General features: G+C 35.9%; 6 protein-coding genes across 17 annotated transcripts in view; 4 read left to right on the top strand and 2 right to left on the bottom strand.

The window, feature by feature from the left end:
• The window catches only part of LOC106051434 (uncharacterized), a 79844-nt gene extending 30277 nt beyond the window's left edge, over window positions 1–49567 (top strand). The window contains exons 3-9 of the mRNA XM_056035298.1: window positions 5204–5252; window positions 8660–8704; window positions 19475–19619; window positions 38222–38366; window positions 40106–40174; window positions 41900–41994; window positions 46950–49567. Coding sequence (XP_055891273.1) covers window positions 5204–5252; window positions 8660–8704; window positions 19475–19619; window positions 38222–38366; window positions 40106–40174; window positions 41900–41994; window positions 46950–46999 — 598 coding nt within the window. The 3' untranslated portion in view covers window positions 47000–49567. The remainder of the gene's footprint in view (window positions 1–5203; window positions 5253–8659; window positions 8705–19474; window positions 19620–38221; window positions 38367–40105; window positions 40175–41899; window positions 41995–46949) is intronic.
• Window positions 49568–49987: 420 nt separating this feature from the next.
• Window positions 49988–60746, bottom strand: LOC106051432 (transmembrane protein 143-like). Its single transcript, XM_013206609.2, has 9 exons — window positions 60632–60746; window positions 57932–58149; window positions 57319–57478; window positions 56725–56919; window positions 55803–56009; window positions 53220–53363; window positions 52951–53070; window positions 51924–52077; window positions 49988–51656 (listed from the first exon to the last, which is right to left on the bottom strand). Exons 1-9 carry the CDS (start codon window positions 60701–60703, stop codon window positions 51340–51342), a joined length of 1587 nt encoding a protein of 528 aa, XP_013062063.2. The 5' UTR covers window positions 60704–60746; the 3' UTR covers window positions 49988–51339.
• A 20498-nt stretch (window positions 60747–81244) lies between these two features.
• Window positions 81245–101316, top strand: LOC106061017 (uncharacterized). 5 transcript variants are annotated; one of them, XM_056034479.1, is made up of 16 exons: window positions 81265–81401; window positions 84378–84448; window positions 85658–87720; window positions 90208–90280; window positions 90391–90564; window positions 91529–91683; window positions 91823–92061; window positions 92707–92874; window positions 93104–93334; window positions 93796–94100; window positions 94532–94668; window positions 95184–96051; window positions 98008–98229; window positions 98688–98762; window positions 99212–99324; window positions 99913–101316. In XM_056034479.1, the coding sequence occupies exons 3-16, from the start codon at window positions 85753–85755 to the stop codon at window positions 100012–100014; spliced, it is 4830 nt and encodes a 1609-aa protein (XP_055890454.1). In that variant the 5' UTR covers window positions 81265–81401; window positions 84378–84448; window positions 85658–85752; the 3' UTR covers window positions 100015–101316. The 5 variants fall into 5 exon arrangements, with proteins under 5 accessions (XP_055890452.1, XP_055890456.1, XP_055890455.1 ...); XM_056034477.1 differs by lacking the exon at window positions 84378–84448 and having other exon boundaries at window positions 81245–81401; XM_056034481.1 differs by lacking the exon at window positions 84378–84448 and having other exon boundaries at window positions 81245–81401; window positions 99212–99328.
• A 2235-nt stretch (window positions 101317–103551) lies between these two features.
• LOC106061016 (DNA replication complex GINS protein PSF2-like) lies at window positions 103552–115422 on the bottom strand. Of its 3 annotated transcripts, none has more exons than XM_056034490.1 (6): window positions 115319–115422; window positions 114608–114755; window positions 107750–107864; window positions 107132–107231; window positions 106438–106564; window positions 103552–105267 (listed from the first exon to the last, which is right to left on the bottom strand). In XM_056034490.1, the coding sequence occupies exons 2-6, from the start codon at window positions 114695–114697 to the stop codon at window positions 105139–105141; spliced, it is 561 nt and encodes a 186-aa protein (XP_055890465.1). In that variant the 5' UTR covers window positions 114698–114755; window positions 115319–115422; the 3' UTR covers window positions 103552–105138. The 3 variants fall into 3 exon arrangements, with proteins under 3 accessions (XP_055890465.1, XP_013074515.1, XP_055890464.1); XM_013219061.2 differs by lacking the exon at window positions 115319–115422 and adding an exon at window positions 114966–115079; XM_056034489.1 differs by lacking the exon at window positions 115319–115422 and having other exon boundaries at window positions 114608–114879.
• Window positions 115215–134860, top strand: LOC106061019 (eukaryotic translation initiation factor 2-alpha kinase 1-like). Of its 6 annotated transcripts, none has more exons than XM_056034488.1 (17): window positions 115215–115238; window positions 124979–125220; window positions 125816–126016; window positions 126535–126668; window positions 126800–126843; window positions 126999–127104; window positions 127615–127695; window positions 127934–128036; window positions 128192–128246; window positions 128457–129312; window positions 130314–130407; window positions 130633–130730; window positions 131180–131306; window positions 131530–131624; window positions 131895–132035; window positions 132668–132763; window positions 134401–134860. In XM_056034488.1, the coding sequence occupies exons 2-17, from the start codon at window positions 125061–125063 to the stop codon at window positions 134560–134562; spliced, it is 2553 nt and encodes an 850-aa protein (XP_055890463.1). In that variant the 5' UTR covers window positions 115215–115238; window positions 124979–125060; the 3' UTR covers window positions 134563–134860. The 6 variants fall into 6 exon arrangements, with proteins under 6 accessions (XP_055890463.1, XP_055890458.1, XP_055890459.1 ...); XM_056034483.1 differs by lacking the exon at window positions 115215–115238 and adding an exon at window positions 115419–115543; XM_056034484.1 differs by lacking the exon at window positions 115215–115238 and adding an exon at window positions 115439–115538.
• A 4373-nt stretch (window positions 134861–139233) lies between these two features.
• Window positions 139234–143560, top strand: LOC106061015 (peptidyl-prolyl cis-trans isomerase 5-like). The gene is made up of 4 exons (XM_013219060.2): window positions 139234–139468; window positions 141025–141217; window positions 142046–142165; window positions 142566–143560. The coding sequence occupies exons 1-4, from the start codon at window positions 139406–139408 to the stop codon at window positions 142805–142807; spliced, it is 618 nt and encodes a 205-aa protein (XP_013074514.2). The 5' UTR covers window positions 139234–139405; the 3' UTR covers window positions 142808–143560.
• Window positions 143561–144179: the final 619 nt, after the last annotated feature.

Here is a 144179-nt window from a genome sequence, read left to right as displayed (position 1 = left end):
AACTTTATACAGTTGTTCATTGTACCTGACAAAACATGAGTCAATAAAAACACAAAACAAATTGGTTAATTAATTATTGGTAATTACTTTATTTGTTTGGTATCGAAAAAAGGAAATAAATGCTACTTACTGAGAGATGAGGCTGTATATGAGAAGTTAATTTTCCTTTTAACGATTTATAATTTTTTTCTCGTACTTCCAATTCATGGTTCAAGTTGAAACTCAGCTCAAGGTAGATAACAATAAGGGAATTAATCAAAAATAATTTTACAAAATAGTGGTAATTAATTAATTAATTTCGTTTTAGATAGAAAAAAATAATTTTATTCCTCCAGTATTGAGATATATGATAGGTTTTTTTTCGGCACTTTCTTTTAGATAAGCTTTCCTTTTCTATTGATTTAACTTGTTTTAAGACCACGAAGACCCATTCCTTTTACGCCAGCAACAATACCTGTCTCATGGGTTATGTTTTAGACCTAATTAATGTTGTAGATTTATTTGCATATATATTTCTATTATATATTCCTTAGTATGATGCATCCATAATGTCTAACTAAGCGGATTCCTTGTGTTATTATTAATTTAGAATGATGTTTTGTGTGTTTTCTTTGAAAAAAAAAAAAAAAAAAGCCCAATAAAGAGGCCAAGAGCCCGAAAAAGAGGCAACGCCCAAAAAAAGAGGCAAAGAAAAGAGGCAAAAGCCCAAGGATTCCTAGGATGTACTAAGCTAGACAACTGAAGTCAAAGCTAAAAAGCTGAGGTTTCCTAAAAAAAAAAAAAAATGAAAAAAAAAAAAAAAGAAGAGAAAAAAAAAAAAAAAAAAAAAGTCGGGGACCCACTTTCAATATAACCTTACGACTTCCAGACAAACTTTCTTTCTAACCTTACGACTTCCAGACAAACTTTCTTTCTAACCTTACGACTTCCAGACAAACTTTCAATCTAACCTTACGACTTCCAGACAAACTTTCTTTCTAACCTTATGACTTCCAGACAAACTTTCAATCTAACCTTATGACTTCCAGACAAACTTTCAATCTAACCTTATGACTTCCAGACAAACTTTCAATCTAACCTTATGACTTCCAGACAAACTTTCAATCTAACCTTACGACTTCCAGACAAACTTTCAATCTAACCTTACGACTTCCAGACAAACTTTCAATATAACCTTATGACTTCCAGACAAACTTTCTTTCTAACCCTACGACTTCCAGACAAACTTTCAATCTAACCTTACGACTTCCAGACAAACTTTCAATCTAACCTTATGACTTCCAGACAAACTTTCAATCTAACCTTATGACTTCCAGACAAACTTTCAATCTAACCTTATGACTTTCAGACAAACTTTCTTTCTAACCTTACGACTTCCAGACAAACTTTCAATCTAACCTTATGACTTCCAGACAAACTTTCAATCTAACCTTATGACTTCCATACAAACTTTCAATCTAACCTTATGACTTCCAGACAAACTTTCAATCTAACCTTATGACTTCCAGACAAACTTTCAATCTAACCTTATGACTTCCAGACAAACTTTCAATCTAACCTTATGACTTCCAGACAAACTTTCAATCTAACCTTATGACTTCCATACAAACTTTCAATCTAACCTTACGACTTCCAGACAAACTTTCAATCTAACCTTATGACTTCCAGACAAACTTTCAATCTAACCTTATGACTTCCAGACAAACTTTCAATCTAACCTTATGACTTCCAGACAAACTTTCAATCTAACCTTATGACTTCCAGACAAACTTTCAATCTAACCTTATGACTTCCATACAAACTTTCAATCTAACCTTATGACTTCCAGACAAACTTTCAATCTAACCTTATGACTTCCAGACAAACTTTCTTTCTAACCTTACGACTTCCATACAAACTTTCTTTCTAACCTTACGACTTCCATACAAACTTTCTTTCTAACCTTATGACTTCCATACAAACTTTCTTTCTAACCTTATGACTTCCAGACAAACTATCTTTCTAACCTTACGACTTCCAGACAAACTATCTTTCTAACCTTATGACTTCCAGACAAACTTTCTTTCTAACCTTATGACTTCCAGACAAACTTTCAATCTAACCTTATGACTTCCAGACAAACTTTCTTTCTAACCTTATGACTTCCAGACAAACTTTCTTTCTAACCTTATGACTTCCAGACAAACTTTCTTTCTAACCTTACGACTTCCAGACAAACTTTCAATCTAACCTTATGACTTCCAGACAAACTATCTTTCTAACCTTACTTTTTATATATTACGTTTTTGTCTGGAAGCTTCAGCTTCATAATGAGCCATAACATAGCCAGTCAGGCCCACGTGACCACACGACAAGATTTATGGTGTAACGTTATTGGCAGGCTCTATTTTAATGTACGTTCGATTCTCCTCTTGTCGTGACGTCACACATGATGCCGTTTATTGGCCGTGGTCACTGGATTTTGAATCTGTGTGGGGGCTTATGTGGTACGATCCACTCAACATTTAAAACACATTCATAATAACATTACCTACTAACACATTTACAAAACACAACACATCCCCCACTCACGCAGACGGTACACATACACTAACACGTACATGAACACATGTGCAGACACGCACATATAATAACACACACACACACACACAAAACAACCACTCTAAATTATTGAGAGTTGAAGTTGTAAATATGAAAATAAAAATTTAAAAAGAAATAAAAATATGGCTATGTGAAACAAGAGTTACACTGACTGCGTGGTAAAGTGCTATGTGAAACAAGAGTTACACTGACTGCGTGGTAAAGTGCTATGTGAAACAAGGGTTACACTGACTAGGTGGTAAAGTGCTATGTGAAACAAGAGTTACACTGACTGGGTGGTAAAGTGCTATGTGAAACAAGAGTTACACTGACTGGGTGGTAAAGTGCTATGTGAAACAAGAGTTACACTGACTGGGTGGTAAAGTGCTATGTGAAACAAGGGTTACACTGACTAGGTGGTAAAGTGCTATGTGAAACAAGAGTTACACTGACTGGGAGGTAAAGTGCTATGTGAAACAAGGGTTACACTGACTAGGTGGTAAAGTGCTATGTGAAACAAGGGTTACACTGACTAGGTGGTAAAGTGCTATGTAAAACAAGGGTTACACTGACTAAGTGGTAAAGTGCTATGTGAAACAAGGGTTACACTGACTAGGTGGTAAAGTGCTATGTGAAACAAGGGTTACACTGACTAGGTGGTAAAGTGCTATGTGAAACAAGGGTTACACTGACTAGGTGGTAAAGTACTATGTGAAACAAGAGTTACACTGACTGGGTGGTAAAGTGCTATGTGAAACAAGAGTTTCACTGACTGGGTGGTAAAGTGCTATGTGAAACAAGAGTTACACTGACTGGGTGGTAAAGTGCTATGTGAAACAAGGGTTACAATGACTGGGAGGTAAAGCGCTATGTGAAACAAGAGTTACACTGACTAGGTGGTAAAGTGCTATGTGAAACAAGAGTTACACTGACTGCGTGGTAAAGTGCTATGTGAAACAAGGGTTACACTGACTGGGTGGTAAAGTGCTATGTGAAACAAGGGTTACACTGACTAGGTGGTAAAGTGCTATGTGAAACAAGAGTTACACTAACTGGGTGGTAAAGTGCTTGGCTTCCGAACTGAGAGGGGGCCCGGGTTAGAATCCTGGCATTTTTACTTTCGGGATCCTTAGGGTCAATCTGATTCCACCCAGCTCAAATGGTACCAGACAGTAGTTGGGGAAAAGTAAAGGCGGTTGGTCGTTGTGCTAATCACATGACAGCCTCGTTAACCGTAAGCCACAGAAACAGTTGACCTTAAACAGCATCATCATAGATCGCAAGGTCTTTGAGTGAAATTTGCTTTGTTAATTTGTATAATATGAATATCCCTAGTCAAGTCACTCCTTCATGGAACCTGGATCCGCTGAGAAAAGAATAACTAGCTCGTTGGCCACACGGGGAAAACTCGAATGTGACTTATCATTTTTTAAGTAAAAAATTTATTAAATTTAAATTTGGCTAGAGATCTACATTCTAGGTCTAAATCAACATCGGTTTTCAAAGGACTATCGCGATTGGGAAATCCCGAATGTAAGGCTTTATTGATTCAGGAGTTCATTAAATTAATGTTTAGGAAAATTTTGATTTAAATAACAGTGTTTAGTGTTTTTTATTGCTAGTATTCATCTTACATTAGACCCCGAGCTAGAGGCCACGAGCCTTTTAGATGACCAAAGAGAAGGACTTCTCCCGATAGCCTCGAATGAGAGCTTAGCCATTCACCGACCACCTTGTCGGTAGGTCAACCAGCCTTCAACTGACAACCTTCACCTTCACTTATCCCTTAGTCTGTTTGACCATTGGGGCACCACACAAGATTGGTCGACACAGCGTGTTCAACAAATTCAATGAATACTTGTGGATATTAACAACGAGTCACTAAAAAGAACAACATCAGCTTCTACGCCAGCCAAACTGTACAAGTACATCGGCAACATACGTTCGTCCTGCACAAGTCTACTTTATATGGAGGAAGGATTGTGTTTGTCGACAGTTTGTATTTCACAACTCTGGATATTCATGCTAAAAATATAGCTATAGCCTGTATTTCTTACAGATCCCCCATGGGTGGACCCTTATTTGTTTGTTTAACATATTTCGGATGTTTCTTCAGATCCTGGGTTAGGGTTATGTTATGTCCTAGCCCGAGCCTCCCGCTTGACGGGGGATGGCAGGGGGCAGGGTTTGAATCCGGGGCCTTGGAGACTACCGAACGACAGTCCAGAACGCATAACATCTGGTAATTAAGCAGGTTGCAATTGTGTCTCATAAAGTCACGTCTATCTGATTAATGATTTTCCTAAGCACATATGTACCTAGGCACTTATCTACTTATTTTACATGCTTACATACTTATCATACACATTTTTACAAAGTTGCACATAAAGTCACACCTATCTGATTAATTCTCTTTATGACACCTAGACACATATTAAATTAAACACCTTTTTAGAAACCACATATTAATTATTTCATACGTCATTTGCTAATCAAATATTTTAAATATGAAATTAATAAAGTAAACTAAAATAATGTAAACTAATAACTAACATCTTCCTCATCAACCAAGTGACTATGTGAACCAGTGGTATCCAATTATATCTCTGTGTTGTTGTTTCAGAGAGGAGATTTCTCAGACAGAAAAGGCCAAGTTTGGTGAATTGTGCCAGGTAGGCTTTACTTTTTTGAAATTCAAAACTTAATCAAATTTCCTTATGAATATCTCAGTATATGTATGTTAAGTAGAATGTAAGGAGTATGTATGTATGTATGTATGTATGCATGTATGTATGTATGTCATTTATAGAGATCAAATGATTAGACCAATCTAAATAAAACTTGTTATGAACGTTCTTTAGATATTAGCGGTGATAATAGGAGATGTCAAGTTGTCCTACAACAAACGAGTGCACTAGATTTTGGTCTTTGAGGCATCTTGACATAGATGGAAACATAATAAATGAATGTATTATATAACAAAACAAAAAAGAACACACAAAAAAAGAGCAAAGTCGGGTAAAAAAAAACATAACTAGTGTATAGATCTATAGTCTATATGATCAGTGGCGTAGCAAGGTACCCTTGGGTCCGGGTTCAAGAATCTTTTGGTGGGTCCCCCTCTCCCCAATAAGACCAATGTAATGTGTGACAATCAGCATATTTACCAAAAGACATTCCAATGCAAGTAGAGTAAAATAATCTGATCACGTTTGGAGTGAAACTCTAACACAAGTTTAAAGTCAATTTTTGTACAATTTTTTAACAGAATTAAACGAGTTAACGGTGTTTCAAATGAATAAAGAAATATTTTATAAGATCTTGTTCCCATTCTACACATTTACATTCCTAAAACAATTCTAGGTGTCAAACTTTGAAACATTGATACAAACTAGTACGTCCATTATTGAACAGTAAATAGACCCAAGGGTACACCTTGCTACGCCACTGATCATATAGTATTTATTTACTAACATTTTTCTGGCCTTCAAAGTAGCAAAGTAAGAAACCAGCGCGAACGGCTTCTTTTGATAAAACAATGCCCTGATGGAAAGCAGTTCCTTATATTAAAGCTAAAAACAATAGGTGATGTTTTTTTGAAGATAATGTAAATATTGGTATAACGTTCATAATATTTTGAGGGCGCTATTTAAATTCTATTAAAGATTTTTACTAAAGTGCATTTATTTGTTCATATATATAATACAAAAACTTTAAACTACACAAAAACCGAATGAAAGAAAGAATGAAGAATACAAGAATGATTCATTGTCTTATCAAGTGTATGTAAATCAGTATGACTGCAAGTGTTTGTGTGTATGGTATTGTGTGCATGTGTGTTCGTTAGCGTGTGTATGTGTAACGTCAGTGTAAGTTGGGGGGGGGGGTATAAATGTGTATGTAACTATGAATGTGTTATAATTGGTGAGGGTTCGTACCACATAAACCCCCACAGACATACCCACTCCCCATCTCGTGACTACGGCCAATAAACTGCAACATGAGAGGACAGGCACGTCCATTACGACTAGAGCCTGTCAATAACGTCACAGCATAAATCTTGTGGTCACATGGGTCTGCCATGGCCAGGTAATGGCTCATAATTATCCGTGTGATAAAACTAACAAATAACAACGTAATAAAAAAAACAACGACCGTCTATAAAATATCGGATAAAAACACAGACAAAATAAAACATTAAAAAAAAACATATACACAAATACAAACTACACCATTAGGGTTGAAACAACACCCAAGTAGCAGGTATTCAGGAAAACAGGTTTTCAGGAAAAGGTCTTGGTTGTCTTAAAACAACTTGGGGTTTAAAGAAAATGAAGCTGAAAATGAAACTGAAATGTTGTGGAAGATGACGATGTTAATGAGGGTGGCTACAGTCTAGTTCATTGTGTTGGGTGTAAGGGCAGCGATGTTGTAGCATGGAGTCATGGTGATGATATGATTGTCATCAAGGTAAAGGGGAAGATAGTGGTTGTGCGATGATGTTGAATATTGTGGTTGTGTGATGGTGTTTGATGTAGTAGTTGTACTGATGACGACGTTGATAGTAGTAGAGTATGATGTTTCAAAATAAAGATGTTGTTAAGGTCTTAGTTGTGATGACTTCTGCAAGTGATACGATTTCTGCAAGTTGACGATAAGTCGATAAAGAGGATGCTGTTGGTGCTGTTGCTAATGTTTAAGTTGTTGTCTTTTAAGTTGTTGAAGTTGATGATGTTGATGTTTGTTTATGTTGTTAAAGTTAATGTTGATATTGATGTTGTTGTTGATGATTCTGATGTTAAATACGTTTTTATAGTTCCAAGTCAATCAAAACAAAATGACGAAACTATATCGGAACTTCCCATTAATGTCTCTACATTTCTGCTCCTTACAAAAATAGGATCAAAATTAAAATGAACATAAAATAACATGAATCAAAATATTTTCAACTATGAATGAGTGTCTTTAAAGTACCTAAGGAACCAGACGTTAATTAATGTCCAGCAAGATTTGAGCACATGCTTAAGTGAAGAGTTTTTCTAAGCGTGTATCTCCCCTCGGGCTGACACTACTTGGTTGTTTTTAGCCCTGGAACATCACGAGAACTGGTTGAGAGTTTCCCCAGTCTCGTTACAGTCGCGTTGTAAATGGTGAGTCAGTTTTGAAAGAGTCCAGCATTGCTGGAATGTATTCTTCAAACATTTTATTTTCATCTGTACTTCATTAAACCAAAGAAAAATGTTCTCTCTTGAAACTCAAGTAATAGCTTCAATTGTAAAGAATTTTTTTTATTTTATTTGAGAGAGTTTATTTTATTTTCTTACTTCTGTCTTTAATGTCAACGTGACATTTCATAGGAGACAAATAATTAGATTTCTTTTGGAAATACTCGAGTCCATGAAGTAGTTGACATTTAGATCTAAACTCTCCTGATTCAGTGGCCAATAGCTAGAACGTTGTTACATGGCTAATAGAACTATCACATTGCTCTTTCCAACAAATACATTGTATGGAACCAATTTAAAAAGTCAGATGTAAAAATAAAGGACTGCTTGCGCAATGTTATCTCTTGATCATTTAATTCTTCCATTTGTCCATTAACTCCATTTAACTCTTCCGTTTGTCCATTAACTCAATGTTATCTCTTCCATTTGTCTATTAACTTAGTGTTAGCTTTTCCATTTGTCCATTAACTCAATGTTAGCTTTACCATTTTTCATTAACTCCATTAAACTCTTCCATTTGTCCATTTACGCCATTGAACTTTTAATCATTTGATTCTTCCTTTTGTCCATTAAGAAACTGTAGATGCCGTGTTCGTGTTTATATAATGGAACCACCTTTCTTACGTATCAGACTGCTAAACACTGCCACCCTACAGTGAAGTTTACACTAGGTTACTTTACTGCTACAAGCTTCCAATGGCAGTAGACTCTGTTGTGTGGTTATAATAATGAAATGTTCAAATGTGAATGTTTTCTAGACCATCACAAACAATAACGTTATAGATTTACATGTGAAGTTAACATTGAGAACGTTTGAATTGATATTGACTTTTTATTCTCTCTCTCTCTCTCAGTATTCCCCTGGCAGACTTTGGTTTTCTCGCTACGTTAACTCACAGGTAAGTTAGACTTTGGTTTTCTCGCTACGTTAACTCACAGGTAAGTTAGACTTTGGTTTCCTCGCTACGTTAACTCACAGGTAAGTTAGAGTTTCTCTTGACACATTGTCGGCTTTCTGGCTTTTACTTTCTCTACACTAACACTATAGGGTTAACGAGACAGTGCAAGGCTATTTCCTAGATCTCTTTTAACAAGGTTTTTGTTGTGGTTTTAGAAACTGTTTCTGAAAGTTGTTCAGACTTTTGTGTGTGTTTGTTCCACAAAGACTTATGTTGAGATTTAAAAAAAAAAAAAAAAAACAAGATTACAAAGAGAGGCGAATCCGAAACATGTAAAACAACAAACATTCTAAATTAGACCAAAAAATTCTAGATCTAGATTCTACAATGATTTTAATTAGAACTTAAATCTAAATCTAGTTTTTAAAAATCTAGCTCTAGTGTAAAAATAAAATCTAGATCTAGTGTAAAAAATCTAGTTTTTGTGTTTAAAAAAAATCTAGATCTAGTGTAAAAAATCTAGATTAGATCTAAATCTAGCTATTTTATTTTTAAAATGCGAGTCATATTACGAGGTTTAATAAACATTACTATACCGAGTTGTTTTAGCATTTAAAGAATTTATTCCATCTGACGTCAGAGGAAAAAAATCCAATACGTCACACGGCCTAGTTAGACTAAAAAATATCATCTATACGATCAGCTTGTTGAGGGTTCATAGACATTGGTGCACCGAGTGATTTCTTTTAGCATTTCATTTAAAGAATTAACTCCATATGTCGCCAAAGGAAAAAAATTCCATTACGCCACAAGTCCTAGTTAGACTAAAAAATGTCTTCTATACGAGCAGCTTGTCGAGTGTTCATAGACATTGGTGCACCGAGTGAGTTCTTTTAGCATTTCATTTGATGGGCTAGTTAGACTAAATATGTATATAACATATATATAAAGGGATTAAAGACGCTTTTTTTTGTTTTGTCTGTCAGTCTGTCTGTCCGTCATGTTAATATCGAAAAAAAAAAGACTAAAAGTTATTGAAAATCTGATTAAAATGTAATTTCCCTTCCGAAACATTGCATTAGTTTTAAGTTTCTATAATAGATTGTTCCGGATGTTTATGTATTTATAGTGAGATACCGTTAATTAAATTTGTGGGATGGTCTGTTATGAAAATTAGATGTACCATAGCCTTATGGAGAGATTTTCAAACCATACTTTGGTGTAAGAAAGTTGTTTTCCTTAAAAATCGGAACATAATATTAACGATAATAAGATTTTCTAACATTTTAGCTAGAAAGTTAAATGTAGTGTAAGAGAGAAGTGCGATTTTACATAAATAGAGTTAAAATATTTTTCTTAAAAAATCCGGAACAACCAATTTTCGTAAAAGAGAAATTTATTTCTGTATTTATTAGAAGAGGGATTTCAAACATTTGGAAACAAAATCCGGAACATTCTTTACCGATTAAACAACTTTTATTGTGTTTCGGCAAGAAAATTAACTCAAATAAATTAAAAAGTGATTTTCAATAATCGTTTCTAGTAAATTACTTTCTTATTTTAAAATCCTGAACAACCTATTGTCGATATTTTTTTTTAAAATAAAGTCATTTGACATAAATTTGTTTTAAGTTAAAAATTCGGAACAGTTGATATGGATAAATAAACTACAGTGACATAGTGTCAAAGAATATAAGTGTAATATTAGTCAATTATGCGATTTCAAACAATCATTTGACATAATTTATTTGTTATAAAACAATATCCGGAACAACTTTATAGTTATTGAAATATAAATCGGTATAGATATTTTTATTTAGCATGTATATGCTATTTACATTAAAAAACCGGAACAATGTATAAAAGATGATGTGTTTATTGCAACGTTTAAGCATGGAAATAAAATCAAATATAAGTTAGAAGAGCAAAAAAAATATTCGCTGGCATTGATTTGGTTTTCACAAAACATCTGGAACAATCTATTATAGATACTTAAAACTATTGCAATATTCCTGAATGAAAAATTAAAGATTAAATCAGATTTTCAATAGCCTTCGTTTAGTGTTATTTGTTAATCTAATCGTGACGGACAGACCGACCAACAGACAAAACGCACAAAAATAAGCTTCTTTTATTCGGATGAGGGGCACTAAACAAAAAATAAATAAAATCTGATTTTTTTAAAAAGTTTAAGAAATTGTTTAGCACCATAGCATGTTGCGACGTTACGCTACTGCACGAAAGTCGCTGCATAAAAAGTCCATTTTAAAAAATGTGCGTGACATTTACATACAAAGTGCATTATTAGCCTTTATAAACAAACAGAAATGTTTTCTATTAATTTTAGCAGCTAGTTGACCAGAAAAAACACCTTTAACTATTATTCATATTTGTTGTAAACATTTCTTGTACATTTTATAAACATATTTGATTTAGTGATACTGAAAATACACAAAATTAATCCATCTTTGTTAGCATATTGTAACATTGCCTCCCTTACATTTACGTAATTGTTTTAGAATTGGTGTATTTTTATGAAAAAATCGCTTGCATAATTAATTTTATAAATTAAACGGTTTGCTTTTAGAAAACCAAAAGTAGCCGTTGCACCTAAACTTTTCAAGCCGCATTTAATGGTGAAATAATATTCTTCATATCTCTTCTAGTTTTCGAGATCTGAGTGTGACAGACGGACAGACAGACAGACGGACATTTTGCACAAACCTAATAGCGGCTTTTTCCTTTTACGGGGGCCGCTAAAAAACTCTGGTTCTTGCTCAAAAACTAGTTTAGTGCCACTCGCTAAGTTCATTTCTGCTGGTTCTTGTCCTTGAAATTCAGCTCGTATCTGAGCCACTAAATGTAACACGATATGCGAGACTCGATGAAGGTCCTTGATTTTAATTTCGTTGCAACCTGTTATAACGTCACAATGTTTACCAGCTGCGTTTCTGTGACTCTATACAATTACAAAGCTTGTATCAACTCACTTTTTCTGCTCAAAAGTTTGTTTACAGTTACAAAGCCTCTATCAACTCACTCTGTCTTCTCAAAAGTTTGTTTACACTTACAAAGCCTCTATCAACTCACTCTGTCGGCTCAAAAGTTTCTTCTCGCTACTTCTCCGACACCCGATCTCAGTCAACTATTTCTATTACCCGACAATACAAGAGTAAAAAAAAAAGTACCAATTATTTGATTAATTTATTTTGTTTGGTATCGCGAACAAGGGAAAGAAATAGTACTTGACTGAAATGTGGTATAAGTTGAATTATTCCCCTTCATAGTTTTAAGTAACTTTGAAACAAACATAGATAGCTATACAGTCTTACATGCTCATGAGCTCTTCATTAGCAGAGTGGTTACCGTGTTGGCATGAGAAGCATGGGAAGGCTTTAGCCCAGGTCGTTCCCCCTTTTTTAATAAACACTTAAAAGGGATCTCCCAGATAACCCGTTCTTTCTCTCCCCCTTCCTATTTTTCATCCTTTTTCAACTGGTCCAGACAAGTGATATGATCTTAGCGTAGAGAGATAGCATGACATTTTGTTGAACAAATTATTTGGTAAAAATAGTTCTAATCGCACAGATTTATTATTGTTTGTCTAGATCTATTACAAATCTATTGACATGAGTGATCCAAACTACACGTAATATAATCTTTGTTTTTAAAAAGTTGTTTGTTTTTTTTTAAATTGTGTTTATTTTGTTTTTAAAGTATTTTTTTTCATATGTTTTTCTTGTTACAAGTTCAAGTCCCTTGTGTAGATTTTGTTTTGTTTTCCAAGATGTCTTGTCACCAATGGAGACACATTCTTGTTAGAAACATTGTCTGCTTAGATCTAGCTTTATATCAAGTAAGATCTAGATTTATATCAAGTAAAATCTAGCTTTATATCAAGTAAGATCTAGATTTATATCAAGTAAGATCTAGCTTTATATCAAGTAAGATCTTGATTTATATCAAGTAAGATCTAGATTTATATCAAGTAAGGTCTAGATTTATATCAAGTAAGGTCTAGATTTATATCAAGTAAGATCTAGATTTATATCAAGTAGATCTAGATTTATATCAAGTAAGATCTAGATTTATATCAAATAAGATCTAGCTTTATATCAAATAAGATCTAGCTTTATATCAAGTAAGATCTAGCTTTATATCAAGTAAGATCTAGATTTATATCAAGTAAGATCTAGATTTATATCAAGTAAGATCTAGCTTTATATCAAGTAAGATCTAGATTTAACATGAGGATGGTTTATCGATGGTAAGTATCCAACTAGAGCTACATATTTATTTTTAGACAAAAATTGAACAACAATTAAATGGTCTCTATGTGGTGGAAATTGAGAACCTAAAATTCCAAACTAAAAAAAGAAAACAACAAAAAAAAAACACCAAGAATATTTATTTAGTTACAGATGTCAATGTTTTGTTTTATTCAATTTTTAAAGACAGCGTCGATTTTCTTTATAATGCACCATTGGTAATAAATGTCAACTTTGGTGCATTATTCAATGAAGTCCCTGATCCAGAGCTTTACTTTTACAATTTACTTATTATTTAACGCTTTTGTCCTTCGGACATTTGATCACGTAAGGTCCTGTCCCTTCCTTTTCTGTAATCTTTCTGACCACCCACGCTATCAATAGATTTCTTTTTGGCCTTATTGCGTGCACAGGAGTGAGCCGAGTGAAATCCCTTGTGGATTCGGAAGTGTCATCCATCAGACGACGATAGCCGTTCACGTGACCCTGAGCCAGTGCATGTGGTACGGAAGGGAACCCCCAAACGTTCGATCATTGAGCTGTTCACAAACACCAGATACCACCACACTAACACAGAGATTGTTTCTTTTTAATCAAAATCTAGCTAAACAAATCATATTATAATTATTTTCTGACATCTTCGGGACTCTTTTATGGAGGCGAGACTTGGAAAAAAATAAGTAAGATGAACAATTAAAAAATCCATTACTTTATCTCCACACGTTCTTTGATCAGATTTTAAAAGTGAAATTAATCCACAATTAAAGAGTAGGGTATAAGTCAAAGTTATTAGCCATCATTTGCGCTTTAACAGAAATCTTAATATAAAGCTAACTTTTCGGTTATCTGGTGGATTAAGAATGTAGGCTCGTAGAGCGTTTTTACAAAGCTTAGATTAACTCACGCTGTCTGTCTGGCAAAAGGTTTAAACACGTTATTTCTCCCACACCCATTCTCTGATCAAGATGAAACTATGCACAATCATATCTTGTACCTGACACTATAAGAATCAATATAAAAACAAATAACAATTCAATAAATATATTCATTATTGGTAATTAATTATTTTGTTTGGTATCGGAACAAGGGAAAGATATTGTGCTGTATACGTTGAATTAGTCCCCTTTATACTTTGTGTAAAGAATTAGGTCGTCGACTTAAAAGTTTGAAACTAACAATAGATAGCTTAAAACCTTTTATTTTCATAAACACTTCACTGGCACAGTGGTTAGCGTGTTGGCTTGAGGAAGTTTGAGCATTCGAGTTCGAATTCAAATCGTACAACTTTTTTGTTATAAAATGCCTTTAAAAAGCAACCACGGTAACCTTAACAGGATGCCCCCTTCTTTCTTTCCCTTCCCCCCCCCCCTTTTCTAATTTCCCAATGGGTCCAGACCAGTGATAGGAGCATGCTCATAGAAAGCTAAAAGAATGAAATTTCGCTAAACAAAAACAATATGTAAAAATATTTCTAATCGCACAGATTTATTATTGTTAGTCTGCTCGATCTATTAACAAATTAATTGCTTGTCTGATCCAAACTAATTGATACAATTACATTTAATATAAAATTTTGTTGCTGTTTTTATATCTTTCTTATTTTTAGCACTGTAAAATGAAATAAGCCTTTCATTCGTAGCACAAGCTTATTTCTATTATTCTGTTGGCAACAGACCAACAGCTATCTTTCAACATAAGTCCTTGATATCGTTTAGTTTGTCTATTTATTCAAAATAGTCTCCAATTGTTTTTTTGTTTTTTTACATATTTCTTTATGTTTCCTTATATCGCTTTCTCTTCTTTTTCTGAAGACAATGTAATTTGGATGAAACTGATTACTTACAGATTTTTAACCATATCTTTAAAATGAAAACCCCCGGTGCTAAACAGTCCACTGTGGCAAGAACTTCTATTGCATCCTTTAACCAAACGAGACTTAGATCTCCAGGTCTAACTTTGACATACATTGTGTTTGATCTGAGCATTAAAAGTGGGTGAGTTAATAAAAAAACAAAGGGTGGTCTCCCTGTGAACTAAAGGAAATTTGGTGTTGGTCATGTCACAGTCAAGGTGACCACACTTGTCCACCAGGACTAGGGATCGATAAACGTGCGAGCTGTCCATGTATTTTTTTCCAGTGTGTGTGTGAGTGTCTGTCGTAATGGGAATGAGCTGGCCATGTCTCGTCTTCTTATGGGTGGGTCTTTCATTGAGATGGCAAGAACTTGCAATAACATGAACATGACCTCCCTAACGGTGCTCGGTACTGGCCACGTCTGGATCCATCAGACTGAGAGAAAGGAGGGGGGGGGGGGGGGTACCGTAACATTTGTTTTGAGAACCTCTTCAACAGTTTGGTGAGAGAAATAATGCCATTGTTAGCGTGTCTAAAATGGAACAGACTCGAACTTCAACAAATTGATGGGTTCGAATGTTTTTAAATTAAAAACTTATCTTATCTTATATAATACAGACGTTACAACAAAAAAAAGAAAATGATTACGTCCTACGCGTCATGCATTTAGTCATGCCAGTAGCAATGTGCGGGTGGTGCGGGCCGCACGGGGCATCAAGTGGTGGGGGTCATCAAAATGAGGACAAACTTTCTCAGTAGAACTATACATTGTAATTACATAAATAAAAACATTTAAATATTTGTTCGGTCATTTGTTATGTCCTATATTCTCTCTTAAATTAAATGTAAGCTGTAGCCCAGCTTGAATTAAATTTTAACAGATTTATTTAAATCTCTTAAGGCAACACACTTTTTTTTGACGCCTTACATGATGTTACTTCATTGTTCAATGCAGTGGTTATGGACACGTTTATAATGGTGTTTCCTTTTATTACTAATTAGTAATGGTCCAATCTCTTTTGTGTTTGTCTGGGGGCTTCAGGTAAATGTCGCAGTTTGTCAAGAGGTCTCCGAACTTCCAAAACAAGAGTTTTATAAAAAAAAAAGTGTCAGTCTCCGAATATTGCCATCTTGATTCGCATATTTATTTACTATTGTGGTAAGTGTGGCAAGCAAGCGAAGTTTTTCTAAACTTACTTTGATGAAGAAATTACTTAAATCAACGATGACGAATTTACGACTCGCTAATTTGGCCATTACGTCAATTGAACAAGATCTAGTAGAAACAACTAATTACAATAAAATGATCGATCGTTTGTTGGCACCTGAGATTCACTTGTATTTCTTTTTGTAATTAGAAACTTTTCACTGTTTTTAAACTTTTTTTTTCGGAGGGCATCATGAGGAACTGCCGCACAGGGCATCAAATATCCTAGCTACTCCACTGAGTCTTGCATATTAACCAATGACCTAAATTCTGCCAAGTCACTGGTTTCCCTGGCTATGGCTCAGGCAACCCATTCCATGCTCTAATAGCACAAGGGAAGAAGGAGCATTTGTACTAATTTGTCCTAGCATATGGAGCGGGGAATGTGCCTTTATCTTGGTGTCTTTCTGAGTACTTTATTAGATTTTGTTTTTGTATTTTGGTTCAGTGTTTTATGTATAATTGCTACTTTACTTTTGAGTCTTCTGTCCTGAAGGCTTTCTAAATTTAGTGATTTTACTAAAGGTGTTACTCTAGTCAAATGTGAATATTCGTTTGTTATGAATCTCACTGCTCTATTTTGGATATTGCTTTGATTGTTTCTGCACATCTCTGTATTTATGTTGCACAAAAGTGTTCTCATAAAAAACAAAGTTTACCACTCTGAAATAGTCTAAGCCATAGACTGTCATATATTTATGTCTATGGTCTAAGCTTACTTTGCTTGAATTTATAAGTTGCTTTTTACTGGAGAGGCGTAGAGGGTAGATGTTGCAGATGATCTATGGCTAGGTGTGAATTTCAATGCAATGTAGGACTTCTTATTTTACTGCGTACACAACTATTGATCCATCGTTTTCTAGGTCGTCATCTTGGCCAATTATCTTCTCTTCTAAATCTGGATCTATAGGCCTATTACTAAACTAAGAATCTTCTCTACTAAATACCTAGATCCATATTTCTAGTCTAGACTCCAGACTACTGTCTTGTAATGTTGCCATGTCTGGATCTGTATCAACAAACTAGAATTTGACCATATATCTAGCTAGATTCAGAAATCTAGTCTAGTCTATTATCTTTTAATCTTTCCATGTCTGGATATGTATCAACAAACTAGAATTGTACACACTGTGTGTAAATCTATACATGGGCGTTACCAAGATTTTTCTCGGGGGGTGGGGGGAGCGGGTGTTTGGCTTGGAGTAAAAAAATGTCCTTTTTTTTCTTTTTAAATCCATCCCTCACCAGCTGTTAAGAGTAAAATAATCGATGACAAAAATGTTATGGGCTTCCTAAAGGAGGAATTTTAAAAAAGTGTTCATGTTATTTGTTGTAGAAAACCCTTTTTAGAAATTAAAATAAAAACAAGATTTGAGAAAAGCTCTTCAGTATAACGAGCAAACACAAAACGTTAATAAACAAATTGACTTTCAAAAGTTGAGTATTTCTCATATTTCTAATAATAGAGGACGTCCACTAAACAAGATCTAGGGTTTCATGCAATCAGCTAGCAAGAGCTTGGAGAGTATTTTACTAAGTTCAGACATTGTTCTATTTAAATGGAATGTCTTTTGATTTGAAAGAGTTCAAATAGATCTTCAAGCCAACGTCTTCCTAATCACAGAAACAAGTGCAGAGTTCTCTTGTGTATGTTTCTGTGTTCACTTCGTTGGTAGTTGTCCAGTGTACACAACATATTGTTTAGTGCTGGATTAATCTATTGACTTTAAAAAAACAACACTTGGTTGAGGTATCTCAGGAAGAAGGTTTATCATGAGCCTATCTCAGTTTATCATGAGCCTATCTCAGTTTATCATGAGCCTATCTCAGTTTATCATGAGCCTATCTCAGTTTATCATGAGCCTATCTCAGTTAATCATGAGCCTATCTCAGTTTATCATGAGCCTATCTCAGTTTATCATGAGCCTATCTCAGTTTATCATGAGCCTATCTCAGTTTATCATGAGCCTATCTCAGTTTATCATGAGCCTATCTCAGTTTATCATGGGCCTATCTCAGTTTATCATGAGCCTATCTCAGTTTATCATGAGCCTATCTCAGTTTATCTTGAGCCTATCTCAGTTTATCATGAGCCTATCTCAGTTTATCATGAGCCTATCTCAGTTTATCATGAGCCTATCTCAGTTTATCATGAGCCTATCTCAGTTTATCATGAGCCTATCTCAGTTTATCATGAGCCTATCTCAGTTTTCCCCAAACGTTTTCCTTAACGGAACGGAACACTTCTCACATTCTGAGTATTTAGAGGAGCACTTCTCACATTCTGAGTATTTAGAGGAACACTTCTCACATTCTGAGTATTTAGCGGAACACTTCTCACATTCTGAGTATTTAGCGGAACACTTCTCACATTCTGAGTATTTAGCGGAACACTTTGCTTATTTTTAGACAGGTTAATTCACATGGTGGCCTATTAGTTAATTATTCCAATAGATCAGGTTCCGCGTGACAAAGTCTGGGAAACACTGGCCTAAGTTAGTGATTGTCAGAATAAACCAATTTCGTTTTTGACTTGAAACATTTTAGAGAAAGAGACGCTGTCTTGACACAGTTACTTGTGATCACAGTTAAGGATGAAAACAAGTTTACTCTTACTTTAGTGTACTAGAGTCTAGTGACTTCTGAAGAGATTTCATCTCGGTTAGTCTCGTGGATTCATCGTGAGGGGAAACTAAAAGTCAACTGGCTTACAACAAGATTAACTCCGGCGGAACTATTACATCGGTCCGAAGTAACTGGTACTCAAACCATTCCTTGACAATGATAGACTGTGACTATTACTTTGATAGTTGCTCGGAGAATGGATTGCAATTTTAATTATTTATAAACTATTTTTATCTTATATATTAAGACGTTACTTCAAAAAAGAAGATAGTTACGCCCTACGCATTTCATGTGTCAATCTAGTCATGCATGTTAATCAATTACTTAAACTTAAAGTCATTGGTTTTCCTGGCTGATTCAGGCACTAGGGAAGAAGGAGCACTTGAACTAATTTGTCCTAGCGTATGGAATAAGAAATGTGTTTCTATCTTTGTGTCTTTCTGAGTATTTCTTAGGGTTTTTTTTCTATTTCTAAATTATGGCTCAGTGTTTTATGTATTATAGGGTATAGCTACTTTATTTTTTATTCTTCTGTCCTGGTAGATAATGATTTTACTAATCAAATTCCAATATTCGTTTGTTTTAAATTTCACTACACTATTTTCTGTTAGTTCTAGTTTCTTTATACATCTTTTTTGTGATATATATTTGTAACTCGAACTCAATGAGGAAGTTTTGGGATGATCCCCTAGGCAAGCAATGTCAGCTCTTCATTTCTGCTAATTTGTTGTGATGATTTTCACTCTTTTTTTTTTCTTTCATACGAAATCACTTGACACTTCTACTCTGCAACTTGCATTTGGCGCCATCTCCAGAGAGTTCACAACAAGAGAGTGACAGAGCCTGTGTTCTTCCGACTGATGCAGTACTTCGCCGTCTGCTTGTTTGAATGTAAGGAAGCAGAAGACTTTTCTCCCGCCAAAACATTAATGACCATGTGCTTTACATTTTATTATGAAGGTAAGTGTACATTTTAAAGTTTGAGATCACTTAACTTGAAAGTATGTATTTTCTCTGATAATAATACATACAGTGCAATTTTAAAGAGGAATTACATAGTCACAAAAGCACGAACCATATTTATATCTCTAAATCTTTATACTAAATGTCACAGTTTTCTACGTTTACTACTCCATACACATAGACTACGGGTAGCATCAAGGGATCTGCTGAAAGGTGTGATATTTAATAACGCTTTGTGCACTTATAGTGACCTATCCTTTATTCCGAGAATAATCTTTTACCTATTGGTCTTGCTAATTCCATGAAGTCTTGGTGTAAGTATTCTTATAGACGGTGTCTCTCAAAACATTAGCCCCCCACCCAAGATGACAAAGGTGGTAAACTCGCTCCCTTCTTAAACAGATAAGAGGCCCTAGGGAGTGCTGTAAGGATGAAGATTTCCTGTTACTTTGTTGTCTCCAGAAGGTGTGACAGGTGGGGAAATGTGACGTGTGTTTGGCACGTTTTATGTCTAGGGGATGATTATTTTTGAAAGCAATCACACCCCCCACTTATCAGCATATGAATCGGGAGCAGACACGCAACGAGACAAAGCAATGAGAAATAGATACAAAAGTTAAAATAAAGAATATTTATTTACATAAATATACATATAAGGATAAAAGGGGGAGGGTTTGCATCTATCTCTAGTATATTCTATGTTTATCATCACTCTTGCACCTAATAAGAGAGTATGTCACTTTGTCCTCTGACTTAGCTGGTATTCCTGTTGATGTCGCAGCTGGCTGGGTCCTGGCTTGAGGTTCTGCAGCTGGAGGTGGCGCTCTAGCGGATAGAGGGACGCCGGCGATATAGCTCTTGTGGAGTCTCAGTCCCAAGTTCTAGTATCTGTAGTGGGCACAGTATGGCGGGTGGCCGGATACCGTGGGCACAAGGTTACTGCGGGCAGAGCTGATCTGCCGTGGGCAGTGTGAGTAACAGGATATGTCCAGTGAGTTGCAGAGGGTTGGCGTAGCTATGACGTCTCGCACAGATCTGACTCTATAGGGACGTCGCGCCTAATAGCTTGACAGGTGGGCTGTCGAATAGGCGGGCAATGCCGATAGCGCCAAGTAGTAGAGTTGAGTAGATCTCAGTAGGCAAATGCAGCGCTGAATAGCACTGAGCACAACTGCAGGTAAATGGATCGTTGATCCAGTAACTAGGCAATAGGTGATTCTTGATAGCAACTAGGCAAGTGCAGCGCTGATTAGCACTAAACACATAGATAGGCCAGTAGGCAAATAGGCAGGTAAGTGATCCGATAAATAGGCAGACACCTGAGGGAGGCACCAGGTATTCCTCTAGGAGGGAGAATAAATGATATAGTCCAGACTCGATCGACAGCGATAGAGGAGTGAAAGGGTCTGGCTTGATTTGAATCTACTTATATACAGGCCTGGAGAATGTGGGCGGACACAGGAAATGCCCTAGGCTAAGATTTATCTTACACGTGGGTGGATTTGACTCGAGGTGGGAGCCGCACCTTGGAATATCACGCGGTGTGTTGACCAGGGTAATCTCTTAGATCAAAGAGAGACGTGAGAGAAGGGGGGGGGGAGAAGGATTAGCTTGCATTCAAACCAAGGTGGTGTCAACCGCGACCGTCCTTCAGATATCCGGCGGGCAAGACAAAAGAGATTGTGTGTTTACCTTTCCCCGATCAAGGGCAGATAAATGAAAGGACGCGCTTTAGCTATCTCCAATGTGGTCAACTAAGTCTAGCCTGGAGCGGAAAAGGTGTGGCGGGTGAATGATTTAGGGGTAGGATGGACAAATAATTAAAATAAAATAAATAAATAATGAAAATAATAATTAATGCTGTGATAATTTAGAGTGACTCTGACAGCGAGTTTTTGACTTGTCACAGAAGGTACGCAGAGTTATTACATATTGTTACGAATCTCACCATCCAGGCTCTCTGCAAACTGCACCATACACCACCAACTTAAAGAACTTGACAACTCAGGGCTCCAAAGTAACGTAACAGTTTAATGTCAATAAATAACAGCCAATACTGTACAATTGGCAACACGTACACTGTACAAATATCTCTCCGATAACACCGTTCCGCCGTATCAACTCTTTCACTGGCCTCTCCGTCTCGTTCCGGGCTTGCACTGGGTTCAACAGTTAAGGACTGACTTCACACACTAGGCTCGTTGTGTCGGACTTGATCGCAGACCAAGATCAAGACGCCAGTCGTCTCAACTGTACTTGACAGTACTCCGCACTGAACCGTCGTAATGCTCCGTACAGAACCACACCGTTGAACTGTGCTGTAGTCGACCGTGTTCTGTGCCCTGTCGTGAACCTTCTGTCGTGAACCTTCTGTCGTGAACTTTGCTGTATTGAGCCCCTTTTCTCCACCGTCTTGATTGCGACACATCCGCTCTTTATGTAGGGTCCCTACTGGCCTTCTAGAACCGGACGGAACATCGCTCGACGTTTCTAGCTTCGTCACATGACTACATCCCTCGTGACGCTCCTGAGCTCTGTTCACGACGGCGATCCTTCCCGAACCTTCATGTTAACACTCGTCTCGGCTGACCGTCGTAGCTCGTCACGGTTGACCGCTCGTCTAGCGCTGGCCTGGGGCGATTTGCGTCGGCTGACTACACACACACCACTACCCCCATCTGTGCCACCACCAGGTTTATAACAATATTAACAATTACCATTATAACAGATCACTGGTGTCTTATCTCAAAAACAAAAAAAAAACTCTTTTGAAATCAGATTTCGACATCACGCTCGTCAGGATTGAAATTGTCGAAACCCGCTTTTAGACTAGCATTGCTTACAAAACAAGGGAGCCACACCCACAGGGCCCGTCTACGAGTCTGTGTAAAAACAAACTACCTCGTTAACGTGTTTTATTTCAGAAATAAATCTGAACTAGATTTCAGATGTCAAGATGTTTCTTTAACCCAGTCTCTGTGTGACTTAAAAACATAAATTACTTTTAATCTTTTGTATTGTTTGTTTTCTTAAATGTATTTAAAAGCATTAACTTGACTAAATCAATGGGAGGGTTGAAACAAGTACAGGAAGATCAGGTTTGTTACCATCAACTGGTCGAAATCTTTTACACATAAGTTCTCCCACTTCCCATTTTTCTATCAATATGAAACTTTAAATACAGAATCATTGTCTAGGACGAAACATTATTTAATAATAAAAAATGATGCCCCAATTACTTAATCAGTTAGTCGTAATTGATTCATTTAGTTTTACATGAAACTCGGCGACTAGTAACGCGTGACAATAATCACAATAATGTAGAGAATAAGGTCGTTCGCTTAAAAGACCAAAAATAAAAAAAAAATAAAGTAGTAATAGACTGATGAAAATGTCTATTTTTATAAGCACTTGAATAGCTCAGTGGCAAAACACGTTGGCCTCCAATCATGGAGGCTCGTGTTCGAATTCCGACTAGAGCAGATCTTTTTTTTAATGGCATTAAAAAAAAACATCAAGAAAACCTTCTCCCAGATTATTGATTAGCCTACATAATTGATTCAAAATAATCAATGTAATTCCACTTAATATTAGCGAACCCTCAATCTCGGATCACGTTGGAATTTAAAAAAAAAATTACAAGAACAAGAATCAATATTAAAAATTAATTAATAAGTTAATTAACTATTGGTAATTAATTATTTTGTTTGGTATCGAACTAGGGAAAGAAACTGTACTTGATTGATGTGGTGTTAAAAGTTAAATTGGCCTCCCTTCATACTTTGTGTAGAGAATTTGTGAATTAATTCGTCGCTTAAAAGTTTGAAACTCACAATAGACAGCTATAAAACCTTAAATTTTTATAAGCACTTCGCTGGCCCAGTGGTTATATTCAAGTCATGACACTTTTTTTGAAAATAAAACTCCATTTAAAGCGATCACCCAGATCTCTCTTCCCCCTCTCCCAACTAGTCCAGACAAGGATCACAGAGTATCGAGATAGCTAAAAGTACGAGACAGCACTAGATGAAAACTATTGGTAAATGTTTCTTATCGCACAGATTGATTATTGTGTAGATATATTACAAATTTATTACATGACTGATCCAGACTAATTTATACAATTTCGTATTTTGTTACTAATGTTTTTTTTTATTAATTTATTTTTTATTGAAATTGTTTGTGGCTTTACTCGCGGTAACTAGTATACCTTCACTTTAACACAATAAATTGAAGCCCTTTAGAACACAGTTTCGTAAAACAAGGCTGGATCAGACAGCCTCCTTCTTCTAGACTACCCTGTGATCTTAAAATAAATGATACAGCCCCAAAGTAATCCTTTAAATTATGATTATATTAGCACTAATGGATGCTATTCTGAAAATTGAAAAAAAAAAAAAAAAAAAGTTTTTTTTTAGCGCTGTTTTAAAATTTTTTGTGGGATGTCCATTAATGCTAATGATTGACCTTTTAGTACTCAGCTTTTTCAATGTCCCCTTGTTGTTGTTTTTTCTTGACCTTGACCTGAAAATGTAACGCTGTGTAGAGGACATGACATTAAGAGAGCTTTGACGTCCCCTGGCCTTTATTGAATAGAACTTTGCCGCGTTCGGGGATTTTCCCATTGGAATGAGGTCTGTTACTCCGCAGACCTATGAAGGTTAAATTGAGGTCATGTCAAAGGCTACACCCCTTCTTCTCTCCCCCCCCCCCCGACATTAAAAACTGGAATTGGAAAGGATTTAATAAAATTAACTTTTATTTGCATATAAATAATTATTTTAAACGCTGGAAAAAAAAAAGAACACAAGAGTTTTTAAAATGTCATTTTGTTTTGATGAACATAAATAATGATTAGACTAGTTGGTGATTCCTCTCATTTAACTTTTTTTTTTCTATCTTGACTGAAGGGCGATCTTAGGAGGGGAGTTTTCAGGGCGGTCTTAGATGACGGCCCCACTCTGACTTCTTTTTAGGTATCTTCTTATGTCCATTCAGGTTTTTTTTATTCTGATATTTGAGTATTTCATCACGCATGAATGTCTTGTTCATGTCACTCGAGTATTTCATTACACCTGAATGTCTTGTCAATGTCACTCGAGTATTTCATTACACCTGAATGTTTTGTCAATGTCACTCGAGTATTTCATCACGCATGAATGTCTTGTCAATGTCACTCGAGTATTTCATCACGCATGAATGTCTTGTCAATGTCACTCAAGTATTTCATCACGCCTGGATGTCTTGTCAATGTCACTCGAGTATTTCATCACGCCTGGATGTCTTGTCAATGTCACTCGAGTAGTTCATCACGCCTGGATGTCTTGTCAATGTCACTCGAGTACTTCATCACGCCTGGATGTCTTGTCAATGTCACTCGAGTATTTCATCACGCCTGGACGTCTTGTCAATGTCACTAAGTATTTCATCACGCCTGGATGTCTTGTCAATGTCACTCGAGTATTTCATCACGCCTGGATGTCTTGTCAATGTCACTCGAGTATTTCATCACGCCTGGACGTCTTGTCAATGTCACTAAGTATTTCATCACGCCTGGATGTCTTGTCAATGTCACTCGAGTATTTCATCACGCCTGGATGTCTTGTCAATGTCACTCGAGTAGTTCATCACGCCTGGATGTCTTGTCAATGTCATTCAAGTAGTTCATCACGCCTGGATGTCTTGTCAATGTCACTCGAGTATTTCATCACGCCTGGACGTCTTGTCAATGTCACTCAAGTAGTTCATCACGCCTGGATGTCTTGTCAATGTCACTCGAGTAGTTCATCACGCCTGGATGTCTTGTCAATGTCACTCGAGTATTTCATCACGCCTGGACGTCTTGTCAATGTCACTCAAGTATTTCATCACGCCTGGATGTCTTGTCAATGTCACTCGAGTATTTCATCACGCCTGGATGTCTTGTCAATGTCATTCAAGTAGTTCATCACGCCTGGATGTCTTGTCAATGTCACTCGAGTATTTCATCACGCCTGGACGTCTTGTCAATGTCACTCAAGTAGTTCATCACGCCTGGATGTCTTGTCAATGTCACTCAAGTAGTTCATCACGCCTGGATGTCTTGTCAATGTCACTCGAGTACTTCATCACGCCTGGATGTCTTGTCAATGTCACTCGAGTATTTCATCACGCCTGGACGTCTTGTCAATGTCACTAAGTATTTCATCACGCCTGGATGTCTTGTCAATGTCACTCGAGTATTTCATCACGCCTGGATGTCTTGTCAATGTCACTCGAGTATTTCATCACGCCTGGACGTCTTGTCAATGTCACTAAGTATTTCATCACGCCTGGATGTCTTGTCAATGTCACTCGAGTATTTCATCACGCCTGGATGTCTTGTCAATGTCACTCGAGTAGTTCATCACGCCTGGATGTCTTGTCAATGTCATTCAAGTAGTTCATCACGCCTGGATGTCTTGTCAATGTCACTCGAGTATTTCATCACGCCTGGACGTCTTGTCAATGTCACTCAAGTAGTTCATCACGCCTGGATGTCTTGTCAATGTCACTCGAGTAGTTCATCACGCCTGGATGTCTTGTCAATGTCACTCGAGTATTTCATCACGCCTGGACGTCTTGTCAATGTCACTCAAGTATTTCATCACGCCTGGATGTCTTGTCAATGTCACTCGAGTATTTCATCACGCCTGGATGTCTTGTCAATGTCATTCAAGTAGTTCATCACGCCTGGATGTCTTGTCAATGTCACTCGAGTATTTCATCACGCCTGGACGTCTTGTCAATGTCACTCAAGTAGTTCATCACGCCTGGATGTCTTGTCAATGTCACTCAAGTAGTTCATCACGCCTGGATGTCTTGTCAATGTCACTCGAGTACTTCATCACGCCTGGATGTCTTGTCAATGTCACTCGAGTATTTCATCACGCCTGGACGTCTTGTCAATGTCACTAAGTATTTCATCACGCCTGGATGTCTTGTCAATGTCACTAAGTATTTCATCACGCCTGGATGTCTTGTCAATGACACTTGAGTATTTCATCATACAGAGATCTCTATACAAATTTGAAGCTTAGTGTAGCTACATTGATGGCAGCTGTAGCTATTCTGATATATGACGAACAAATGTCTTTCCATTTTCAGTGTTGTAACTTTCACTCCTTCTATCTTGGATACTGCATCCAGTCTGCGTAAACACATGGGTGGGCATACGTTTGCGATGGTCGGATAAAGAAAACAGAACTAAAGTTTCACGAGAATGTCGACACAAACTAATTGCCCTGGTTTAAGTGAAATGTCCCTATTAAAACGACTTTGTTCCAGTAAAATCTTTGAGTGAAATGACCATAGTCCAGCTAAATGACCTGAACCTCATTGGTCCCTACGGTACATACTTGAACACCTTTTCTTGTTACTTTTAAATAACTAAAACAAAAACCATCAGACAAATTAAATTGCACACACACACACACACGAGAAAGAGCCCGCTGAAAAATAAAATCGATTATTTTTGGTGGTGATGTCCCCCCCCCCTCTCCCCAACTAACACTTCTCTGTTTTGTCTTATCGATTCCAACATTTCAAATCCCGGAACGATCTAAGACTGTAGTAATGATTTTTGCCTCAAGGTTCTATTGTTAAATGTTTCTTAAACATTTTATGATACAAGTTAATTTTGTTTTTGGTAGATACATTGGTAATTGTGTTGTACTCTCTCTCTCTCTCTTAGTCTTTCTCTCAGTCTCTCTCTCTGTCTTTCTCTCTGTATCTGTGTCTGTCTCTCTCTCTCTCTGTGTCTCTCTCTGTCTTTCTGTCTCTGTCTCTCTCTTTCTGTCTCTGTATCTCTCAGTCTTTCTCTGTGACTGTCTCTCTCCGTCTTTCTTTCTGTGTCTGTCTCTCTCTCAGTCTCTCTCTCTATCTCTGTCTTTCTCTCTGTGTATGTGTCTGTCTGTCTCTCTCTCTTTCTGTCTCTCTCTCTCTCGTTCTTCCATTTTCTGTACTATCCCACTGTGTATCAGGGAACCAGACCTATCAATGGGCCCAGACTTTGCTTATAAGGACCTGCTGTTTGCATGTGAGTATGGAAACATCCGTTTTTGATTTCTCAAGAGGAGAGTGTAGAGGGCTGGCAAACGTTCAGAGACTGGGTTGATAGAGCAGCCACGTCCAGACTCAAGTAGGGCAATAAGTCACACATACGAGTTGGGTTCAAAACTGTTTCTAACGTTTATGTCCTGCACATTAATCTCTTTGATAGACAGACATTGACATCTTTGATAGACAGACATTGACATCTTTGATAGACAGACATTGACATCTTTGATAGACAGGCATTGACATCTTTGATAGACAGGCATTGATATCTTTGATAGACAGGCAGCGACATCTTTGATAGACAGACATCGACATCTTTGATAGACAGACATCGACATCTTTGATAGACAGACATCGACATCTTTGATAGACAGTCATTGACACCTTTGCTACCGTATATAGATATTGACTTCTTTGATAGACAGACTTTGACTCCTTTGATAGACAGACTTTTACATCTTTGATAGACAGACATTGACTCGTTTGATAGACAGACATTGACATCTTTGATAGACAGACATTGACTCCTTTGATAGACAGACATTGGCATCTTTGATAGACAGACATTGACATCTTTGATAGACAGACATTGACATCTTTGATAGACAGACATTGACATCTTTGATAGACAGACATTGACATCTTTGATAGACAGACATTGACATCTTTGATAGACAGACTTTGACTCTTTTGATCAACAGACATTGACATCTTTGATAGACAGACATTAGCATCTTTGATAGACAGGCAATAACATTTTTGATAGACAGGCATTGACATCTTTGATAGACAGACATTATCATCTTTGATAGACAGACATTGACATCTTTGATAGACAGACATTGACATCTTTGATAGACAGACATTGACTCGTTTGATAGACAGACATTGACATCTTTGACAGACAGACATTGACATCTTTAATAGACAGACATTGACTCGTTTGATAGACAGACATTGACATCTTTGATAGACAGACATTGACATCTTTGATAGACAGACATTGACTCGTTCGATAGACAGACATTGACTCCTTTGATAGACAGACATTGACATCTTTGATAGACAGACATTGACTCCTTTGATAGACAGACATTAACATCTTTGATAGACAGACATTGACTCCTTTGATAGACAGACATTGGCATCTTTGATAGACAGACATTGACATCTTTGATAGACAGACATTGACATCTTTGATAGACAGACATTGACATCTTTGATAGACAGACATTGACATCTTTGATAGACAGACATTGACATCTTTGATAGACAGACTTTGACTCTTTTGATCAACAGACATTGACATCTTTGATAGACAGACATTAGCATCTTTGATAGACAGGCAATGACATTTTTGATAGACAGGCATTGACATCTTTGATAGACAGACATTATCATCTTTGATAGACAGACATTGACATCTTTGATAGACAGACATTGACATCTTTGATAGACAGACATTGACTCGTTTGATAGACAGACATTGACATCTTTGACAGACAGACATTGACATCTTTGATAGACAGACATTGACTCGTTTGATAGACAGACATTGACATCTTTGATAGACAGACATTGACATCTTTGATAGACAGACATTGACTCGTTCGATAGACAGACATTGACTCCTTTGATAGACAGACATTGACATCTTTGATAGACAGACATTGACTCCTTTGATAGACAGACATTGACATCTTTGATAGACAGACATTGACATCTTTGATAGACAGACATTGACTCGTTTGATAGACAGACATTGACATCTTTGATAGACAGACATTGACATCTTTGATAGACAGACATTGACTCGTTCGATAGACAGACATTGACTCCTTTGATAGACAGACATTGACATCTTTGATAGACAGACATTGACTCCTTTGATAGACAGACATTGACATCTTTGATAGACAGACAATGACATCTTTGATAGACAGACATTTACTCCTTGATAGACAGACAATGACATCTTTGATAGACAGACATTGACATCTTTGATAGATAGTCATTGACACCTTTGCTACCGTATATAGATATTGACTTCTTTGATAGACAGACTTTGACTCCTTTGATAGACAGACATTGACAACTTTGATAGACAGATATTGACTCCTTTGATAGACAGACATTGACATCTTTGATAGACAGACATTGACATCTTTGGTAGACAGACATTGACTCATTTGATATACAGACATTGACATCTTTGATAGACAGACATTGACTCCTTTGAAAGACAGACATTGACTCTTTTGATCAACAGACATTGACATCTTTGATAGACAGACATGGACATCTTTGAAAGACAGATATTGACTCTTTTGATCAACAGACATTGACATCTTTGATAGACAGACACGGACATCTTTGAAAGACAGACATTGACATCTTTGATAGACAGACATTAACATCTTTGATAGACAGAAATCGACTTTTTTCAGAAACGCTAATTAACCTCTCTCAAATCAGACATTGAATTCTGTAATATAATAGATAGAAATTGTCATCTTTGATAGACAGACATTGATTTCTAACAGCCAGTCGTCATTGACCTCACATGACATAAATAATAATTCTTTCCTTGTGTGTGTGTGTGTGTGTGTGTGTGTTAGAAACAGATTTCATGTCTTCATAAGAACTGGATGCAAACACAAACATGCTAACAGGACAAAGTTACTTGTTAAATAAATAACTCTCTTCGCTCACCTCCCTTTGTGTGCTTCGCTTTCCTGATTTTTGAAAACTTAAATCTTAACCAAACAACATTGTTGAAAATGTCGCTATGACAACCAAAATAACTAGTGTTTTTTTTCTGTTTTTTTTTTAAGCTTTCTTTTTTATTAATGTTTTTTTTTAATGATAAATTAATAGATGGCTAATGATTAACATACCCTGTATCTCAGTTCTGAAAGATCACTCTTGCTTGATTGGGTTTCTGTGCAATCATAATCTATGTTGTTTTAACTCACCCACATTAAAAAAATTTACCACTATTTACAGTGGCGTATCTTTCGTTAAGTACCCCTGCCTCCATTCACTTCCTTCAACCCTCCTAGCTCCCGGCTATGATTCGCGGCTATATTTAATTAGCTACGTTTAATTGGACTGGATCGATTCTGATACCGCTCCACCCAGCCAAACAGTTTTGTCAGTAATTTGGTTAAGTCTATCGTATTCGATTCTCCGTGGCAAACAAAGGGTGATGAATGGAGTTCACCAGATCTCTGCGTCTGCGAACTCAAGGGAGACTATGCAGATCTCGCTTTCATCACTTTAAATACATGTATGGAACTGCCGGAGCCTGAAATGTGGCCACTTCTCGAATAGGCCAGCCATTTTCAACATTGACTGAACGATACGGCCAAAGTTAGATATACTTATATCACTAGTTTACTTTGTTATTTTGCTGTCCTTTTCGTGAAGTGGCCGTGATTCTCTGGCCAAAATCCAATGTGCTGATTTACAAGTGTACATTTTGTATGACGTACAACTCCATTTAAGTAAAGGCTAGAGAGGCTTCAATCCATCTCTTGCTAAAGTCCTGCTGATTTACGTACACAAAAAGGAACTGTTCAACATTTTATATAGCCACTTGAGAAGCCGACATGGAGGCAGGGCCGGCCTTAGGTAATTGGAAGCCCTAGGCAAAGTGAATTAGGTGACTCCAAATGAAATAGAAAACTAAAAAGACCAAAAAATTAAATTACGTATTGATTAAAAAACCTTCCTAAATCTAGGTCTAAATCAACAAATGAAATACATTACAGAGCGCTATTACCCCCGTAGCGTTCCAAATGGAATCTAGAATAATTGTAGAGACTTAGAGCTAGGCTAATAGACGAGTCATAGAGTTCTGATATGTTTGGGATTCCATCCAAGTTTCGCAATTGTTTTCGTAAGATTTTTGCGAGACCCCCACCAATCGGAGGCTCTGCCTAGTTTGCCTATGCCTAAGGCCGGCCCTGGTGGATACTGAACAAGGAACTTTTAATTAAAAACAAAAATAACATTTTTAACATAAACTTATATTAAATGTAATTGTAACAATTAGTTTGGATCAGTCGTGTAATTAAATTTCTAATAAATCTAGACTAACAATAATAAATCTGTGCGATTAAAAATATTTTTGCAATAGTTTCTGTTTAGAGCAATTCCATGCGTTTAGCTTTCTCACTACGCTATGATCCTACACCACTATAGTCTGGACTAGTTGGGAACAGGATGAGGGAAAGGAAGGCGGTGTCTGTGGGATGGTTTCTGTGTGATGGTTTCTGTGTGATGGTTTCTGTGTGATGGTTTCTGTGTGATGGTTTCTGTGTGATTGTGTCTGTGTGATGGTTTCTGTGTGATGGTTTCTGTGTGATGGTTTCTGTGTGATTGTGTCTGTGTGATGGTTTCTGTGTGATGGTTTCTGTGTGATGGTTTCTGTGTGATGGTTTCTGTGTGATGGTTTCTGTGTGGTAGTTTCTGTGTGATGGTTTCTGTGTGATGGTTTCTGTGTGATTGTGTCTGTGTGATGGTTTCTGTGTGATTGTGTCTGTGTGATTGTGTCTGTGTGATGGTTTCTGTGTGATGGTTTCTGTGTGATGGTTTCTGTGTGATTGTGTCTGTGTGATTGTGTCTGTGTGATGGTTTCTGTGTGATGGTTTCTGTGTGATGGTTTCTGTGTGATGGTTTCTGTGTGATTGTGTCAGTGTGATGGTTTCTGTGTGATGGTTTCTGTGTGATGGTTTCTGTGTGATGGTTTCTGTGTGATGGTTTCTGTGTGATGGTTTCTGTGTGATGGTTTCTGTGTGATGGTTTCTGTGTGATGGTTTCTGTGTGGTGGTTTCTGTGTGATGGTTTCTGTGTGATTGTGTCTGTGTGATGGTTTCTGTGTGATTGTGTCTGTGTGATTGTGTCTGTGTGATGGTTTCTGTGTGATGGTTTCTGTGTGATGGTTTCTGTGTGATTGTGTCTGTGTGATGGTTTCTGTGTGATGGTTTCTGTGTGATTGTGTCTGTGTGATTGTGTCTGTGTGATGGTTTCTGTGTGGTGGTTTCTGTGTGATGGTTTCTGTGTGATTGTGTCTGTGTGGTGGTTTCTGTGTGATGGTTTCTGTGTGATGGTTTCTGTGTGATTGTGTCTGTGTGATGGTTTCTGTGTGATGGTTTCTGTGTGATTGTGTCTGTGTGATGGTTTCTGTGTGATGGTTTCTGTGTGATTGTGTCTGTGTGATGGTTTCTGTGTGATGGTTTCTGTGTGATGGTTTCTGTGTGATGGTTTCTGTGTGATGGTTTCTGTGTGATGGTTTCTGTGTGGTGGTTTCTGTATGATGGTTTCTGTGTGATTGTGTCTGTGTGATGGTTTCTGTGTGATGGTTTCTGTGTGATGGTTTCTGTGTGGTGGTTTCTGTGTGATGGTTTCTGTGTGATGGTTTCTGTGTGATGGTTTCTGTGTGATGGTTTCTGTGTGATGGTTTCTGTGTGATGGTTTCTATGTGATGGTTTCTGTGTGATGGTTTCTGTGTGGTGGTTTCTGTGGGATGGTTTCTGTGTGATGGTTTCTGTGTGATTGTGTCTGTGTGATGGTTTCTGTGTGATGGTTTCTGTGTGATGGTTTCTGTGTGGTGGTTTCTGTGTGATGGTTTCTGTGTGATGGTTACCAAGATCGCTTTTGAATGCATTTTATAAATTTAAAAAAAAAGTAAAAAAAAGTTGAAAGACTTGAATTCGAACTCGAGAGCTCAAGCCTCCTTGAGTTAACACTTGAATAACTGTGCCAACCAAGTGCTTATGAAACTAGAAGGTTTCATTGTTATCTATTGTTTGTTTCAAATCTTTTAGTCACGACCTAACTCTCTACATCATGAATAAACGAGTATAATTCAAGGTGTGCCACCACATCTTTCAAGTACAGGTTCTTTCCCTTTATCGATATCAACAAAATAATTAATTACCATTAGTTAATTAATTTATTCGTTATATTTTTTTTATTGATTTATGTTGTGAGGTACAAGAAATAATTGCGCAAAATTTCAACTTGATCCGAGAGTGGGTGTGGGAGAAATAATGTGTACAAACTTTTTACCAGACAGACAGAGTTAGTTGACATAAGCTTTTTAAAAATTAATTAAATTGTACAATGGGAACTATGCTTTTTTTTTTTTTTTTCCAATTTATAGAAGTATCTTGAAAAGTATTTGAAACACAAGGAAGGCATTATCCATTGGCTAGTTTATGTCCGTCTGTGAGTTTAGGACAGGTCATCAAGTGCTATGGCTTACTGAATATATATTGCTGCTTGCCACCGAGTTTTATATACACAGAAATACCCACAATGCATTTGATAGTATGGTTTATTGGGGGTCATCGGTATTTGGCCTGTGGACAGTATGGTCTTAACATTGTCCAGAGATTTCGTTTGTGACGTAAATGCAGCCCCAACTAATGGTACTTCAAGTCACAAACATTAAATGGCAACGAAGACCATCCTTCTCCCTCTCGACGCCACGAATGTTTGTAATTCTCACTCAGCCCAGAATAGACAATTTAGAATAGCCTTTAAGTGCCCCAGACTTTTATTTAGTGAATGCAATTTCTTTTCTCTCTTTAAATGTGTTTTTGTTGATATTTTGTGAAATATTTTTTTATTAATTTACTTCAGAAACAAACGTGTCCCATTGAATATTTTTGTTTAAATGTTAAAACAGCAAGTCAAATATCAGAAACATTTATTGATATCAAATGAAACACCGAACACTAAACATGTGTTTAACTTCGAACTCGTGACTACCTGTGAAGCAACGCATATCGCACGACATTGAAGCTACCCCTAAATATTCATACTTTGCTGGCCTATTGGAATAAGGCAATGACCGAAGAGCAGGTGGTCATAATCAGTCATGCTCCATGTGGTCTTCAACTCTAGAAACTTTTACCACATAATTCTTATATTAGGGTGATTTCAATCGTTTCAACCCTCTTTTCTTATTGGACAACAACTTCCAACCAACGCTTTAGAAAGGCTCTTGGCTTATCTCCCCACCAACCCTCTGCCTTGTTAACCCTCTTCCCCACCAACCCTCTGCCCCACGGTACCCACCAACCCTCTATCCCACCAACTCTCTGAGCCGTCCCAATTGTTGGGCAAACAAAATCTTATTGAAAGGATCAGCTTTGGACAACCTCTTAAAAAGTTCAAACTTAAACATTTGAAGTCATTAAACTTCAGAATTAGAAAAGAAAAAAAAGTTTGTGGAAAATAAAAACGTTGAATTGAAATGTTAGGCCTTCATTCTAAAGTAAATCTTTATCCTGACAAAGTATATACAGGCCATGGGGTAGCATTCTTTACATTTATTATAGTGTTCATTTTTTTAGGGGGGGGGGGGGGGGCGATGGAGTGTTCTTTTGTAATATATTGATAAACTCTCTATCTCTGTGTTGATAAACTCTCTATCTCTGTGTTGATAAACTCTCAATCTGTTAATACATTAACCCTAACGAGAAGCACGATTCTACAGAACCTTTTTAACATTCAGTCATTTTCTATCAGCAATGTAGTTTCACTATCAAGTTGGCGCTATTTATATAGCATGGGCATGGCATGAACCAGGTGACTTGAACAAGGTGACCTAAACCAGGCGATATGAACCAGGTGACTTGAACAAGGTGACTTGAACAAGGTGACCTAAACCAGGCGATATGAACCCGGTGACTTGAACAAGGTGATCAAACCAGATGGCTTGAACCATGTGACATTACCAGATAACTTAAACAGATAACATAAACCAGGAGACAAAAACAGGTGACATTAACCAAGTGGCATGAGTCAGGTGACATAAAAGAGGTGAAATAAACCAGGTGACATAATCAGGAGAAATAAGACAGGTGACAGAAATTAGGTGACATAAACCAGATAACATAAACCAAGTGACATGAGTGAGGTCACATAAGTCAACTAGTCAAGGAACATAAAGTAGGTAACATTAACTAGGTGACGTGAGTCAGGTGATATAAACCATCTAAACCTCTGGTACAAAACTGTGTACAATGATCTTATAATACTTTTAATTACTCAAATATTGCAGATTGATAGTGCCAGACAGACAAACAGACATAAAAACACACAGGTAGATACATATACATACAAATAGATAGATAGAAAGATAGCTAGATAGAAAGACAGACTGACAGAGTCTGTCAGAAGTTCGTTAGTCCTCTCTATTCTATATAGATCTAATCATGTATGGTTCCCAGCACAAATGATGACCAACAAGGGAATCAATGGAACTGACTGTAACAAGAGGACTGGTTCACCCGATACTCAGGCATAACTCGAAACGAAAAAGAGTCTCCAAAGTGATTTTGATAAGTCTGGCTGGTACCATCTGTGGTGGGAGGATGTCTTATAAACTACAGACGTTACTTCCAAATAGAAAATGATTACGTATAGATATGTATGAATAGACACCTTAGTGTATCCGGTGTAAAGAATATAGGAAGTGTATTTGAAAAGGTTGATGTTGCACTTTTCCGCCTGGAACAATCAAATGTAGCTCTCTCGCGCTTGTAGCACAAAGAAATGTTAATATTTAGTTGTCAACAGTGATCTTTCAAAATAGCGTCTTTGTCTTTATTTAAATTTTAATTTCTAGTCAAATCTTCTACAATCTTTTCTTATTTTCTTACCTTTTTCAACACGTTTCCGAATATCGGCTCTTCATTTCTTCATATTGTTTTCTTTCTTTTTTATGTCACTTTTTTCGTATGTAAATTGTATCTTAAAAATTGAAATCCAAACAATGTGGAGATTACTGCGTTTAAAATTAATCTTGCAAGTTTCTATAATCTGCAAGGGAGGAAAATAAAGACTAAAACTGGGAAACAGTTTTTTTGTTGATCAAATGATTTATACGGGAATGCAATGTTTAGATGTGCCCATAGCTTTATTGTAAATGGCTTCACTGGTTTTTCTCATTGCGACAGCAATTAGTGCTATTCTAATTAATCTGGTCTTGTTATTTACATCCACGGGATTGTCGAGAGATGTGTTTTACCATTGCTCACTACTGACTCCTTACCTCACTACTGACTCTTTACCTCACTACTGACTCCTTACCTCACTACTGACTCCTTACCTCACTACTGACTCCTTACCTCACTACTGACTCTTTACCTCACTACTGACTCTTTACCTCACTACTGACTCTTTACCTCACTACTGACTCCTTACCTCACTACTGACTCCTTACCTCACTACTGACTCCTTACCTCATTACTGACTCATTACCTCATTACTGACTCCTTACTTCACTACTGACTCTTTACCTCACTACTGACTCCTAACCTCACTACTGACTCCTTACCTCACTACTGACTCCTTACCTCACTACTGACTCCTTACACTCCTATGATCTCTTTCGTTTCTTGTACAAAAACAATCTTTTTGATCTAGTTCGCACTTGACTTGTGGGATAGGGACGTGTGCCTTGTGCAAAGATAACCGAAACTTTGTGAAGCAGGCGTCATGTTGCGTGCTGACGTACACATAGATCTACTTCCTGTTCTTCGATCGTCTGCTCAAGTCTTTGCATCGTCTGTCACTTCATGCAATTTTTTTTTCTGTAAACAAATAAGCGAATTTTTTTTATTGTATATTTCCCATGCTTTTACAAGAGGGTTGTAATTAGTATTAAATATTTGGTTAGTTTTTAAAACTTCAATAATTACAATATTGCTAGTAGAGTCCAACTGAAGAAAGTCTAGATATGCCATCATTGTTGGGGTATTAACAAATCTTTCCAATGTTAGTGTTTCTCGGGTATTGATATATTCATGTATAGTTGGTTGTTGTTTTGCTCCATTTATTTCCTCGTGATCTCATCTTGTGGTGGAAACTTTAATCAGAATTTTAGAAACAGTGATGCCAAAACCTACCGCCCGCGGGCAATGTCTGGTCGGTGAATTGGTGCGGACCCTCGATACTTCTTCCCAGTAAGCTGTATAGGAGTGGTTCTATCAGACGACAATTTTTGGAGATGTCTCGGCCTTTCACAAAAATTCATGAGACTTCCAGGTAGATAAGTACTGGGCAATGCTGCTTTAGAACGTCCCTGTGTCCAGCAAGGTCTAGTGAGAACCAGTACGGGATAGGAACTTTTGTGTACGCTATTTCTTCGTTGCCGATAAATCTCTTGTTGTTATTATCGGACATTATAAACCTAAAACTCCTGTCCCGTTCCAGTTTGAGAGAATAAGGAGAACACTCTAGAATATGTTTCAAAACAAGACATTATTGCAATATTTATCGTTCTTAGTGGAACTTTTATATCTTAACAAATTTAAATTTAGGACTTAAAATCATGTTGGCCTATCGGCTTATCTGAACCAATCTTCCAGACAGAACCGGAGATTAAAGTCGGATAACGTCTTTGCACGTATCGTCTGTTAACATTCGATTTTTGGAATGCTTAAAATTTAAAATTGTATCGATTGGTTAACATGACGACATATTTTTTTTTATGTCATCAACAGCGCCCTCTAGCCAGGGAGAGACGGAAAAGGTTTTTCTCTACTCCTACATGAGAGATCAGCCAATCTGGCAATCACTTCGGTTTTGGAACGCCGCTTTTTTTGACGCGGTACAGTGTGAGAGATCGAGGCGACCTATGCCGACAAAGTAAGCTGCTCTATTTAAAGTATGGCCTTGAGTTCAAACATTACAAGAAATTATACCCTAGGGCAATGTTTCTCAAACTGTGCTCAGAGGAACCTTAGTGTTCCAGAGGGACTGAATAGGTATTCCACGAACTACTGGAATAGTTAACTAGTAGCCCGCCATGGGAATTAATCTCACTAAAACAAATTAAGCAAGGTGTTTCTCTAAAGTCTTCTGATTGTGGGAAATGTTCCGTTAAGGAAAACATTTGGGAAACACTGCCCTAAGGTATGGAGGCATACAAATCATTATTGGCTCCGATTTGAGTAGGCCTACATAGTTACTGTAGAACAAAACACTCAAAAAAACAAGGAAAAAAAATTCAAGCCAGAACTTCACGGCGGGTTTGTGGGCGGATGGAGGGTAGGGGAACTGTGGAACCTGGACGCTGATCTAGAAAACGGCTCTAACGATTTTCCTAGAAAATTAACAGTTAATTTATATTGTTGAGAAAAGAATTAGACCTTACTAGCTGGTTGGCCACACGGGGAAAATTCTAGTTTGACCGCTATGATTTTTACTCCACCACTTAGACTTAAGAAGACGTTGCAAAATTGTTCCTAAACATTAATTTATCTTATACTCTTCAATGAATAATAATGTCTTCGTGCGGAATTACCGGAAGACGTTCAGTCAGTTAAAAGTAAATATTTTTTTAGTTCTCTTGACAAATTAATTTCTTTTTTAAACTTTTGAAAAATTTTAACGGTCAAACTAGAGTTTTCTAAGTCCGGCCAACGAGCTAGAAATTCTTTTTCCCATGATATATAGCAACTGGCAAATTTCTATGAAAATTGTTAGAACCGTTTTCGATATCCGTGTCCGGCCAGGTTATTTTGAGCCCACCTCTATTTGAATAGAGTTATTGCAGACAAAGATATTTCGACATTGCTAACAATAATATTCCCCTTCGTCTGTCATTAAATGGGGGAAATGAGAACTCTGTTCAAGCCTTGTCAAATGCCTCTTTCAGACTTGGCGATATATAGTGCAGACGATAAAATATAAAGTCATCTTTTTCTAAGGCTGGCGGTTAACGAGGGTTTATGTGGCCAGAACAACTGCCAGGCCCCAACAACTGCCAGGCCCCAACAACTGCCAGACGCCTTTACTTTTCCCAATCAATGTCGGCTACCCATTAGAGCGGTGGGGGGGGGGGGACTCAGGGGCGTCCTAAACCTAGATTAAGACCCGAGACCCCTAGGTTTTCAAGTAAGGCGCTCTACCACTCAACCACCACGGCTTATTTGACGCCTCACCTAAAATGTAAAGGCGGCTCCCTTAGTCTGAAATGTTCCCCTTTGTCTTTGTTTAATGTATAGCCTAATAGTTCTAGTAAATACAACATTGATAGGAATGCAGTGCCAATAGTCTAGCGACCATGACTCCTCTACTAATATTGATTTATTTTTCTAGACGATCTCAACATCTCATTTCAAAAGTTTTATAAAAAAAAAAAAAAGCCAGACATTAATTAGAGCTTATAAACAGCTCTATGGATGTTAGCCTACTCAAAAGAACCCAAGGGAGTTTCCAAATATCTCTTTCGGTATTGGCTTTTAACAGACGATAGACAAAAGTTTTCAGAGATTTTTCTACTGAAAAGCTTTGAGTGTCTGTGTGTCTTTATCAGAGATTTATTGTACATATGCTAGAACTAAAGTAATGTCTGATTAATTATTTCATTTCATACAATGAAGCACTGATGGAAATGAGACGGTCACAGATGATAAACAATTTCAAGAGAACATAACTTTTGGACAATTAGGGTAAGCAACTCTTGTCCTTTTTCTTAATACAAGTTCCAGACGTAAAAGCTTTTTTGTCTATTATTTCCACCTAGCTGTGGTGTATATGAAATGTAAAACTATTCATACAATTTTGAATTAAGAATGTGTAGCCTACATTATTTAATAGTTAGGCTTATTGGTAACAAGATACAGTTGTTAGCCATACCCCTCCATTGTCTCGCGGGGACTCACTATGACACATCCCTCTGTGTCTCGCGGGGACTCACTATGACACATCCCTCCGTGTCCCGCGGGGACTCACTATGAGACATCCCTCCGTGTCTCGCGGGAGCTCACTATGACACATCCCTCCGTGTCTCGCGGGAGCTCAATATGACACATCCCTCCGTGTATCGCAAGGGCTCACTATGACACTGATCTACAGCTTCATGTTTTTTGGTATAAGTGTCAGTTTTAATATGTCTATTTTTTTTTATACATTAATTTGGCATTAAATAATAAAATAGGCCTTTAAATTTTAAAAAAAGATCCCTTGGACGATTCCGGTGTATCCAGTCTTAACAAAGTGTATGTAAATCTGAGCCATTTTAGGCCTACCCACAGGAAATATTTCCTTCTGGTCAGCATTGAAAGAAAATGTTAGGCCCTGATTCTAGACATAGACGAGCTGGACTTCACATGGCCGTGTTGGTCTGTAGGGAAGGAGAAAATGATAATTAGATCTACTTAGTCTATATCGGCACGAATCAGAGGCGTAGGGAGGGGGGCATGGAGGACAGAATGCCCCGGACGCCACTCTCAGAGGGTACCATACGCGGCCTATATTTCTATGTGATGTTCATGGAACATGGGGGGGGGGGGCGCAAAAAAAAAAGTACCTCCCCCCCCCCCCCGGGAGCACGTTTCGCTCACTACGCCTCTGGCATGAATACAGTGTTTCTTGTCTTTTCATTATTATTATTGATGTTTAAAATCGCTATCCTTGGTTGCTATTAACTTATTTTTTAAATTATAGAATTAATGAATTATACGTCTTGTTGATGTAGGGCTCATTTAAAATCAACGTGATGTTTTAAAAAAAAAAACAACACCTCTACCCCTTTCCCCACCGCAGAAGATCTTAGAATGACATTTTGACGAATAGTTTCACAAAGGCCAGGCCTGGTTCTATCTTAAGTCAACAGCAGACCTTAGTGGATCAGACGTTCTTCTTTATACGTTTACACCTCCTGGATGTCTGATTCATTTTTTTTTGCATGAAGCCATGCTCTTGTTATGTTGAATACAATTGGTTGTTGCTCTTGTTATGTTGAATGCAATTGGTTGTTGCTCTTGTTATGTAGAATGCAATTGGTTGTTGCTCTTGTTATGTTGAATGCAATTGGTTGTTGCTCTTGTTATGTAGAATGCAATTGGTTGTTGCTCTTGTTATGTTGAATGCAATTGGTTGTTGCTCTTCTTATTCCAAGCTTTCTATGGAATGACTAAACTTCTTTGGGCATAGTATAAAATGTTGAGTTTATTTTAAAAAATTAACTATTAATTAAGAAATACAAAATGAGTAACAAGATAACTTATGTTATTATAATCAAATAGTTTCAATAGACGTTTCCTATTGGGCCTAAAAAGTAATTGGTCATTTTATACAACAAAGTCTCTTTTTTTTGTCCTTCATTAGTAAGCGTTAAAAGTCCAACCAGCAATCTTCTTTGCTGATCTTGGCAATTTTTTTTTAATCTACAGGACATTTGCTTGTAATATGAGATCCTTTGGACTCAGTAAAGAGCTTTGTTTAGAATTTCTGCGAAAACAATCCACCATCGCCAATCTTAGAAAAGGTAAGTTTAAAGAACTAGTAACACACGATGGACTGGCTCAGTGGCATGACAACCAAGGGGCGATGGGGGGCGATGGGGGTTCATTCGAGACCAGTCGTTATAGTAGGCCTGACGAACTGACCTAAAACGTCACCAGCTTGTGGGCACTGCAGGCCGATAGCTCGTTTCCACGTCACAGGTCGTGACGTCAGGCCTGTGACGTGGCAAGGTTCTATTGGTTCTTCGCGCACAGGCCCACGACCAATAGTAGCCCAAATGGGCTCTTGTAAGGAAAACCAATGAGTCAATTGTACAAATTTAAATGTTTCATATTCTTACATAATTGTACTTAATACCATTATATATTGAATTGTTATTACATTGTCTGGTAGAAAAATACACAATGAACGAAAACCTATTAATCTAGTGAAATCTATTCAAGGAAAACAATTCTTAAAATGTTAAATTCCAAGTTTTTAGAATTTTTAATGATATTAATAATAATAACTGTTAACATTTTGAGTTCGAGATCACATCTGACTTAATACTGAGTAGGGTGTCAACTAGCTTACCAAAGGTGCTTCGAAAAAGGTTTTATCTCCTTTGAAGCTGATGTCAACCATTCAGTCAGGTCGTCTGCTGGTTCCTATACTTGTGTGACTAGAGCATTCAGAATATCTATTGATTCAACATGTGACTCGGAATCCTAGCGACTGGACTGACTGCTATATGGGATTTATGTTTGAATTATTACATTTCTTTTTTTTCCCCTGTCATTACATTCGCTACCGAGGACGTGCTTAATGGCGCAATGTAGACATTCTAAGTTAAAGAGCGAGATAGATCTCTAAATGTAGATCTTATCTTCTTTAGATTTTGGCCTATCACGGTCAATTACCTAACCCAAATCTTGTGTGGGGTGGTCAGAGGACAGAGAAGGTCAGCAGGATCATGGTGGCTTAATTCCGAAGCGCAGTGGCGTAACCAGGGTGAGGAAGGGGGATCCCAATTTGAAATTCCCCGTGGCCCCCACTTGAGGGGTTCCCAAATGAATGTCCTTGATCTATTTTACATTAAATATTACGCCACTGTCGTGTATTCTTGCAATTCACGTGGAGTCAAAAATAAAATGCAGCAATGATCTAGATGATGTTATAGATGATGTTATAGATGATGTTATAGATGATGTTATAGATGATGTTAGAGATGATGTTATAGATGATGTTATAGATGATGTTATAGATGATGTTATAGATGATGTTATAGATGACCTTTGCTGCACTGAAAGCGCGACGTGAGGCGATAAGAATTGAGATTTGTCAGTTGTGAATTATCTTGCCAATAAACAACGGTATTAAAAGAGTCTAACTGATTATGTTTTGTAAGTTGTACTTCTATACACGTATATTTATTAAGTACTTTATCTCAAATGTCAAAATGTAGGCGTCTCTAAAACAAAAAAGGCCACGCCCCACACATCACTAGCTACGCCACTGCGTATACCATACAGCCAGGTTGTTGTTAGTGTTTTCATAAGAATTGAAATTCTAAGGCAAAGTTCAAATCTTGTCAAGTTCCAGACGTTCTTTCCCAAGTTTAGTATGTCTTAATAGAATAGACAGCGCATTCCACACAGCTCGGCACCCAACACAGCTCGGCACACAACACAGCTCGGCACACAACACAACAAGGCACCCAACACAGCTAGGCACACAACACAACTAGGCACCCAACACAGCTCACACACAACACAACTAGGTACCCAGCACAGCTCACACACAACACAACAAGGCACCCAACACAGCTCGGCACCCAACACAGCTCGGCACACAACACAACTAGGTACCCAGCACAGCTCGACACACAACACAACTAGGTACCCAGCACAGCTCGGCACACAACACAGTTCACACACAACACAACTAGGTACCCAGCACAGCTCACACACAACACAACTAGGTACCCAGCACAGCTCGGCACACAACACAGTTCGGCACACAACACAGCTAAGCACCCAGCACAGCTCGGCACACAACACAGCTAAGCACCCAGCACATCTCGGCACCCGCACAGCTCGGCACACAACACAACTAGGCACCCAACACAGCTCGCACACAATACAACTAGGCACCCAACACAGCTAAGCACCCAGCACAGCTCGGCACACAACACAGCTAAGCACCCAGCACAGCTCGGCACACAACACAGCTAAGCACCCAGCACATCTCGGCACCCGCACAGCTCGGCACACAACACAACTAGGCACCCAACACAGCTCGCACACAATACAACTAGGCATCCAACACAGCCGCACACAACACAACTAAGTACACAACACAGTTCGGAACCCAGCACAGCTCGGCACACAACACAGCTCGGCACCTAGCACAGCTCGGCACACAACACAGCTAGGCACCCAGCACAGCTCGGCACACAACACAGTTCGGCACACAACACAGCTAGGCACCTAGCACAGCTCGGCACCCAGCACAGCTCGGCACACAACACAGCTCGGCACACAACACAGCTAGGCACACAACACAGCTAGGCACCTAGCACAGCTCGGCACACAACACAGCTAGGCACCCAGCACAGCTTGGCACACAACACAGTTCGGCACACAACACAGCTAGGCACCCAGCACAGCTCGGCACCCAGCACAGCTCGGCACATAACACAGCTAGGCACACAACACAGTTCGGCACCCAGCACAGCTCGGCACACAACACAGTTCGGCACCCAGCACAGCTCGGCACACAACACAGCTAGGCACCCAGCACAGCTTGGCACCCAATATGAACAAGTGAGCATGATGTTTTTGACATCTTCAAACGAAGCTTTACTTTTCAAACCAGCACATGTATAAAGCTTCAAAAAAAAAAAGTTTGTCCCATCGGCCCTATTTTTAAACTTGCTAGATCTGATATAGATTTAAATTCGGATATCTTTTTTCCCCTATGCAATAGCATACAGATAGATGGAAAATTCCATTTTTTCCCCTCTGTAACTCACTGCAGCATTTTATCTCCTCCTCTATGTTCGTGCGTTATTTTCTAAGTGTTTTCCCCACAACCGACCAAAAACACTGGCTATCGACCGAGTGTCTGAGACGTATATTTTCTCATTGACCAGCTAGATGAAGACACCAATCAATGTCTGTTCGTCTAGGAACAAGTTATGCCTTGCCTTCCAGAATCTAACAGTCCAGTCCAGACAATACTTTCCGTTGTCGATTGATGCTTAACTCCCCTACATATTGCGTTTTCAATTCTGACATGGAAGGTGATTGTGGTGATATTAGATCTAGAAATCCCGTATATTTTCAACAAGATATACATCTATAACCAATTGACATTAAATTTCAAATAAACTAGACTACTGGATGAAGTTCAAGTTAGAGAATTAGCACTTTACAAAACTAAAATCTATACTTTGAAGGGGGAAAAAAAGGCAACTCAATGACGTCATACTCGTGAAATCAATCTTATGATTACAATGCACCAATTTAACCAAAGGAAATGTAGCAATACTTTGTAGGTAGGAGTGGAGCTCATACAATAGGGGACAAACAGACCTGTATGCTATCTAATTCATTTTAGAAGCGCATTCTTTCCTCCTTAAAGAGAGCGCAGTTAAAGTACAAAGAAAAAGGGGTGCGACAGGGCCAATAATGAAGTTTTACGAGACACACGAGGTACATGTAACGCATGGACGAGCTTCATGGTCCAAAACAATGACCACGTCCAGCAAGACATGTTAGGACGTCAAGAGAACGATGACACGACACTGTGTACAAATTCGACTCCTCTGGTACATGTATTAAGGACGTCATGGCAAGGACTGAAATATATTCAAATGTCTTCTTTCAAAACAAAGTTTCGGGTCGGTCTTGTTGCAGGCGTCTCTGGTGAAGACGCTAAGAAAGGGAGTAGAGAATGTCGACAAATGAAAAGACGTAATTTCATTAATTTGATTTTGTAAAAAAAAAAATAATTAATAATGACATTTTGATTAATCAGTTTTCAAAAAGGAATTTAATACTATATATATATAGCTCCTCCTTCGTGGTCGAAGTTGGGCACATTTCTCATTTCCCATGGACTCAAAGATGACTGTAAAGTCCAATCCTTGCTTTAAAAAGCCGCCGCATACGTGACATGGGTGGGTTAGGTCAGTTCTTCTCTCAGCTTTTTGTTGATTCGGCGCTCTTTGACCATGGCCACTCTTCTTGCTTCAAAACTTGAGACTCCAAGACTCACAGCTTCACGCCATGAGGAGCGATCGAAAGCTAGTGCTTCCCAGCCGTGAATGTCGATATAGCATTCCTTGAAGGAGCTCTTAAGATTGTCTTTGTAGCGCTTGTATTGGCCTCCCTGGGAGCGCTTTCCTGCACACAACTCCCCGTACTGAAGTCGTTTGTGAAGGAGTTTGTCTGGCATGCGGACTACATGTCCCGCCCATCGAAGTTGGGACCTTTTTACTGTTGCATTGATGCTGTACATGTTGGACAGCTTTAAGATTTCTGAGTCTGGTATGTGGTCAGACCAACGCACCTTATGGATACTCCTTAGTGTAGGTGGAAGGAGTTTAGCTTTTTGGTGTGGCGGGAATATAGAGTTCAGGACTCTGATGCATATAGGAGTGACGAGAGGACTACAGCACTGTAAACTTTCAGTTTACAAATTTAACCTGAAAATCAGTTCTAACTAAGAGGAAGAAATTCACACGTACATTCCCATATCTCAATGCTGTAAGATTCATTTTCCATTTTCGATATCAAAATTAATTAATTTTACCACTAATTTTTTTATTTTGATTGATTCTTGTTGTATTAGTAACAATGACTAATTGTTAGAAATGTGTACCAGGCAGACAGAGAGAATGAGTTGATAAGATCTATAAGTTTGGAAGTTTGGCGGGATCCGAACCTGTTTGACTTAAATTCCTAACTGTGATTGTTTCTTTTTGTTTTACAGATCAAGTCAAACTTTTAAGAGACAACATTGAAAGGTTTAAAGAAAATTAATGGAAAGGAAAGAATCCTACCCAGCAAAATAGTTTTCAATCAAATCACAGAAATTGTTCTAATGCTTCAGTTTGTTTAGTAGTCTTTTCTGTAGATTGGCCAGGATTTTCAATGGACTAGTGTTTAAAAAAAGGCTTACTTTTGCTAAGTCTTGGTTGATGTTGTATTATTTATATTCCCCGCAATAACATTGAAATAGTTAATAGATTGATCTTGTTTCTTTATGTTTTTATTGTATGCGTATACCAACGACTAGTGAACACCCAGTAAAAGACAGTTTAAGAATGTGAGAACGACCATTACATGAAAAAGTTACTTTCCTTAGGTCACTTTTAGGACATTTCTATGTGACGGTTTATCTGGCACGTCCTCAGCTTCTGCCACTGACCAGGCCACTACTGAATTTGAATAATTAAATCAAGACATGTAGACAGTAGATCTTTATGCTGAAGGGTTGTTCTTAAATTGTTATGTAATTCTAATCTTTGTAATTTGAAACGAATAAGTGGACCAATTTTTTTAAACAACTGGTACTAACTAGTTATAAAAGTAAACCTAGAATTTAGATGTTGCCTAGCTGACCCAACATGATATGGACCTAGCAGAAACCTTCACATGGTCCTTGCTGATCCAACATGGGCGTAGCCAGGATTTTTTTTTCAAGGGGGGGGGGGATTATCGAAGCAAAAAATCAGTCTCTAAATTCCGCCCCTCCCTTCAGGGGGGAGAATTTCATTTTGGGAGGGGGGGGGGGTGTCCCCGGCTACGCCCATGTGATCCAATAAACTAGTATGTTCCTATCTGACCCAATAATAAATTTAGCTGACACATGTGGACCTAGCTGACCCAACATGAACATAGCTGTTTCTACTTTTGGGTCCTGCTGACCCAACATATGACCCTAACAAATAGATCAAGATCTAGTGACAACAACAAACAAAAAAAAAATTCACAGGATCAGCGAAACACTTTGTGCTATTTTAGAAAAGCTCTTTTCATTATTAGATCATGATTCCTGTCCATCTCTTCTTGAAATTAAAACATGTAACTCCTTTTAGACATATCATTCATGTATTTATTTTTGTTGTAGGACAATTTACGATGTTACATAGAAACTAGTCTTTCCTAAAGCATAATCATTGTGTTTGTTCTGTAGCAATACAATCGCCTCATTATGAAATCTTTTGTACAACATTTGTGTACATAGCTTTTCTTTTTTTTTTTTTTTTAGTAGTTTTTCTGGAATATGAACAATACTTGTGTATATAGTTTGTTGTATATTGTTCATGCCTGTCATTACTACTTTTTTTTATTATCACAGGTTTAACACCACAACTCTTTTGTTCTTAGCAAATTCACTAAGTAGCTAATTACATGTAGGTGGAGAGAGAGAAAGTTACCATTTAACATTTGTATCTACATTCTGAAGATTAAACAAGCAAAATATAAAAAATACTTTAAAAAAAAATATATGTATGGAGTGAAGGCAGAGCACTGATCAATCGCTGCTATATCTCTCAATAATTTAAGATTTCTCTCCCCTTTTCTAAATAAAACAAAATTAATTAATTACCTCTAATTGATTAACTAATTGGTTAATTTTGTACAGATTCATGTGTTGCCATTGACAATGAGAAATTGTGCAAAATATCAACTTGATCATCCAAAAATAGGAAGTGAGAAAAAAAAGTGTAAAAGAATCCACCTAGACAGACAAACAGACGGAGTGACTTAATATAAGCTTTGTAAAAATGTTACGTCCTCTTATCCCAAGCCTAAACAGCCAAATTTTTCCTAACAATTAAAGTTTTACTAACCAATTCCTAAGCAACCAAATCCTTACCAATTAATTCCTGAGCAACCAAAGCTTGAACCTGTTAACAAATTATGTGCTAAATATCTTACCATGATGTAATGACAATCCGAATATAGCACCCTTGATAGAGGCATTGTTCACATATTATATTTCAGTTTTGACTATAATGGACCTCTTTCACCAATTGTAAACAAACTACATTTAGCTACGTAATAATATTGATAAAACAATGAAAAAAATGACTTTCGTGACAGCCTTTATGGATTATGTAATTTGTATAGAAGAGATAGAGAATCACGTGGCTAAATGTTGTTTGTTTATGATTGGTGAATGAGGTCCATTTACTGTTTAGTCAAACTTTAGTGCTTGTGTTATGTTAAAGTGATTTTGAAGGCCAGTATTTAGAATAAGTTAGACTATGTGAATATATAATGAAACAAAAATCTCTCTTGACACCAATGTTGACAGGTTCAAACAGAGCATTTATTTTTCACACTCCTTCATTGTATGCTGATCAAATGTTACTTCCCTTTGACCAGTGGTTGTAAATTATTTTGTTCCACTTGTGATATCAATGCTATTAGACAGTTCTGTTCCTTGCCTCATCATTATGTACATACATTTGAATCTACCCTAGCAGCTTAAGTGTCTAGAATTTATAGCCATGCCTCAGTTGATTTGATTTTGGAAGTTTTCAAGAGAACCCAAAATGTATTTGACCTAGAATGAATAAAGTAGATATTCATGCTAAATAGATTTCTGTTGTGTTGACTTTAAGTGAGACATAAGTTCATGCCAATTCGAAAAAGTTAAAGGAAATAGAGGACAGACCATTTTGGTACTGGCCAACACTATACCCCAAGCAAGCCAATGGTTGCAGAGTAATTCTTTGACATAAATGTACATTTTACAAATAGTTTAACCATCTTCATTTCATTTCCCCCTTGTGTACTTAGCAGACTAGTGATTAGGATCTTTCGCTAATGGTAGACACGTGGAACATATGTTTGTTTGTTTGTTTGTTTGTTTGAACATATGAAACAAGTAGATATGTTTATATTTGTATAAGGCCAGATAGACATGTTGCATTATCTCCAACAGAAACTTATGTCTTAAGAAAAAAAAAAAAAATACTAATTTACAACAAAACTTTTGTAGGTAAACATTAACTGTTGCAATGTAATAAGAGATTTATTTCTTTATGAGTTCAATATAACAATAATTATATAATGTAAAACTCATCATTACAAAACTGTACACAGACTAAACACACTGACAGTCATAAAGCTCAAGAAACACTTGCCTATAAATCAGAATCCTCTAAAAACATTCAACAAAAATAAACTGTTAGGATCTACAACTTCAAGTTGGCACTGTAAATAATCTGGCAAATAAACATTATAAGCCTTCACAGGGTCACTTACAAAAGTTGAATTACTATGACCAATATTTTACAATACTTACAGAAATAGAACTAGAGTCAATGATTAGATACTTTGAAGTGACAGATATTATGTCCTAATTCTTATCTATAACATAACTTCATGACCCCTTATATTGCTTCAAGCCTTCTTTCAGCCAGTGAAAACTATCTGATGCTATTTAGGAAATAATTTCAAACACAATATTCTCTTAACACCTGAAGTTCTTTTCATTTGCCCTCCATTAAAATGTCCACATTGATTGCTTATGTAATGAAAGCATAAAATGAAAACATGAAGTCCTTGCACAGTTGACAATCAATATCTGTCACTAACACAGAACTCTCACAGCCATCACAAATATTAAAACAATAACTAGCCTCTGCAACAAATACATTCACTGATATTGCTAACATGAGGCACTTGTGTAGAGTAAATAAAATAGCTCATGGACAAGATAATTTTCTTAAAGTTAACTTGGAAGAAGAAAAACAAAACAGGAAGTAGTAGTTGTTTTCACAGGATAGGGATTGAAACAAAATTCAATATTCATTAACTGAGTAGTATTTCTGGTAGAAATTGTGTGGGGCTCAAGGTTGTTGGAACAAACATCAGAGAATATATTTTATTGAAACAATATATTTCAATCATGCCATTATTTCTTAAAGTTAACCAATGTTAGTTTGTATTTTATCTTTTAATAGGCCAATGCACAATATGCTAGACAAAATAGTAGTCTTTCCTAAAGTAAAATATTCTTGTTAAATAATTCTTATATCATTCTTTATGGTATGGAGTTTTTAACTAACAAAGAAGCCTTTAATCTTGTAAAATCAGACCCTATGTCCTATTTATAATGATGATTTTTCAGATCAAAATATATCTTTAGAACTTATGCAAATGATGTACAAAACATAATGGATATATATTACAAACACTTTTAAATAAATAGAAATAAATTCCATGGCATGAACTTCTTAAATAACTAGGGGGTGTATGTGTATGTAGATATTTCTAAACTATCACCATTCTTATAATTGGATGCATCTATGTAACAAATTTCAATTAGCCAGCTAGAAATATATACAATTCTGATAATATGACTAAAACCATCCATATCGACTTGTCTGTTTCTCCTCTGTCTTATACTCTGCCTCAGTTTCCAAATATTCATCCCTATCATAACCCTCTGTTATATCAGCTTCTGTTGCCCTGCGGGCAATGACACTAGGAAGGCTTTGGGGAAGTATCCTAGCTGCTGCCTCTAGTGTCAGAACATGGAGCCTGTCATTTTTCTCTGTCAGAAGGCCAAGATTTTTCAGAATGAGAACAGCCTCTGTGGCATTGAATTCTAGCTGGACTCCTGTTCGTTGATCCACCCACTTAGAAACTTGTTCTTCAAGTTCTTTCTTTGTTAAACCTGATTGTAAATGATAGAAGGATTTCATAATGTACAGGTATTTAAATTTCTAAGACTTATAAAGCATTTCAACTTGCAAGTAATGTTTTAAAAGTACTTTACAAGAGCAGGACCTTCTTATGAAGTTTTACAACAATTTCTTAGTTGACATACTAATTTAAGTAGTTTAAAAACATTTTTTACTTGACGTACTAATAAGAGCAGTCTTGAACAAACGTGTCATTGTTGCACTGTAATTGTTAATTAAACTCTGTCTAAATGAATTACCTTTAGAAGAAGAACTATCAGCTGTGGGTGACTTTCTAATAGATTCGGGAAGAGTCTGCAGCAAGAAGGCGTAAGTTAGCAAAGTTTCTTTTAAACTTTCATCCTCAGCTCGGTCTACCAACAGAGTCAAGAGACCTTTGTTGTTGGTTATATTCTGGGGAGTACAGCAGCAATGTCTATGTTGAAAGTAGCTCAAATATACAGCAGTGCATATAGAAAAAAGTTCAAAAAAAGAAAAGTAAGTGGTCTAAAAGAAATGTAGCAAACTTTCATAATACTGTTAAATTTGAAAGGACTTGCTGGCCATGTTGTAGACATGTTGTAATCATTCAACAATTAAAGAGGAAGATTTAAATTTAATATTAAATAAAGAATCATGAAAGGTCTTTTTTTTTAGTGGAGTATGGGGGGACAACTCCTATGACCTTGAAGGAAGGATTTTAAAAGTTTTTTTTTAATTTAATATCTTAATCTCAGACATTTAAATCACATTACAAATTTGAAACTGCTTAAAGTAAACACCCAAAACTGTGTATGTTGATTTGGATTTCTAGTTTGATCAGTTACTGGTAGAATCAAATGTTTATGAAAGTGAACCATCGAAAAACAAACAAAACAATTGTGAAAACAATTCAATACAAATATAACTTTTTATCAAACATATTTTTTAAAATACAAAATAAACAATTTGGCAACTAAATTTTAGTTTACTTATATTATGCTCAAAGAGTCATCAAGTGATTAGAAAATGCATTTTAAGATTTACTAAAAATATTAACAATTGAGCAAAAAAAAAATTAAAATAAAAAAAAATAAAAAAAATGTTTTAAAACAAAATAAGTTACCTTCATGGCATTAAGTTAGATCTATAGCAAAAACAAAATATGTTTCATTAAGATCTATAAGGAAAGCAACAAAAATCTGACCAATTCATTTCATAGTATAACGTTAAATGAGAAAGTGTTTGTAATACGAAAAGGCATGATGAAGTGAGTCTATAAAATATATTTCATTAGAGCACATTTACCTTGAAGTACAAAGTCCTAGAGACATCTATCAGGTAAGCATTTTTTCTGTTCTGATAAGAGTACCAGAAAGGTAAAGCCATGCTCCCAGTCACCAATGAAAGAAGTATAGGCCAGTCTACCTGATGTAATAAAGTTGGTGAAATGACAGAGAAAATGTCACAAACAAAATATTTATTGATATATTTAGTCTGTAAAAGAAAATGGAATTCAGTTGCATACTTGGAAAGCTAAAATGTCTCTTTCAGTATGTTCCTCTGATCAAACTTACGTTAATATTTGCTAATACTGTAACCGCCTTAGCTAAAATTCCTAATCCTGCCAAACCACCAGAAGCTGCCAAAAAGCTTTTATCAGTCAAACTCATTCGGACTTTGCCATCAGGTAGTAACATTTCTATTCTTTGAAGAGGTATCTGCAATGTAAGGCAAAGGCATGTTGTACACAGTTAGTCAATTTAAGGTCACAGATAAGAGATTTAGTAACATCTAAAAAAAAAAAGATAATACTCATAAAACTACATTTTGTAATAAAGAAATGTGATGAATTAATGGTTATTGGTGAAATCCATAATAACTTGGAATCGTCTTAAACAGACGAGGAATCATTGTATAAAATAATAAACTTTGCTTTAGAATCTCATCATAAAGCTGCCTATTGTTATGGTACTTTTGCTATTCTGAACGCATTGGTTTGGCTTAAACTATAGGGTACTAGTTACATTAAAAAAAAAAAATTCTGAAAGAAAAATTATTAAATAATATATTTCTGAAAAGAAAAGAATACACCTTTCAATTCTGTCCAATACTTTGTTTAGAGGCATCTATACAAATGGTTTTTAAAAAACAGTTCTTTCAAGCACATAGGATATGATGACCAGCAATTATTTTTCATTTACTTTATTTATCCAAAATGTCAGCCATCAATATATCAAATCAACTTCTCATTTCAATAATAATAATAATAATCTTTATTGTCCATAAGGAAATTAGTCTTACAATTTTACTTATTTTATCTTTTCTAATCTACCAGTTTGACCTCTTGACAAAATGTTAAGCACAAAACTTTGCTAGGCAGTAAAAGAGCTTAAAGTTTTTCAATTCTTGAGATAATTTAGAGTAGTTTATGCTATTCGGACACCTATAGGCCCAAATTTGAAAGTTTGACTTTGACAGTGCATTATTTTACAATGGTTCGACATAGAAAAGAAAATGACGTATCAAAATCTTCTTTAGTTAAAGGAGAATAAGGATGACTACTTATATTTGTACCCCTAACCTATATTTGCTATTATATTTAAGGTCAAAGAGGCTATATGTTTTCATTTAATTCGGACAAATTTGACCCACATTATTTGATTCCGGACACCATTATTTATTTCGGACAGTCTCTATATTTAGGCCTCAATAAACTCAGATTTTAAATCTTTACTAACATTAACTAAATTTTAAGATCCCCAGGCATAACCCCTCACATTAAATCATTAAGATGTTTTGGAATTATGCATAAATACGAACACAAAAAGTAAAAATATGAACACACTTATTCTACCAAAATTAGGTCACAGGGATAGTGACTTTTACACCGACTTTTAGACTTATTTTATGTTTGAATTGTTTGCATGATTAGATGTGTGTTGAATGTTTGTGTTTTTTGTTTATTAATTTAATAAATTTCTAATACAGATGATCTTTTGTAGTATAGTACATGTTAGGATAGCCATTCTTGCCTAACTGAATCCTCTATATTCTCTCTATATAACTCTAGATCTATCTAGTAGGTCTAGATCTAAGCATTTAACTTCATTCAATGTACCAAGCTCACTCCAAACATTTGCCCATTTATTCTCTATTAAAAAAACAACAACAAACGAACAAATATAATACAAGATCATTTTTTATTGATGTCCAAAACTGGCTGTCCGAAATAAATTTTGGTAAGAAAATCGTAATTTAATTCGGACACCCTATTAATTTTTTATTTGTATGGAATCAGACAACTTGGCTTATAAATCAAATAAATCAGCTCCAAAAACAGAATAAATATTGCTGGGCTCATTAGTATAGACTTAGCCAATCAAAAAATATAGTCTTAACTCTAGGAAGAGGTAAAGTCATCCGGGTAACATAGGAAAAAACAACAACCTGACTTACAAATTTGAAATTCGTTTTTCGTACATAAAAAGACAGCTAAATGGAAGGAAATTGGGTCAGAATCATTGGAAAATGGACAAGCACATTATACAGCGCGCTAGTTTTATAATAAATATTAAAATAATTATTTAACGACCACAAAAACAGCGAATGTCCGAATTCATGTAATGTCCGAAATAAATAAACTACTATAGTAATTACATGAGTCAATTTAAATTTCTTTCAATTCTACATTGTATTATAAGATTCATTTAACTTGTTATGTCAAGATTAAATATATTGTTAAACTGTACTTCAATGTTGTTGTGGGCTAATCTTGTAGGCTATCTGACTTTACTTATATATTACTAATTATTACTTCACAAGTTAACAATATACTTAATAATGACTTTCACTTCTATAAAATGAGACCATTTATTTATCACTGGGAAATCCATCCAGTCTTTCCAAACTTCGCTATTTCTAACTCATATCCAAAACAAACTACTTCTATACTAACGCCATGTTGCTCTCTTGTCGCCTAAGACTACTACATCATTAGTCTGTCTTAATATGTTACTACATTTACCGTCGCTAAAACAATACACAATATATTTGTCTAACAAAACTAACCTACTCTCTAATCTAGTACTTAACAATGTATAACTACAACTTCTACAATGCTATACATTGTTTAAGGACTTAAAAACATTTGTACAAACCTCTTTAAAAGCTTTAAGAATCAGCTTAGAATCTTTCTTTAACCTTAATGCAACTACTACTCTTTTGAAATATTGCATTGGCTGTCTAGGAGGACTTCTAAAAATCTTGTTTACAATTTTTTCACCAAAGGAGACGTGGAGTTCAGGTTGTTCATGTCCCAACACCCAGAACTTGAGAACATCGTATCTTGAAGGATCCACACTCACCTGTAACATCAAATGAAGCAAAGTATTAACTCATTGGTAAACAAAATAATATAATCAAATCACAACACCAAAGATATAAAGTGAAATTAGCATAATGAAGAAATTAATAGGTTCAAAGTTAGAATGAAATGTATACACACATTTAGGGCATGACTATTATACTATGTGAGTTTCTGTTCAAACAACAGAAATATGTGCTTATTTTGCATGCTTCCAATGCTTATAATATAGTAGACAGACTAGGCCAAGGGTCTCATCAAAAGAATCCACTTTTCTACCCCTGGTCTAAGAAACACTTCAGAAGATAGTGTAGCAATAGTTGTATTATTGATGTGGAGATACTTGTTTATTCCTAATGTGTGCTACCTTTAGTGGTTTTTTTTAATCTCAACAGTAGGCTAGAACTAGTTAAGTATAATACAGAAAAGGTTCAATAATAGACAATTTATAATTAGAAATGTCCTTTTCTAAGCTTTTCCCACTTTCTGAAAATTAAAATATTATTGCTGACCGTGAACATTTCAAAATATTATTTCACAAACATTCCAATCATCTGTCAGCATTTGGCACAGATATTTTTCAACAACAGAAAGTCTTATTACACTAGATGTTTTGGTGAGATTTCAAGATCACATCTTTATAAAATGTACTTTTTTTTTACTTTCAGAAGAAATTAAAAAAAAAAGACTTTCAGTTCACTCTCTAAGTCACTTACAATGACACCTTCTTGTGCCTTGTGTTGCCTAAGAAATTGTTCTACTTTCTCTGCAGGCAATTCGTGAAAGTTTGCTTTTTTCATGACGTCTTGCAGTTGCTGCAAAAGCCAAAACTCATTGTCCAATTTGTCATTTCTGGTCCACTCTCTTGTTTTTAATGTATCTTTGTCTGGGTTGATTGGATCAAACAAGCTCTTTGAAGATTAAACAAAAAAGATAGGTATAAATGAAACTTTTGTTAGCTTTTCCTTAATCAAAAAAAATAATTATAATTATCAATTGCTATCCAAACACTTATTTCCATTTTGAAATTTTATATGAAAATTTATGTAAAAATGTGTATTTTGTTGTATCAGTTGTTTGTTCCACTATCTAGTTAACTGTTGAATAAGACCAGGTCTCTTCCATTTCTCTCACTCTTCTTCCACTTTATTCTAGGAATGTACAATTATTTTCTATCTGTTGCAATAGGGGCAACAGACATCAGGAAAAATACATTTATTTGGTCTATACCAGCTGCATTAATAAAGTAACCCTGTGAATTTTTAGCTTTAAAATCAACTAGAAATGAAAATAAAATGTATTAAGCTGACCTGTAAGTTTGTTAAAACTGTGTGGTATTTGTTGACTAAGGTGCTATCCAGAGCTAAAACAAAAGATGGAAACAGTTTCAATTCTGACTCTGTGAAAAAACTTTTTTCCTGAAGCAAAAAGCGAAGGAGCGACTGCCGTGTTATTGGTATATACTGTTCTCTGGAGCAAAACAAAATGAAATACAAAAATGTTAATGCTTCAGAGATAAACAGTATTTATGTAGTGTTTTACACTTTCAGAAGTACAATGAACCAAACAATAACAAATAATATTTAAATAAGTAGCAATTAGTAGTTCTAGATATATATAATTATATTTTGTTATTTATTTTTTAAATGTTGCAAACTGAAATAAATACAGCTAGGTAGTGCATAAAAATGGTAATACTGACATTTAAAATAGTAATGTTATGATTATTTATCTCAAATGCTTTCCATTTCTATTTCAGACAGAAACAACACAATTTTTGTCTTAAAAAAAAATAATGTTAAATGAATAAAAAATAACAGAAAATTCAAAGTTGGATAAAATTTACACAACAATCAACACTGATAATATACATTTTAGGATGGGATATATTAATGTTATAAGCTGGTTTAAACTAGTACTCACTTGTAGACATATCTTAAATCTGTGTCTCGTGGTTTAATTTTGCTATCAGTTGCATTATTAGGTAGAGCTGCTGTTGACTCAGATTTGTTTGTCACTGGTTCACTAAGTCGTCCTGATGATGTAGAAAGACATGCATGTCCGTAGCTATAAACAGCTGCACATGTTGATGGAGACAGTATTCTTTCAACATTAAAAGCAACATACTTGGCACTCCTCAACTATAAACAGAAAAAAAAAAAAAGTCTAATGCTATTTTTTATTTTAATTTGATACAAGAATATTAGATTAAGAATATAACTAGACTAATAGAATAGATTTAATTTAATTATCTAGCCTAACTACCTAGAACTAGAGTGTAAGTGACTTAACAGTTAGTGTACTTAGTGTCATCACAGTATGAGACAATTAGTAACTCATTAACGGGATTATTCTGGATTTCTTCTGAGTCACGTGTTTAGTTTCAGTTAGTTTATAGTGGAATCTGAAGCGTTTTAAGTCAATATTTAGTGGTTTTAATTAATTTATTAGCGCCAAACTAAAATTTGTTAATAAGAGGAGAATATAAAAATCCATTTTTTTAAATAGTTTCAACTTAAACAGATAATTAACCCTTTGATAGAAAGTACCGAAGCGTTGGTTTGTAGATCCTATAGTCTGCCATACTGAGATCTAGATTTTTTTTATCTTTACTGATTACACTTACAGTTGTTCATAGCATTCAGGTAACCAACCCTAGAAAAAACATGTAACACTATCATCCCCCCCCCCCTTCTGCCCAAAAGTAAAAGTAGAACTTGAGTAGTATAAGTTGGACAGCAAACCAGTGTGTATTGAATTGGTCAGCGCTCGGCCTAGTCTAGTGTGTAGTTGTTATGTCGACTAGTTGCTATAAAAGATGAAAAGACTGCCATGTGTTTTTCCTTGTGCATAATAGGCTTGAGTCATCTAGCAAACAAATAACACATCTGATCTGATAGTCAAAAATAATTCTAGATTTACTCTTATACAGGCCAAATGTGTCTTACCCGTCCTTTCATTGTTGGTTACTAAGTAAAAAAAATGGATCTAGATCTATTTCATCTACGCCTTTTTGAAACTTTACTGTAACATTTTGTATTTAAAGTAATTAAGAATACAAGAACTTTAAGAACGTAAATATACATCTTGTATCCTACACACATTGTAATAATTCTTAATGTCCATAATATATCAGGAACTACCAGTATATGAAATAGATAACTTTAAAAAATAGTTAGAAGTATCTGAAATATCTGTATAACAATGTTTTAACTACTATAAGATGTATATTATCCCAAATATATTTATATATAATAAGTTTGTGTGTGTGTGTAGTTTACACCCAAGCCTTTTTTTTTAATCTTGCAAGAAAGTTTGTAAAAACATCTTCCGTATTTCTGTTGCATCGTACTCATAGTACTCATGAGTCATGACAGAGGCTAGTACCATTGGCCTACTATATTAATTTAATATCTCAATGGTAAAGTTACTTTGAGACATACCAAATAAACTCATTTTAGCAGCTGTTGTTCATTGTAAAATAATTGAAAGAACTATTCATATTAAATTTAAAGTTAAATTTAGTTCACTTTAACATGTTAAAAAAAGGGTGAATATACTTAATCATACTTGATGACATTAGTTATTCAAAAGTCAAAAGTAATGGAAATAACAAGGTCTAGCCATTGTAAATTAAATAACACCACCAGAAGAACCCCATTAATCATTAATGAATGATACTGATACTCATGATTATGATGATTTTTTATACTACCTTAATAATAGCTAATAGCTAGCTCCTAGAGAGTCTAGATCTCTGACTCTAGTACAGACTACAGTCTTAGACAAAGAGTACTAACTCAATTACTCTTGTAGATCTAGTAGTCTTAGTGAGGTCTTAGTCTTAGTAGCCTTAGCCTTAGTTAGACTTAGCTAGATTCTAATCTATGTATGATTGATAGTGTCATTAGTGATAGATTCTAAGATAGAATCTAGTCTAGTAACTACTACTATTTAACTAGTAGTAGTATTCTAGAATCTAGACTAGATAAGATTATATTATAGCAAAATTAAACCACGAGTCCATGATGATGAGACAGATTTAATTTAGATTTTAGGTAATTTAAGACTGTCACCTGTCAGTGTCACTGTAGACTACAGTCTACAGTGTAGTGTTACTAAGTCACAAAATGTAGACTCAGACTCAACTCTAAGTCTAAGATAAGTACTAAAGTTAAAAATAAAAGTAGGGCCTAGAGTCTAGACTCTAGGTCTAGACTAGTCACTCACTGTCACTATTCAGTACTATTCACTCTATTCTCAAATTCTAACATTAAACGTCTAGAAATCTATATATATAGATCTAATCTAGATCTATAAACTAGACTCTAGATCTATAATTATATAAATATAATATAAACATTGTTACATTGTAGGCTAATAATGATTGTAAGTTAAAGTTTGTTACTTTGTTACACTTTGTAAGGACTGAGATCTAGATCTAGATCTACTACCTAGATCTAGTAACTAGTTAGTTAAGTAAGGTAATTCTATCACCATCATCTAATATTCTAATCAGTAATCTAATTTAGATCTAGATCAGTTTCACTGGCTTTACAAAACACTTAAATTAGAAATCTAGAATAGAATCTAGATCTATATAATAGTATATTTAAAGTTCACCTCAATGTTAGAAAGCCTCAGAACTGAATGACATTTTGTCCCCAGTTTTCGGTAAACCAAGGAGGCTGCCATTTTGGTTTATATTTGACGTTGGGGGAGGGAGACACAGGGAAGGAGAGATGCCAACTCAATATCTTTACACTTACACTTAACACTTAGATCTATATAGACATTAGATCTAGCACATCGTGACAATCGTGTACAATTTACAGAATTTCTTTACCTAATTGTGAGAATTTGATATATTCTCCTAGTATGCCTAATCATTGTTGCAGTCTAATCTAATTATTCAAGCTTAAACGAAAAGGCCTATATTTTTTAAAATCTTAAATCTAGATCTATATTAGTATATATAGGGCCGCTATCATGTTTGTTTGTTTTGTTTTATCGTATCTTTAATATTATAATTTAAAATAAAAAAATTACTTCAAAAAGCTGATGATTACGTCCTACGCATGTCCCTAGGCAGGGCCGGCCGACTTTCATAGGCCCAGCGCTAATTCTAGATGTAAATTATACAATTAAACCATTATTTATCTATAATATATATATATAATTATCTTCGTCGCTCAAGAGTTTGGACGAGAAGAAGAAGTAAAGGAAAGATTACTCTCTTATTTCTGCGGATAGTCACCCCTCGAAAAAACAAGAGGGGGGGGGGGGAGAACAAGTATTCACTGGTCACTACGAATGGCTGCCTGGTCGTGCGGTTTGCGCGCTGGACTGTCGTTTGGATTTATCAAACCCTGCCCGCTCTCATCCCCCTTCGTCCTTCAAATCTGAAGGAACATCCACAACATGTAAAGTAACGTGGGGCAAAAAGCCCCCCCCCCCCTTAAGCTTCTATGGCCTGTACAAGCTAGCTTATTAATATAATTTTATCTTAAATTTGGTTTTCAAATAGTGTTATATGTCTAATTTACAAATTAGTTTTTAAAATAATTTTATTTCAATATATCTAAAAATTATTGCATGAAATTTTTAAAAAATTTTAAGGGACATTTTACCCCACACTTGGGGCAAAAAGCCCTTCCAAGAGGCCACTTACCGCTAAAGCAAAAATTGTGGTAAATAAAGAATTTAATTGTTTTTTAAATCTCTTAGGTGTATATATTATTGTGTATATATATTTGTATGTGTAATTTTGTTTTCAAATATTTTTTTTATCCTTGCACACAAAAATAATAATGATAATTAATTAAAAATTATGTTCAAACAAATTAAGATTTTCTTCTCTTCGTATATGTTTGTTTTTATGTATAAATTTAGGATGGTAATTTTGTTTTCAATTTTAGATTGTAAACAAGATAAAAAAGAAAATTGATTAAAAAATTATGCAGAAGCAAAATTAATGAAAACTAAGAATTTTAAAAATTATTTCTATGTTTTTCAACATACAGTATGTAATTATATAAACACATGAATTTTGTTTTTAAATAATTTTAGCTTGAGCTATTTGGTATACACAAACATAAATAATAAATTTTGACAAACAAATTTAAAAAGTATAAATTATAAATTTAATTTGAGTGATTTATTCATCGTCACAGACAATAAAAAAAAAATGATCCTATAAAATTTTCCTCTAAGCCTTGGCAGCTATTGTGGTACCAAAGTTGGCAATTTTGGCATTGTATCCAAGTTTGCCCACTAGTATCATCATAGAAGTTTTCAAAGCAGCTACTACAAGGAGTAACAGCTGGAACTGTTTGCTTTGCTGCCTTTCCTTTTCCTTTTTTTTTTTTTTGTTGTTTGGGAAGCAGCACCACCAACTTTATTTGAAACGCGTACAGATATCTGTTTTTCTTCCAGTCTCTTTTTGAAAGGCGAGGCAGTTAATAATGTCACCTTTTCTGCAGCTCTTTTTCTGACCCTTGGCGTAGCTGCCCGAACTGGTCCGATAATTTCATCTAAAATGGTTTTGGATGTAGACGCACTGGGACCTTCAGAGCATTTGTCTGAATAAGATGTGAGTTGTGTAGGAGGATATGCACAGTTAGATGCTGCATCAGGCTGGCAATTTTCATTACTAAAAAGGAGTTCACAGAGTGGTTCATCGGGCTGGCAATCTTGATTACCTATGAGTTCACATGGTGGTTCATCAGGGTAGCTATAATAATTTCCGCTGAAATGGGCAGTGGTTCATCTGTTAAACTAGATGGGGCAAAATCTCAGTTTGTAAAATGTCTGAATCTACTGGCCACAAACCTGTGCAAGAGAACCCCGACATGGCCTTTTCTATTGTTGCTACCTTTACATAGGTGTGGTGGGTTCGACACAGAATTATAACAACCAAAATGATGAAGCAAGTCAGGAGGCTTATTTCCAGTTTAATGTGCACAAAAAACCTGCCAAAGGCAAACATACAACATGATTACTAAAGAGCATAATATAAACATAATTATATGGTCTAAATGAACAGAACAATTTGTAAAAAAAATGCAAACACAACATCAGGTATAAATACTAGATCAAGCAAAAACAAAAAAGAAAATCTTATAGTGTGAACCAATCATCTCTTTTATGAACATAAGAGAGATATGGAACACCACCAAACATTAATAAAATAAATGACAAAGTAATTAATAAAAAATAAATCAAATAGTTCTATAGAAAACTAACATACATTGAAGAGCTTCGCTCTTACCTTTTCTTACAAAAACTATGACAATTAAATAGAACAAAGGTAGTCCGACAATGAGGACAAAACCTGGGTAGCAATATGATATATATAAAAAATAAACAAGAATATGTGATGTACAAGAAACAGTAAAAATGTGTTTACCTGCAGCCTTGGTCAAAACAATGAACTTAGGACAAACACAGCAGGATCAGACAAGGTGGTATTGGAGTAGGTGCGTAGCAGCAAGTTTCAATCGAGGATGCCAGCAGGAAAAGGAATTCAAATCTCAGCTACCGGGGCAGAGGTCAACTTGACCCTTTGCTGACCGGTGCTTGGTCAAGTTGAGCCGACCCGTATATTATGTCCTCCCCACTACAGAGCCCCTAGCTTGAAACGACCCGTCTCGGGGCGTTTAGCCTAGTACGTTTCTGGAAACAGAAACAACAGTTTCTTCTCAGAACAGCCATTTTCTTGGACACCATATATGTTTCCGGACTGTAGTGTACTTGAACCTTGGATTCTACAGGGTGGCCTATCAGGTTTCTCTTTGTATGAAGAATGTAGCTGGTGCTGTGGGCTTTCCATCTGGTAATCAAGGACACTAAAATCTGTCATAGATGTTTGGGAACCTGATGGTAGTGCGGTAGTGAGGGGTGAACCAAAAAGTCTCTGTTGCTGGTGGCACTGTTTGTTTCTCCTGAATGAATATGGTCTGCGGAACTTATCAATCCGGGACTTGCATGACTGACAAGCCTCAAACTTTCCGTCTCTGGATGTAGAGCCTGGTTGGGTAAGGTGACTTGCACCACAGGTGTGAATGCGCCTAGCCTGTTTATTGGCCCGTTGTCCTACTTGGTTGACTTGAGGTAAAATGGCAAGTTTGCTCCTGCTAACTAATTCGGAGGGGTGAGACTTGACTGTTTCTCTCGCAACCTGCAGGGCCTCTCTACATTGAGAGCTAACATTAATAGGCAGGTGTGATGGCGTCATATCTCTTATAGTGTGCTTGGATTTAAAAACGTCTTGGGTGTCTCTTACTCCTTGTCGAGAGGATGCGGTTAGATGCACTGAAGGCAACTTAATAGTGGAGTTTTGGGGAATTTCCAGCTTTATAAATCTTGATCCAAGTACAATGTCATACAATGAGGATTCTAAAACAGCAGCTGTAATAGTACTATGGACAAAACGGGACTTGACATGCACTTTAGCAAGAGGTACTGTTTTGGGTGGGATGTCTAAGTCAAGAGATTGAAGGGTCACTGATACATCCATAATGTCTTCAGGTCTTACAAAAGATCTACTGACAATAGCATCAAAAGAGCAGCCAGAGTCTAATAGACATTTAGCCCTACGTCCATTGATTAGCACTTCCTCTTCAACTTGCGGATTACGTCCAGATGAAGATGGGTTGTTTGTGTATCCAGGAAAAAGGGCAGCAATTGTGTGGATTGGCTGTGATCTGCATTCATACAAATTGTGTGAGCGGCTGTTGTGAAAATTACACCATTTTCCTAACTTCTGCCTTTTAGGTATTGTGGGTGGATTTTCTGAAACAGGGGGCAATAGACCATTGACAGAACAACCAATAGCACTTGAGTGAATCAGAGTTTCAGGTTGTGACAATTCCAGACATTGATTCGCCACATGTCCAGACTTCCAGCAGTTGATGCAGACTGGTGCTCCATCCTCAGCATATGGGAAGAATCCCCTACTTGTTTGCGCCCAAATCAGTCCTGCAGGTGCTGTGGGGCGGTTAACTGCCCACTGAACTTGGTGACTTGTCTGTGTTTGGGGGAGAGGCTGGTCGGGGTATGGGCTGCTCTGCCCATTTGCTTGTGGAGTGTGCTGTAAAGCCTCCAATAACTCCCCAAACCTGTTCAATTGGGAACTTACCAGTTCACACCACTGGTTTTGTAGTTGGGAGTTTCCTCGGTCCTGGCTTTCCCATTTGAGGGCCTGGTTTCTAACTGCAATGAATGTTATTGCTGGTTCCTCCTCCACCAGTCTCAGCAGTTCCCTACGTAGTGCAGAGTCGTTCAGCCCATGAACGAATTGGTCCCTCAGCCTTGCCTCACTGAAGCACTCAACTCTCTCCCGCCTTTGTTGGCTTACCGCCACCGAGTGTTCGCTGAAGAGCCTGTGCGAGAAGTCTCGAAGGGACTCTGCTATCTGTTGACGTGATCTCAGAAAGACCACCTCAGCTTCTCGCACTGGCATAGTCTGGGCAAACGCCTCAAGGAGGGTTTCCAACAAGGCTTCTGGGTCACTCTTTGTCTTTGAGGTCTGCAAATCGAGCTCCTTCCTGGCGGGGCCGCTGACATTGCTCATAATGACTGCCACCTTTTCCTGTGCAGAATAAGGCCTGAGCTCCCATGCCTCTCTTATTTCCCTTGCAAAGTCCTCAGCCGTTGGCTCATCGGCAGTGCCCCTACCACTGAACTGGCGTACCCGCTTTGTCTGTTCCGAGATTATGAGAGGCCGTTGGCAGGCCAGTTTCAGGGCCTCTAACTGAGCCCGGAGGGCAGCAACTTCGGTTTGGTCCACTCCTGCTCCTCCTTCTGGCTCTCCTTCGCTGCCCAAAGGACCGACCTCACCCCAATCCACTGCATTGTGTTTTGTCCTGTTCTCCATTGGCTGCAGGTTTTTGTTTAATACAATTATACTCTAACTTAATATAATTATATACTTTAAATAATAACTACCTAAACTACCCTGAAAGAAAAAAAAAACAAACAACCGGAATATCTCAAATGGTACAATATAATAAAAAAAAGTACTTGTTCAGCTTCTGACTTGATTGCAAGGTTCCGAAGGCTCCACTTATCGTCTGAAAGGGAGGTCTGGTAGACTCTTTCTTCGGATCCCACTTCTGACACCAAAAGATTCTGTGGTGGGTTCGACACAGAATTATAACAACCAAAATGATGAAGCAAGTCAGGAGGCTTATTTCCAGTTTAATGTGCACAAAAAACCTGCCAAAGGCAAACATACAACATGATTACTAAAGAGCATAATATAAACATAATTATATGGTCTAAATGAACAGAACAATTTGTAAAAAAAATGCAAACACAACATCAGGTATAAATACTAGATCAAGCAAAAACAAAAAAGAAAATCTTATAGTGTGAACCAATCATCTCTTTTATGAACATAAGAGAGATATGGAACACCACCAAACATTAATAAAATAAATGACAAAGTAATTAATAAAAAATAAATCAAATAGTTCTATAGAAAACTAACATACATTGAAGAGCTTCGCTCTTACCTTTTCTTACAAAAACTATGACAATTAAATAGAACAAAGGTAGTCCGACAATGAGGACAAAACCTGGGTAGCAATATGATATATATAAAAAATAAACAAGAATATGTGATGTACAAGAAACAGTAAAAATGTGTTTACCTGCAGCCTTGGTCAAAACAATGAACTTAGGACAAACACAGCAGGATCAGACAAGGTGGTATTGGAGTAGGTGCGTAGCAGCAAGTTTCAATCGAGGATGCCAGCAGGAAAAGGAATTCAAATCTCAGCTACCGGGGCAGAGGTCAACTTGACCCTTTGCTGACCGGTGCTTGGTCAAGTTGAGCCGACCCGTATATTATGTCCTCCCCACTACATAGGCTTTTGAAAAAATTGACACCACCTCGTAGCTCGTAATCCTGCGCCCTTTGTGGCAACTCATCCACGGATCAGAAGAGGCATTGTAGTTAGATTTTAAACTTTTAAAAAATGTTCTATCCAAAGGTTGTAGTTTGTGTGTGCAGTGGGGTGGAAATGTAAGCAGTTTTATACCATTTTCTCTTGCAAAATTGACTGCTTCCAAAGTTTTGGGGCTGTGATGGCCATCTAACAAAATTAAGTGCTTGTGACTGGGTTTTGGTTTTACAAATGCAGCGAAATGTTTCAGCCAGTTTATAAAACACTCACTGTCTGTCCAACCACTGGGGGTGCACAATCCTTTAGATGCAGGGACACAGCCATTCATCAAGGAATCCACCATTCTTTTCCTTGGAAATATGAATATTGGAGGAATATATGTTCCAGCAGCATTCATGGCACATAAAACTGTAACAGTCTGACTACGCTCTGCACTTGTCACCGTGCCGACTTGTCGAGTTCCTTTGCTGCCAATAATTTTGACTGGTTTCTGTACTGTTGAAATTCCAGTTTCATCCATATTCCAGATTTTGTCTGGAGTAAAATTGTGGCAGTTTAAAGATTCATATATATAGTAAAGAAAGCACTGACTTGCGGTCTGTTAAATCCAACAAATCTCGAAATAGAGAAAGACTGAGGTTTGCGTATTGACAGTCGTGGGTGTCTAGTTAAAAACCCAGAAAGCCAATCTCTTCCAGCCATTCTGGCCTCAGTGTTGAAACTGTGCTTAATGCCTAATTTTGTAGCGAATCCGTAGGCTAATTTACGCACATCAAGAGTGCTTAGTCCGAAGAGGGATTGCTCCATTTTAGTAATGAGTTCAACTAAGTCCAACTCCTGATCTTTACTAAAGTCACTTATATAACTGCCAAGTACAAGAGATCCAGAATTTTGAACTTTGGTGTCTCTGTGTCGCCTTAATGTTTTCGCTGGGATTTTAAATGTTTCGGAGACAGTAGTACGTGGCATCCCATCAGAGATAGCTTTTAAAGCTTCTGTCAAGTTTTGTTGTCCATACGAGCCCCTTTGCGTTTTTCTGTGGTAAGTTCTTACCATTTTCTGAAATGAAAAAAAAAAAAGAAAAAAAATTAAATTGTACACATTTTAAACTTTAAAACTTATGGATTTCAAAAGATAAATACCGGTATATATAATTTATAGACTAGATCTACTGCCCTACTAGATCTTACTATTACTTTCTAATCTAAGGATCACAAATACGCATACTAATTGCTGTCTCATCTAGATTGACTAGCAAACCCTAAATCACTATTGTGTACGGAATATAAATCTATTATTATAGATAGTAGATCTATATAAATAATTATAATATAATTTGCCCGCAAAAATTTTGAGAAAATATAATCTAAAAACGCAGTGGCGTAGCTAGGGTGGGGGAGAATTTGAAAATCCCCTGAGCCCCCATTTGAGGGGGGTCCCAAATGAGTGTTGTTGTTTTTTACATTAAATATACATGTTACGCAAAATGCAGGAGCCCCTAGAATGATGGAAAATTCCTAGCTACGGCCCTGCAAAAACGTTTTAACGTGGCTACCGGTAACTAATCATATGCCTAGAGACAAATGACAAAAAAAATCAAAGTCCACTTTACCACTTTTCAAAAACAGAAAGTGGTAGCGACTTCGTTTAACTACTATTTTAATAGTCTATAGCCACATCAGCTGGTTTCACATTTTCTATTGTGCATCAAACTATGTTTGTGACGACCTGCCCCTGTTACTTTTAGCCCCATATCATCCCCATAGTTGATCTTCCATCTCGGAACAACACAACACAAAACAGTATCAATTTGGAAAAGTTGACTCTTGTTGTCATTTCTTTTAAGCTAAGAGTGCTTATAGTTTACATACTATGAAATAAATGAAAGAAAATATAATTATAAAAAGTTATCATCTAGTTTCTCGATCAGTTGACATTATCGAATACAATAAGACTACTAGGCTAAGTAGGAGGATTAAATAAAAAAAAAAAGTGGACAGACAGCGCTAGGGGACGTGCACATTACTGTACACCATACATAGGCCAAAAGTCCGTGTTCGAAGTAACCCCACGGCCACGCTTCCCACGACTTCTTGAAGTAATGTTTTGGTTATAAATATGTATATCACACATCTATATGTTATTATTTAAATGGGTTTGGTCTCGGGGAGAACATCATATAACCTACTCTAATGCATGCATAATGAGAGCTTTTATAGTTTATAAATTGTCAATATTTTTCTTCTTCATCACAATGTTTGTTTATGCTTTAACCTGATATTGATTTGCATTCTGGAATAGTCGTACATGGAATTTCCGGAAATCTTTTTATAGCTATTCTTATCAATTCTTTCACTTATAGTTTTATTAGGCTACCCCTCGTAGTGGGAGGTAAATATGACTGATATGCCTATACTAACGCTAGATATAGATCTATAGTAGGCAAATAGGGAAAACAAACAAGGCTGTGGTCTACCGAAATATTCATGAAAAAAAAAGCCTCTAATTAAATGTCACCCATTAATCCAAGGGTTTAAAACTTTTTAAAACAAAAATAACTTGGGGAGGACCACAAACATTTAGGCTATAGTGCCACTAAATATAAATATGTTGCGTTCTTTTAAAGAAAGTAGTTAAAATCACTATGATGAAAACTGTAAAGAGTATTAAAGTAATAAAACTTTAATTATTTATAAATTGTTTAAAAACGCTAAGTGTAAAAAATGTAAAACAACTGTAAAGTTAAATACGCGATTCAAGTCCGATTATCTCCAGCGAGAAGAATTGTAATAGTTTTGTTTTTTCATAAGCAAAATTCATTATCACTTGTAATGCTAATGGTATCAGGTCATTCACGTATACTGCTGTGTTTAGAGTGAAATGTATTATGTATGCTTCTTTGCTATCAGGTCCCGGATCCGTGAAGAACATGTGCTGACACCCGATCGCATCTCAAATACAAAGTTTCTTAGTTTTGTCTTTATACTTGTCATGAAAAAAAAAATGTCCCTTTGTCGAAGATATATGGAGCAGAAGCATAATAGCCTCTTCCATGGATAATACTTAATTCACTTATAATAGGAATTAAGGAGCATCTTCCGATATGTACATTTATTCAAAAGACTAAGGACAATATCATCTGTAGACTGAAATCATTGACCGTGTCTGGAAGTCAAATAGAAGGAGCCCTATATAAGAAATGTCTAAATCTAGCTTGATGGTAGATTAGTAGCAGCGAAACTTAACTAAGGAGGAAAAGGAAAAAAAAGTGACTCGAGTTGGACTTGATCCACATCCTCTTATCTTGCGACGCTGCACATGTGTATACATACTACACCCTTACAATGGCTCCAATAAGAAGGAAAAAAGAATAGAACAAAATACGAAAGATAAAATCAGACTTTAGACACAGACACATAACAATTGTAAAATGTGTCAAGGCTACATTAAAAAAAAAAGTGTGTATAGACAGCGCTAGGGGATGTGACAGGCGGGCTGCCCATCTCCAGTCTTGAACACCAGCAAATGCCTTAGAATCGAAGTAACCCCTAAGCCAAGCTTCCCACAGCTGCAGTGGATGCAGTTATTTATTATATACCTTAAAATATAATATTACATATACCAAACAATTTTAATTTTTTATAGATAGAAAGTTTGTTTTAAAGGCTTTTAACGTAAAAATAGACTTTAAGTCATAACGTAAATGATTATATTTATAATAACAACAAATTTGTGGGGTAATATGACTAATTTTGACTCCCTATTTAAAATCTAATCATAGCAACAAGCTTTGGCAGAAAGCCCATGTAGAATTTCCGTAACTATTTCAATAGACTGACTAAACGTATTGATCTGATAGTTTGGCTGGAAAGTTTTTTTAATGTTGGTAAAGGTTAGGGTTAACGAGGCGTTTTATAACTTGCCTCATTTTCAAGTTGACTATCGCCGTTTGTCAAGTCTTCTTTTTAACTACGAGTATTTTTAAGGTCTCGCTAGGTTTCTTTCTTTATATATAAATAAGGCTTGTCTTCAAGTCCGAAGATTAGTGAGGAATGCAGTATTTCCCGTGGCTGCGCAGCCCCAGCTGTGACCTATACATTTTGCCACTACCAAAGCAAGCATAACCATTGTCCGAAGGTGGTAATTTAGATTTTCCTTTCGCCGTCTGCGTCTGTCCTCGGCAGCGGATTTTTTTTTTTTTGGTCTAAATTGTGTATCCCTTGCCCTTTGTGAGTGACCTCCAGCTGTCTCGTTCTGAGACCACATTAAACCGGGTGCTCTCTTCTATGTCAGCTAAGGTTTATGAGTTTAGTATAGTGATATACAGTCTAACGTTGTAGTAGTTGATTGTGTTGCCAATGGTGTCAAATTGGCTGTTTTAATTGACCGTTATTAAAGCACCAGATTATTTGGAGCCTTGTCGTCAAGTTCTTGATGTGTTGTTGTGTGTTTAGCAGTGTTTGCAGAAGGCCTGATAGGAGAGAAGGTAACACTGTGTCTTGAAGTGGGATTTCCTATGGCTTCTGTAAAACTGCTAGATGAACTGAATCTGAAAGAACTGAAACAAGAGCTGAAATGGCGAGGACTGAAGCATTACGAAAGGAGCAACGAAACTTAAAGAACGTCTCCGGCAGGCCCTGGTGGATGAAGAGGAAGATCCGAACACGTACCTCTTTGAACTCAAACCCGATGTGGTAGAGCTCTTGATCACATTTCAAGAACATATGTTGGCTGGCTTTCAGAATGTGATCAAGGGTGACTCGCAGAAAGAAACAGAGGAAGAAACAAGAGAAGAGACCGAGACCAATAGTTCAACCAACGCCATGCCTCCATCAGCCAGATAGAGCAAGACAACGTTGTGTCTTAGCTCAAGCCTGTAGCTGAGGACATTAAAGACATTTGTAAATCTGTCAGTGCTGATGAGAGAAACTCAAATCCTGATCGCTGCACCCAGATGTTTGGCAAGAACTTTATACATGTCGAGCTTCGCACACTGGCGGATCCAAGGAGGGGGGGGGGCGCGGTAGAGGCGATCGCCCCCCCCCCCCACTCGGCCGACCCGGGGGGCGGGCGGACGAATTTTAATATAGAATTCACACAATTTGTATACGAATTTATTACTAATGTCAATAATATATACTAATTATTTATATTTCAACCTATTTTTAGATTATTTCGCCCCCCCCCTTTCTAGTATTTTAGCCGATTTAGTAGGGTCGGGAGGGGGCGATGGCATCAATCCGCCCCCCCGCCCACCATAAACTTTCGAGTGGGGGGGGCGGTCCTATTTATTTGCAGAAATCACAGCTTGCTAACAGAATCAATTAAATATCTATATGATTAAAACTTGTTATTGGTATTTTAACCGGTCTTTATATTATGTCGTTCATCTTTGGCCGATTGGAAGGGGAGGAGCGAATACCTCTACTGCCCTTCCCATCTAAACCCTTTGAGTGGGGGGGGGGCGGTCCCACTTTTATAGAGAAATCATAGTATGTGAACAAAATTAGTCGAATATCTATATAATATAAACAGGTGGAAGTGCGATACATGCAATCACATCCCCCCCCCCCCCATCGGACAAACCAATACTTTTTCTTTTTGTATTAAAGTAAGAAATTACAAAATTAAAAATCTGTCACTAATATAATTTATATATGCTATAAAGTAAATTCTTATATCGAGTCGCCCAACCTTTATTCTTTAATGCAAAATGCAATCATTAGCAGAAATTATAAAAAGGAGCTAGGATTAATCGTCTTTATTTTACCGCCCTTCCCCTTTCCAGACAGGGTTTGTGTAATTTCACATGAATTTATCATAACTATTTTAAGAAAGAATTTTCTTTGGAAAAGTTATAATTCCAACGAAACTTTTCAATATAACAGTCACGGTTGAGATGAGTTCAAAAGCCAGATAATCTTTTCCTAGTCGACTTTAACCAACCTTTACTCTGTCTCATATTTTTCTAGTTAAATAAATTTAGGACTATAACTCACAATTTATGCTTACATTTTATTTAATATTATTACTCGAATATTTTTTTTTCGGCGCCGATCCTCAAAGCCTTAATCTAAATATGTTGGGTATCTTATCTTTTCAAAGAACAAATCGTTTGTATTTGCAATGTATTAAGGGACTATAAATTCATATTAGAATATTTTTCCACATTATTCAAAAGGTCCTTTATAATAGAATGAATAATGAGCTGTAGGTCACTGCGTTACTGCAGTGAAGAATGCCAAAAAACGCTTTTAGCGTTGAGGCTTCGCCCCGAACCCCACTGATAAATAATGAACTGTAGATGTCAGGAGAATGCGTTTCTGACCTGAAAAATGCAAGAAAACGCTTTTGGCGTCGGGTCTTCGTCCCGAACCCCACTAATAAGTAATAAGCTGTAAATGTCAGGAGAATGCGTTTCAGCCGTGAAAAATGCAAGAAAACGCTTTTGGGTGTCGGGCGAATTTTTTTTTCTGTTTTTTTTTTTTTTCGCCGAAGATTGAGAAAGTCTTATTTTATTTTCATATATCGAATATATATATATATATATATATACATATATACGGCAATATACGCACGTTTATGTATAGGGTTAGGGTTTACTGGGCGTTAGGGTTAGGGTTTGGAAAAAAATCGCCCCCCCCCACTCCAAAGTTCTGGATCCGCCAGTGGCTTCGCAGGGAGAACGCAAACTCCAAGAAACCCATAGGCAAGGTTTGCACCCAACAGACGTTTGTCCAGCTGCCCAGACCAGAGAGAGAATTCCAGTTGGTGTTCTGAAAAATGCAACGAAACCTGATGCAGCAGTTGGTGGACTTCTGCAAGCAGACGATTGGTCTGCTGACGAGATTCGAAGGAGAAGTCCTGATGGTGGACAGGGAAGTCAAGTAGAGCCTGATGCAGAAAATGAGGAACCTTCGCAAGTGAAGTGTTGCCAACTTGCCCCACTAGTATGTCCTCTGGACAAGGCTGAGGATGATCTGTGCCACTACTTCCCCTCCTGTGGACCTGAAACCCATTCCCAAAGCCCTTCTCTTGAAAGCCCTATGAAACAACCTAATAGGCCAACGATCCTGTTGACCTCGGCCCTGACATCATATTCCTCCCCATGTGTTAAGTGGCTGCCCCTAGTAGTGAACGACAGAAGAAGGCGACGTTTGCTGAATCCAAAGTGGATGGCGATGCGACCACGACGTCAGTGCAGTTATGTGAAGGTCAACTGGAAGAGGAGAAAGAGACATACGCAGATTACAACACAGATGGCTCCATCGAGATGGCAATATAAGCCCATTGTCGCCCCCACCGATAGACCTCCTCCTGCATCGATTCACCTCCACTGCCCATGTCGTTAGATAGATTTTGTCCTGGACGGACAAATCTAAGAAGGGGGCAGTGTTATGACCCTAATGGCGACTCGAAAGGGTTAACTGTAGGTTCAGCTGACACAAGTGAACTCAGGCGATGGACAAGGGATTAAACGCAAATATGACCAATGTTATGGTCATGTGATCGAAAGCCTGCGTGAACCAGAGACACAGTGTGTAAGAAAGCGGCAGTTCAAGATAGGACACGGAGGAGACCGGGACTGTTAGTCTGGCTATGAAGTCGGTCCTGGTTGAGTCCTCAAGTGTTATGCACGAATCCAGAAAGAGGAAGAGACAGAGTTTATGAGTTTAGTACAGTGATATACAGTCTAACGTTGTAGTAGTTGATTGTGTTGCCAATGGTGTCAAATTGGCTGTTTTAATTGACCGTTATTAAAGCACCAGATTATTTGGAGCCTTATCGTCAAGTTCTTGATGTGTTGTTGTGTGTTTAGCAGTGTTTACAGAAGGCCTGATAGGAGAGAACGTAATATATATATATATTGTTGTAATTCTTGGGTGGGCACTCAACGTAAAGGCAGGCAACTCAACACAGTTTAACAGGAAATAAAGACAGGTGTTTATTCACTAGGACAAACACATAACATACTTCAACTTCCTCAGAGTCTTGCTACTAATTTACCAGTCCTTTAGACAGCAACCCGAATGTGGACCAACGACAGCCTTCTTCGCTTCGCTCCAGGTCCCTTTCTACAACCTTCAGGCAGCACAAAAGTTGGCTTCTTAGTTTCCAAGCATTCAGACTCTTCACAATCCCTGATGCACTTCTTCTTTCTTCTTCATCGTTCTCATTGTTATGTTGGAGTGTTCATATGACTAGACCAATACATGAGATGAACTGCGCAGTGGTTTCCAAATCAGGGAGCTCTCCATATAGTTTTCTTTCTATTGGGGTGATTTGGGGCCAATGTCTTATACGGGCCTCTTGGTAGAGAGAGCAGTTTTGGAGGACGTGGTCGGCATTTTCTGGTGATACTCCACATGGGCAGATTTCACTGGTTCCAATTTTGAGCTTCCGGAACATGTGTTGTCGCATTCTGTTGTGTCCGGTCCTGAGTCGAAAGATTAGACGTTGGTCTTGTCGGGATAGCTTATAGTAAGCATCATCTTTCTTGTGATTTGGATGGGAGCTCGTCCATTTCTCATTTATTTTATCTACAATTAATTTCTTCATTTCTTCTGGATAGAGAGCAGAGTTTACTTGTGAGTTTGTTCTCCCACTCTTGGCGAGTGTGTCAGCCTTCTCATTTCCTGCTAGTTGTATGTGAGCTGGTATCCATTGAATGACATTATATTTGCTGTTGTGGTTGAGCTTTGTGAGTGCTGTTCTGAGGTTTTTAATATAAGGGGAATCAGAGTTTTGCAGGCTTTGGAGGGTTGTTTTTGCGTCTGTTAGAAAGACAATCTGACTGTGAGGGGAACTTGGATGATTTGCTAGCATGGTAGCAGCTAGTGCTAGTGCTTCCCTTTCTGCTCTGTGACTGTCAGAGAGCTCTCCAGTTGCAAAGGATTTTTCTAGTTTTCCTCCATCTGGCCATTCGATAAGTATTCCAGCTCCTCCATTTGTGGTGGCTTTATGGGATGAGCCATCCGTGTAAACTCTGATCCACTGATTGCTAGGGTAATTGGTATGTAGAAAACAGTTCACTATTTCCTTGAGCTCTGTTGGTCTGTAATCAGATTTTCTTTTTATGTTTTCAATATGGTCCCTTATAGTAGGAAGAGGGCTTTCGTCCCAGGGTGGAGATTCATTATAGTGTATCGAGGATTCCAGAGTAATTTTTTCAAGTTGGTGTTTCTTTTTTAGGTTTAGAGATTCCTGTATGAAATTGGTCCTTTTGAGACGGTTTTTTGTGCCAGTTTTGTGGATTTTTGTTCTGAGTGGGTGCCTCTCCAAGGTTTCCAATTTTGTGAATTGGGAAAGGATTTTTATTTCTCTTCTTTCATCCAGAGAGATCAGGGCAGCGGTTTCCTCCATAGCTCTTATGGGTGTTGTTTTGATTGCTCCTGTCATTATCCTTAGACCAATATTTTGAACCTTGTCTATTTTTCTAAGGTTGGTATGGGCTGCTGAGCCCCATGCTGTGGCACCATATTCTAGTACAGGTCTTACATAACTGGTATAGGTCTTTTTCAGGATGTTGTGATTTGCTCCCCAATCTGTGCCAGCTAATTTTTTCAAGAGGGATAGTCTCTGGATGCCTTTACTCTGTGTTTTATCTATTTGGTTTTTCCAGGTTAGTCTCGGGTCATAGGTGACTCCAAGATAAGTAGGGCTGTCATTTTTTTTCTAAAGCTTCCTTATCTAATGTTAATTTTATTGTTTGTTGTTTTGTTGACAGTGAGAATATGGTATATGTTGTCTTTTTTGTGTTAATGGACATGCCCCAGTCTTTGGACCAATTATTGAGTTTATCAAGAGCATCTTGTAATCGAAATTTCGATGTTCCTACATATTCTTCTGTGCTAATTAATGCACTGTGCTTCTCTCTCTCCTAGTGTCTTCCTGTTTACGTTCACTAGTGCGCTAGTGCGCACCTCAAGCACTGGTGCAAGGCAGGGTTACAACAATATATATATATATATATATATATATATATATATATATATATATATATATATATATATATATATATATATATATATATAGAGAGAGAGAGAGAGAGAGAGAGAGAGAGAGAGAGAGAGAGACCGACAGACAGATAGATAGATAGATAGATAGATAGATAGATAGATAGATAGATAGATAGATAGATAGATAGATAGATAGATAGATAGATAGATAGATAGATAGATAGATAGATAGATAGATAGATAGATAGATAGATGGATGCTCAGTATTTTACCTCCATTTATGTAAATCCCACATTAGCCTATATAATATCAAAGTTGTACTAGGTGCTCGTTGTCACGTCCCTAGTGACACCTCATTGTTTACAAAATGAGGACATTGTACCTATCTCAAATCAGGTCAGCGCACTCACGCTTTAATGCCAGAAAGACGCCGATTAAAACTTAGTTCAAGGCTACAGCAGGGAAACATAATTAACGTAGGCTAAATTACAAAAACAATTAAAAGAAAACTAAATGTAAACGGGTCAAGGAGTCAAGGATGAGTATTGAGATGTCACGGTTCTTTATTCTAAAGAAAGATATAAAAGGCGGAGTGTTAGCTTGAGACGGGAGAGAGAGCTAGAAAGTTAGACTTGCGTGTAGCAAAGTCATACAGTATATCACATAGGCGTAGCCAGAATTTTTTTCTGGAGGGGTTTGGGGGGGGGGGAATCTTTTTTCTCCCCCACCCCCGCGAAAAAAAATATTTATATATATTTATGTGTGTATTTGTACATAATTTTTATTACATTCTGACCCTTCATGCTTTCGGAAGACGTTTATTGTGCCCTAGATTTGGTTCTTCCTGGAGTTAGTGAAAAAATTGTAGACTCCCCGCCATTGCCAGCAAGGGGGTCTGGGGGAACGCTAGCTGCTCCTCCAGCGTGGGGCGGAGCCCCGCCGCCAAGCATTATTTCTGGTATTGAAAGCTAACAAAATGCATATTCTGAGGTATCTACAGTGCATTTTCCTGCTACTAAAAAGTCAAAAACCTAATGTACTTTTCTTACTGACTTAAACCCTCCCGCGCCGTTCGGCGCATTTCAAGCTGTTTCACAACAATCTGTTACTGGTAATGTCTGAAGCCTCTTCCCACCTGCTCTGATGACCTCAATGAATGTGTGGCGCCAAGTTGTACTAGGATGTTATCGCAACTCTTCTTATGCGTAATTCATTTTGTCGGAGAAAATGTCCTGCAAACCTCTTGAGCCGCTCTGTCACAATGTTACTAAGGGGTCTGGGGTAGCGCTAAGAGCTCCCCCAGCGAGGGGCGGAGCCCCGCCGCCAAGCACTATTTCGGGTTCTGAAAGCCAACTAAATGCATATTCTGAGGTATCTAAAGTGCATTTTCCTGCTATTAAAAAGTTTTATTTCAAAAACCTAATGTGTTATTCTTACTGACTTAGACCCTCCCGCACCGTTCGGCGCATTTCAAGCTGTTTCCACAAAAATCTGTCACTGGTAATGTCTAAAGCCTCTTCCCACCTGCTCTGAGGACCTCAATGAATGTGTGGCGCCAAGTTGTACTAGGATGTCATCGCAACTCTTCTTATGCGTAATTCATTTTGTCGGAGAAAATGTCCTGCAAACCTCATGCGACGCTCTGTCGCAATCTTACTAAGGTTTCGACTCCCAGTTCGGCATAGGATTTCCTTGATTTAGACCCAATCTCTATAACTGACTCCTAAAATCCGTCTTAGCCATCTTTGTTGAGCCACATTTAGTGTTTTCAATTTCATTGCACTGTATTAAAGGAGCCCAGCCACTGGTAGACATGTGTAACTTCTCTTGACTACGATCTTGGAATTGAGTGACTATTTTGCTTTAGATGTTATATCGAAATGGGAAGTTTTATCATCTGTTGGGGGGTTTTAAACTAAAATATATCTGGAGTTGTTTTGTTTTTAATTCAAACCTATATTAAGCTACGGTCATAAAATTTGGTGACTAGTTTGCTTTAGAAATAATGTTGAAGTGAGGCTTTCAATCTTAAAACGCTCTGTAGGGGGTTTTAAACTAAAAACCCCTAGGTAGGGGGTTTCAAAATTAAAACCCCTGGTAGGGGGTTTTAAACTCAAAACCCCTGGTAGGGGTTTTCAAACTCAATACCCCTGGTAGGGGGTTTTAAACTAAAAACCCCTAGGTAGGGGTTTCAAACTCAAAACCCCTGGTAGGAAGTTTTAAACTAAAAAATCCTGGTAAGGGGTTTTAAACTGAAATCCCTTTGGCTGTGCTAGGGCAAGTGATGGTTTAGAATTAAAATTTCACCTAAAATAAACAAAATTAAAGCAAAAGATCAGTCACTAAACTCCGACAGCCCCCCCCCCTCCGCAGGGGGGGGGGATTTCATTTCGGGGGGGGGGGTTGAACCCTAAACCCCCCCCCCCCCCGGCTACACCCATGGTATATCATAATAATTCTGTTTCCCACATAGATCCCGCTCAATAGCAAGAATTACCAAATGTTTCAATCTATCTTTGAGAATTGTTGACCTCAAGTAATTCTTCATTAGTTTGAGGCGCGAGAAGCTTCTTTCACCTGATTACACATTTACGGCTAATGCATAATGCCGTTTTTATTAATAGCGTGTAGGATTGACGTTTTCCATATTGAATGACACCCCAAAATGTCAATTTTTTTCTATGTAGGCCCTATTTCCGTATATTTTAAGGACTTTTTCGTATATTTTGCAATTTCGGGAGATTTCCAGGAGCTCCTGGTAAATCGACAGGAGTTCGCGGAAAATATGTTTTAAGTTATAAAATGGTTTAATTTAATAATGTATACACCTTGAATTAGCACGGGTTCCATGAAAGTGCGGATCCTTCGGTCACATAGGTTACAGTGGCCTAAGACCGGCCCTGCAAAATAGCGGCGTATGCTATGCCGCCGGTCGACTAGTTGTAATGATTCTCACTATCCAGGTTCTCTGCAAACTTCTCCACACGAGAACAACAACGAATATTTCTTTGTTAACAACCGTCCCGCCGTATCAACTCTTGCACTGGCCTCACCGCCTCGTCCTGGACTTTTGCTGGGTTCAGGACTAACTTCCCACACTGGACTCGTTGTATCGGACTCGATCGCAGATCAAGATATAGACGTCTCGTACTCGCGAGTTGCTTTGACAGTATAGCCTACTTGATAGTACTCTGCACAGAACCGTCGTAATGCGCCGTACAGAACCACACCGTTGAACCACACCGAACCAATTAAGTCGCCTGTGATGAACCGGACTGTAGAGAACTGTCCTGACTGTGACACCTCGGCTTTTTATTTAGTGTCCCTAAAGGCCTTTTCGACCATTCTGGTTGATCACCACATTCTTGAGTACTATTCACAACACAGATCCTTCCCGAACTGTTGTGTTGTCACTCATCGCAGCTGACCGTCGCAACTCGTCATTTGACCGCTCTTCTAGCTTGCCTATATCGAGAAAGAGAGAGAGAGAGAGAGAGAGAGAGAGAGATGTGTGTGTTTGTGTGCAAAGGAAAAATCATCCCCTCAAACACAAAACCCCCGAAAAAAAAATATGGCAACGCTCATGTTGTCTATGCAATTATTTATTTAAAGCTGTTTCACTCTTTTGTAGAATAAATAATAGGCATACCGGTAAAATCGTGGGTAACATTTATAAGACATATACTCAAGTTCAACTGATCAATCTTCTTCAGACTTCTTGTGATTTTATAGTTTTGAACTTTTATTTCTAGATCTACCACTAATCAATTCCAGTCACAAAGTTCGATTTCATTTATGTAACATTGGTTGCAAATCGTCGCCAACCAAAACAATACAATTTCTAGTTATTAAAGTGAAAAAAACATTTTGTTCCTCATTGGAAATGATCTTATAAAATATATTATATTATAAAGGTCTAATCATGTTCGGATATCTAGCTACTAGAATCTAGATGTAGATCTAATTTAAGCTGTCTTCTTTTGCAAAAGTGCATTTTTTTTCATTTGACTGTCAACACGGATAGGTTCGACCCGGCCCTGGACCCACCTTGTGACGCCACTGGTCCAAATGTCTTCATTGTAAAGTAAAATAATGTGCGATACATTAAAAAGCAGATCTATTTTATTTTATATTTAAAATTGTCTAGATCTAGTCTATAGATCTAGATTTCTAAATCTGTTAGATCTATTTAATTTTTTAAGGTTTTCGTTTCACAAGAAGACCATAGGGTCTATCTATGTAAACAAATAAAATTGCCTAATCGAATACCTAACACTAACAGATGATTTGACAACTGCATATATCTCTGTCTATATATAATTGCTTACACCACCGGCAATGTTAGCGTCAACAAAGTATCGGGTTTTTTCGATGAGTACTTCGTCTCGATATCCAGTGGCGCCCACCCGTAGGCTACGATATACTGAGAATAAAATGGCGGACACGGAAGAAAAGCTAAGTTGAGTACTCCATATGGATTATCTTCGAATTAGGCATTTTGAGGCATCAGCTCTAAGAAAAATGGTTAGAATATTGAGAATACATGTTACTTTATTCTAAATCTAGATCTATATGCCTGGATATCTAGGTCTAGATCTAGATCTATATGAATTATGATATCTAGGCTAGAGTTAGTTGATTGGCTAGAGTTGGAGTAGAAGCAGTACTCCAGTAGTGTACTGAGTAGAGAAGAGAGACACAGAAACTGAGAAAGTGTCCTGTTCAGTAGTCTGTCTCTGACTCTGAGTAGTGGAATAGAGGCAGAGAATAGAAAATAGATAAAATAAATAGATCTAGATCTAGAAACCACGAATCTTCAGTTCAGTGCTTCACTAATCTAAATTATTCTAAATCTGTGACTGTGAATCACATCATCACCCTGCCCAAAACGTAATACTAATACGGCAATTAGAATCTAGATCTAGTAATATAGTCTTAATCTTATTAAATACTCTATGCCGCAATACAGACTGAATTGATCAGTGATAGATTATAATTCATATGATTATACAGTAATTATAGATCTAAAGTTAAAGATCTTAAAGTAGTGAAGTGAAGTACTAAGTTAATCATTTAATTTTAATGAACTGTGTAAGTCTAGAGTTAGAACAGTTAGAGTAGAGTATGATTTATTCGATAGATCATACTATCATTCATAGATGTCTTAAATGACTTAAATGTCTAGATTTAGTCAACCTAGCATCCAGTATTCCAGAGCAGAGGAGAGCTTTGTTTAAAAAGACTAACAATTAAATTAATAAAACTTAATTACTTAAACTGACTTAAATGTAAGATCTCTATCTATTTACTTATAAATCTAGTTAGTAAACATATCTATTCTATGTCTATAGACTATAGACATAAGACTAAGACAATAAGTGTGACATACTTAAATATAGATTGTCAATTCAATATTGAAAGTTATTAGTTATTGTCATACTCACTGATACTGAGTCTTACCTGTTTCTCTGAATCTCAGCCTTAGACACATTTTGATCAGTCTCAGTTTGTATAGTATATATATATATATTATAATATATGTATATATATACTATATATATATATATATATATATATAAATATACTATATACTATGATACTATATATATCTTATATAACTTATACAATACAGACATTACTTACAAAAAGAAGATGTTGTATTACATCCTACGCGTCATGTATCTAGCGATGCATGTTAACCAGTGACTTAAATTCTGTCAAGTCATTGTTTTTTCCTGGCAACCCATTCCTTGCTCTAATACTAAGAGCACTAGGGAAGAAGAAGCATTTGTACTAATTTGTCTTAGCATTAGAATGAGGAATGTGCCTATAATTATTTTGTCTTTCTGGGTATTTTATTAGGTTTTTTTAAATTTTGTATTTGAAGATTATGGTACAGTGTTTTATGTATATTTGCTACTTTACTTTTAAGTCTTCTATCCTGAAGGCTTTGTAAATTTAGTGATTTTACTGAAGTTGTTGCTCTAGTACTCTAGTCAAATGTGAATAATATAATTCGTTAGTTATGAATCTCACTGCTCTATTTTGTGTCTTTTCTAGTTTCGTAATGTTTTCTTGAGTTATAGATTTGATAATTAAAATAAAAGTTAAAACTGACATTTGCACAGTTATTACAGAAGTCTACTGACACTACTGACAGATATATAATATATTATATATTATGTTATTACTATGTGTTTTGTCTATGTCTATATTAAGTTTACATAGTGTTAAGTGTAGCATAGTATCTTCACCTATCCCTTAGTCTGTTAAACTGTTGGAGAACCACACAAGATTTGTTGATTGTCTTTCCTCATTCCTCTGTCTTTTGCCTTGGATAGAACCTCTTTCTATGACAGGCTGTCCATTCTTTTATGTTGTCTTCCCATCACTTTCTCTGTCTGCCTCTTCTTTTTTTCCTGGTATTGTTCCATTGAGGAAGGTATTTGCAAGCCCTGAAGACCTTGTTATAGAGTTTTGGTTTCCAAGCCCCGAAGACCTTGTAATATGTCCCTAGTCATAAAGTTTTAGTTTGCATTTTTTGACAGTAGTTAACATGCCATCGTGGGGTACAATTGCTGTAATAATCCTGTCTCTAATCTCTTTGTGATGCAGCCTTTGAATGTGATACCTAGTAACTTTCTACAGCATCTCAATTTCATTGCTTGGATCCTCCTTAGTTTTGCTGTCAGCATCCCAGACTCGCAACCATATATAAGAGTTTAAAGCGTCCTTATTTGTGTTGAGGTCTATGCCTTTGTCTTTCTATATTATTTTAGTTTTGCATGTGCTGCTGTGGACTGTGCAATTGAGGCCAGTAGTTCAGGTTTAGGAGGTGTGGTAACTGAGTGGTAAAGTGCTTGGCTTCCTAACTGGGGGTCCCGGGTTTGAATCCAGGTGTAGACTGTAATTTTTTAATTTCGGAATCTATGGGCGCCTCTTAGTCTACCCAACTCTAATGGTTACCTGATATTAGTTGGGGAAAAGCAGAGACGGTTGGTTGTTGTGCTGGCCACATGACACCTTTGTCAACCATGGGGCACAGAAACAGGTGACCTTTATATTATCTGCCTTATAGATCTTGAGTTCTGAAAGGGGAACTTTTTATTTCTGGTTTGGTTCCCTCATCTGAGACGATAGCTCAGAGGTATTTATAACTGGCTATTGGCCATAATTAGAGTTTTTACAAAGCTTACACCAACTCTGTCTGTCAGGTAAAAAGTTTGCACACATTATTTCTCTGATACCCAATCTTGAATAGAGCTTAAATTCTGTACTGTAAATTTATTTCTTTTATCTGACAACACAAGAATCCATTTTTAAAAACCCAACCAACAAGTTAATTAACTATTGATAATTATTTTGTTTGGTATCTCGAACAAGGGAAAGAAATTGTACTTGACAGAAGGGGTAGCATAAACAGAATTTTTTCCCTTCATACGACACCGCTGAAAATTGAAACAAACAATATATACAATCAATATATACAATCTTCTCTAGTCACAAGTCCTCACTGACAGAGTGGTTAGCTTGCAAGCCTGAGGAGGCGTGAGCCACAAGTTTGAATTCAGGTTGATCCTTTTTTTTTTTGTAAAACTTTTTATAAACCAATTTTGGTAAAATCTAACCGAGTATCCTTTCCTTTCTCTCCCACTCCCCCTTTTCCAACTGGTCCAGATAAATGATAGGATCATTACATAGCGTATTGAGAAAGCTAAAAGCATGAAATACTGCTAAACAAAAACAATTGGTAAAAATATTATTTGATCGCACAGATTTATTGTTGTGGTCTAGATCTGTTACAAATTTGATTACAAGACTGATCCAAATTAATTGATACAATTACACTTCGTATTTAAAGCTTTTTTAAAAATGTATTTTCTTGCTTTCGGCATTTATTTACATGTTACCATTTGCAACGGAAGTCTTGTCTATGCGCATAGATTTCTTCTTCTGGCCCTGCTAGGCCATCTATGTTATCCGCAAAGTGCAAATTTGTAATTCTTCTTCTTCAAATGCTTACAATACCATCATAGCCCTCGAGAGCATCTTCTATTATCCTTTCAAGGGAGATATTGAAAGAGTTGGTGAGAGTAGGCAGCTTTTTCTTACTTCTAATGCGGTTTCACAGTCCCGAATCTTATTGTTAAAGTACACAGCACTAGTGGTCTCCTTGTAGATGGTTCTGGATTCCTTTATGTTTTTATTTATATTGTACTTTTCCATTGTCGCCCAGAGTGCACCATGCCAGACTCTTTCGGAAGCTTTCTTGAAATTTTATTATCTAGAGACTCAGAATAGGAATGATCTATATCTAGATTCAATACCTAATCAGCTATGAAGGCTGAAGGGTTCTCTGTGAAATCGACTTTAAAGTTATTTACATTACTACAATTAGATCTAGATCACTCTGATTATTACTCTGAAAGCCTATTAAACATACTAATTTATTAGCAGGTTAGGTTATAGAGACTGTATAATATGTTATAATAATAATAATAATAATCTTTATTATCCGTAAGGAAATTTGTCTTACAATTTGTGCATTACACCAAAAAAAAACACATTATAACTATAAGAAAACAAAGTGTACATTCACACCAGACTCACTCATAATTTACATATAGGTCTAGTTTTAATCAGTAAATTATACTTTCTGTTTTCATTTTCAATGTACATTTGCAGATGATTTTTGTTGTAACCTAAAATTAGTTTCCTACTTTTTGTCAATTTTATGAAAAAAAAAGTTGCATTAATTAACTTTTTGAAAATCTTTACAGATGCTGAAGCCAAGAGAACGCTAATGCATCCATTTAAACATTCACTTAAAAAAAAGACTATCATCATAATGGTGGTATACGGAAGTTGAAGTAAAATGCCTAGTCGAATAGTATGTTTTGTTTGTGGAAGTCTGGGTGGAGAGTACCAGCTCCGCAGCAGGCCTCATGAAGGTCATGCTTATTTCCCTTTTTTAGAGCATCATGATCCACCAAAAGGTAGTCGAATTCCAGGACCTGACGGCATAGTCGATAGCTGTAGGGTGTGCTATGCTTTTCTTACACAGCAGTGGGAGACTTATGAGCGCACAAATACACCAGCATTAAAAAGGCTTTACTGGCTTAAGAGGCTGGATGATGGTCAGTTTACCGGGGCAGAAATGAAACTTCAGGGGGAGTATATGGCTCAGGTGATGGGACTGCAGTATCAACCTTCATGTGGTGACGGCTGCACTCCATTATCACCAGATTCTAGGGATGAGTTTAGTACAGGTCAGAGAGAGCCTGATTACACACATGTCAAAAAGCAAGATGTTGATGAAGGTGCCCTAGATTTATCAGTTCCAGTCAAAACAGAACCAAAGGTGAAAAGTAAGAAATCAGGTCATGAAATGTCTGAGGTGTCTACTTCAAGAGCAAGTATAGATCATTTGAGTTTTATATGCTATACTTGTGGAAATGATAGTCAGGGAATAGCAGCCAAACTGATTTCAAGCATATACCATGTAGCCAATAAACCATATTTCCCTTTTTTGACTAAAGTTACCCCTCCAAGAGGAGCCACCCCTTTGAATGAACAAGGTGTCTGCCAAGTGTGTGATCATTGCTTTTCCTCTTTGTGTCACCAGTGGTTAACCTATGAGCAACAAGGTACTCCAAATGGAGCCAGAATATTTAAAGTTAATGGAGTTTTCTTCAGTAATGATTCTAGCATTGTTGCTGGCAGGGACACCAAATCCAGTGTGAAGGATGTGTGCTATTTATGCAGTCAGGCTTGGCCTTCTTCGAAAATGTGTCCTCTTTACACTGCCCCTATCAGTGGCAGGAAAGATCACATGTACTTTCCATTTATTAGAGAGTTACGTCGGCCAAATGGAGCCCATCCGTTGAACCCAGATGGGTCAGTCCAAGTGTGTTTGAGTTGCTACAGCAATTTACAGTTGCAGTGGCGTCACTTTGAATCTGAAAAAGTGCCATATCTACATCGGAGATATTCCCTCCTGCCACCTTCTACATCTGCAGCTGTTTCACAAAGTGTTACATTAGATTCTGATTTGAAGCTTAGAAATCATGGCTTGGAAGATGTTTTAAAGCATAGTGCAATTTCATTGACTAAAGACACTAGAAAAAGTCCAGGTTTGTTAAAGACATTCACCAATTCTACAGTGATGGCTAACAGCACTTCAAAACATGAACATGCTAAGCCCTACAACAATGAAGTCAAATTGCCATCAACCAATCCTAGCCTCAGCATACCTCACCCCCTTCAGCAGGCTGGGGAAAGACCTAAAAAAGTTTGTTTTGTGTGTGGTGAAAAGTGTCTAGTGACAAAGGCTCAACTGCTTCACATCTACCCTCCAAGATCTGAGGGGAAATCTTATGGTGTGTTAGAACCATTCTTTCCATTTTTAGCTAACTATGAGCCAGCCCCTGGGTCAGAACCACCCAGTGAGGAAGGCATTGTGATATCCTGTTCATACTGCTATTACAGTTTGCTCAACCAGTGGAAAGACTTTGAAGAGCTCAGAATGCCTTCTGATGGGGATCGATTTAAGCGCAAGTACAGATTACATGATTTTGTTTGTTTTGTATGTGGCATGACTGTACCTAGGAAGAAACTCAGGACATTAGAAGTTCAAAAGTTTCTTTTTTTACGTGAGCATAAAGCCCCATCCAATGCTTTGGTAATGTGGGGTGGCCATGGTGTAGGAGCCTGCAGTTCTTGTCATTTTAGCCTTACTCATCAGTACGCAGAGTTTGAGAGACTGGGTTTACCCATAGAGCTGCGTAAATATAATTGGACTGTACAACATCATCCAGACGAAAACAAAGAAACACACAATAATGTAAGTATTTTATTCTGTTAGAAAGTTATATTGAAAATAAAGCCAATTCCTATATATTATATAAAGTGCTTAGAAAGTAAATTAGCTGAAACTCATGTTTTGCCTCAATTTGGTGTTGATATCTAATAGCTATTTTATTTTGTACAAGACATTTTTTGATTGAATGGTGCCTTTAAAACTTATTTTGACTTTAAATTCTTTTTTCTTTGTAACTGATCCTCCAAAGGAAAGCCCATAATGTAGTACTGAACCTGATCCTCCAAAGGAAAGACCTATAATGTAGTACTCTCCATTATTTGGAGCTTAAAATTTAATACTTTGCTTTTTCAATTGAAATGTCCAAGAGAGACACCTTCTTCCAGCACTTAATTCTCCTCACCTTCCCCTTCTCCTTCTTCCTATATATCACTACTCTGTGTCTTTTCATATAGGGTAATATCTTCTAATTGTTTTTTTTTTTTAATACAGTTTTATTGTACATGTATACTGACAATGTTTATCTGCACTGGATGTGGCAAACTATGTAGGTCACAGCTAGGACTGCATAACCATGTGAAAAACTGCAGGCCTCCTTAATATTCGAATTTGAAGTCTAAGCCTTGAACAGGAAATAAGAACATATAAAAATAATAATATAGGATCAAAAGCATTGTATACTGGCAAAAAACAAAAGGCAGGGGACCCAAAGGCAGACTCCGAATGCAATGGATTGATGATGTGAAGGCAGATCTACAATAGCTTGGGGTTTGTCGTGGAGATGATAGGCTCAGGAGAGATCTGAATGGAGGGATGTGTTGAGGCAGGCTAGAGTGCTATTGGTATGGATGGATGGATGGGATTAAAAAGTCATGTTAGACATACACACTTTTAAATAAAATGACAACTAAAAGATTCTTCTTCTAGCCAGCTTTATTGCTGCTGAGCTGTGAGCTCTTTTGCAGACTGTGCCAAGGAAAAAAAGTGTGCTGTTTTCTTCAGTTGTTCAGCACTGCCGTACAGGGTGTAGGTTATGTTGGGCTGTAGTGGAAGTAGGGTCTGCCTAAGGTGGATTAGGAAGGGGCATTCAAAGAGGATATGGTTTACGGTTTCAAAGGGGTGGGCACAGTGTCTGCAAAGGGGGAGTTGTGTGGAGTTTATTTTGTTCAGGTGGTAATTTAATAGTGGTGTGTGTCCTGTTCTTAGTTGGAAAATTGTAGATTGTTCTTTGCGGGGGAGGAAGTTAATACTGTCCAGTTTGTTAGGCATAGTCATTTCTTTGTACATGGTTCTGCCTGTGTTTCCTGATGTCCATTGGTTGAGCCACTTCTCTTTGTGATTGTTCACTAACATTGACCTTAGGGTGAGGTAGTTAACAGGTCTATCTGGTTGTTCCATAGATGAACCTGCCTTTGATAGCTTATCTGCCTTTTCATTTCACATGATGCCAAGGTGTCCAGGTATCCACTGTAGTGTGATATTGATATTTAATTTTGATATCATCTGATGGATTATCACAATGAGTGTTGTCAACTCTCTTGGGCTGTTTGAGGTGCTGCTGTTAAGTGCTTGCAGAGTAGATTGGGAGTCTGTAAAGACAACAATATCTGATGGTGGTTGCACTCCTTCATATATTTTGTTTTCCACTGTCTGTAGTGCTATGGTAATTGCCTCAATTTCGGCTTGGAAGTTTGAGAAGTAATCGCCACAGGGTGCGCTTATCTCAAAGTGTTTATTTTTAGGGAAGACCAGGAAGGCACCAAGACCAGCATTGAAAGCCACAACTAAAAGATAAAAAGTGGGAGAGTTGACCTTTGTGGACATATTTATTAAGCATTTTTATAAGTTATTCAAAAGACACTGTATAATAGAATTTCAAGTTTCCAAGGTTATTTTCAGAATAATTAGTGTTGGTGTGAGTCAAACACTGAGTCTGGGATTCCCCTTTTAAAAAAAGTAATAGAAGATTATAAAATTTGATTTCTTAGTACTTTTGTTACTGCATCATGCCCATAACAAATTTCAATTGTAGTAGAATACCACTTTCAGATAAAATTTCAGTAGGGCTCATTCATGCATCCTTTTATTGATCAGTAATGAATTTCATTTATTACCCATAATATTAACAATAGTAATAATTAACTTCTAAAGTCTATATTTTAACTTAAATGTTTTACCGTTAACTATTTTAAACTTGACAACCACCAAAATTTATGAAATAGTCTTAATTGTTTGTATTTTAAGTTTCTTGTTTTGAACCTAAAATGCTCATTGTTTTCTTAGAGCATCATGATGTGAAAATTAAAAGTTTAATGATTAAGTTAAAATAAATCATGTTTCATTGTTTTTTTAGAATATATTTTGCTTAAAATTGGCATACTTTAGCAGTCTATTTGTATCGAGTTGTTAGTATATTTAAAAAATTTTTTTTCTGAAAAGTGTTATTGAATATCAATAAAAAAAAAGCAGTTGGTACAAAACAATATATTTAATGTTTGCTCCCATCTCTAGCTGCAAAGACAGGAAGAGACTTCAGCAAATAGTGATGAAAACTTTGTAACAGAGGGGACAGAATCATATCCAAGTGAGTTCTATTGCTGTTTTTATTTAAACCAAAAATTAAACTCCATCACTATGGCCTGTTCGCTCAAAAATTTACTTAAATTGTCTTTAATACTTTTTCAAACACACTAGGCTTGTCTAGCAGTGGGAAACTGACGTTGAGTACATACAGTGCCAGTGGTACCAGACTGCCCATGACTGCCCCACCCTCCACATTTCACTCCCCTAACAGCACGGGTAACTCCTACCTGTCCAGTTTTTCTGCTGCCTTACGTAAGCTGGCTTATCAAACCAAAGATTTGTCAGGTTAGTAAAATGACCAATTGTGGACTTATCTTTTAAATGTGTAAAAAGTATATCTGTTATATAACAATTATGTACTTACAAATACTTAAGTTAGGTGCACATTTTAACTTTGATAAATTGACACTTCGCTGTCATTAGTATCCTATTCTACTTTGTTTTTATATGTTGGTTGGTTCTGTCAAGTAGTTCTCTCTCTCTGAGATAAACTGCACAGTGGTTTTCAGATCATGCAGTGCTCGATATAGTTTTTCTTCTAAAGGAGGGTTTTGAGGCCATTGTTTAGATCAGGCCTCTCATTGGAGTGTATACATGTATGCAGCTTTGAAGGATAGGGTCAGCATTCTCTGGTGATGCTCCACTCACTAGGGCAAGTGACGCAAGTCCCAATTGTCATCTTCTGGAACATTTGTTTTCTCATTTTGTTGTGTCTGGTTCTGAGACAAAGTACTATATTGTAATAACTGAAGGGAGGCAACTCAACTAGGCAACAATGTTTATTTACAGGCCATCATAAGTACATAAAACAACATCTGATCTGCCATTAGCACAGTCTCTTCATATCAGCTCTAGACTTGGGCAGAACTTGTTCTCTTCTTCCAAATGTTGACATCCTTCTCAGTTTGGTTTCAAGAAGTGCGCACCTTCTGTACTAGCTTGGATTGCGGTGTGCATGGCAGGGTTATAACAATATGTTGGCAAAAACTTGGACCATTGTGTCCATTACCTAAAGCACATACCACATGGCAAATATCCATCTTAAATTGTTTTAGTTTTATTCCCAACTTTTGTTATGTGTGTAAAAAGAACCAATTGTTTTTCTAATGTTCTAATTAAAATGTTATGGCTTTAATTTAATAGAATTTTTAAAATGTGTTTCATCCCTAAGATTTTTGTGACCATCATGATCTTCTATTTATATGTATCCTATGGTTTATAAAGTCTCTACATTTCTTGATTACTGCAGATGATTCCCCAGCCAAACACAGCATGTCTCCATCATCACATACCAGCTCCAGATCAGCTACACCAAAAAGGTCACACTCCTTGGCATTTTCTTCTAAGCCTAATCAATTATCTGCCTCCAATCAAACACAGAACAGCCTAGAAAGTCATAGGAGGGTGAGCACTTCTTTTCCTTGTTCCTGAAGTTTTTATGTTCTGATAGTCATTGTGCACTAACATCATTGTATTACATTACCAGTTATAGCCTATATAATTCCACTTTTCTCTTTGCTTGCTCTATCCACTCATATCTCAGTCTGTAGATAGAACACAGACCAACAACATGGACTCACCTCATGACCATGGAGGTAGATCTGTCATAGAGCAACATCTTGCAAGTCATGACTTCAGTCAAGGAAGGGATACCAGGGAAGAGCTTCGGAGGGATTCCAGGGATGAGATTCGAAGGGATTCTAGGGATAGTTCCAGGTTAACTGGAAGAGAATCCAGAGAAATAGAACGAAACGCCCATTTAGCTGCAGCTCAAGTGAGGATGTAAGTTTTAAGTCCTTGTACTTTTTTTTTTAACAGATAATTTCAATACATCTTAGCATGAAATAGTTGAATTTCTTCATACATTTCTTGAGATATTTCAATACATCTTAGCATGAAATAGTTGACTTTCTTCATACATTTCTTGAGATATTTCAATACATCTTAGCATGAAATAGTTGACTTTCTTCATACATTTCTTGAGATATTTCAATACATCTTAGCATGAAATAGTTGACTTTCTTCATACATTTCTTGAGATATTTCAATACATCTTGGCATGAAATAGTTGACTTTCTTCATACATTTCTTGAGATATTTCAATACATCTTAGCATGAAATAGTTGACTTTCTTCATACGTTTCTTGAGATATTTCAATACTAGCATCATTAATGGAAGGTTTAAAAACATTAATATTGAAAAAGTGTCATCAATGGTAGAAAGTTGTAGCTCCAGGGCTGAACAGTTCCCTACTTTCTTTTCTTTACTTTAACCTTTTGAGACCTATCTCTTCCTTAATATTTTATTTGTATTAATTCTTCTGTGTATTTCTTCGATGGAATAGGGTTAAAGAATTATTTTCTTTCCTTATAACTATTTATAATTTAAATGTTGCTTTTGTGTAAATGTTTGTTTCCTATACACAGAGCTAACAGTGAACTCTATGCTCGAGACTTCCCTGGTTATCTAACGGAAGAGGAAGCTGCCAGCATTGGATTGGCTATACCTCTGCGCATTGACCCAGCTGCTTACATGGCAGCATATCATCCATTCTACCTTCAACAGCAGGCCATGGTTGCACAGAGTCCTTTCAGGTATAAAATTTATTATATAAAAGCATGAGTTTTATGTTTTATTAACAGAATTGCTTGATATAAAGTGTACACTATTTGAACAATTGGTTGGGGTAAAATGACAGTGTAAGATTTTTTTTTCTCATTTCATTGTATAGTAAAAGTTTTTGAAATAAAAAAAAAAAGATTGTACTGAACAACTGAGACATTGATCATTAAAAATCTGTTATTAATGTGAACATTTGTTCAGGTTAGATGATCCCATGCTGTTAGAGCAATACAGAATGTTCCAGTCCTCTTTTTTACCATTTCCTGGTGGTGCCTACCTTCCTGGTCCCCCCAGACCTGTGGACATGCACTCAATGCTTGCTGCTGCTCAACATTATCCCTTGGAACTGCTGCAGCAACAGTATGCTTATATTAATTCTAGTCATCCATTGCTGCATTCAAGGTTTGGTACTCAGGCCAACCTCTTAGACAGGTTAGTGCATTTAGTGACTGAATCAAAAGTGTTCTTTTTTAATTTCTTGAACAAGTACTTCCCCCACCACTAAACGATGTATGACTTTTAAAAATAATTACAAGTCAATAGTTAATAAGCATGACTAAATGCATGACGCATAGGACGTAATCATCTTCTTTTTTGAAGTAACGTCTATTATATAAGATAAGATAATAGAATAGTGTAAAATTGATGAACTTATTTAGTTTAAATAAGGGTTTGTATCAGCACTTTATCATTTCTTGTTAAGTCTTTGACAGATCACAATTAGCTGTCTTACATTTAAGGAACATAAAAATATTAAAATTGTTACAAAGCTAAAGAATTATCTTCTTTCTCAAAATGCAATTTCCAGTTTTATTTTGGAAGTTCACATAATATACATTTATTTCATCATGTTTCCAATGTTTATATTTTGCTTTTGCAACACTTTTTTACAGAAACTGCTTAGCAGAGGAGAAATCTCACCTTTTATCTGAGAGACATAAAGAACATGAACGTTTGCTAGATTGGGAGGTCAAACATGAACCTGGCTTTAGTCCAGATCGAGATTACAAAAAGTTGAAAGACTCTGAAATCTTTGCTCAAGATCGTCATAAGGAAAAACCTGATTATCCATCTCATCGACCAGAAAGCACTACAAGTCATCTGGTTGGTGAAAGTAGTGTGGTACATGGCAACTTTAGTTCTGTAGCTGACAAACAGAGCCACACAAGAGGTTTTCATTCTTCTGATTTCAAACCTAGTAAGACTGGACATTACTTTATCAATACAGGCATTATTGTAAATATAAATTCTTAACATCTTCATCTTCTGGTGGTAAGAGTTAAAGTAAGAAACATAAAAGCTAGTGAAAAGGTTCACATCTAAATATTTTATTTATTCACCAAATTAATATGTTTCCATCTTTGCCTTGTGTAAATGTGTGGCACAACTCATGAAGATCACAACAAAGGTTACCAATTATGTCATAGACACTATGTTTCATGACTTACAGTTGTAACCTACTAGGCAAACCTGTTTCAATTGTACATGTCATTTTTGTAAAACAGTTAAGTCCAATTGACCAGCTCTAACAAAGAAACTCTACCTTCAAAAATGTACTATTACTAACACTTTCTTTTATGTTCAGAACCATTATACTAAATAATTAGTCACTGTTTTAATTTAATCTAGGTCCCAAGCTTGATTTCAGGGAGTCTACTTTAGAGAGGTCGCCTCACCACAATTTTACTGTCTCTCCAAACAAAACCAGCCAGTCCTTTAGTGTTCCACTTTCACATGATGACTATTTAAAACTTCATTTAAGTAAGGTAAATCAGTTTGAGTTTCAGTTTGTTTCTATTCAATAGAAAATAAATGCATTAAAAGATAGATATTTTTTTGTTTTAATATGCCTAAGTTAAGAAATGTATTGACTTAATACTGTTGAATGACTTTTACTTCCATTTTGTTTTTAAAATTATTTTTGTACAATTCCTCTATTCTGCTTGCAAATTCATGAGCTAAAAATCCTATGTGGAAGGATGTGGTTCTTGAAATTTTTTGGTTCCTAGATATTAGACAGTTGCTGAGTTGATGTATAATTACTAGCTATCTGGTCACACTAGGGAAACTTTACTTTGACCATTATAATTTTTCAAAGTATAAAAATCAATCAATTTAAATTTGGCTAGAGGACTATAAAATCTTTATCTTAAAACAATATCTTCAAGTATTTCTGCATGTAGGCCCTAATCATCAAAGATTTAAATAAATAAAAGTATTTATTTTTTTATTTTTCTTGTTTTAAATTTCATTTTCACTTTTTTTCTATCTTTATTATAAGAGCTCCAGCTCTACTTCTGTTGATAGAGATAATCACAGTCCTTCCAAGGTAATGAAACTGTCACCAAGCTCACAAACTGTTAGTTCACAAGATCTGCTTCAAGATAACCTGCAGTCACATCCACTTTTACATCAGCAGCATCCTACTCTACCTTCATCAGCACACACAGCTTCTAGTTTGAACTCCTCCAACAATCACATCAAAAATCCCAGGTGTAGCTCTGGGGCGAAAACTCTGTTCAGGCCTTTTGATGATTGCCAAACTTCTGAATCTCCAACAGAGACTGATCTTGTTAAGCATCCAGAAAGTGATTTTCTGTCATCTGCCAATCATTCTCTTGTTTATTCACAAACACCTACTGCTTTGGATAACCATACAGCTATTTTATCCATTCCTACTGTAAAACCCTTTTCTAAGTCATCGCAGCCCAGCACTGACAGCACAGCTTTTCTTCAGTCCTCGGAAAAAATTAATCCTCTGCATGTAACCAATGTTATGCCAAGCCCCAATAAACTTGACCGATTGTCTTACTATGTTCAAGACAAAGTGGAAAGATTTGATTTTAAAAGTCTTGCTCGTGAATGCAGTGCATCCTCTGCTAATTGTGACCCAGCTGAGACTATTTCTTCAGACAAGTTTCTTTCTAAGGCTGACTCACAAAGAGAGCTTCTTAGTAAGCTAGATCATGAACAGCAAAGATTAAAAAAACTGAGAAAAACCAACAGCTCAGATGTTGAGGATTTGGAGGAAAGGAACTTGGTTAGATTGACTATGATAGAAAGAGCAACTCCAATACCTCTAGAAGCACCAAAGAATAAGTTGGAGCTTTTGGAGTACTTAGGAATTACAACCTGGGCAAAAAAAAAAGGTAAACTTGATCATAAAATTATAAATATAGTGTTCATTATTTTGCCTTCAAAAGGTTGCTGGCCATTGTTGATCCCAAGTAGGTAAATTCCTGCAACCACCATAAGGGTGTGGTTTCCAATATGTATCACATGTATTATTTCGACATCTTGTGCCAGGATTTCAGTCTTAGGGATGCTTATTGTAAGACTAAACTCTTGACAAGCAGCTGGCAAGGCATTCACTAGCCTCTGTAGTACTTCTTGTGAATAATCTATGCAAGGCAGTAGACCTATCAAAACCTGTATTTTGTTATTTTACAATTTTTTTTTACATTAAGTAGCTGGGTACTATTTGGTAGGTGCAACTTAGGACATCAGAAAAATAACTTGTCAAGTGCATGTAAAAACTATTTATACTGGTAGATGACCCATAATAACTTAAAAAGTGCATGTAAAAACTATTTATACTGGTAGATGACCCATAATAACTTGTCAAGTGCATGTAAAAACTATTTATACTGGTAGATGACCCATAATAACTTGTCAAGTGCATGTAAAAACTATTTATACTGGTAGATGACCCATAATAACTTATCAAGTGCATGTAAAAACTATTTATACTGGTAGATGATCCATAACATGATACTTAAGTTATGTGAATGGAATTTCTTTTAAGCATTTCATAAAATTACATATTTGCTATGGTTACCTTTGAAGTGGAAGAAGTGAATCTTAAATCTAGTAATTTTTCAATATTTACAAGTGAAGCTAATTCAAAGAATTTTTTTTTTAATATCTCAAGTAAAAAATAATCTATATGTTTGTTAAAATATTAATTATTAAAGCACTGAATGTATTTTTTTTCCTTTTGTATTTCTTGTCATTTTTCTATTAATTTTTCAGCATTTGTTTTATATGCTATGTTTTTAATTAAAAAAAAAAGTTCTCCCTTCAGACCTTGTTGTATATAGGGCAGATGATGTAAAGACCATCTGTTTTTGGGGCCTATGGTTAACGAGAGTGTCATGTGGCCAGCAGAACGACCAGCCGTCTTTACTTTTCCCCAACTAGTGTCAGGTACCCATTAGAGCTGGGTGGACTCAGAGGCACCCAAGGATCCTGAAACTAAAAATCCCAGTCTTCACCAGGGTTTGAACCCGGGATCCCCAGTTCAGAAACCATTCGCTTTACCGTTCAGCCACTGGGCCTCCATGTTATTAATTAAATTGTGCATAATTTGAAACATTTTTGTAACAACTCAACTTTCCAGATTGCTTAAAGTTATTTTGCATCAAAGACCTTTAATTCTAAAAGCTCTACCAAGCAAATAATTTAATGCTATATAATCACTTTATTCTAGAATTTGAAACAAAAAAGGCACTTCCAAAAACTTACATCTAGAAACTAAAGTTTCCTAGTTTCAACATGTCAAACTGTGTACACAATTTAAGCCTTAAAAAGAACAATGGTAGCTTGAGAACCTGGTTTCTCTACTTCTTGAGCCACAGAAAGAACATAATGTGAGCTTTATTGAATAGCTCTTACTGATTATTGAACAGGAAAACAAAAATTAAACCATGGCATCTGGTTTACATTGGGGTTGTTCCATATTTCTTCCATAATATGTGATAAGTTGTTTACATTTATGGCCTTATTAATTTCATTGTAATTTGAATATGAAAATAGTCTAGATCTAGACATCTTTAAGTACTGGTAATAAAAAGTATGTTACAATAATTCATTAATTGATATGATTATTTAGTAGATGTACTAGATCTAAGCTAGTATTAGTACTACATTTTATCATAGGATGACATTGCCATTATTTTCATGTATAAGACCATAACCATGTGACTTATTTTAAAGTAGGTCAGAGATTCGAAACAATCCTATTGTGACAAACTATTTCATTGGCAAACTAACAATAGGCTAAACAATATAAGTCAAGTTCTCCTTTGTTTGTGTGTGTGTTTCAGAACTTCAGCTGGAAAAAGAAGTAAGAAGGAGGCAACACTTGAGGCTGCCCAGCGTCAGCCCCATCCATTGTGAATCTGAGAGTACTCCAGAGTTCACCATTAGGCAAGAACACCCACTGGTGTTATCTCAGCCCAGCAATTCTAAGCTACCTTCACAACCTGAAAAATCAAAGTTTCTCTGTGACTTGGGTCTAGTACCATTCCCTGAAAATGATAAATCTGGTAGGTTGGATTTTAAACTAAAAAGAAATAATAATACTAAAAAAATTATTATCTCAATTATATAGTTGTCAATATGCTTGCCATATTTTGATTAAAATTGGGTCATAACTAAAGCTACGTATTTCATAGCCAACATTTTATTTTTAGGGATGAGATTATTCAATATAATGTAATGGAAAAGGTTTAAATTTAATAGATTCATTTTAGATTATGAGTCTAGGACTACTTAAGTTGTCTTTATTTAGCTTTTATAACTTTATACATTTGTCTCTGTTCTTATCTTTTTGCACTGGACACTCACATAATCCGTTATTATTCAAAATACAACTTATACTAGAAAAAAAAAAACAAGTATTTAATAATGCATATTATTTAGAGTGGAAAATAAAGGTTTTGCTAATACAATGTATTGTTTATTACTTAAATGGAAATATTTCATTCTAATCATTGTGTTTCAGTTTCCTCAACAGATGGGTTGTATGTATGGCCAGGTGTTGAAACTGTTATCGACTCCTACCACAAGCATAATGAAGGTATCAGTCTATTTTAAAACTACGTAAAATAGATTGAACATTTTTTTGTATGTGCTCAGCAGATTGCTTAGATGAAACTATACTGCTATATATTTTTAAGTGTTTTTCAAGGGACGTGCTCCCAGTAGAATCAAGGAATATATGTATTAAATTTAAAAAAAAAATCTTTATTTTTCTTAGCATAAAAAGAATTTTTCCTGCCCCCTCTTGATTCTGAAGCTGTCTAATAAGAACAGCTTATTTCAACTAAAATAGGCCTACACACACACTGTTTGTTTTGTCAGAACTTCTCCAAATGTTTTATAATTACAGTTCTTTGATAAATCATCATATACATCATCTGCCCCCCCCCCCCCCTCCCCCCATAGACAGAAAGCTCTGAAAAGGGTACCTTTACTTGACTTGACTTAGATAAAAGTAAGATTTAAGACTTGCCTCTCCTCTAATTGATGTTACAGAACAGCATCAAGAGGTACACTTACTGCGTGAGCGTTCTCAGCAATTGAAAGCAGAAAACGAAAGGCTGGCACAAGTTTCTGAAGCACATAACCAACATATGGCTGTAAGTGAGTACTTTCTTTTTTCTAACATAAATTTAGTAGAAAATTGGAGGAAAACATTTGTACTACAAGGAAGGAATCAAAATATTCACATTTCAAGACCTTTAGAGTTGATGAAAAAAAAAGTACACATTTACAAGGCTGTTGTGTACCTAGCAAAATAAAATATCCAAATTTCTGTCTGCCACTGGAGTCAAGGTAGTTTTACTCAAACTCTTTTTAAAAAATTGTGTGTATCAGAACTTGAATCCATTACCATTACCTTTGTCATTTTTATCATTTGTGCTACTGCATTTCCATAATAATTAAATTATCATTTTAAAAAATTATTATATATGAGTTCACTGGTGGAATATTACATAAATCAACTTTCTTTTCTCAACATACAATATCCACTGTGATCAACTCTCTACTAGCACAGAAAAAAGATTGTCATAATATTTGTGGTAAAGTCATTATTGGTTTGTGACCAGAACTCAAAAGTTGAATGATTCTTCTGACTCAAAAAGATTTAGAACAGCTAGTAAAAACTTGATGTCACTTCACTGTAGGAATTTTTCTTTTAATGTTTGACTTTTGTATCCTCTTAGATGTTATTGCTAGAACATCAGAGGATGGAACAGACAAGAATTCATTGCCTCTTTGCCATTGACTTTCTGAAGAAGTCCTGCCAGAACTTGAAGAAGCCTTAGATGATGCTCAATGAAACCCCAACCCACTGGATGTCACCATTTGTCCTAAGCTTATCTACTTGACATTTAGTTTGTATATTATCAGCTGTCTGCTACACTGGGTGGCCAGTTTTTTTCTTTCTTGAACTTATAATGTCATAATTGTGGGTTGTTTTATCTTAATTATGAATGTGATGATTATTATTAACAACAATCTTATACGTTGACACCTTTATAAGGTGCTTGATATGTGTTTGTATATAATGTTTGAAAGTTGTAGTTGTGACTGGCTTGTAAGTGCTTTAAACAATTGATGTTCCTGGAAAAGATGTTTACAAAGAAAACTGCTTAGTGCCATATATACTATATATATATATATATAAAAACCCATTAACATCATTGATGGCATCATTGATTGATTTAATCTGCCAACAAATTGAACATGTTGGAAAGATTTAATGAAGTCTTGGATTTAGAGACATTGCCACACTGGTATTCCAGGTATGTAATGAGTTTTGAAGTGCTCTATAACCAAGAAGCTTGTTCAACAATGTTTGTCAGTATTTACAAAGTATTTTTTTTGTATTAGGAAATCAGATCATTTTAAACCAAAATAAAAATGTTGCATTTGTCTATAATGTTGAATCTAATGACAACTGTACCAAGGATATATTGAAAAAAACATTTATCTGTGAAGCCAGTTTATGCTTCAACCATGATGTACTTTGACATGATTTAAGCTAACAACTTTCTTTGGCTATGCATAAAAATCATTTTATGTAATCACTTATTGTTGCTGATTACTGCTCAGTAGTATATATTAACTCATCTATTTAGGCTTAAATCAGACTTCATTTAATACAAAACTATTTTGCAGCGCCAACCTTAGGCCACTGCAACCTATGTGACCTCAGTGGGCCCAGCACTTTTATAGGACCCGCACTAATTTTAGGTGTATAAATTATTAAATTAAACCATTTTATAACTTATAACAGATTTCCCGCTGCCTCCTGTCAGGCGGTCCTGGAAATCTCCTGAAATTGCAAAATATACGAAAAAGTCCTGGAAATATCCGGAAATTATTAAAATCTTTTGAAAACTCATACAAATCTCCTGAAATATACAGACGAAAATGATCTTTTTTTCGCTCTTATATTACCTAGGATAACTCCCTCCTTCCGAGTTGCAAAAATAAAAGAGTGATCTTTCCATTGTGTCCAAACTTTTGAGCGTGCTCTGTCGCTTCGATAGTTACTACAGAGTACATTACTTCCCCCCCCCCCCTTTTTTAACGTGAGGTAGAAATTAAAAAAAAAGAGTGATATTGCAACGGTCCTGCCCTGCTATGTTGTGACTACGTGTTCCCCCCCCCCCCCCACCCCCCCCCCACCCCCACCCCCTCTTGTTTTCTCGTAGACTATCCGCAGAGTGATCTTTCCTTTACTCCTTACTACTTGACAAAACTCTTGAGGGAAGAAGAGAATTATGTATATAGATTGTCCAATTGCAAACTGGGATTGCTACATATAGACGCATGTAGTGAAACTCAATTAGTACTTTTGCTTTTACATCAACCAATGTTTTGTCTCTAAATCCATGACTCTTAAAACTCCTGTTTTATTAATATATATAAATATACATACATAAGGCTGTAACTAGAATGACATTTTTTATACTTTTTTTTCTTCCTATATTGTAATTTAATTCTTACCAAAACAACTTTTTCTGCACAAAAACGAAAGGTTGAGTGTATATAATTTTCTGAGAACCACAAGAAACAAAATATTATCCAATTGTAAATAGTTGATAAGTGTAGTTTTGTTAAATACAAAAGAAGTCTATTTTTTTATAAGTTTCTCTGTGCAATGATAGACTTTTGTTTTTATTATATACCCAATGCCATTGAAACCTGGTCTGTGGTGATTGTTCAGTTCTGTTGTTACTAAACTGTTGTTTTAGCTTTCGGAGTAACATTTGACCTGTACATAGTGGAAAGAATGTACACATACAAGATTTATTTCTTTTTTGGTATCCACACTCTGACATAATTAGTTTTCTAATTTATTATTTTTTAATAGTTTAAACTTTTGTTTTATAAAACAAAATCTATTTATGAACATTTTTACTATATATATATGTTACCATGCCATAACATAATTATATTAATATTCACTATGTAACTTTGTTATAGCTATACATGATGTTAGCTGTGTAGTTCTACTTTGTATATAGTTTGTGTTGTTGGTAGTTTTATGTACAATTTATAGTACTATTAAACTTCTTTTTCTTTAAATATTTTGAAATTGATTGCACCAACGAAACCCCGACCTGTCTATAATTGATATTTTACTTAGGTATAGAACTTAATTAATTGTACAAAATTCAACTCAGTTCACCACAAAAAAATATAGTTCCTATTTCAGTTAAATATAACCCATACATGTTAACATTATTAGTTTCGTTATTCAATTAATGATTTTAAAAAAGTATGATTTTTTAGGTCTGAATATAATCTTGCTTAATTAGCTGTCTTAATACTTCACTTTGTTATAACTGTTGTGCCTTTTATTTGATTTTTTTTTATACATTTGCATTAATTGTATTATATCATGACATGGACATTTTTTGTTGTTGCTTCAGTTGTATGATTAGATCATGTACATTTATACACATTTTGACATTATTTTTGTTCGGTACCTCAAATACACCCATTTTTTATACTGTCTACCTGAGATTTAGTCTTTAAATATTGTACCTTTTTTTTTTTTTTTTGCAAGCCTTTGAAATATTTTTGCATCACATAATAAAGACCACATTATTAAATATTATCTATTGCTAACTTGTATCAAGTAATAGTCTCTGTCGAGTAATTCAGGAGTGAATTACACAACCAAGGGATTAAGTTTTTTGTCAGGTTTATAAGCAGATCCTAAACCAATAGTTCTGTTCTCCTATTATTGATTGCTTAAACATATCAACAAGGACAGAAAAAGAATGTGTATATTTTTTTAAGTTATTAGGTTTTTATAAAACAAAATGATTAGTGAAATGATAATTGAATGAATTCATTTAGCTTTTTTCATACTTCCTTAATTCCTACTAAGAAAAGCAGGAAATAGGTTCACAGGGCTGAGAATAGTAAGAAGATAACTTATTTTTTTTAGAAGATAAATAATAGCCTTCTTGGTGATTTATTGTTGTTGTTTTTTTTAGCTTAATATATATGTAGTGTAATAGTAATCTTAAATTGCCACCAATAATGAAGAGTTGAAATGCACTGGGCTATTAGCGCACAGTGAATGTATTTCTTATGAAAGAACAACAGACTGGCTGTGACAGGACATTTCTTTGTAATGGTATCTTCATGTTGACACATTCCTTGATCATTGGTTCACTTGAGGTGTTTTTTTTTGTTTTTTTAAATAATAATAATAATCTATATTGTGCTGGGGTTGTTCTATTTTATTTTGTAATTGACATCATAAGCATTGTCTTATATTTCAGTTCAGCTATCTCAGTTTGTAAGAAATGCAACAAAACTAACAGAAAGAAAAACGATTACACAATTTCTGCATTGTATTCATTCTCTCTGTACATTTGTATTTGAGGAAGTATTGTACAAGATGAAAAGAAAAACACATTTAACTGGAATACACACCATTAATACATTGAAGTACACAAACTATTTCAAAAGTATGCATGATAAAATGATAAATTACTGTAGGGAAAAAATTTAAAAAAAACATTGAGTTATAATGATATAAGCTTCTCATAACTCCAAAATATATAATCAAATAGTGCACCATTTTAACAAAATCTACATAAAACTACCCAATTGGTGCACAGCATGGGTGTTGTTCATCAGAAAAGCAGCATTGGGGAGGGGGTGGGGAACAAACTTCCAATTTGTGAAGATTTAGAGATTATTTTAAAAAATTTGAATGGCTAAATTTTGAAAATATTAACACAATAAATAAATAGCATTATTTGTATTATTTAGTTTATGAACTCATTTGAAATATTAACAAAAATGTTAGCCTCCTTCAGTAATGATACAATTTATGAAACAGTTACTAAAAGACCTGATACAAATAAAAAAACTGAAATAAAATGGTACTATACAATATGTGGTGGCAGAGCAGTAAAACACTTAGCTTACAAACTGAGGGGTCTGTGAAGGCTGGGAATTTGAATTACTGGATTTTTAGGAACCCCCCCCCCCCTCTTTGAGTCCACCCAACTCTAATGGATCCCTGACATTAGTTTGGGAAATGCATGTGGTCTTAGTGCTGGCCACATGACTCCCTCATTAATGGTCAGCCTAAGAAACAGATGACCTTTACACCACCAGCTCTATCGATGACAAGGTCTGAACAGCATATGGTAATTTTAGAATTAATATTTCTTAGATAAGTGGGAGAATTCTGTGATCAATAAGAGCTTTGATTTTAGAAACTAGCTTTAGTACATTGAAAAAACTAGTATACTGAAGTTTAACCCTTTTTTGTTTAAATTCTCTAATGGCATGACCCAAAGGACTTCAATATAATGTGCTCTCCCCCAAACTTTGGTCCCTAAATTTGAGACACTTAAAGATAATAGCTTGCTTTTCTCCTACCACAGAACCGGTTTATGGGTAAACTCCCTTGATATGATTTATTCCATCACAATTACACATTCTTCTTTTAAACTTCAGTTGCAGCCCATGTCAGGATAAAATACATATGCTTTCTCACCTCCATAGTTCTTCAACATGCCAAAACATGTTCTGCCCCTCAGTTGTAGTCTTCAGGGATATTAGTAAAATACGCTATAAAGTGTACAATAAATGTAATTTACAAAAAGATTTTATTGGCCTGTAACAAATATTGGTTGACTGCGGTCTTACAGTGCCTTTGTTAACTTCATACAAACAACATTTTATTGTTTACCAAGTAAGATCACATTGATCAGGAACACATGCAACCACACCATCTTGTCTGGATCTCAGGCACCAAGTAGATCCCTACAATTGTTCTCCATCAAAATGTCAATGCCATCTAATGCAAACCAATTTTAATTAATAATCATTGTCACTAACAACCCCCAATGTGTCAAATCATTCTTTAGGGCATGAAGTCTTGTAAGATTCATGCAGCCAAAATCCTAAAAAGCTTGAGAATTTGAGTTTGTTGTGTCTCTTGAAGTGACTGACTTGAGCTGGTGCATGTGATTGAGAGCTTTAGTGAGAAACAGACGAACCGTATTGATCTCCATTAATGTCAGATAGTTCAGCTGAAACATAAAATATGTAATGATAGGTAATCTTGTAATAATATTTAAATTTTAATTGTATTCTATTTCATTTAAGGCATTTGAAACCCTTTCTCTAAGCAAAATATATGTCACCTATTACTACACTATGTATAGTTATTGGCATATTGTAAATTAATAAACAAACAACTAAATAGGTTTATAAAAGCCACACACTTTGAAGGCCACACAGCTACTTTGATGCATCCTGCACTTTTTGTTACATTTTTATTTGACCACTCATAGCTCCCTAAAAATTCCTTTTTGTACATTCATGTATTGACAAAATGAAATGTGTTTGATGATATAGGAACTAAAACGAAAAAAAAACTGCACCGATAGAAAATGTAGGGCCTAAATCATGATCAATACAACCTCCCCTTTATTTAATACTTTAATACATGGCATATGTGTAAAAAACATTTTTCATTTATACAAAAGCCCCTTTAGGCTTACTTGTGACTGTCTTATCAACTTCTTTTAAGGAAAGCAATATAGTTTAGAACAAAATGCTAGGCAGAAAACACTAAAAACAAAGATCTAGGAATGAGTCATCAACTCTTTCAGAAATGAACTATAGGACTATCTGATTAGCTAATGAATAAATGGAGAAGGGAAAGAAAAGAGTGTCTAAGGAATGGCTGGCATGGTGGCACTCAACATGCTTATAAATACTGCTAAAAAAGCTATAAGCATAATTTAATCTTTCTTACTTTATTGAGGCCAATGTTTTTCTCTAAGGCAAAATAAAACTAATGCTATAATGATTAAGTCAAGCACCTATTCTCCATCTCTGGCTAGGTGGAAAACAACTGACTTCTGAAAGAGAAAGCTTGAGTCTTCTCACAAATTTTGCAGAAGACATTTTAAGATACAAAGACAAACTCTTGTTGAAGACAGGTACAGATGGGGAAGAGAAAATTTAGGCCAGTGGCAAACAATGGCTTTGCCTGCATCAGAAGTGGCAAAATAAGCTGGTCACAACTGGATGTGTGTACTCACATGAAATACTGCACTTATTTGTAATCTCTGAACTTAAAGACACTGCCTTATTTGGCTCTACAAAAAACACTTCCTATGAGTTAGACCCAATGTATATTAGATTGAAAAAAAACGTTGAACAGCAGGTTTATACACAAAACGAAGACTTACTTTGGCATGTGATTCCCCACTTTTGACAAACACATCAATACTGCTTCTGAGTTTTGCTATTCTCAGATCCCATATATCTTTCACCAAAGTCCTAATTTCATCTGCTTTTGGTATGTCATCTGTTCCCCTTAAAAAAAAAGTTGATTGAATTAATTCCAAGTAAAAATATCAATAAAATATTCCGATCCTGCATTGCATACAAGAATATTTCAGGAAAAAAATTATGTTTCTAAGAATATTTAAAATAATGCATTGCTATAAAAATAATTAAATATATATATATATATATATATATATATATATATATATATATGTTATCTTAAGCAGCAGTTGTGCTGATATTAAGAATGATGAATAAGATGGCATAATGGATTGAATTTCTATTGTGCATCTTTATTTTTGCACCCAAAAAAAAAAAAGGTTAATATCTAGGTGCATACATTATTCATTTTAAAAACAAAAGGGCATTCTTTCTCAAGAAAAAAGTTTACATTGCATATACTGGTAAGCATTTAAAAATCAAGTAGGTACAATTGGATTTTCAAACTTCTTTTTAGTTTTTGAGATGAATAGCAGAGAAACAATAATGTCTTTAGGTCCACTAAAAAGTAAACCCTAGTTTCAGAACCAAATACACTGAACTAAGAAACACTTTTCTCTTTTTTTTTAAATGTACTAAGATGTAATTATTTACCATTGCAGCAAAAGTTGTGTGATTTCCATATAATGTGGACTTGGCATTGGAGTGAAAAATCTGCTGTCTGCTTCTTCTTGCTTTTTTTCTTTCAGTACATCTAAAAAGCAATAGAAAATATAGAATTTAATCTTGTCCAGATTATTTGATGATATTTATGTAAAAGTTGAAAACAACAACATAGAAATCAGACTAGTTTCATTTGGACTTTAGCATATTACTTAAGTATTATTAATAAATAAAATTAGGGTTCTATCATCTACCTCAGGTGAGCTTCAGGTTTACATGGATATCAGGCCATTTTTACAACGCTTATATTATCTTGCTCTGTATTTTTTTAAATGGATTTTTTGTAATCAATTTTTCTAACACTTCTATTCATCCAATTATCATCACATTTTACATACACGTTCATTGTAGATAAAACGCATAAATAATTTATTTTTTTAAAATTGCATTATCAACAAACTAAGGCATGTAACTACATTTCTAAGTCCATCAACAGAAATAAAATCTACATATCCTCTCTAATTCAATAATCTGAATATTTAATTGCTTAGTGTATATAGATAGCAAAAAAACAAACAAAAAACAACAACAAAGGCCAACATTAAATACCTATATCCATCCAATCTGGAGCAACAAATCTGCATTTTTGTCTTTGCTTTAAATTCACAGCAAGCCATAAAGGGACAGGCAATGGGAGACCAGCACTGAATGGACCAACGTCTCCCTACAAATAACAATGATCAAATGTGTAAATTATATTTTTGATGTCAGTCATAAAATCCTATTCATACTATTCAGAAAAGACCTGCCTATCATTACAGCCAGCCACTTTTAATTCATTTCAAATAATAATAACTACTAGCATATTCATACATAATATTATTACTGTGGTGGCGATGCAGAAAGGGGTAATTTTGTGTGTAATCAGCTGACACTGGCCAGCACTAGGTGAATGGTCAACCATGACAAATGATGAGTGGTAATGCTTCAGGAAAGATCTGTGTTGAGAACAGTACTCATGCCTTCACATACATGGTCATGTGATCATCCAGAAGGAACGAGTGAGGTTCTATCTGTTTTGAGAAGGCCTTCGTGGACCCTATTATATAAAGAAGGTGTCAGAGTCAATTTAGTTCTTAATTCATGATTCATTAGTTCATTATTCACAATTCATTAGTTCATAATTCACGATTCAGTCCGGTACTGTAGAATCCAGTATGAGATGGAGATGCAAGTAGAGTTTTTCATAGCAGTACCTATTTTTTATGGCAGTACAGTTATCCTCACCAGAACATTTTTATAGTCAGTGTGTTGTGTTGCCAAATGTACAATACTGGCTGTGAATTTATTAGATAATAAAGAATTAGGTTATTTTGGAGCCTGAGTTAGTCAAGTTTTTTGTGTTAGTTGCATTGTGTTATGTGTTTGTTACAAAGAGACTGGTAGAGAGAGTCATTATAATATCAAGGCTATGAATCCTCTACACTTACATACTGATATAGTACAGACAAGAAGCAAGTCAAATTTCAATTAATATTTTTTCCCTTCCTGATAAAAGACTGAAAGTAAACTAACAAAGAATATATTTTATTTTTTGTATAAGTGCATTGTGCAACCTTAATCTCTACCTAAAACCAAAAAATTAAGCCAGTTAGGTTTTAAGCACTAAAGTATTAATTACTGGTAATAGCAGAGATGCCTACATGCCCAAATGGAAATGTGTATTCCCAGACCTGTAAATGTGTATTTTGAGGGCCAAATGTGTATTTTCCTAAATATAATAAAATATACCCAAGAAAGACTAAAAATAATTCAAGCATTTAATATATGCGAAATGCAGCAATCCTAAAGTTAACACAGCATATAGTTTTACAAGACATTTTGTACATTTGTCAAAATATTTACACTTTTATTCTTTGTCATGGACATTTCTAGAAAATGTTACAATGATGCCGTTCTTGTCACTTGACAATGATTTTATTAAATGACAATAATGCCTCTAATGTGTTGCACATTCCATAATAGAGGCAACAGAAAATTCATTGAAAAGAATGGGAATTTTTGTTACAAGTGAAATTTGACTTAAATCAGATGTAATGGTTTGCTTAGCTGGATAAGTGACTACTAATTCCGGTACTACAGATTGCAGTGCCCTAAGCGAAACGGATTGTTCTGGGCCTAGTCTTGGTAGGGATAAGAAAAATTAAGATTTTGTATTAGAAAATAAATTCGTCTTTGTATTTTATTCATACTTTACTAAGTACAAAATCAAATTAACTTTACAAGCTATCAAGGCCTGCTTGAAATACTAGACCTAGTCAGTAGTCTAAATCTATAATTAGATGTACTTTGATCTAGCTTAGTTCTAAATCTAATGTCTAGTACACACCTGGTCACATTTATATCTAGAAACTAGACTAGAATAAGATTTAGATCTAGATCAACATCTAGAGTTACGTAAATTCTATTATAGGTGCCTGACATTGTAAAATATCTCTAGTTCTAGGTCTATATCCAGTCCAGACTCTAAATGAATTAGAACTATTCAATCAATAAATTCCCAAACAGTTTGAAGACTTCATATAAACTGATACAATGAAAGGAACTCTAGATCTAGTAAACATTTAAATCTTCGTGCGACAGCGGGCACGAAAAATAAAAGTGATACTATCTCGTGCATGGGCGTAGCCAGGATTTTTTTTCGGGAAGGGTGTGTGTGTGTGTGTGTGTGTGAATGTTTTTCTACCCCCCCCCCCCCCCCCGCGAAAAAACAATTCTATCTATTTATGTGTGTGTGTGCGTACAAAATCTTTATTACATTCTGACCCTTCATTCTTTCGGAAGACGTTTATTGTGCCCTAGAATAGGTTCTTCCATGAGCTAGTGGAAAAATTGTAGATTCTCCGCCATCAAGCTGTTTTCATAAAATTGTAGACTCCCCGCCATTACTAGCATGTGGTCTGGGGGAGCGCTAGGAGCTCCCCATCGCGGGGCGATGCCCCGCCGCCAAGCACTATTTCTGGTATTGAAAGCCAACAAAATGCATATTCTGAGGTATCTACACTGCATTTTCCTGCTATTAAAAAGTTTTATTTCAAAAACCTAATGTGATATTCTTACTGACTTAGACCCTCCTACGCCGTTCGGAGCATTTGACGTCAAGCAGTTTCCATAAAAATCTGTCACTGGTAATGTCTGAAGCCTCTTCCCACCTACTATGAGGACCTCCATGAATGAGTGGCGTCAAGTTGTACTAGGATATCATTGCAACTCTTCTTATGCTTAATTCATTTTGTCGGAGAACATGTCCCGCAAACCTGATGCGTCGTTCTCTCACAATCTTACTAAGGGGTCGACTCCCAGTTCGGCATAGGATTTCCTTGATTTAGACCCGATCTCTATAACTGACTCCTAAAATCTGTCTTAGCCATCTTTGTTGAGCTACATTTAGTGTTTTTCGATTTCGGTAGATGACTATTCACTGCAGTTTATTAATGGAGCCCTGCCACTGGTAAAAATGTGTAACCTCTCTTGAATACGCTCTTGAAATTAAGTAAATGTAGTTTGCTTTAGATTTTATATCGAAAAGAGAAGTTTTAACGTCAAAATCTTCTGTTGGGGGTTTTCCACCTCAAAATGCTCTGTACGGGGATCTTAAACTCAAAACCATCTGGAGGGGTTTTAAACTTTAAAAAAAAGCCATCTGTAGAAGAAGGGTTTAAACTCAAAACCCCCGATTGGCTTGGCTACACTCAAATAATTTTAGTGTGTAATTTTCTTTTTTTTTTATATTGAAGATGTATTTTTAGCACCAAACCCCTTTGAATGGGGGTTTAAATTCAAAACCCCTTTCAGCAACGTTCATAGCATTTTGAGTGCATAATTTGCTTTTTTTCTTACACTGAAGATGTATTTAAATTTATCCTCAAACCCCACTGGAGGGGAGTTTAAACTCAAAATCCCTTTGACTACACTCATAACATTTTTAGTGTATAATTTGCTTTGTTTTTATTATTAAAGAGGTATTTTTTACCTTCAAAACCCGCTGAAGTGGGGTTTAAACTCAAAACTGAGTCAAAACAATTTAGCCACGTTCATAACATTTTGAGTGAGTAATTAGCTGCTTTTTTTTTTATATTAAAGAGGGGGTTTATCGTAAATTTTAGACAGGGTTTTAAAATCAAAATCTTCCTTAACTGTGCTCTTGGAATTAGGGGATTTTCGTTTGCATTTTTTTTTGTTTTGTTTTATAGAAGAGGGGGAGTTAACTGCAAAAACCCCAGGTAGGGGGTTTAAAACTCAAAACCCCTGGTAGGGGGTTTTAAACTCAAAACCCCTAGTAGGTTGTTTTTTTAACTCGAACCCCTCTGGTAGGGGTTTTAAACTCGAACCCCCCCCCCCCCCCGGGTAGGAGTTTTTAAACTCGAACCCCCCTGGTAGGGGGTTTTAAACTCAAAACCCCTTTGGTTGTGCTGGGGCAAGTGATGGTTTAGTATTAAAATCTCACCTAAAATAAACAAAATCAGTCACTAAATCCTTCGGGGGGGGGGGCCATGAAATCTTGTGGTAGATCTAATAAGAATAGTCCGTTTCCAGGCATTAAGGCACTAATCTATATAGATCTATATGATTAGCAAGAACTACTTGTTTTTTTTTATGAGGAGACTATTCCTAGATGACTGAGCATGCTAGATCAGATGTATGGCTACATACAATAAAATGACTGCAGTTATGACAATAATGTAGACTTGTAAAGCAGAGAAGGGAAAGAAGACTCAAGTGGTGGTATATGCTGAATTAGTCCCCTTTAAAGGTCACTGCAGTGTGAATTTTTTTGATAGAAAAAATGGAGTTTTCCGGAACGAACACAAATTTTCAAGAGGGGGGGGGGGGGGGGGTTTGAGTTACTAAAACAACTAACTTTTTTATTTTATTCAATAATCTAACATATTTGATTTTATTTTAAAGGAAAATGAATGGGCAACAAAAGTGTAGTAAATCAAATAAATTATTCAAAAAATTTTTTTTTCATTAATTTTAAACTGAGTACGGAAAAAGAAAATATTTTTAAAATTCATTAAAAAATCGATATACTGAAAGATTTAACCTTTTAATTAAACATTTAATCTATAAATATTTAAAAAATCACAATACTAAACACATTGAATCACTTTAAATTTCATAAAAGATGAACAAATGCACTAAGAAATTGTATTATTTACATTTTTCGGGTCCCGGGAAATAAAGTAAAAAGAGGAACCATCAACATTTAATAATGTTCTTTTTTTTTTTTTAAAGTGTTGGTACTGCATCAAAACAAAGAACAATCACTCCCACATCCAGGAAGTTAAAAAAAAGAGAGTAATAAAAAGTTTAACATAAAAAAGATAGTGAAATAAATATTATAAACCAAGTTACTCGCTGAGAGTAATGCCGCACTCACCAGCACTAGCAAAGTTACTCGCTGAGAGTAACGCAGCACTGAAAGAGTTAAAGTATGTTTGAAACAAACAACATATAACTATACAATCTTCTATTTTCATATGCACCTCTGGTTAGAATGTAGGCTTGATTCAAGAGTTGGAATTCAGGTCATCCCCCCCTCCCTTTTTTTTTAAAAAAGCTTTTAGAAAACGATTGACAGTAAAATTCAGCCAGATATCCCTTCCCCCCCCCCCCCCACCCATTTTCCCAATTGGTCCAGATAAGTGATAGGATCATAGTGTATTGAGAAAGCTAAAAGTATAAAATAGCTCTAAACAAAACCAATAGGTAAAAAATATTCTAATCGCACAGATTTATTGTTGCTGGTCTAAATCTATTACAAATAAACATGTAACTGATCCAAACTAATTGATACAACTACATTTCATATAAGCTTTGTTTTTTTAAAAAAAGTATTTTTACATCTTCATGAATATAGTGGTTTTCATACATAGAGTTAATGTGAAACCTCTTATTGAGAGGTCCTAAGATCTGTGAATTTATCTTTTGAAAAAATATCACTGATTAACAAAGAGCAGACAAAGAGAGTAGTAAAGTTATTTAGATCTATATCAACTATATAGGTCTGTGAGTCAGCTCTACAGTGAAATTATTTCTATGGGGTCGTTCGTAAATGATGTCACGCAAAAAATGACATTTTTTTACCCCCCTCATCACAAAGTATAACTAATTCTCAGACCCCCCCCCCCCCTCTCTGCGTCACATCACAAAATAAAAAAATTATTTATTTCAAATTATCTATTTCTCATCAATTTTTTCCCAAAGAGGTTCCTTGTCAAAACATTTTGATAGTTGCAGCATATATTGTAATGAACCTACATGGGTGGCGATCCAATTTTGGTCTTTTGTAATGATCAAGCTTCTGTCTATTTCAGAATCATTGCTTTTGATAAATTCTGAATAATAATTTTTGAGTGATGAAAAATGACGTGTGAACTCTTCGAAAGTTCGCGATAGAAAGAGCAAGTAGCGCAAGAATTTTGGCGATCTCTGCAAAATGAGCAGAATAATTCAAATCGGAAAAATTCGTTACAGAAAAAATAGCGAGATGTTTCACTTCTGTGTGTTGATGAATGTTCGTTGATGAATTAAATTAAATGTCACAGCTGATCTTTCGATAACTTTAACTTTTTTCTCCATTTGATGTTGTTTTCAGGTTAGAGATTTGAATTTTCAAAAAACACGTTGATGTCGTTATTTTTCCGGAAATTTAAGATTAGTATTTTTGAGAAGAACGTGAAATTCTCAGTTGGCAGTGCCAACAAGATGTTTTCAGTTGAACTCCTCAAACAAGACTGAAATATCTCTATATTTTCAATAAAACTACCTTAGAAGTTCATGCTGAAATAAGTACCTAAAAATGTTATTATTTTTCAAAGATTTTTGAAGATTAAAAAAATATTTTATTTGTGTTTTTTTTTCTTAATTTTAAATTTGTGACATCACAAAATCGCTAACCCCCCTTCCCCCCTTGTCAGATTTTCTCAAACCCCTCCTACCCCGCCAGAGCGTGACGTCATTTACGAACGACCCCTACATATTGACTATAGATATGTTTTATTTTCTTTCCCTTCCAATCATTTTTTAGATTACGATCCATATTAAAAATGAACTCTAGTGGTTATTCCACCAATAATTCTTTTAGTCTAGATCCACCAGCGCCTAAACAATAAAAAATCTGGTTGCCAGGGCTGCCTAAAGATGTAATTTTAGTAAATATGTAAGCTTAAAGAGAAAATTACACTAGTACTGTCTATATGGGCCCGCCCTTATCAGCATATTACTCTACTGAGCATAGATATATAAATATAATATATAGAAGATTATAGATCAAGCAATGACGCATTTGACTTGTATACAATGTGTGCTTTTTAACTGTAGCCAGTGTGAGTGTAGGGTAACTTACAGTTACACTACACTCTACAGTAACTTTAATTTAAACTTACAGCAGATCATACTTACACTGATTAAATATATTTTATCGTGAGTAAAATTGGGTATTACTTTGACAAGCTCTCTTTCAGCAAGAAATTCTACTTCTGAAGGATCCATATTTCAATTATTTGAATTTGATCTGGATCAGATCATCAGTGCCAGTGGATGTTCGGATCTATCAATAATATTTTAAATATATTATCATCTACTAGTCTACTACTCTAGACTCTAGTCTAGTGATCTAGACCTCACCTAGCTAGACTAATTCTAACTCTAGATTCTAGATCTAAAATCTAAATTAGACTAAATCATTTATCATTTAGTTATTAGTAAATGGTCACTAAATAGTAAATCTAAGCCAATCTACACTCATTTAACTCATTACACTGTAACACTCTAAGTCTAAGGCTTCAAGTTCATCAAGGCTAACAATTGGCATTGATATAGAAACTAGAACAAGACATCTAGAATTAGTAATTAGTTTATAGTGACAATAATAACACTAGATGTATAAGTATATATGATAATAATATATCATTATATCTAGATTCAATAATCATTTCTCTACAACTAGAAGTTTGGAAAAGTATCTATATTTTCGTCTATGTAACTTTAAAAAAATGGATCAAGATCAATGTGCTACATAACTTGTAACTAGGTCAAGATTTAAATCTAGATCTAGATTCTATTTTATGCCTTTAATTTTAGCTTGATTTAGTATATTTTAAAATGGCACACCTTCAATTGAATTGAACATTATTTTAAAACATTTAGATCTAGAGTATCTCTATAGTCGGATTATTTCTTTGTTAGGATTTTCCCTTATCTTTCATTTGTAAAATTCTCCGACAGCTTTTAGATCAACCAAATTGATTTTCAAGACAGGAAAATAGAAACAACGAACACTGAGCTAACCTATAAAGAAGAACTCAGTAACTTAGTTACACTTCGACGATTAGTAAGGTCCTGTGATGGACAATCCAGATCTAGATTACTCTAAATAGATCTATAAATGTTTGCTTGAAGACCAATTGTTAAATTTAATAGATGATTAATATCTAAAAATAATAAAGGCAATATCCGCATTGAGCGTCGGTATTTACACTCCTGGCCATTTTTCTGCGTTGTCAAGGAGCAGGATCAAGACCAAAAGCATTATCAAAAGGGGGAATAACCTAGTTGTTTTTTAAATACCGACTTTAATCACGGATAGGAAGAGAGAGAAAATAAACTAATAGAAATAATAGAGCTCACAGACCTATATAAAATACCGACCGTAAATACGGATAGCTATGTAGATTGAATAAACAACTAAGAATCTAAACTATTACTAGCAGTAGTTTTGAATAGGGGGAGGAGAGAATAGTATATTATTATATAATTAATAAATATATTCTTATTAATTACATCTAAATGACAATAATTGCAGAAAAAAATAGTAGATCTAGATGTGGCATTTGTATTTGATATAGACTAGGTCTAGGTGCAGAATTTTTGGATTAAAATTTAATGTGCTGTCAACATGTAATATTTCTAAGTTAAAGTTGAGATTAATATTGAATTTAAATAGCTGTACGCATACCGGGACGTCTATCTAGTCAAATGTTAATGAAGTCAACATTAAATTATAAGTATAATAATTACATACCGGTACAGTAGGTAGTGGATCTAGATGAGGAAAAATATTATTTTAGACAGATGTAAGAGAGCAGTATTTGATATAGACTATGACTAGGTAATAGGTTTAGATTAAGTGTGTGTGTTAATGTGTGTGTGATAAGAACTGAATTTAAATACACCTTCATCTTGGTCTATATAGAGATTAATGATTAAATTTTAAATAGATCTATTTAGTAATATTTTGATTACCATTTAAATAAAATATTGTTGAGATCAATATTGTATTTAAATAAATCTAGGACTACTGCAACATTTCTTAATATGTCTGTCTAGAATAATGTTGAAATAAGTAAAATACGAAATTATATTTTTATTTCACCTATCATGCTGTCAACATTTACTTAAAATGGACATTATTATTGTGATCATATTTCTTTTAGACTTCGGGCCTATTAAAATCTCAATAGACAATATTTAGCATCGTTTTTTTTCTTTCAACGCTGGATGAGTGGATCCCTGTTTTTTGTAGCAAAGGTTTTAACCTTGTAAGGGCCCCGACTGGTCCAGCTCATACTAACCACATGGGCCCCATTTGGGGAAGGAACATTGGCCCAAACAGGCGCCTATAGTCTGGGCTCAGTCAGGGGGCCCAGAAAATCCCCTTGTGAAACCCCTGTGAAGCCTGTAAGGGGAAGGACTTGTGGGCCCCAACAGGGCCAAAGATAATTGGCCCTTTGGGGCAATTAATGAAAGCCCAAACATGGCCCTTAAGGATCGAGTCTAGGCACAATGAAGGGGCCCAGATAAAGCCCAGATAGAAACCCTAATGGGGCTATTATGGGGCTAATGTTAAGGGTATGAAAGGGCTAACCACATGGGCCCCATTTGGGGATGAACATTGCCCCAAATGAGGGCCCTAAGGGCTGAGTCTGGTCTCAGTTTGGGGGCTAAGATGAAGCCCTGATGAAACCCTCACGGAGTCAGTGTGGGGCTAACATTTAGGGGCCTGAAAGGGCTAAACACATGGGCCCCATTTGGGAGGCGAACATTAGCCCAAATGGGAATCCTTAGGGCTGAGTCTAGGCTCAGTTTGGGGGCCCAGAGAAGCCCTGATGGAACCTTCATAGAGCTAGTGTAGGGCTCACATTGAGGGGCCTGAAAGGGCTAAACACATGGCCCCATTTCGGAGGTGAACATTAGACCAAATGGGGGCCCTTATGGCTGAGTCTGGTCTCAATTCAGGTGCCCAGATTAAGCCCTATTGGAACACTCCAAGAGCCATTGGGGGGCAAACACTGAGGGGCCTGAAAGGGCTATACACATGGGCCTCATTTGGGGGATGAAGGTTGCCCCAAACTGGCACAATCAGGGGGCCCAGATGAAGCCCCGATGGAAACCTAATTGGGCTAGTATAGGGCAAACGTTGATGGGCCTGTAAGGGTTAACCACATGGGCCCCACTTGGGGGATGAACATTGGCCCAAATGGGCGTCCTTAGGGCTGAGTCTGGGATCAGTTATGGGGCCCAGATGAAACCTTATTGGAACCCTCATAGAGCTATTGTAGGGCAAACACTGAGGGGCGTACAAGGGCTATACACATGGGCCTCATTTGGGGGATGAACGTTGGCCCAAACGGGCGCAATCAGGGGGCCCTGATGAAGCCCTGATGGAAACCTAATGAGGCTAGTATAGGACAAACGTTGACGGGCCTGTAAGGACTAACCACGTGGGCACCATTGGAGGTTGAACATTGGCCCAAACGGGCGCCCTTAGGGCTGAATCTGGGCTCAGTCAGGGGGCCCAGAAAATCCCCTTATGAAACCCATTTGGGGCCCATCTGGGGGATGAACATTAGTCCAAATGGGGGCCCTTAGGGATAAGTCTGGGCTCAGTTACGGGCCCAGATGAAGCCCTGATAGAATCATCATGGGGGCCCTAAGGGATAAGTCTGGGCTCAGTTAGGGGGCCCAGTAAATCCCCTTATGAAACCTGTATGGGGCCAGTAAAGGAAAGTACTTGGCCCTTTGGGGGCAATTAATGAAAGCTCAAACAGGGACCTTAAGGATTAAGGATCAGGGGGCCTAGATGGGGCAAACAATAAGGGGCCTGTAAGGGCTAAACACATGGGCCCCATTGGGGGGATGAACATTGGTCCAAATGGACGCCCTTCGGGCTGTGCCTGGGCTAAGTTAGAAGGCCCAGGTGAAGCCTTGAGGGAACCCTCATGGGCCAGTGTGGGCCAAACATTGAGTGGTCTGAAGAGTTAATCAAATGGACCCCATTTAGAGGATGAATGGGTGAGTCTATGCTCAATTAGGGGGCCCAGATAACACCCTGCTGAAACCCACAAGGGGCCAGTGATGAGTGTAAACATTGAGTGGCCTGAAAGGGCTAAACACGGGCCTTTTTTGGAGGATGAATGGGGGCCATTAGGGATGAGACTGTCTTTAATCGGAGGGCCCAGATAAAACCCTGATGAAACCTACGTGGGGCCAGTGATGGGGGCAAAGAGATGGGCTTATTTGGAGGATGAATGGGGGCCGTTAGGGATGAATCTGTGCTCAATTAGGGGGCCCAGATAAAGCCCTGATGAAACCTACGCTAAACACATGGACACCATTCGGAAGATAAATGGGAGCTCTTAGGGGTGAGTTTGGGCTCATTAGAGGGCCCAGATAAAGACCGGATGAGTGGATCCCTGTTATTTGTAGCAAAGATTTTGGGCCAGGTAAGGGCACCAACTGGACCAGCTCATACTAACCACATGGCCCCCATTTGGGGGATGAATATTGGCCCGAACAGGTGCCTATAGGGCTGAGTCTGAGATCAGTCAGGGTGTCCAGAAAATCCCCTTGTGAAACCCGTGTGAGGCCTGTAAGGTGAAGGACTTGTGGGCCCCAACAGGGCCAAAGATACTTGGCCCTTTGGGGGCAATTAATGAAAGCCCAAACAGGGCCCTTAAGGGTCAATTCTGGTCTCAGTTCGGGGGCCCAGATGAAGCCCTGATTGAACCCTCATGGAGTAAGTGTGGGGCTAACATTGAGGGGCCTGAAAGGTCTAAACACAAGGGTTCCCATTTTGGAGGGGAACATTGGCCCAAATGGGGGCCCTTAGGCCTGAGTCTGGGCTCATTTCAGGGGCCCATATGAAGCCTTGATGGAACCCTCAAAAGCCAGTGTGGGGCTAACATTTAGGGGCCTGAAAGGGTCAAACACATGGGCCCCCATTTCAGAGGTGAACATTGGCCCAAAGGGTGGCCCTTAGGGCTGAGTCTGGGCGCAATCAGGGGGCCAAGATGAAGTTTGGAGACAAGGATTATTGCTAAAATGAATGAACCTCGGAGTATGCTCAAATATGTATCGGTGACTAAAAAACTTCTTAACAGACAGGACAGTCCAGTCGCGCTACGGATCTAGCGTGTCTCGCAAAAGAATACTTGAGCAAGGTTTACCGCAGGGCTCATCATTATCATGTACGCTTTTCTTAGTCTATATAAACGATCTGACAGAACGATTGAAATGTTGATCTCTGCTCTTCGCTGACGACCTGCTAATCTGGCAGACCGGGATATCCGCTGCAGCTCTCACGGCGGAATTCCAACGTGACCTCGTCACGATTTCGTTCTTTACTCGTATGTGGAAAATGGAAATAAATTGTACTAAAAAACCTCAGTTCAGACCCTATTCACATTGGAAAAGACATCCACCAAGCAGCCATAAATCTAAAAATTGATGGGACCACGCTTGAATCGGACCCACGGCCCTAAGCTGGTTATGTCTGATCATTTGTAAGAAGTACGACAAAAAGCCTTAGAAAGATTGAACGTCATAAAGCTAATGGCGCGGTACGGTCGCAAATCAAGTTAACGCCTCGCAAACGTCTCTATTGGGCTTAGACTTTAAAAAAAAGGATGTCTTCGCCCCACCCCACCCCACCCAATCGGCTAACAGGGAAACGACATAATATAAAGATCGGTGTTTTAATTTTAATTATATAGATATTTAATTGATTCTGTTACCAAGCTGTGATTTCTACAAATAAATTAGAACGCCCTCCCCCCCGAATGAAAGTTTATGCCATCGCCACCTCCCCATCCCACCAGATTGGCCAACATACTAAATGGGGGGGGGGGGCCAAATAATCTAGAAGCAGGTTGAAAAATAATTAATTAGTATATATTATTAACATAACCAATAAATTCGTACACAGATTGTGTGATTTCTTTAATAAAATTCGTTCCAGAAGGGGTGGGGGAGCAGAGGGGGGTGGGGCGATTGCTCCTACCTCCCCCCCCTCGATCCGCCAGTGAATTGGGGCCATTGTGTTTAGCCCTTTCAGGCCCCTTAAAGTTCGTCCCTTACTGGCCTCCACTAGGGCTTTATCTTTGCCCCCTGATTGTGCCCAGAATCGCTCTTTAAGGGCCCCCATTTGAGCGACGATCAACCCCCGAAATAGGGCCCATGTCTTTAGCCCTTTCAGGCCCCTCAATGTTTTTCCCTGTTAATGGCCCCATGTCTGTTTATCAGGAATTCATCTGGGCCAACTTACTGAGCCCAGGCTTACCTCTAAGGGCACCCTTTCGGGCCAACATTAATCCCTAAATGGGTCACATGTGTTTAGCCCTTTCAGACCCCTCAATGTTCGCCCCTCTTACCGTCCCCACTTCAGTTTTGTCAGGACTTCAATGTTTGCCCCTCTTACTGGCCCCTCATGGGTTTTAACCGGAATTTATCTGGGTCCCCTAACTGAGCTACTAAGCCCAGACTCACCATTTAGGACCCCTGTTGTTTGGGCCAATTTTCACCCCCCAAATGCAGCCCATGAGTTGTAGCCTTTTCAGGCTTCTCAATATTTGCCCCATTACTGGCCCTATGAGGGTTTCATCTGGGTCCCCCGACCACAAGTTCACCCCTAATGGCACCCTTTTGGACCAACATTAATCCCTAAATGGGTCACATGTGTTTAGCCCTTTCAGACCCCTCAATGTTCGCCCCTCTTACTGTCCCCACCGGTTTTATCAGGGCTTCATTGGGCCCCCTAACTGAGCACAGACTCACCATTTAGGACCCCTGTTGTTTGGGCCAATTTTCATCCCCCAAATGGAGCCCATGAGTTATAGCACTTTTAGGCTTCTCAATGTTTGCCCCCTTACTGTCCCTAAAAGGGTTTCATCTGGGCCCCCTGAGCCCAAGCTCACTCCTAAGGGCCTGCTTGGGTCAACGTATGCCTTCGATTAGGGCCATTGTGTTTAGCCCTTTGAAGCCCCTTGCAGTTTGCTCCTTACTGGCCTCCACTAGGGCTCCATCTGGGCCCCATGATAGTGCCCACAATCGCCCTTTAAGGACCCCCATTTGAACAACGATGATCCCCAAAATGGGGGCCATGTTTTTAGCCCTCGCAGGCCCCTCAATGTTCGACGCTCTTACTTGGTTTTATTCGAAATTCATCCGATCCCCCTATCTGAGCCAAGGCTCACCTTTCAGGGCACCCTTTTAAGCCAACATTAATCGCTAAATGGGCCCCATGTGTTTAGCCCTCAATGTTCGCCCCTCTTACTGGCCCCGCATGGGTTTTATCCTGAATTCATCTGGGACCCTATCTGAGCCCAAACTCACCCTTAAGGACCCCTATTGTTTGGGCCAATTTTCATCCCCCAAATAGAGCCCATGAGTTACAGCTCTTTCAGCTTTCTCAATCTGTGCCACTATCTGAGCCCAAGCTCACCCCTAAGGGCACCTGTTTGGGTCAATGTTCGTTCCCCAGATGGGGCCCATAAATTAATTAAGCACTTTCAGGCCCCTCAATGATCACCCCTCTTACTGGCCCCACATGGGTTTCATCAGTGCCCCTTAATTGAGCCCATGCTAACCCCTAACAGCAGAATGGGGCACATGTGTTTAGCCATGTCAGACATCTCCAAGTTTGCTCCTTACATACAGTAGTGGGTATAGATCAATAAATTTTTTTTATAGATCTATCATATAGTACCGTTATTTGATATAGACTAGGTTTAGATTTGTGTGTGTGTGTTTGTGTGAAAGAAAAAAACCAATTTAAATACCATCTAGATCTATATAGACTAATGATTACATTTTAAATAGATCTATTTAGTAATATTTTGATTACGATTTATGATTACGATTTAAATTAAATAAAGATGAGATCTAAATTGGCCTACTAGCCTATAAGTCTTATCTACATCTATCTGAAACTATTGATTTTTGTGCCAGTAACTGTTGGCGCAAGTCTTCTATACTGTACTCTTGTCAAAAAAAAAAAATCCAATTTTAATCATAAACATACCAGTACCAGTGTACCATACACACGTTTACGTGCTAATGAAATAATGCATTAACATATAACACAAATAAGAAAAACAAAACACAAAGACAGATCCATAACATTTTATTAAGACTTATTAATTCTTAAGAGTATAGACAAAAAATCATTACAAAAAAAAGTTAGATCTAGAAATAATCTACATTTGCTCTATAACTTGCACTAGATCTAGTAAATGTATGAGTTGTTTAAATAAAATAGATCTACATTTTCAAACGCTATCGAACTTTTTCAGAACTATATTTTATAGTTGGCAACAAAAGAGAACTCATTTTATTTTATTTTTTGGATTGAGTGGTATATATCTAATTTATCGGTAACCAACCAAGCCAATCTGGCAACAGTTGCAGTTTGTAAATATTGACGCTCATTGCGGAAATTGCCATAATAAAAATCTAATAGATCTATCTAAAAAGGAGATCACAAAGATTTGTTTTATTCACTGTTACTAGTTACTAGTGTTACTTACTTTACTAAATCTAAATCTAATCCTAACTGTAACTAGTCAACTACTGTTAGTGTTAGTCACGGACACTGTTACTAGTGTTAGTGTTAGAGTGTTACTTACTAAAGTTACTGACTATTACTGTTAGTCACAGTTAGTGTTACTTGCCTAGAATAGATTGGCTAGATGCAGATCTAGAAAAAAAACTAGATCTAGACATTCTAGATTCCAGAATTGTGTAGAAAATAAGAATCTAAAATAATCATTGATATAGATTTTAAAGAATCTATTAATCTAGAGTAGTAAACTAGAGTAGAGTAGAATCTACTCTAAATCAAGATCTAGACCTCTAGTACTTACCAAGTCATAGATTAGATCTATAATAATATATTTCTATCTAGTCATTTCCATCTAATGAACAGGTTTGGCCCTGTCGCAGCAATTTTTACATTTGAATTTCTATAGTTCCCTACCTAATGGTTAGTTAGTGCAAAAACTGCATATATATGTCTTTAAAGTTGTCATCCATTTGTCAATAAAAATTGATGTTTTGTTTTTGCTACACATAGTATAGTTACAATAAAATATGATGCTGAAGAGGCCAGGTCTGGTCAATGAGATCCAGCGCTGACATTAATGAACTACGTTCACCCCTTTGTAACTTAACCAACACTCTCAGTGTGCTAATGAACACTTCATAGTTATTGTATTTACAAAAATATTATCTTCAATTTTCTTTTTTTATATCAATTTCTTTTTATACCAACTCAAGACAGATAGATATATAGGTCAGTGTTACATTTCACACTCTCATTTGCTTCCTTCTCTGTTTGTAACGGACGCCACAACAAGGCCATTAGACACAGGTTTTACCTTTACTGTAGCCTACTAGTTGACCCACAAAGAAAAAAATTGCGTGACCCTACATCTCTAGCCTGCTCACTCGGAGGTCACGGCTCACTACTCAGTGACTGTTCTAAATTTGGTACCTGATTGATCAATAATTGTCCCTCCCTCTACATTTTTTTTTCTGGCACTGTGTTGATGATAGCACGCTTAGTACCTACCAGACAGAATAAGAGAGAGGGAGAGCAGGGTTGGGCCTATCACTGTGTTTGTTTGTAAATTGTATAAATTTTTTGCTTTAGTAGCCTATCACTTTTGATTGCCTTTGTCTTTCTTTAGTGACGTGTGGCAAAATAGTAATAAAATAGTGTAAAAAAAAAAAGTAGTGCTCTCTCACAAGCCTAACAGCTCAATTTTAATTAAAATAGCCTTCTTTAATGTCATTTATATAAATAGTAATAAACTAATATTAGTGAACATCCCCTATTGACACATAGGCTATGACATGTATGTGTTTTAGTCCCTATTAAGAAGCATTTTAGATGGTTCATGTTTAGCTGATATCAATACAAATTTTCTAAAAAAAAATCTCCTTAAACCTGAACCTACCCTCCTTCTGTCCTAGAAAGTGACATCATCATACCTGTGCTCTTTGAACGCAAGTAAACCCGTAGTCTGCTGGCCTTAGTTTTGGTATTTCTAATCTAGTGGATTGGATTTAGATTTATGTTAAACGAAAATAAAAGTAGAGTGTGAAAATGGGTTTACACGACATAATCATGTCAAATAGAAAATACTGTGAAAATGGGTTTACACGACATAATCATGTCAAATAGAAAATACTGTGGAAATGGGTTTACCTGATTTGTTCAAAAAGTTTTGTTCTTAAATAGAGATCAATTTAGCTCTTTTTTCTATTTTTGGGGTTCCCTATTTGTGAGAGGGACATTAATCATACATTACGGTCTCCGCCATGATCTAAGGAACATTTGTGGCAAGTTTTATTAAGATCGGTCAAACTGTTTGATTTCTATGCGTGACATACATACATATACTCTTACTTTCATTTATTTATTTATTTATATATATATATATATATATATATACTAGATGTGCAAATAATTGTTCATATTTTTGGATATTTCAGTTGACATCTCAAACCCTGATTAGGTTGTTTAGACATTTAAGTTAACATCTCAAACTGTGCTTAGGTTGAAATTTACAAAAGCATGACCAACCCAGCAATGAAAGTAAAAAGTGACACTCTGGTGATGACAATGAGGTCAGACCAGCGTGCCAATCAAGCGCAACTGAAAGCTCAAAGAGCTATGAAAACATTGGAAGACTCAAAGAGACACAAGGAGTACAAGCCTAAACAGAAGGAAATGTGTAAGTCTAGATGTATTTCTCTTAATGCTTTTTTTTAAACATATATAATTGGAAAAAAATTGCATTTTAGTGCTAATAGTTCACAATTTAAAAAATAAAGGGTATCATATAAAACCAAAGCTCGAATACAGTTCCTTTTTTAAAAATTTAGGTGAAAATTCCTATCCACAAAGTTATATCAGTTACCAGTAATCAATGAGTTTTAAAATTTGAAAAAAAGGTATTATGTTTTCAATACACATTTTAATTGTCAGGATGTATTCTGTCCCAGAATTATTTTTTTTTCATCTTGACACAGTTATTATAACAGAGTTGATAAATTATTTAAGTTTGTAGTGTACTAACTCATTTATTTGCTTTCATTAAATGTAAAGTTTCTAAAGATCTGTCATGCAAGTGATGTAGAGTTTACCATATTTATGTTTATGTTATTCTAGAGATATTGGACTACAAGAACCTTCTAAAGCTTATTGTATTATCATAATACACTTAATTGTTTTAAGGGCATTCTGCTTTGGGTTAAGTTGTAGTAGGAGTTTTGTTGTTTTTTACAGTAGAATTTTAATTTAAAATATTGTTTTGTTTGCATTCCAAGTTTTTGTAGATAACAAACTTCAACACCTGATAAAAGAAAAGAAAGGGGATACCAATGACTTAGAAAATAAGGAAGATGCAAAGATGTTAGCTTTGGCATCCAGCACCAGCATTCACCCTCATCTTCTAATGGCATCTTTACTAGAACAGCTCTGTTTCATGTATGCTAAGGAAAAGTCAAAAGCTAGCCAATTGTTTAAAAGTAAGTTTTTTCATTTTCATTTTCTATATTTGTTATTATTTGTAGATTAAGTTTGCTAAATTATTTATGTTAGGGAAGTTTTTTTTGTAACCAACTGCGAGTTAAAAAAAACAATAACAATATAATTAGGTTTTTAATCTTAATGGAATTATCATATGTCCACTTAGATTATCTGTTGCCAGCATATACTTATTCAATTTTATGTGATGGTAAAGTTCTGTTGCCGCTTTTTATATATATATAACATTCTGGGCTCACATAGGTCTCACCAGCCACATGAGGAGGCATAAAACCCCAGTGCAAAGCCCTCAGCCCCCTGGATGACAAAGTGGTCATCATCGAACCACAATGGACAAACTAAATATATATATATATATATATATATATATATATATATATACTGTGCAATGTTTTGCAGAGAGCTTGATAGAGTCTTTACATAAAATATATTTTCTATGATTAATAATATATTAATATAAAAAAATAATATATCTAATATAAAAAAATTACATATACAGTTCTGTGCAATCGACTCATCAAGTTAAACATCATAGCTCCACTCAGCCATCTGGATGAAATGAGCAGCTTGCGCTTCCAACAAAGGGCTATGTTTGACAAAATCATGAGAACTGCCATCCAGTCTCTAAATAAGGTGACCACACTTGGAAATAGTGTCTATATTTTATTCATGAGCAATAAAAAAACATGTTCAAATGTTTGTATACCATTTAGAGTTAAAGTTATTTATTTTCACAATTGTTCTTAATGTTTGAAATTTTGCAGAGTAAATCACTACTAGCTTTACCATCAGTGGAGCCTTATCTCAAGTATGTAGTTCTTTTTGGGTGTTTTTATTTTTTTGTATGCATGTTAAATATGCAAAAGGTCAAAGCATTGATTTAATCATTTTTATTAAAATTCTTTTTAAAATGTATATATATGTATATAAATAAATAAATATATATATATAAATATATAACAGTTTAAGCCTTGAGGAGGATGTCATTTCCCAGCAAACATCACGTTACAGATTTGAGTTTGAAGAACTATGTCTTTTAGGAAAAGGAGGTTTTGGTTCTGTCTATAAAGTAAGTCATTTTACTGATTGATTGTAATGTTTGTACCACATTTTACATAGTAATAATAAACGAGGTGTATATTGCACCTGCCAAAATGATGTATGAAACATTTGCACTCTTTCTTTTTTAACCCTAACCTTTTTGTTTTTAAATATGTATTAGCTGGTTGCATTATAGAATAGCTATGAGGTGCATGACTTCTAGATATATAAGATGGTGTCTACATTTTACTTAAGTGAGGACATTATAGTGTAGTGGGTACCTGAAGTTTTTTGTACTGGGGAAGTCATTGGGGTTTGTCATTTTACTGGACAACCCTGTTAACCTATAGCCATTATGCTGCCTGTCATTGACAACCATGTTTACCATTGGTAACACACACTTAACTCATTTTTCCTTTAGCTAATTGAAAGAAACTATTTTAAAAACTTGTTTCCATTTATTGTTACGCTCCCCATATTACAGTGTACAGACATATTTGAAAATGTGTCCCAACAAATTTGTTCTGTTTCTTTACAGGCGAGGAACTATCTAGATGGTTGTGAGTATGCTGTTAAAAAAATAAAATTCAAGCATAAAAATACAGAAACACTTTTAAAGGTAAACATTTTTAGTCTTTGTTTCAATATCATACTATATCTTCTTTGTGTGTTTGTTCTATTTATGTGTATGTATCTGTTGTGTTGTCTTTATATGAGAAAAGAGTACTTGTAATCACAACAAATTTCCATAAGGATCAATAAAGCAGTCTTAGTCTTAGTCTTATAACATTCCACTATATTTTCTTTATAATGAAGGTTCACATTAAAAAATAGAAAGTTGTTTTTATGCTCTGTAGCTGCTTAGAGAAGTAAAAGCTTTGGCCAATCTTCACCATTCAAATATAGTTGGTTATAATGCAGCTTGGATGGAGTATGATAACCCATACATGGCTAGCACAGGTAAGGGACATGCACTGGTGTTTGTTTGTTTGTTGTTTGTCTTTTTTTGTGTGTATTGTATTTGTTATGTTACTTTTCAAACTTAAGATCAACTAAGATCTTAAGATTCATGCTGCAAAGTACCTCTTACATGCATCTTATTTTGTGTAATGCAGGAAAATCACTCCCATCTAGCCCACAGAAACAAGAGTACACAAGTGCTACTGAAAGGTATTTTAAATCTATTGTTAACAAATGTTGCCTTGTAAATGTGTACCATCATTTGAGTTAATTATTTTTTCTATTTATTTATATATAATAAATTAACATATTTTGCCTAGAAAAATTTGTATTATCTACAATGTGTTTACAAAGGATCTAGTCATTTATAATGGTTCATTTGGTCAAAATTACTGACAGAAAATGTTGTTTGTTCTTTAGTAAAAACAACAGCACAAGTTACAGTATAGCATTTGTCTCGGATGGGGAAGAAAACACTCAAGAAACTCCTGCACATTATCCAGAATTAGATGGCAATGGTCTTGCAATGAAAGCCAAATTATTTAGCAGTATTATGGTTAAAGATTCCCTATCACCATCCAAGCCAACAAGTCTAAGACAGAATGCTGACATTTTGTTAGCAAGTTCTACAATGGTTCACAGAGAACAGTCTCAGATCTCTAGCTTAAAGATGTACAATAAAGATGAGGAGGTTCAATCTATTAACTTCTCAGAAAACAACTGCAAGTCACAGAGTCAAAGTGAGGCCCTTGTTGCCCTTGAGAGCCACGCTGAGATGAATGACCATGTGACATCTGCCCACAGTGCTCATTCTTATTATGAAATCAACTTTGTCAAAACAGAATCCGTGACTCATTCTGGGGACTTATTGGATACTAGAAAACTTTCTTCTGATCACAGTGTGCATTTAAATCAATCTCGTTTGGTACATACATCATTAATCTCTAAAGGATTAACTTTAACACATGATTACGAAAAAACGTTTAAAGAGGATCATCTTTCATTTCCTCACATGGATACAATCTCTCGGCCCAGTAAAAAAGTTGCAGAGGAAAATTCTGTTTCATTTCAAACTGGTGACAATGGTTTGGGAGACAAAAATTCATTGGCTGTTGTTGAAGAAAGTAGTGACTGGCTTGATTCAATAAGCCATCCTGTTATTGGGATAAAAAAAGAAATGATTCCTGATAAATTGCACTGGGCATATAATAAGAAAACCAGCTATGCTTATGAAACTGAAGATATTATAGACAAACAAAAAGTATATGACTTTCAGGTATGTATTTGAATCTTTTTAATTACATATTTTATACACCTTCTAAATTTATTTACATTTTGACAAATCCTCTTTATTTACTAAAATTGTTATTCAAGAAAACTTTGGTGTTTTCTACTAAAGTTGAGCAAATGTATTTTGCGAAAACATTTTTTCCTAAAATAGTTCTGAAATCTCAAAAAATGTTATCAATAGAATAATTGGTGGGAGGACATAGGTAACAATACTTGATGGGTTGAGTTTATATCCTAATGGAGTTAAGCTTTGAGGCAATTCAATTGTTACTCAGACAACATTGAAACTATATACAGATTTTACCACTTCTCTCATCATGAATTTCTATAACTGCAATATGTACCAGAGATGTTAAAAATATTGGACAGCTTAAAAAGATTTTCCATCTGTTTGTTTGTATGTTGCTACTTTATTTAAACAAATGAACAAATTGGCTTTATGAACATGTGTACTAATGTGTGAAAAGGAATGCAATAGAAGCCAGGTTTATATTTAAATATGTGGAGCTTCAGAAAAGAGAATTTCTATTTTTTCAGGGAGGGAGTAAGGGCTCCTACAATTCATGAGGTAAAAGTATTTGTGGAACAGCATTTTCATTGCTGTTCAGTTGGAGGATGTAAAAAAAAAAAGCTTTCAGGCCTTGATGTATTCTATGTGCGCTGCTCCTTAAGAGCTGAACTCTAGCCAAAGTAAACTATTCAACATTGCAAAATAATCTAGAGCATTTTTGTAAAAAAGCTCATAGGTGAATTTTTTTTTAGCTATTTGTTATTTTGCAAAATTATGCACTTTTATTTTTCATGTTCATACTTGTAAACATTTTTTCAAAGCAATATTTATTAAGCACTTATCCACAACATCCATACAAATTACTTTTTTCTTTTTTTTTTTTTTAAACATTTAAGTGTGTGGGGGGGAGGGAGGCTGTCCTCAATTTATGTATTCGTGTGTTATCTTATTTACAAATATTGCCTTCCTGTTCCAAGAGCTCAATAACACTGTACATTCAGATGGAACTCTGCTCTATCACATTGCAAGAGTGGTTGCTAAACAGGAACACAAAACTTCAAGCTATTGAGGGTGAGATTAGCTTTTAGAAATCATTCATTTAAAAGGTTTTGTCTCTTTTTCTAAACTTTGCTAAAAGTGGAGAAAATGTTGTTTCTATTCTATATTGTGTTATTAAAAATAAATCTTGATTCTGCATTGCACTAGTTATAGCACTCCCATGGAGTTTGATTCAAATTAATGATGCCCAACTGCACGCATTAACAATTCAATTACATTTACTGTTCACAATTTTAGATGAAAGTCTACGTGTTGACAACATGAGAATATTTCACCAGGTTCTGATGGCAGTCAACTTTATCCATTCTCAAGGACTGATACACAGAGACCTTAAGGTATTGTCTGAAATTCAGTAGGGATTTATTTATAAGTTGTCTTTCTGCTAGGTTTTTATTTTAATTTTTCTTTCTGATGAGATAGTAGTATCTTTGTAAACTAGAAGAAAAGAGCATTAAAAAAAAATTATTTCATCAAAATATATTAATTTTCAATAATGGTATGAAATTTACGTAAATATACTTATTTAAGTCAAATTAGAATTTAAAGTCAATAATTCTGAAATTAATATTAAAATTTATGAAAATAATTTTAAATTAAAATCTTAAGAGATTTTTTTTATTTATGTAATTTTTCAAAATGTACAGTTTATTTAAGAAACTCAAAATATTTTTAAAATGTTATTTTTCCTCATATTTGTTATACATCTGTAATTTAAAGCTAATAAAAAGGAAAAATATTAGCATCTATATTAAGTAATCAAACCATGCATTTTTATTGAAATCAGCCCAGGAATATATTTTTATCTGGCAAAGAGCTTCACGTCAAAATTGGAGACTTTGGTTTGGCCAAAGAAGATGTGTTCAGTCATGGTAGAGAAGAAATTATTTTAAAACCAACTCCCACAGATGATGGTAAACATTTTCTTTTTTTTTTTACTCCGCAACTCTTCTAATAGTTATAGCAGACACAACTATTTACGTTCTATTTTCAATCATAGATTTCAAGACAGATGTCACTAATAAGATGTCAAAATAGTTTTAGATAAAGTGAAATTTAAACTTTTTGTTTAAAAAATTGTGTATTTTAATTAAATATAACATTTTTTGTAATTGAATGTAAATTCTCATTGTGTAGACACCATTTTGTACCTTGACACCCACACAACTGGAGTTGGGACATCATCTTATGCATCACCAGAACAACTCAAAGGTTCACACTATGATATCAAGGTTAGTCTGAGCAACTTATGTTTTTGCCTTAAATAGATGTTTGTAGAAAATGAAGATGGGATTGTGTCAGCTTGTAATTTTTTGTGTCAACTTGTATTTTTTGTATATTTATTACAATGATTCAAACACCAACTTTTTCTGAGTATTGATGAATAAATAAAGAAACTCCAGTATATAACTTGTTTTGTTCCTAATGAACTGAAGCTCTAACTTGTTTTGTTCCTAATGAACTGAAGCTCTGACTTGTTTTTTTCCTTGATGATGTTCCAGAGTGACATGTACAGCCTGGGTGTGATTCTGTTTGAAATGTTCAATGTGTTCACCACAGAGATGGAGAGGCTGAAAGAGATTGAAAAGTTGAGGAAGAAAGGGAAATGTAGTAAACAGTTTGTTCAGAAATGGACACTTCAGGTTGGTAACTTTTGTGGCCCAGCAAAGTTTGTATTGGATGTAGTCAACAACTTTGTATATCAGAGAATGATTGAGAGCTGTGTAGACGCATAACTCTAGATGCTCTTAATAGGAGTTATCCTCCTTACTGATTTAGGTGCTCTTGGTGTAAAATGACTGCCAAGGAAAAAAATATTCTTAATAGAATCCTGGTAGAGATAAGTCTTTGAAGTTAGGCATATGAAGATTATATTGGGCCTATGAAGTGTCTTCTCCAGCTCTTATTACATTAGATTTGCTAGGGGAGAAGAAAACTGCATGATGTCTTGGTCACACATTAATCTTGCCCCACAAGTAAGCTGATGACAATCTACATACATATTAGTTTAAATTCAAAGCTAAATTAAGTAAAACTTCTTTATGTGTGTCTAAAGTTGTCAAGACATTTTTTATTTTATTTATGTAAACAATTATGAATTAAGTTTTAAGAGGATTAAAAACTTTGATCACACTAAGCAACATCTAGGTGATGTGTTTGTAAACAATGAAACAAAGTGAGAAACAAATCTATTGAAACGATTTCTATTAAATTATAATAATAATAAAAAACAGACAAACAAGAATCTCTTATGTCAGTTATATCATTCTATCAGGCAGATGCTATTAAAGCTTTAGTCAGTACAAATCCAACAGAAAGACCATCAGCACAAGAGTTGTTAAACAGTTCATTATTTCTGTCCAGAGAGCAGGTAAACATTTAAAAATACTAAGCCTCATTTCATATTAATTTGTAAACTTGATTCTTTCAAAACTTTAAGCAAATAAATAAATATATATATATATAAATATATATATATATATATATATATTGTTATAACTTTGCCATGCGCACCGCCATCCAGGCTAGTGCAGAAGGTGCGCATTTCTAGATACCTGACTAGGAAGGATGTTGACATTGGGAGGAAGAACGATTTCCGCCCAAGTCGAGAGCCGAAGTGAAAAGACTGTGCTAAAGATAGATGTTGTTATGATGTATTTGTGATTTCTTGTGAATAAACATCCTTGCCTCCTTAAGTTGCCTCCCTTAAGTTATACATTGGTGCTGGAAGTGGGATTGAGTGACTCAATGGAGGCCTCAGATAGGAGCTTATTTAAAATGATATCTTTGAAACGGCTAGACGAGCTGAACTTGAAGGAACTGAAAATAGAGCTTGAGATTCCCATTAGCATTGTTCTTGTCACTAGTGTTCTTTGTATTTCTACATGTTTGTGAAAGTTTGAGAGATGAGGTTGCAAACATGTGTCTTGCTTCAAGAACACAGCCACAAGGGAACAAATTTACTGCTGCAGTGGGAAATGACTGTATAGAAAATACAATAAACTTACATCTCGGTAACCCTGCCAGACCAATTAAAAACAAAGTTAACTGTAAGCTTATTTTGTTTTGTCTTTTTTTGTTTGTTTGTAGCTGGTGAAGGCCTCATGGCCCAAACATCCTTTGTTTTTACTTGCTCCAGCAGGATGACCTATATGTATGTTTATGGTAATGTCATGACCATAACAGCTCAGGGGGAAAGGGAGAATTTCAATGTATTCCATTTTTCTTTAACATCATGTACTTCGAATGTACCTATGATGTTGTGAACTGGTGGGAAGTATTTGGCTTTGCCTTTACCTGGCTTTTTGTCCAACCTTTTGTCTGTGTTTTCATCTGACCTTTGACATAATTGCTAGAAAAAAGCATAGTTGGCCAGGGTTTAGGGTAGATATAATGTCTAATATTTCTTTATTCATTTCTCTGTCCTATTTTAAACTTATCTGTTCCACACTTACTTGTACATCCACTGTTTACTTCTACATCCACTGTTTACTTCTACATCCCCTGTTTACTTCTTCATCCACTGTTTACTTCTACATCCCCTGTTTACTTCTACATCCACTGTTTACTTCTACATCCCCTGTTTACTTCTACATCCACTGTTTACTTCTACATCCACTGTTTACTTCTACATCCCCTGTTTACTTCTACATCCACTGTTTACTTCTACTCCTTCTTCCCTAGTGCTATTAGAGCATGGAATGGGTTGCCTGAGCTAGCCAGGAAAACCAGTGACTTGGCAGAATTTAAGTCATTGGTTAATATGCATGACTAAATGCATGACGCGTAGGACGTAATCATCTTCTTTTTTGAAGTAATGTCTGTATTATATAAGATAAGATAAGATACATCCACTGTTTACTTCTACATCCACTGTTTACATCTCTTTCTCATATATGCATCTCTAGATCTCTGTTTACATTTTTGACCCATGCATTGGTTTGGTAACTTGATTGTCCCTATATCCAACTACTATTCACATGACATTTATCTTTAATTTCTCATCAGCAAATTGAAAGGTTGCAAGAAGTGATACAGCAGCAACAAAAAGAACTAGAGAACTATAAACTGGTCCTTAAAGAAAAAGATAAAGCCATTAAAGAAAGGGACATGAAAATCAAAGAGAAAGATAAACTTTTATTTCAGATAAGCAAGAAACATATTGTGTAGAAGTGGGCAGTTGGCTCTGTAAAATATATGTTTCCCTACCCCAACCAAAGAAGAAGAAAAAAAGAAGTTGAATCTGTTGCAATGGAAAAGTGGCCTTCCAGCCACAGCCTTCAAATCATTGGATGATTATCCAGCCATTCACTAATTTATTCTATTAATTTATTGAACCAATCATGATAGATCTATTTATTTAATTTATGTGTGTATAGTTTGATATATGATAGTTTTAATATTTCCAATGTCTTGACCTGATTTTGTTGACATAAATACAAACATTACTTTGTCATGCTAATCAAAACACTGGTGTCATGACTTTGTTTTTTGTTGAAATATTGGTAACAATCTAAATGAACAAACAAATAATTCTATGTTAGATCTAAACATTTGTAATCTCTGTGCTCAACTTTTGTTCCTTCAATGACTATCCTGTGTGTAAAGTAATTTTGTTTTTCTGGAAGCCTTTTAGAGTTAGCAGACACATTGACAGGGAAAGGAAGAAAGAACAAAGCCTTACAAATGCCAACAAGTAAAACTTATAACAATTTAGTTTGTAGACTTGCAATTGTAATTTATGAAACGTCAGTAAAGAAAAGACTGAGTTAAACAATTAAGTGTCATATTTCTCAGTACTTCATCCTGCACATAAACATAGATCTAGAAGTTTTCTTCAGAGTTTACTTCTTGAGAAAAATTATTCTCTTAGTTAATGGATAGTCTTTTCTTTTTTTAAATCTATTATTGACCAGCTTAAAATGCTTTTTTTTTTCAAAGCAAAATTCAGATATTGGGGAGCTCTTGAGTAATGGGTTTCATTTGAAAAGTCTTGAATAAACAAACACTTTTCACAAAAAAAGGTGGTCATACAAACTTGTCAGATTTCTGTCCTGCAAATGATTTTAAGTTAAAAATACTGGTCAAACAATGGCCCATTCCTTTAGTTGCTGTATACATTAGATATCATGAGTGAGTTTGTGAGTTGAAATAACTGTTTGAAAGCTGGACATTTTCGCACTAAAGTGGCTAATGTCTGGGTGACGGGAACTCTTTAAAAAGGAGGGCACGTTTGGTGAACTTGCAAGAATAATGACAAGTCTAGGCATGAATCTCTACAAGACCTGACTACATTTCCCGTTCTCTCCATCCTATATTCACATTAGAACAACCTTTTTTTTTTTTTACGTTTGCTTGTTTAGTGATTGGATTTTTTTTTTCTCGAACTTAAGGCTGACATTACTTCCCTTGAAATCGAGCCCTCTAGCTTTTGATACTAAAGTAGTCATGACCATTATTATCAGGTGACCTTCAGTTTAGTATTCGTCTTTATCCATTGTTTTTAATCGACTTTAAAAGATAGCCCTTTTCTGAATCTTTGTCAACCACTGACTAGAAGTTAGTTGGGGTAAAATGGTCTAATAAAAATGTTATTTGAGAAATCCGTGGAGAAGTCTTTGAGAAGACTTGTAATAAAATATCTAAAGTAAGCTTAAGCCAGTTTCTGTTTTTTTATATATTAAAGAAAGAGGAGTGCAGAACATATCCATTAAACAAATGCAAGGTAGGTCTACTTGTTATTTTGAATAAGTGGTTGAATGTAAGCCAATTGAAAATAGACCACCGAGTCTATTTTTAGTTTTATTTTGGAGTGGCAGGTCTTAAGTAGGCCCTACTTCCCAATGTAATGATGTCACACTCCTTAGTTTTCTAATAAACCTACGCTTAAAACTTTTTGTACTCTGGGCTGAACTAGAACTTTAGGTGCATTCTCATTTCTGTGATATATGGTATATTACAAGTAGGCCTACCTCATCCACTGGGACAGCCAGATAGTAACACGACAGTGAAAGGATTCTAACCGACCAGATCCGTTTATTGACAGACTAGAAAACAAAAAATCTGTCTGTGACTATGATTCTGAAGGCCTGCCTTTTAAATTGGGCCTATCTTACAACGTTCAAAAACTGGAACATAAATGTTTAGAATGAAAACCAAAATTAGGGGATATTTGTCCTCCTTCAGTCGCAAATATATGGATCATCTCATAGAAATAAAATGAATGCCTGGGCATTAGTTATGGTTGGAATGATTGCACCCACACATCAGTTCCCCCTCTCCACACAGTTGATGTATCCACAAGAACAGTAATAGCCGATACAGCTTGGGATCAGCGGAATGGAAGGTTCTGCCAGGATGTAGCACTGTGTGCTGCAAACTGCCTAAAGGTTGCCGACTCCTGATTTTTCTTCAGGGTTGACTCCAGAAGCCTCTCCCATGTTTGGGTATAGCTGCAAGGCAGCAAAGGTTTGAATTCAGCGTTTAACTTCTCCTAGGTGGGTAGCAATCCAAGGCTAACGAGTCCCAACTATATCTTATAGATGAATAATATAATATCTTTTTATGTGATACTAGGAGAAGGGATGGTGACAAATATAATGAAAACTGTCATGATTATATGCTCGTGTCTCTCATGCTTCACTGGCGACGCCCTTCTAAACCATCAACATAATTACCGAGTACTTTCGCTTCGCCATTCAGTTCTCCTGGCGTCAGTTTCTTCAAGTCAAAGTTAAACTAAGAAGGAGTCAGATCGAGACCAGTCGACTCTGCAGGCCGAGATTGAAGTTGGAGTGACATTTGAGTTTGGACTTGTATAATGGACTTAATCGGCGTAAGATTATCTTTATGTTCAGCAAGAAGTATCACATTGGCCTGTTTTGTTGACGCAAAAGACATCAACATGACAATAGTAGGTTATGTACTGGACATAAAATTGGGAGATATTTGATTTCTGACTTCAGAAAGACAAGAATCTCCTTGTCGTAGACGTATTTTAATTTTGGTATTCTAAATAACACTTTAAATAAATCTTGTCGCAACAGCTCATGCGAAAACAAGGTAATAAAGTCATTACGTTTGATTCAGTAATGACTCCGTACAATTAATAGTGTACAACTTCTAACAGTATTTAACGACTGAAAGGTGTTTTAAATGAACAAACCAATGTTTTTCTTATTTCCCCTTACCCTTATACACATTATCATTTCGAAGACACTTAAACGTGTCAAACTTTTAAACATTGATATAAACAATAGTCTAGTTCAATGTAAATCAGTTAACAGTGAATAGATTTCACTCTCATTTACTAATATTTCATATTTATTTTTAGCCTTTTGATTAGCAAAGTCTAATACCAGTGCATCTATTTTTTTTTTTACTTTTGTCTGTTTCACGCTCAGTGGAAGTGAAGCCAATGGCATATTATCTCTGTGTCATAGAATTTCTCAAATATTTTTTTATCAATCGAGAATGACCGCTCTTCAGAACAAACTGTCAATGGCATAGGCCTAAGTGAAAAATAACATGCATGCTGTGACAATGTTTAGAAAACTTGATGATAAAAAGTATTTGTCTAACAAACAACAACAAATCTCTTATTAAACACAGAATAACTAAGCCTTTTGGTGGCTTCTTTGAAGGATTGAATCTCTGTACAATATTCCTTGCTAATATCATCTAAGTGAGACTAGAAACATGATGGCATCACATAACTCTTTGACGTTTGCACTGGAAATGAAACTGAGCATTAACGACTGTTTTTTTTTTTTTTTTTTTATGCCCATAAAATCTGTCGTGTAATCTAGACACGATGACATCGGTAGTTCGGTCAAATTTTGACTTCGAAAATCTCTGCATCTTGAATTATTTATTCCAAGATGAATCGATTGAAGTGAAACTGGATCAACAGTCCAAGTTCGAGATACTTCAGAAGCCTCATTAGTACACTCTCAAAGTCATTTCTGAAATTATTGCTTCCTTATAGATCTTCTCCAGTGCATATCTTTATGTAGATCTTGCTGTTCACTTCCCAACATTTCTGACACAACGTTGATTGCGCTTACATTTACATGCAGAACAATAGAAGTGAATAATTCTAATTTTACCCTAAGAGTTGCAGCTTCTAGTCTTTTTTTGAGGAGTAAAGCATCTAAATATATGAATCTCATTGCTGTTAGAGAATCACTCCTTGATGACTAACTTGAAGAGCACTTTTTTTGAGTGTCCTAGGGATTTTGTCTCTCCCTGTTGGATTAAACACACACACATCTTGAAAATTAGTCATTGGTAAAGCTATCTACAATGTTGCTCACAATTTAAGTAAGAAAAATATGAAGCCAGTTTCCGACACATAAAAAAAAAAAGATACATAGGCCTACTTAATGTCCCATCAATCAAGGTAAGTACTAGATCCACAAGTTTCTAATAAACATGTTTCAGGTCAATTTCGTTTTGTTTAGTACATTTTTGGTCATGTGGCCCGCGACACGAGTGTCGGAAATTAAAATGGCCCGCAGGTCGAATTAGGTTGGGCATCACTGGTTTAGAGCGTGTACTTTAGATCATCTATATTAAAAAACAAATTCTAGATGTAGATACATCAGTTAAATCTAGTGGCTCAAAAAATTAGGACTATTGCCAAGAATACTGCTTTAATTTGATATCTAAAAAACATAGAAGGAGATGATGGTCCCAGTGTAGGCCTACCTCAAAGGGTCAGATCAAGACAACCATCATCCAGCTTTCGTTTAGAAACGGGATAACCTTAAAAAAGAAACGTACGTAGCATCACGTGCTTTTTTTTTTTTTAACCTTCTGCTGAGTCTTCATTTCTAAACTCACTTCGAGGCTGCCACGAGTACAATTCTGCAACTCTCTGAGACTGCAGTTCTATTTAGAACAAGCCACGCACTTCTCGCGTACTTGACTATCAGCCCTACATGTTAGAGTCTAGATTACAGTTGTAACTTTTAAGTACCCACTGAAGTGTATCGATACGTCAGCTCTGAAGATGAATACAATAATATCTATATGTTTAGTTATATGTGTTTCGATAACTTTTGGAGATGACCGAGTAAGTACTTTTAACTTTATAAAACTAATTTATATTCAGCTTTGAGAAAAGTTGTTATAATCTTCCCCCATTTAAATTATCGGTCTAGATCTAGTATAGATTTAGATTATAATTATATATTTTTATAATTTGTTCAGATCATTTATTTTGTCCCGAGACTGAGGAAAAAGTCTGAATGTGACTTGGTTATTTAAATCTATTTTTTTTTATTAATTTTATTTTGGACATTATAATTTTTTAAAAACATTTTTAGGCATATATAGATGTAGATCTAATACACATTTTACACATCAACAATCTGCCTTAAGTAAACAAAATGTAAATTTAATTACATTAAATTGATCAATACCTGTATTATAAATCTTCTTTTTCATAATATGGATATATATGGCTTAAGATTTTTAAAAATTATTTAATTTATAGCTCTAGACTCACTCTAAACTAAACAATGTCAATGTCAAGGATGCTGAATTGAATTTCAAAATGGATTACTAAATAAAAGTCACAAACAGAAAAACTTAAAAAAAAAAAAAAAAAACAACAACAACTGAATTCTGCAGTGCTAAAATGTTACAATCATAATCATGCAACTTTAAGAAAACAACAACAACTGATCTACAACTGATCTACATTAACTTTATTTTGTACACCTGATACACCAAAAAAGCTTGCTATTTATATTTTTTCCATGTTTGCATATCTCCAATACACTATGCTAAATAAAAAGTTTGAAAGTTGTAGGCCTATTTATCAAACTTATCTAGTGGGTTTTTGATAAATTAAATCTAATCATTATTCAAAACTTTGTTTTAACTTAATATTTAAATTCATTGTTACTTTTTCATAAAAATTTAAAATATAAATTCATATAAATAAAAAAAAATATTCATTTTTTTTAAAGTAAAATTCATAAAAATATTACATGAAAAAGAGTTACCATTATGTGATTACCTTTTTGTCTTTTTAAAAATATTTAGTATTAATAATAACTTGAAGTGCTACCAATATTTAAGAGGACTCTAGGAAACTTAATTCTAAATGTACAAGTTGGCCTGCAAACAAGTCGTGTCTTGCTTGCTAAGTAATCTTCAATCGTTATGACAGATTTGAGAGGATCTGTTGCTCTGACATAAACACAAGACAGAAAAATGAATAAGCACAGAATGAATCCAAGAATAGAAACTATGAATACTTACATTAAAAAGAATAATCAAATAGTATGACTCACAATATTGAAATCACATAAAGCCAAACTGGTAACATGAGTTAATGAGCCTCAACAAACCAATCCTTCCTTTCAATATTATTTCGTCAAGAACTGAACAATCTAGACACATCTTAAAGGCATCATATAAAGTTTCTACCTATATTCTTCCAGTCTATTGCAACCAGCTGTGACATAACAAGCATTTCCCCCCATTCTTAACAAAGATGCTGGTTGCAGTTTTTGTAGTTAACAAGATTCAAGGGTTATTGTGACATTTCTTATATTAGAAAAAACAAACAAATAAAAGTTTCAAATTTGAGAACACCATTTTATTATCTCATCACAACAGGTGCAGGTCACTGACAGAGTTTCTTTTAATGTCTCCACTGGAGGAGAGTACATAGGAACTATTGTAATTGGTGTTTTTGGAAATCTCGTTCCTAAGACTGCTAGGAACTTTGTGGAGCTTGCAGGTCATACCAATGGTTATGGTTATGAAGGAAGCAAATTTCACCGTGTTATTGCTGATTTTATGATTCAAGGTTTGTATTTTTATGAAACAGATGTGTTTAACTAATTTATACATTTTGATGAAATACCCTGACTAGAATCATGAAATAAATTAAGTTCTAAGGTGGGTTGCACATCTTCCAATGTTGAAGAAAATACTATACTTCTATTATTTTGAAATGTAAAATGAAATAAATAAGGTATAAAAGTAGTTTACTGGTTGCAATTTTATTTTTAGTGGTAATTCATTGAAAGTATGAAAGAAAACATTTGGTTTACTGGTACAAGGCTGAAACTAGTTTTTAAATTGACCACTTATATTGTTATGCAAGACAATCATTTTGGTTTAGCTATACAAGAACGTCACTACATATAGTAAACATTCTCAAGATTTGAAATCTAGAAATCTATCATTTAATTTTCCTTTTTTTTTTTCATTTATATTTTATTTTGAAAGAAGTTCAAATCAAATAGTTGTTTTAAAAAACAAACACAACCTATTATTTTTTTTGTAACAGCTATTTCATAAATGCCCAGCTCCTAGAGGTAGATAAGAGTTCATAGAAAGCTTATAGTCATCAAAATAATGTGTGCAGGTATGGTTTAGTTTACATTGTGTTCACAATCCTGTTTAATTTATCGCCAATGTTCTTATGGATAGAATAGCTTGTAGAAGACAAAAATAAATTGGTTATGTTTTTAATGTTATTGCAGATCTACTCAAAAGTGTATTAAATAAATAAATATATTTATACTTATTATAATTATACAGTATATGATGTAAAAAAACAAACAATAACAAACTAACTTCTTTTATATTTTAAAATCCAGTTAAAAAAAAAAAAATGTTTATCCATCAGGTGGAGACTATGACAAAAAAGATGGCTCTGGGTTCAAGAGTATTTGGGGTGGTTATTTTGATGATGAAAACTTCACACTTAAACATAACAATGCTGGCTGGGTCAGCATGGCTAATGCTGGTAAGTAATGTGAAAACCATTATTATTAAGTCAGCATCATCTTTTTTTTTTTTAAATAAATAACACTTCTTCTAATGAAAAAGAAATTCTATCACAGAAATATTTTTTAAAAATGACACCACTAGTCATATTGGTAAATTATTATAGTAGCTTCGGAGTTTATAGGGATAGATTATATTCATACTGGAGTATGAAATTAAAACACTTTTTGAAATAATATTTCTATCAGAAATTGAAACAAACACAAGCTATTTTTTTTAAATGTATTGTGGTAAAAAGTATGTGTTGTTAATGGAGTTTAAAACTGTTCCCTAATACCACTTACAGATCAATGATTCTTTAAATAACTTTTCATGTTAGTACCCTGCTTTTACTTTGCAATTGTGTAACATTTTTAAAGGAAAAAATACAAATGGTTGTCAGTTTTTCATCACAATGAAGTCCACACCATGGCTGGATGGCCATCACACAATCTTTGGTAAAGTGTTGGAAGGTCAAGATGTGGTGAAAAAAATTGGAGAAGTTAAGACTGATTCATCTGATAGCCCAGTTGATGATGTCATCATTTCCAAGTCTACTGTAGAATCAGTCAGGGATGAATACATTTTTGTTGATACTAATCAAGACATTGAAAATTATTAGTGATGAGCTGAATATGTGAAAAAAAAAACAACAAAGAAAAACATTATATATGGTACTATGGTAACATCTTTTTATACAGTATTTACTAAATCTTTATACAAACTGTATTTAAAAAAAGATATTTATAACTAATAAATTGCTTTTTAAAAATAGAATTTTTATACTACATTTCCTTTGAAAACATAGTATGGTAGTTAGGCATTTGTTTTTAGATTTGTAGCAGGTGTAATTATTATTATTAATAGGTTAAACAAAATAATAAATTGCTTACTATAAACAACAAAGGTGAGAACTGTTTTAAATACATTATTTTTCTTTAGTAAATAAAAATGTTTTTTGAATTTTATAATCACACAGACCATATGTAATAAAAACTACATGGCCAATAGTCAATGTAATATCTAGATTGGTTTAAAAAATAATTTCGTTATGCAAAATTCTTAACAATTTCTGTAACTGTTTGTACGTTATGATTCTGTCTTAAGTTTGTCATTATTATGTCTCATATCGTGCCTTGTAAGTCCATATCATTTTATACTGTAGGACTGTACCTTGACTTAACAAAATATATACAAAATAATTATTTTATAAAATTTACAATATGTTTTTTATAACAATTTTTTGCTAAAACCTTTTTGTTATACTTCTGCAGTATTGTTTTCATTTGTAAAATGTTTACACATTTGTTTACATAAAAGCATTGTTTTGCATTATTTCAAATATAAAATTAAAAGACATTCTTTTACATGGTTATAGTATTGTTTTAGTGTATTTGATTTGCTGGAATGAGCATTTACATGGTTCACAGAGACAATGGAAGGTTAATATGGAACTCAGCCTAGTGCACAAATCAATTAGTTATATTCTTCATAACTTAATTAAAATCGTATAAAACAATTCAAAATGTTAGGAAATGCAACTATTGTATCAACTAAACAGAGTAACTCATTTCCACCCTGGGACCTAAACTTCCTTCAATAGAAGCCAGTATCGAAAACGTCAGCAAAAAATCAGACCACAATTAAACAGAGAAAACATTATTTCAACAACCAATAGATCATAGTTTACAAAGGTATATCAAGAATCCTACACAAACGGGGTAGCTGGCATACTCATGGCCCAATGGACAAAGGGGAGTTTTAAATTCAAAGTTTTTGGAGGTTAAAACCCCCTTAACTACGCTCACGGAATTTCGTAACTGAAGTCTGATATAGTTTGTTGTTTTTTATCGAAGAGTGGGTTTTAACCACAAAAGCCAATGTTGGGAGGTTTTAAGCTGAAAAAACCTCTGCGTGTTGTTTTAACTCATCCCCCCTCCTCTTTAGCAATGCTTGTGGAATTGGGTTACTTTAGTTAACCTTTTTTTTTTTTT

This window comes from Biomphalaria glabrata, chromosome 7 (assembly GCF_947242115.1).
Source record: "Biomphalaria glabrata chromosome 7, xgBioGlab47.1, whole genome shotgun sequence".
NCBI classification, from domain to species: Eukaryota; Metazoa; Mollusca; class Gastropoda; family Planorbidae; genus Biomphalaria; species Biomphalaria glabrata.
The sequence above is the reverse complement of the archived record's forward strand: the minus strand, read 5'-3'. Positions and strand labels throughout refer to the sequence as shown.

Bases quoted from the DNA above. Each gene is read 5' to 3' on its own strand.
- LOC106061019 (XM_056034488.1), top strand. From the start codon at position 125,061: ATGACCAACCCAGCAATGAAAGTAAAAAGTGACACTCTGGTGATGACA. The intron at 128,247-128,456 runs GTATTTTAAATC...TTTGTTCTTTAG, and splicing joins TACACAAGTGCTACTGAAAG to TAAAAACAACAGCACAAGTT. The intron at 131,625-131,894 runs GTTAGTCTGAGC...ATGATGTTCCAG, and splicing joins GTTCACACTATGATATCAAG to AGTGACATGTACAGCCTGGG.
- LOC106061016 (XM_056034490.1), bottom strand. From the start codon at position 114,697: ATGGATCCTTCAGAAGTAGAATTTCTTGCTGAAAGAGAGCTTGTCAAA. The intron at 106,565-107,131 runs GTAAATAATTAC...TTTTTTTTTAAG, and splicing joins ACACAACTTTTGCTGCAATG to GGGAACAGATGACATACCAA. The intron at 105,268-106,437 runs GTAAGTCTTCGT...TTTATGTTTCAG, and splicing joins GTGGGGAATCACATGCCAAA to CTGAACTATCTGACATTAAT.
- LOC106051432 (XM_013206609.2), bottom strand. From the start codon at position 60,703: ATGGCAGCCTCCTTGGTTTACCGAAAACTGGGGACAAAATGTCATTCA. The intron at 58,150-60,631 runs GTGAACTTTAAA...TTCTGTTTATAG, and splicing joins TGAGGCTTTCTAACATTGAG to TTGAGGAGTGCCAAGTATGT. The intron at 56,920-57,318 runs GTCAGCTTAATA...TAATCTTCAAAG, and splicing joins CAGTTTTAACAAACTTACAG to AGCTTGTTTGATCCAATCAA.
- LOC106061015 (XM_013219060.2), top strand. From the start codon at position 139,406: ATGAATACAATAATATCTATATGTTTAGTTATATGTGTTTCGATAACT. The intron at 141,218-142,045 runs GTTTGTATTTTT...TTTATCCATCAG, and splicing joins TGCTGATTTTATGATTCAAG to GTGGAGACTATGACAAAAAA. The intron at 142,166-142,565 runs GTAAGTAATGTG...ACATTTTTAAAG, and splicing joins GGTCAGCATGGCTAATGCTG to GAAAAAATACAAATGGTTGT.
- LOC106061017 (XM_056034477.1), top strand. From the start codon at position 85,753: ATGCCTAGTCGAATAGTATGTTTTGTTTGTGGAAGTCTGGGTGGAGAG. The intron at 91,684-91,822 runs GTGAGCACTTCT...CTCATATCTCAG, and splicing joins GCCTAGAAAGTCATAGGAGG to TCTGTAGATAGAACACAGAC. The intron at 98,763-99,211 runs GTATCAGTCTAT...CTCCTCTAATTG, and splicing joins CTACCACAAGCATAATGAAG to ATGTTACAGAACAGCATCAA.